This window comes from Bos indicus, chromosome 5 (genome assembly GCF_029378745.1).
Source record: "Bos indicus isolate NIAB-ARS_2022 breed Sahiwal x Tharparkar chromosome 5, NIAB-ARS_B.indTharparkar_mat_pri_1.0, whole genome shotgun sequence".
Lineage (NCBI taxonomy): Eukaryota > Metazoa > Chordata > Mammalia > Artiodactyla > Bovidae > Bos > Bos indicus.
Genome location: NC_091764.1, coordinates 115,266,261 through 115,392,138, shown reverse-complemented (window position 1 = coordinate 115,392,138; position 125,878 = coordinate 115,266,261). Strand labels below are relative to the sequence as shown.

General features: G+C 54.3%; 1 protein-coding gene across 3 annotated transcripts; it reads right to left on the bottom strand.

Moving 5' to 3' along the window:
• Nucleotides 1-7,755: 7,755 nt before the first annotated feature.
• PARVB (parvin beta) lies at nt 7,756-124,322 on the bottom strand. 3 transcript variants are annotated; one of them, XM_070790551.1, is made up of 13 exons: nt 124,119-124,322; nt 64,077-64,166; nt 60,534-60,604; nt 47,092-47,194; nt 40,110-40,250; nt 38,290-38,405; nt 35,209-35,267; nt 32,008-32,027; nt 24,352-24,413; nt 21,503-21,571; nt 17,504-17,605; nt 12,027-12,099; nt 7,756-10,804 (listed from the first exon to the last, which is right to left on the bottom strand). In XM_070790551.1, exons 1-13 carry the CDS (start codon nt 124,231-124,233, stop codon nt 10,728-10,730), a joined length of 1,098 nt encoding a protein of 365 aa, XP_070646652.1. In that variant the 5' UTR covers nt 124,234-124,322; the 3' UTR covers nt 7,756-10,727. The 3 variants fall into 3 exon arrangements, with proteins under 3 accessions (XP_070646652.1, XP_070646654.1, XP_070646653.1); XM_070790553.1 differs by lacking the exon at nt 124,119-124,322 and adding an exon at nt 119,422-119,544; XM_070790552.1 differs by lacking the exon at nt 124,119-124,322 and adding an exon at nt 86,761-86,896.
• Between the last annotated feature and the right edge of the window lie 1,556 nt (nt 124,323-125,878).

The window sequence follows — 125,878 nt, the reverse complement described above, 5'->3', positions numbered from 1 at the left end:
GCCACCTACCTTCCTGCATTGGGGTGGTCACACTTACTGTGCCCTCTACCTAGCTTTTAAAATGGCTGAGTCTGCATCGTTTTCATCAGCTTAAGTGCCTCCTCCTTCAGGAAGCCTTCCATAACTGCCTTATCTAAGAAGCAGATCCTCTCATGATCCCATACCACAGCCCCTTAAGGCTCCTGAGTCCTAGTGCCTAGAGCAATGCCTGGCACGAAGTGGGCTCATTGGATAAACATTGATGGCTGTCGTTGCCTAAGGGGATCAGGAAGTTTTTTCGAGGAGATGTGGGCTTTGATAGATGAATAAGAGTTTGCCAGTTGAAAAAGATGGGTAAGAATGTTCCAGGTGGAGGGAACAGCCTGTGCAAAGGACTAGAGGAACACAAGAAGGCGAGGTCCCAGGACAGCGGGGCGGACTCAAGCTGGTCTCTTGAGCTTGAATCTTTACGAGCCAGGCTGAAATTGAGAGTTTCCATAGCAACAGGTGACAGCGCTGGATGACCAGAGACTGACCAGCCTTTCTCTGCTGACAGATGCTGCAGAAAAGGGGGCAGAGCAAGTGGGAAGCAGGCGAGCAGGTAAGTGGGGCTGCTCATGAAAGGTCATGAAAATGGCAAAAGGTATCACTGATGCTAGTATTTGCTGAGTGACTGATGATGAAGCAAGGATAATGGTCAGGGCTTTAATTTCACTAGGACCCAGCTTCGCAGGCAGATGCTCTTACATCCGTACATTACAGAAGAAGACACAGAGATGCATGGTCTAGTCTGCCGCTCTGTCCCACCTGTATGAGACTGGGGTTTGTCACAAAATGCAGTGAGAAAGAGGCTGTCACTCAATACGATTTTTAAAATTTGAATTTCATATAGAAAACTATATAATTATTTTATATAACTATATTAGAGTTATCTGTCATAGCTTGGACATCCCCGGTGTCTCAGCAGGTAAAGAATTCACTGCAGTGCAAAAGATACAGGTTCGATTCCTGGGTGGGGAAGATCCCCTGGAAGAGAGCATGGCAACCCACTCCAGTATTCTTGCCTGGAAAACCCCATGGACAGAGGAGCCTGGGGGGCTACAGTTCACGGGGTTGCAAAGAGTTGGATACAACTGAGCAACTCAGTATACATACACATCATAGCTTAATTTTCCTTAAATAATCCCATGGACAGAGGAGCCTGGCAGGCCACAGTCCACGGTGTCCTGAGAGTCGGACATGACTTAGCACTAAACGATGACCATGAACTATATAAAGGATGTAAATTACATTGCTGAATCTCAAGAAGGTTTGCTTGTTATTTTTTTTTTTTGACATCTTACTACATTTGCTTTTTCTTTCACTTTTTTTCTGAACCATTTAAAAATAAATTCCAAGGAGGGATTGTGACATGTCATCTCCAAATATTTCGGAATTTATCTCCTAGAAACAAACATATTCTTCCATAGGACACTCTAGAGAATTAACACTGAAATAGTAATATTTTCATTCACACTCAAATTTCCCCAAATGTTATTATGCTGTTTACAGGGGTTTTGTTTGTATGATTTTTACTCCAAGATCCACTCGGAATCATAGGTTTCTCTTGGTTGCACTCGGCCATCATGTCTTGTCAGGCTTTTAATCTGGAACAGTCTTCTATAACATGAATATTTTTAAAGCACCCAGGTTGGTTGTCTTGTAGAATGCTAATTTCACCATCTCTGTCATTTCCTGGTCTGCTTCTACTGACTGATTCTTCTTCTGGTTAGGGTTCACATTTTTCTGCCCTGTATTTCTAGTCATTTTTTAAACTGAATGCTAGATATCAAGGATTTTACGTTATTGGGCAAGTTTTGTTGCGTTCCTTTGAAGAGTGTTGGCGTTCCTTTGAAGAGTCGCTCAGTCGTGTCCGACTCTTTGTGACCCCGTGGACTGCAGCACGCCAGACTTTCCTGTCCTTCACTATCTCCCAGAGCTTGCTCAAACTCATGCCCGTTGAGTCGGTAAGGCCATCCAACCATCTCATCCTCTGTCACCCCCTTCTCCTCCTGCCCTCTTCTTTCCCAGCATCAGGGTCTTTTTCAATGAGTCAGTTCTTCGCATCAGGTGGCCAAAGTATTGAAGCTTCAGCTTCAGCATCAGTCCTTCCAACGAATATTCAGTGTTGATTTCCTTTAGGATGGACTGGTTTGATCTTGCTGTCCAAGGGACTCTCAAGAGTCTTCCCTGGCACCGTGGTTTGAAAGAAGTTTTCTGGCAGGCAGTTAATTGTGAATTACTCTGATACTTTTAAATTGCTTTTAACCTTGACCTCCTTAAACTCTGAGCTCTGTCTCCTCAACTCAGTGAGACCACTGAGCTCGCTTTAAGTTGCACCCCAGTCCAGGACTCACGTCCAGGCAGGGAGCATAGGTGATGGTAGGGTTTACCTCATTTGTGTCCCTTTTATTAAGGTTCACAGACCTGCCTTGCCTCTATTCTAATGTCGAAAATAGTGGTTTCCTACATTTTCCCCAGTTTTCCAGTTATTTTTGCTGGAAAGGTAACTCTAAACATAGAAATCCTTCTCCCATGAGATACTTAATTAGAAAGAAGAGGTACATTTTCAGTGGACAAACATGATCAACATCAGTTTAACTAAATAATTAAAATAAATTAATATACTGAGAAATGGGAGGGATCCATGCATTATGTCTCCTGAGAAGATGCACTGAGAAGAACACCTGGCTTCTGCCAAAAATGCAGAACCCGAATCTCTTTTTTTTTATTTTTATTTTTTTAAACTTTATACAATTGTATTAGTTTTGCCAAATATCAAAATGAATCCGCCACAGGTATACATGTCATGAGGGAAACATCAGACAAAGGCACGTTGAGAGACATTCCAGGCGGTAACTGACCTGCATTCTTCTCCATCAACGTCACGAAGGGTAAAGAAAGATTGAAGAATTGCTCCAGATTAAAGGAGGCTGCAGAGATGTGACAAGATGTCAGTGCATTTCTTTGGGTAAAAGGACATTACTGGGACAGCTGGAGAAATAGAATTTAGGCCGGTGGGTTAGATAATGCTATTGTATCAATGTCGTTTCCGGTAATGACACTTGTACTGAAATTACGGAAGAGAATGTTTTGGTTTTTAGAAAACATACCTCAACATACTTAGAAATAGAAGGGCATAATATATGGGACTTATTCTCAAGGATTCAGGAAAGAGATAATTATCTAGATAGATAGACAGATGCTTGATATCCACATGACCGACCAACATCTAAATATCTGCATTTATATCTATATTGAGAAGGTAGAAAGGATAAAGCAAATATGGTAAAACGTTCATGTTTATGGGGATCAGGATAAATATAGGAATTCCTTATACCATTGCAACAATTTATTATAGGTCTGAAATTCAGTTCAGTTCAGTTCAGTCACTCAGTTGTGTCCGACCCTTTGCGACCCCATGGACTGCAGCACGCCAGGCCTCCCTCCCTGTCCGTCACCAACTCCTGGAGTTTACTCAAACTCATGTCCATTGAGTCAGTGATGCCATGCAACCATCTCATCCTCTGTCGTCCCCTTCTCCTCCCACCTTCAATCTTTCCCAGCATCAGGGTCTTTCCAAATGAATCAGTTCTTCGCATCAGGTGGTCAAAGGATTGAAGTTTCAGCTTCAGCATAAGTCCTTCCAATGAATATTCAGGACTGATTTCCTTTAGGATGGACTGGTCGGATCTCCTTGAAGTCCAAGGGACTCTCTGAAATTATGTAAGCACAAAATGTTAAATGAGGGACTTCCCTGGTGGCCCAGTGGTTGACTCTGCTCTCCCTTTGCAGATAGCACAGGTTGCATCCCTGGTCAGAGAACTTAAGATCCCACATGCACACGGCAAGGCCACATGGCAAGATGGGGAAACAATGGAAACAGTGTCAGACTTTATATTTTTGGGCTCCAAAATCACTGCAGATGGTGACTGCAGCCATAAAATTAAAAGACGCTTACTCCTTGGAAGAAAAGCTATGACCAACCTAGACAGTATATTAAAAAGCAGAGACATGACTTTGCCAACAAAGGGCCGTCTAGTCAATGCTATGGTTTTTCCAGTGGTCATGTATGGATGTGAGAGTTGGACTATAAAGAAAGCTGAGCGCCAAAGAATTGATGCTTTTGAACTGTGGTGTTGGAGAGGACTCTTGAGAGTCCCTTGGACTACAAGGAGATCCAACCAGTCCATTCTAAAGGAGATCAGTCCTGAATATTCATTGGAAGGACTGATGCTGAAGCTGAAACTTCAATCCTTTGACCACCTGATGCGAAGAACTGATTCATCTGAAAAGACCCTGATGCTGGGAAAGATTGGAGATGGGAGGAGAAGGGGACAACAGAGGATGAGATGGTTGGATGGCATCACCGACTCAATGGACATCAGTTTGAGTGAACTCCAGGAGTCAGTGATGGACAGGAGGCCTGGCGTGCTGTGGTTCATAGGGTTCCAAAGAGCTGGACACGACTGAGCGACTGAACTGAACTGATACGTTCTGATGCTCACCTGTCCACAGTGTGGACAGGCTATCAGGCAGCTCCTGGGCCCCGTGAAGCGTCCCATCATTCTTTGCGTGCTCCTTCTGGCCGTCTGGTGCGATGCCAGTGCATTTAAACAACCTTGAAGTTAGTATTGATTGAGAGCCCACTGTGTGCCAAGCTGAGTCCTGAGGATGCAGCAGGGAGCAGGGTAGACACCAGCCCTGCCTCGGGAGCTGAAGTGTGGACGGGTGTGCAGCTGTGGGAGGAAACGTGATGTGGGAGGAGATCCTGAACTGTATTCTACATATGCAGAAAATCAGCATCCTGCACACGTGTTAGGGAAGGCACGCCTATGTCAGCAAGGGAGCTGTGGGCTTAAACGTACAATGTGACTTCAAAGTTTCACTTTACGAGACCCTATCTGGTTGTCCTCAGCCCATTGCTGGGCCGAGCCACGGGGCCCTCCCAGGTCCACAGAGATGGGGGACATGGGCCAAATCCCTCTGCCTCCAAAGTCTCCCACCCCTCCTGCATCTTTCTAGTACATCACGGCCTTATTTTCCGCCCAGAACTTGCCCTGTCTGCACTGACTTTGCCCACTCCACCCTAGCTGCACACCTTTCCACACTTCAGCTCCCGAGGCAGGGCTGGTGTCTACCCTGCTCCCTGCTGCATCCTCAGGACTGAGCTTGGCACACAGTAGGCCTTCAATAAGTACTGAGTAAATAAGGTTCTTTATCGGCTCTTCCCTGTAGCTCAGACGGTAAAGAATCTGCCTGCAATGAAGAAGACCCAGGTTCGATCCCTGGGTCGGAAAGATCCTCTGGAGAAGGGCATGGCAACTCACTCCAGTATTCTTGCCTGGAGAATCCCATGGACAGAGGAGCCTGGCGGGCCACAGTCTGTGGGGTTGCGGAGAGTCAGACACGACTGAGCAACTAACGCTGCTGCTACTAAATATGGTTCAGGCTTCCCAGGTGGGGCCAGTGGTAAAGAACCCACCTGCCAGGGCAGGAGACATGGGCTTGATCCCTGGGTTGAGAGATCCCCTGGAGGGGTGTGGCAACCCACTCCAGTATTCTTGCCTGGAGAATCACGTGGACAGAGGTGCCTAGAGGGCTACAGTCTAGAGGGTCATAGAGTTGGACATGACAGGATCAACAGCATGCACTCACACTCACGTGAACACAGTTGAAATCCCTATTGTGCTGAGCCTGTGGAGGGCCCCACATCCCACCCCAGGGCAAGGGCTAACCCTGGCCGCTAGTGAGGGAAACAAGGATTCACTGAATCAAATTATGCCCACAGGAGCAGATTTCCACTTGAAACGAAACCACACAGAATCTGAGCTTCCCAAGCATAAGATGCTGTCCTTGCAGAAGGAACCATCCCCGCCCCTGCAGTGTGCATGACCCGAGCTTGTCAGCCTGGGAAAGGCTTAAACCAGATGACCTCAGGAGGTCCCTTCCTGCTCTGAGTTCTCAGGGTACTACACATTCTGCTGAGGTCAGGTGGCCACGCAATGTCATGGTTCCCCAAAGACTGACCACAAGGCAGAGACCCTGATGGGAACAGAGGTCCTGCCCCCAACACCCAGCAACAGCCCCGTGGGGAAGGATGGCTGGATGTGGAGGCTTTCCACTGATGCCATGGGGCCAGCCGGAAAGAAGAGGGAGAGAACTCAGAAAAGACGCCAACCAGAGCGAGTCCACCCCTACTCCAGGCGGACGCGAGGAACTCCATCCTTTTCCAGGAGTGCTCACTGCCTCTCCCCAGACAGTGTTTCACCTCGCCCAGCCACACCCTAGGCCCCTCCGTCATTGTGCTTGCTTCTCCCTGGGAATGATCCACTCACTTGTCTCTCTCTCTCCATGGCTGTTGTCCCTGGCCACTTGGACAAGCCTTTGAGGAACGTCCCCGGAATAAGACCAACCAGAAGACCCCTCCTGGGAGATAGGGCACCGTTGCTGGCCTGAAGAACTGTTGCAGGACGAAGCTTTAGCCTCATAAGTATTAATAGATAATCCCATCCAAGAAAACCACCAGAAAGACAGGAGCTGGCGAGTCACAGCAGGTTTCTCACGCTCAGCACCGGTGGACCTTTTGAGCTGGGGGAGCCTTCCTGTGTGTCCTGGCTTGCTGACCAGCCCCCTGGGACCACAGCCACCACCTGCACCTCCCCACCTCCTCCCGTTCCACAACCCAAACTGGGCGCTCTTGTTGCCAAGTGTGAGGGCTGGGGTGGCGGAGAGCCACCCTCATCAGTATTTTAAGGAACAGAGCAGTAAATATGGCGACAGTCGGGGGCTTGCTTCCGTGGCAGAGAATCCGCCTGCCAACGCAGAAGACGTGGGTTCGATCCCTGGGTTGGGAAGGTTGCCCTGGAGAAGGAAATGGCAGCCCACTCCAGGATTCTTTCTGGGAAAATCCCGTGGTCAGAGGAGCCTGGTGGGGTGCTAGTCCACGCGGTCACAAAGAGTTGGACATGTCTGAGCGACTGAGCACACGTGCCCTCTGGAAGACTGTGGGTCCGTGACCTCGCCAGCAGTCGCATGGGAACAAAGCCAAGCGTGAGCTCAGGGCTTTCTGCAAAGCCCCGGGTCTTTCCGGCAAGTTTATCCTTTTCAGCATGTTTAAATAGTGCTGTTGCCTCACCCCCCAGGCTAGCCGCACGTTCACAGTCCCCGTTTTAATTCTACATGGAGAAAAGTTTGATATACCTGAAGTGTCCCGCGACTTCTGTGGGGACGGTTGATAGCAAGGCCAGCGTGGAACCCCAAAGATCTGGCCCCATCAGGGCTCACCTCAGGGTCCCTGGCCCCAAAGGGTAGGGAGGGGACCAGGGCCTGTAGCAGCTCGTGCCACTGGCCACTGGCATCTCTCGCTCGAGTTTGGAACCAGGCGCCTGGGCAGACTCGCCCGCTCCGTTCAGTAGTGTGACTCAGCCGCTGTGAGCCGCCAGCCTCTGCTCCCGTCCAGGAAACCCTCGGTGCAGCGCCCCCTCCCCGGGGACCCTTCCCCCCAGGATGCAAGCTGTCTCCTCCCTCGTCCATCAGCTGCCCCGCGGGAAGCAGGGCTGCACTGGCGTCACGGGGCCAGCGCCGAGCACGGGGTGGCCAAGGTATGACGGCTAAAGGCACGAAAGAAAGCCCGGCATGCAGACAGCGACAACGGCCTTTATTGGGATAAACCACCGCACACCGTCCGGAAAGCCGGCTCCCGCCGCCCGCCCGCGGGGCAGGTAACAACACAGCCAGGGTTTCAGTGGCTTTTATTTAATACCCAGAAATCCAAAGTAAACACCGCTTAAAACAAATCAAGGACACGAAGATACCGGCACACAAATTGGACAAGAGAATTTGGCTGCTTTAAAACAACACAGCTCTTGTGTCACGTCCAGTTAGGACCTCAGGGCACCTGGGGCTCTGGGCTCAGCACTTCGTGATGCCGTGTTCGAGGGGGAACCAGAGCTGCAAGCAGGCGCCCCAAAACCAGGGGAGGGGAGGGCGTTCAAAAGACAGGCCACCTGAACAGTAAGAGGAGGCATGTCATGACCTTTACCCATCACTGCATGGCTACCGATGACCTTGTTTCACTTAGTTCCTATGGATGAAGGTCCCTCTTCGGGGCAAAGGTGGGGAGGTCATTCACTACAAATGGGAATCAGTGGAGCAGGACGGGTTCTAGAACTTTCCCGAGTTAAGGACTAAGAGGGAAGCTTTGCATTCCAAGGAACTCCCAGCAAGTGTCAGAACAAAGTTGCTTCTGTTGCCCCAGTTACCCCAGAAGATGCTGCAGCGTGTGGGCCTCCGCAGCGGGGAGGTCCCGGGCCCTGACACTCGTGTCCTGACAGCTGTTGTCCCCAAGCCACCAGGAACGATGGGCGGATCCCAAGAGGAGGAATCTAGCCACTGCAGAGGTCACCCTGGCTTCGGCCTCAAAACTGCTTCCCAGCCCTCACCCCACATGCGCTTTCAATTCTGGTTCCGTCCAGACAGCAAAGGGAGGAAAGTGACGCGGACGGCCCGAGGGGTCCTGCACAGGTGGGCAGAAGGCACACCCACGCCTTCGCGCCAGTTTGAGAAAAAGTAATTTGGAGACCAGGGCTTTAAAGAGTCAGCATTATGAGATAAAAGTGCCTGTCTATAGTTTTCCCATATATTTATCATTCCTGTTACTCTCCTGCTTGAAACACAAGTGGGCTTGAAGTGGGCTCACTGCCCTGGGAGCTGAACCCCACCACCACCTCCCTCCCTAGAAGAATCAACGCCCCTCACCCCAACCTTCAGGACGTGGAACAGGCCGGGGGAGCTGCCCACCTGGGCTGAAGACCCCAGGCTGCTTTCCAAACCCAGGCCTCCCCTCCTTCACCCCCACTCCCACCCCTACCCCCGCAGGTCCCCAGGAACTGGCAGCGCCCCACCAGGCCCACGAGTGCCCACAGCAGGTGGAGGGGCCTCGCCTCCCTGGCACCGTGGTTCCACGCGTGTAATGAAGGCAGCACAGAATGTTCCAGCCTCGGCAATTTTGTCAACGTGGATCTTTAATGTCACCGCCTCCCGCAAGAGACGCTGTAATGCCGTTTTAATTATTTCTTTCCCCTGCTGGGTAACCTCCTCCATCAAATTGGCTATTCTGAACCCAGCCCCAGGCTGGCAGCCGCCCGAGCCCAGGCAGAACAGGCAGCTGTTCTTTAAGTCCTGAGCACTGGTACGCGATGTAATATTAATGATGTGCTCAACAGCTCTGACCTACAGCGGGAAGGCGAATATCACAGAAGACAAAGGCCCATGTTGCTGGGGTGCTGAGCAAACTCGGGGGTCCAGGTGTCATGAAAACCCCGACTCCGCAGGGAGGTGGGGGTGGGGGTGACCTAGCGGAAGACCCACCTGAGACCCAGCCTAGGGGTGCCCCTTTCTCTCCCGAGATGAGTCGGGCGAGGGGTGAAGGGCACACAAATGAGGGATCACATTTCCTTCGACAGGGCGCCCCAAGGATGCCACAGGCTGCAGAAAGCTGGGACTCGTGGAGGACAGAGGTGAACACTTCGCCTTCCCTCTTACGGCTGAGCTGTGCCCCACCCCCGACCCCACATATTGAAGTCCTAACCCCCAGGACCTCAGCAGGTGACGGTATTTAGGGACAGGGGTCTTCACAGAGGTAATTAAGGTACTGTGAGGTCATTAGGGTCCACCCCAATCCGTTCTGCCTGGTGTCCTTATAAGAGATGAGACACAGACTCACAGACGGGGGAGAAGCGTAGGAAGCGAGGGAAGACAGTGCCCGTCTACAAGCCCAGGAGGCTCTGAAGGCACCAGCTCCGCTGATACCACCATCTCGACTTCCAGCCTCTGGAACTGAGACAATAAACGTCCGTGCTCTAACTCACCCCCCAACCCGTGGCACTCTGTTACGGCAGCCCCTGCAAACTGAAACACCCTGCTTTCCAAAGGTTTTTGGAAAGGCATCCATCCTCAAAGAGGGCCTCTGGGATTGGAGACTTCCCAGCAGAGCTGTCTCCAGCTGCCTTTTAGAGCCAGCTCCAACACAGCCCACTCAGCCGCAGCAAGAGATGAAGAAACGCCTCAGAAACCCTTCCTCCCACGGACCGTGGCCGCTGGGTCCACTGGGTCCCAGATGTCTGCGCAAAAGCGAAATGCAAGCCACACGGAGCAGACAAGGAGTGAGGATGCAAGTGGACACTCCGGTCACAGCTGAGGCTTCCAAGAGGTCGGAGGGAATTTTTTTTTCAAACTGAAAAATGCTTTTTTTTTTTGTAAAAAGGCCTGGCTGCCCAGGAGAGTCCTGCCCAGGAGATGCCACCAGGGGAGCCGAGCCATCGCCCTGCTGCAAGGCTGCAGCGTGTTTCTGATGACTTGTGATCACTGACGACTGTCAGCTGGAAGGCCAGGCACCCCGCCCCCGCCTCCCAGGGGCTGAGGGTCGGGGTTCCGGTTTTTTTTTTTCTTTTCCATCTTTTGATCAACAATTGACTTGGCCCCTGTGGCACCCCAGGTGAGGCGAGGCTGCAAACTCGCAAAGCACTGGTGCTGGGAACCTGCATTTCTAAGGATGCCGCCCGCTGTGGAATTACAAGGAAAGGAGGTGAAGAGAATCTACCAGAAAAAAAAAAGTGGGGTGGGGTGGGGAGCAACCACGGGCTGGGAGGGGAGGCCAGGGCACCTCCCGAAGCACGGTCTCCGCTGAGGTCACTGGCTCCACGCTGTCACTCCAGGTGCTTGTACTTGGTGAACAGGTTGTAAAGAACCCGCAGGGTGGATTTGAGATCCAGGTTTACCACATCTGCAGAAGGAAAACAGAGAAACCACTGCGGGTGAGAGAAGCTGCCCCAAGTCCTGGTGCCAGCACCTGGGAGACGTGGGGACACCCTCTACGTCCCCCGCAGAGCACTCTTGCTGTCCCCGCCACTCGCAGGCCACTTCCCGAGCCCCCAGGCCACCACCCCGTGGGATGAGCACTGGAATGGCGAGGATTCTCCTTCATCCCTTCCAGGACGGGCCCAGACAAGTCTGCGTGGTACGGGGTCTAGGACAGCCAAGGACACGTACTGGGGATGGCGGGCCATCCTGCGGGCCTCCTGGGGCAGGGCAGGCAGGAGCCATGGTCCTACCCCCTCGAGGTCAGGACCAAGGGGTGGCCCAGGAAGTCCAAGCACCTAGTTTGGTGGGAAGGGGCCCTGTCCCCCTGGGGGTTGAGGCGCCTGGTTCTGCTCCTCCCTTGCTCTCTGAGCTCCGACAAGGGCTTGGGGAGGGCTGCGGTCATGGGTCACGGGACAGAGTTCCTGTCCTCGGATGGGTGTTCGGCAGTGACCGCTGAGCCTCCCAGGGGGCGTGGGTGGCGGGTAATGAGAACACCCCACCCAGGATTCACGCTGTTACTGTCGGGCGGGGATCCAGGAGCACTGGCGTCACCTGCAAACCTGTTATAATCGGGACCTGGAGGGCCCGTTCCACAGCCCCTGAGTTGGAAGATGCTTTGAGAAGCACCCCCTCCACCCCACTCACCCACCCCAGGGCTTCAGTTGTCCGCTCAAGTTAAGAGACTCCTGGTAGAGGTCATTTAACACAGGAGGCGGGTGCGGCAGCGAGGAGGCCTCTAGCTGGGGATCTGCTGGCCTCCACTGCCACTCAGACCTCACAGGCCAAGATCGAGCCACGGCCCTGCTCACAGGCACCACTGGGCCATCAGGACAGTGACCTGACAGGCATCAAACTGCAGCCAACCTTAAATATCGTCTCAAGACATGAAGCAGCGTCTCAGTCTGAGCAAGAGCACCTGGTGGGCAATCGAACCCTGAGCCTGTGGGGCAGAGGCCGCGTCCTCCAAGTCAAGTGGTTGCTGAAGAACTGGCCTTGGTGGCTTCACCAGCACAGGACTCTAGGTCCCCGAAGCCCCGAGGGCAACAGGGAGCTGGGGTCGGCAGAGCCTGGCCTTTGAGCCACACACTCGGGGCCTTATGGGAGAGACACGGCCGGTCACCCAGCCCCTCAAAGACCTGGGTTACCTTCGGGGCGAGCCTTGGGCTTCTTAAGGCCTCCGTCCAGCATCAGCTCAAAGGCAAACGACACGTTGTGGACCTGCCAAGGAAGCCAGAGTTAGCGTCGGGGCTGCAACTGGTCCCAAGCCTGCCCACTGCCCCCCATCTCCACCAATTTTCTTCTAAGGGGATGGAAGCAAGCATGGACAGGGGAACCTTTGGAATAACTCGGCCCACAAGGACCAGGGGTGCCCAGGGCAGGACAGAGGGTGGGGAGAGGGAGGAGGAGGGAGTCTGCGGAGCACAACACACACCCGCCAGGTGGGCCTCACTCCCCTTCCCAGGGGGCTGGGAGACGCAGGAAGGAGTGGGGGTCCCCAGGCTCCGACACGCCCTCATGAAGACAAGTGACGGCAGCTTCTTTTCACAACTGAGGAACTGAGGCTCAGAAAGGGCGAGTCACCTCCCGAAGGCGCCCGGCCCTGGGCCCTGTCCCCAGCACACAGCAGTCACCTGCTGTCTGTCAGAAGGGCCTCAAGCCAGCTGAGCATGATGGCGTGCCCTCGGCAGGGGTATATCGGTAGCCCTGACCCAGAGCAGGTGCCGTGGACCCTGCTGGACCTGAAGTCAGGCCCCTGGTGGATGCTGCACAGCCTGGTCCTGACCCTCGACCTGCTCGATGCCCCGGAAACGTAGGCACATCTGCATTCAGCCCCCAAGGATGCTCGCAGTTTGCTCACTTCTGTTAATGGCTGCTGCAGAGGTTAGACACAGAGCCATCTCTGCTGAGTTTCAAGTCCACCTGAACCACGGAGATACTGGTGAGCAACCAAATCACAGCCAGCCAGATGTCTGCATCGAGTGAAGGCTGGTGGGGGCTGGGGGAAGGAGGAGGGCAGGGAAACCAAAAAGTAAAATAAATCACAGATGTCAGAGCTGGAAAGGACTTTAGGGCTCTCCTGTCATCAAACACCCTTTAAACAGCAACAGTTTCATGATTTCCCTGCCAATGAATCAGAAACACCACAAGTTTGCCTGCAAAGTGGTTTAATGATTAACCAGGAAAAAGACACTTGGCAAAATACTCCTCTGTTAGTCAAGACCACGAGAGCTCGGGGCACAGCAGAGAAGCTTCCAGGCCACGGAGGCACTGGGTGGGCAGCACTCAGAGACATAGAGAAGGCCACCGTCCGCTGAGTATCAAACAGGAGCCCAGCCCTGGCATGGGGGACACGCCCCAGAGTGGGTGCAGGACACACACCCAGACCTGGGTGAGCTGCGAATGACCTGAGGCTCGCGGGCCACGCCGAGGGGAGACAGGACGCAGGCTGTCAGAGTCCCACCTGCAGGGCCCGGAGCCAGCCCGGAGAGAGGGCTGAACCCAGCTGGGCCTTGGAGCAGGGACACGCAAGGGAGATGACCAGAGGGTCTTAATCTCCCACTTCCCAAAGGAGGTCCTGGGTGAGATGGGTGAGACCATCTATCATCTGTGCTGAGAAAGTCCCTAAGCTCCGAGAGGCAGGGCCAGGCTTCAGCCCACACAAGTCTGGATCGGAACCTGTGCCCTGCCTCTGGGAGCATCCTGCCTCTTCCACCATCCTCTGAGATCCGGATCCCTGAGTCATACACACAACAGGTTTGGAGTCGAGACAGAGCCAGGACGGCCAAGAGGGAGAAACAGGGTAACGGTCGGGTTAGACCATCAGCCCAACGTGGGAACAGATGTCTTCCGGGGCCCCCAGGCTGGCAGGATGCGCCCCCATCACGGGTGTGGAGCATGGTCAAGTCCACGAGGCCCCTCCCTGCCCCAGGGAAAGACTGGCTGGCAGGGGGATGGGGGTGTGGGAGGCGGGGAGGGGCAGGGGTCGGGCGAGCATCCTTTCAAGGCCCACCTCTCTGCAGCTGCTCGGCCTGACCAGTGATAGGTTTTGAGCAAGACTTTCCTCTGCTTTCTTCTCCGTCCGAGGAAACCAGCAGACAGGAAGCTGCCCCTTCCCCTTCCGTTCTCTCGCAGACCCAAGCCTCAACCCCACAACCTCGCTGCCCCTGCAGAGAAGCACCCCTGGAGCCCGGCTCCATGGACCTGGCACAGAGAACAGCAGACACCTCCCGACAGGACGTGGGGCCAGTACCTTGACCGTGATCCCCAAGAGTGAGACCCCACCCCAGGCCACACTCTGAACCCCAAAGCCCCCCACTGCTCCCAGGAGGCAGTCCACGCCCGGACCCCCAAAGTGCTTTCTCTCTGTGCTGCAAAGGAGTTTCAAAAAACCAGGTGGGGAGAGAGAAGGGCAGAGGGTCCCAGAAAGGAATAGGGTCTCTTGGTTCCGCCCCTGCTGATGATCCATCCGCACCCCGAGGACCCCTTTCCTCCCTGGGGACAGGGACTCCGATGAGGAAGCAAATGGGAAAGCACCCTGAAACTGCAAAGCCCTTTCTGGGATTTGTTTCCAGGAATAACCTTCAAGTCTCCAGAACACAGGCCACCCCCCCAGAGAGAGAGGGACACTGTGGAATCTTCCAGAAGATGACTACAGGCCCAAGGTACCCAGCAAAGTGACCAGCACAGAGCAAGGCTCAATGGTGGGGCTCAAACAAGAAGCGTGGGTGGCACCCACACCTCTGAGATGGCTTGATGGGGCTGCTCAGTTGTTTGCAGGAACCTCAGGGTCGGAGACGTCCCATCTCATCTTTCTAAACTCCAGTGTGATTGTTTAAAAGCACGCGCCCACGATGCATCTCGGATTTTGCTCACTGATCTGTCTCCCATCACTGCTACAAGGACTCTCAGTGCCTGGCAGAGTCTGGGGTCCCGAGGATGCTTCGAGAGGGTCTCTCAGCGTGTGTCACCACTGCCCGGCCACACTGGGGACGAGGTGCCCGGCCCCAGCCAGAAGCAGCTGCAGGTCGGTGTAGCAGGGAAAGGCCATCATCTGCGAGGTGGTTGGAGGACCTGGAGGTTAGGAAGCCCCATGGCTAACGAGGAACCTCCCAGTGGTACCATGAGGCCATCACTCGTGGGGAGGAAGGCAGAGAATCCAGGGGTGGGGCTGGGGGCTAACACGGCTGGAGAAAGACCCTCCAGAACAACGGCTTCCAGCCAGGAGAGCTCTGGAAGCCACCAGGCCACCACTGGACTCTACAAGCATTGATGGTCTCACACCATGCGGGATGCTGTCCCCGACAGCAGCTACCCGCCTCCCGCTCAGAGGTGAAGGTGGACCGAATAGGCCTTGAGCCTCCCAGGCCAGAGGGTGATGGACAGAGACTCGTCTCATCTCAGAGAGAAGGAGGCCGGGGCTGGGAGGCGCCACCCCTGCTACTGCACAGAGCCTGTCCCGGAAAGAAGCCCAGCTCCAGTCGGCCTGGCTGACTTCACCCTTCTCACCAGCCTTCGTGCTCATTTTTGTTCAGCTCTTTGTTCAGCCTCATGAACAAAGAAAAGATCTCTCCGGAACAATGCTTCTGGAAACTTCCCTGGTGGTTCAGTGGCTAAGACTTCTGGGAACCTCCCTGGCGGTTCAATGGTTAAGACTTTGCCTACCAGCGCAGGGGACATGGGTTCAAAAGATCCCATATGCTTTGCAGCCAAAAAAATCAACACATCAAACAGAAGCAATATTGTAACACATTCCATAAGGACTTTAGAAATGGTTTAGGTCAAAAAACAAACAGAAATCCTTCTGCAGCCGGCCACATGGGCAGGAAATGCAAGATGAACTCCATGACCAAGCTGTCTGTCTTCCTGCCTCCTGACCTGCCCCATGAAGCCCCGAGCACCCCCTCACCCACTCTGTGCACCAAGGAGGGGAATGTGCCAGAACCTCGCTGATCTGCTCTGATCCATCTCAGCAGGCCAGACGGCAGCGACATTTGGCCGCGAGCAAGCCGCCCTCGCGATGCCAGAAGCAGGCTGATTGGTAAACACTGGCCCGGCTTCCAGATGCATCTCTGGCTGCCGCGCCCGCTCGCCTCGTCTGCCTCCCTGACTCACGGGTCTAGCACTTTGGGAAAATAAAATGACAGATGCTCTCGAGCTCAAGCCATACGGTGAGTCCACAAGCCAGGTTTCTAAAGGTGAGGACTAAACACTGCTGGGATGGCTGGGCCTGTGGAAGCCCTTGGCAGGAGGCAAACACCCGGTCACAAGAGTGTCCCAAATGTGAAGGCCATGCCCTTTGACCCAAACAATCCTCTTTGAGGATTTTCCTAGAAAACAATCCACAGGAATGGAAACATATATTTACATTTACATATTCATGATCGTGGCATCCAGTCCCATCACTTCATGGCAAATAGATGGGGAAAAAGTAGAAACAATAAGAGATTTTATTTTCTTGGGTTCCAAAATCGCTGTGGATGGTGACTGCACAGCCATGAAATTAAAAGGCACTTGCTCCTTGGAAAGAAAGCTATGACCAACCTAGACAGCATATTAGAAAGCAGAGACATCATTGTGCCAACAAAGGTCCATATAGTCAAAGCTGTGGTTTTTCCATGTATGGATGTGAGAGTTGGACCATAAGAAGGCTGCTGCTAAGTCGCTTCAGTTGTGTCTGACCCAGTGCAACCCCATAGACGGCAGCCCATCAGGCTCCTCCGTCCCTGGGATTCTCCAGGCAAGAACACTGGAGTGGGTTGTCATTTCCTTCTCCAAGGAAGGCTGAATGCCAAAGAATTGATGTTTTTTTCTCCAACTGAGGTGTTGGAGAAGACTCTTCAGAGTCCTTTGGACTGCAAGGAGATCAAACCAGTCAATTCTAAAGGAAATCAATCCTGAATATTCATTGGAAGGACTAATGCTTATGCTGAAGCTGAAGCTCCAATACTTTGGTCACCTGATGTGAAGAGCCGACTCATTTGAAAAGACCCTGATGCTGGGAAAGATTGAGGGCAGGAGGAGAAGTGGGCAGCAGAGGATGAGATGGTTGGATGGCATCACCGACTCAATGAATATGAGCTTGGGCAAGCTCTGGGAGTTAGTGAAGGACAGGGAAGCCTGGCATGTTGCAGTCCATGGGGGTCAAACATTCGGACATGACTTAGCGACCGGACAATAATATATTCACAAGGATACCTTATTGTTTTAATAGCCAAAAAGAAACAAATGAACTGCCCTAGAGTGGAAAACAGGGAGACTGGCATCAGAGCCGCTCCATGGACATTGTGCAGCCACTGAAGATGGCGTCTAGGAAGCTCATGAAGCAGCAGGCAGACCACGCGGCACAAACAGGGGAAGGATTTGCAACTCTACTGACATTCGGCCACAATTATGAAGACCAGCATCGTCCCAGGGAGAGTCCAACGAGAACGTGGCACACATCCCCTGGATGCGTTAGGCACTGCCCACAGGGCTCCTTCCTTTCCTGAGGGTCACATGTCATCACCACACCATTTTCTAGGCAGGCTGGACTTCACAAAGAGCGGCCCAGGGATTCTACACTGCTCACTGGGATGCGCGTGTCCCGGGCCACTCCCAGGATGGAGACCGCGCACACACGTACCTTCTGATCGAAGCTGTCGGGGGTCAGGTAGAAGTTGTGCAGGGGTACGAAGTAATCTTCCAGGAGCCCCATGAGCAGCACCAGGTACACGCCGTCTGCAAACTACAGAGGAACACACGTCATGTTCTGGGCCGTGCACGGAGTCAGCAAAGGCTCTGCAGCCCCTCAAACGGAGGAAAAGTGCTTTAGAGTTAAAAAAAAAATCCATCTCTTGTTGAGGAACTCGAGCCTGCAGTCAGGTGAAGGGCCAGGGTGCAAAGCGGGCACTTGAGACTGTATGTGATCACACGAAGTGTGGCCAAATGGGGAGGACCAGACCACTGACCTTGGGGATAACGCTGGGTCCCACCTCTCTGGGATGTCGTGGGGACCCTGTGAGGAGGGGGGCAGGGAGCACCGGACACGCAGGGAGTGCTCCACCTGTGCCAGCAGTGGGCACAGTTAATCCACAGCCTGCAGGGTGCCCTAGGCTTTGGTTTGGGGTTTGCTGCCCTGTTCTGCTTGCTCACTTGGTAAGCTGCCTGGGTGCCTTCTTCTAGAGGCATTCACAGCGGGACAAGACTTTCCCATGCCCTGTGATGGAGGGCTTTTGTGTGCACCCAGCACGCAGGTCCATCCGAGCTGGGTCCTAATTGGTAGGCTACAGTCTCTCCCCAAATCCCAGCCTCTCGACCTGCTACATGGCCCAGCAGCACCTCCCATGCACAGGAAGCGGCCAGGAATCTAGATCCAAAGACTTTGTTCTTCGCCTGGGCTCCCCCGTTCCCAATAAGCCAGGACAGGGGGCAACTGCTTCTTTTACAGGTAAACCAGTGGAGACCAGGGCAGAGCAACTTGCCCAGGGGGAGGAGAGGACCAAGGTGCAGGAGGCGGGGCCTGATCTCTGGGACATGGACCAGCATGTGGGGTGGGGAGGGGGCAGGACCTGCCCGCCCACCCTCCCAGAGGGCATCTGCTGCAGATCAAGGATTCATGATGAACCCAGTCTCCAGATTCTAAAGCTGTGTGGTCCAATTCAGTTTCCACTGGCCACATGTGCCCGCTGAAAATTTCCACAGGCTTTTGAATGATACTGACTTATTTCAAGTTTAAACATGTGGGGAGAAGCTCAGAGAGGTTGAGGAAGTGGCTCAGTGTCACAGAGCTAGGAAGCTGCCCTACAATCTAAAGTGGTTTTAAAAAGAAAGGAAAACACACACATACACACACCCAGAGAAAGAACCGGAGCCGTTTGCTTTGACTTCCAGGACATCAGAAGTTTAACAACGAACATATTTATGAAAATACTCAGAGCCCTTTGCAACAACAAAAAGAAAAATCTGTATTTTGGGGGCCGGGTATCTCTTTTGGTGGATCACTGGCTCAAAGTATTTTTAAGATATTACCTCATGTGTGTTTGCTAAGTCACTCCAGTCGTGTCCAATTCTTTGCGACCCTATGGACTGTAGCCCAGCAGGCTCCTCTGTCCATGGGATTCTCCACGCAAGAATACTGGAGTGGGTTGCCATACCCTCCTCCAGGGGATCTTCCCGGCCCAGGGATCGAGCCCAGGTGTCTCATGTCTCCTGCACTGGCGGGCGCGTTCTTTACCTCTAGCACCATTTGGGAAGCCCCATTACTTCCTACTGTGCAGTGACAGAAAAAAATAACGGACACACAGAGCAGACAGAGATCAATGCAAATTTAAGCTTAGAATCAGCCTAAGATGCGTGGCTGTTGATACCAGCAGGCAGAGCCATCTGGGCAGTGACCATCAGGGACAGCTGGCGAGGATGTGGGTTCTCACCACCGCCGATGAGAGTTTCAGGCGGGCAAAGCTTCCGGGCCCTCCATGTAACCACCCACCTTTGCTCTAACAGCCCCATTTGTAGGAGTTTATCCTGAGGAAGCAGATAAAGGTATAAACAGCTGTGTCCAAAGATACTGGACACGGTATGTATCTACCAGATCAGGAAACGTCCTGTCACAAGGACTGGATTTAATGACACGCAGAATAGGAGGCAGGTACTAAAGTGATGAACACACACAGGCCAGACAACACGAAAGGCATGCGACGAAACCCACTCACTCACACAAAAAGAGGCCCACACTATTAAGTAACACTTTACAAAACAGCTGTTTTGCAAAAAAAAAAAAAACAAAAAACCTGACCCACAGCCATTTCAAAAAACACACTCATGCATACAAACCATCTAGCAAAAGGCACACCCAACCGTTAACTGCAGTTGGTTACCTCTGGAGAGAACGGTGAGGGAGCTGGGGCAGAGGCAGACTAAAAGGATGGATCCTTTTCAAATGAGTACACTTCTGGACTGTTAATACATCAGGCCGCAAATAATCAGGCTAAACGCGTGATATTAGTAAACTGCTAAAAAAAAAAAAGTGTTCTCGCAAATGACACACAAATAAATATATACGTTAAAAAATGGGCCATTCAAACATAGAGCGAGCTGCCCACGAGGAGCCATCCGTGTGGAGAAATGATCTGGAGTAAACCCCCAGCGCCGTTATCTCTGGGTGAGGGGATTACGGGGGATTTTTATTTGTTTTGCTTATCTGCATTTTCAGACGTTTCTACAATGAACCTGAATTACTTTTTTAATTAGAAAAGCAAATGAGAAAAGTTAAAGAAAGAGAAAGGAATGAATGCAATCACCCAGGGGTTTAAGAAGGATCAGCTGCACATTAGAGAAACGGGCACCGAGAACACGAAAGACGTCAAACTCAAGCACCCAGCTAATCCCGGGGAAATTATATTTTGTCTTTAATGCTTGCCAAGTGCTCAAAACATATTTTCACGCTGCAGCTTTCGCTCTGAGTCGGGGTGGGGAGGTATACTTTCTATACTTGCGGCGGGAGAAATATGTGGTGTGTATTCACTAGAGGGACGCCAGCCAGCAGTTGCTGGCTAAGCACTAAGGGTAGGACGGCCACGGACAGCAGAAGCAGAGGCGGCCAGGGATATCTCTGGTGGCCCAGAGGTTAAGACTCCTCGCTCTCACTGCAGGGGGCTGGGGTTCGATCCCTGGTCGGGGAAATAGATTCCACATGCTGTGCAGGCAAAACAATTTTAGAAAAATTTTTAAAAAAAGAAGCAGAGGCCGAGGCAGCCACATATTCTAGTCTGAGGGACACGCACACGCAGAGGCTCCTTGGTGGGGGTGCCGGCACCTTGGAGGGCGCTGTGGTTGAATTGCATCCCTGCACCAAAAAAGACACCGATGCTGGGAAGGATTGAGGGCAGGAGGAGAAGTGGGCAGCAGAGTACCAGAAGGTTGGAGGGCATCACCGACCCAATTACACGAGTGTGACCAACCTCCGGGAGTCGGTGATGGACAGGGAGGCCTGGCGTGCTGCAGTCCATGGGGTCATAAAGAGTCGGACACGACTGAGCGACTGAACAATAACAACAACCAAAAAAGATGTGTTGGAATCCTGACCCCCCTCTCGAACCTGTGAGTGTAAATTTACTTGGAAATAGGGTCTTGGCAGAAGTAAGCGCATTAGGGTGGGCTTTAATCCAACACGATTGTGTTTTTACCAAAAAAGGGGGGAAATTTGAATACAGATCCATGTGAAAGCCAAGATGGAGACAATACATCTGATGACTCAAGAAAGGCCCAAAGTTGCCAGCAAGCCACCAGAAGCTGGGGGAGGGGCCTGGCACTGACCACCTCCCTGCCCCCCACCCCACCCCCTCCCAGAGCCTCGGAAGGAACAGCCCTGTAGACACCCTGATCTGGGATTTCTGGCTTCCAGAACTGTGAGGTTATATGTGTTGTTTAATGGGCTTTGTTCCAGGAGCCCCAGGAATTAAAACAGAGGGTGTGGGAGAAGGTCCAGGAGGCTGGGGCTGGGACTATTTCAACTGCGTGATGGACATTCTCTGTATGACGAACACAATGCTGTCTGATTTTGTTCACGCAGCCCACCGAAGATCAGAGATCTGGCTGGAAACCACACCAGACAAAGGATGCTTCAACCCAGAACGCGGCTCACCTGGGTCTCCAGTTCTGTCACCTCCAGATTCAGCTTGTTGAGGTGCTTGTTCACAAACGTGATGAGAGACTGCAAGGCAAAGAGACGCGGGAAACGTGAGCGCGAGATTCGGCTCCCACATCACGGGAAGGTCGCGACAGGTGCCATCTCTGGCTCTGTGAGACGCTTCCGTAACCTCCCCTGTTGGCTGGAATGAAAGGCTCGAGTCGAAAATGAAATGTTCTTACAATCACCCTTGGTTTTAATGGGATAAAACCTAAATCTACCCCAGCTGGTAAAGAAACGCACAACTCTGTCCACCAGCCCACGTGCACATGTACCATACTTAACAACCCTGCAGAAGAGTGATCTGCGCCCCCAGGATGGATGTGCTGACTCCCACTCAGGGGGAGATACTTAATTGCTTCAACATAGGCTAGCTGTAGCCTTGAACTACAAAAGACTGAGACAGAAAGGCTGCCCGGGGCCCCCTCCGTCAGAGTTTCAGTAAACGAAGAGACCTCAGAGACTTGCTGAGTCCTGGTGTGTGCCTACACAGGGCCACTGGCTTCTCCTCTTTGGTGAAAGTTTAAAACTTGTGGCCTGCAACTTGTCTCAGTAATCAAACCCAACTTTCATGGAATCTCAGTGTCAACCCCATCTCTCCCTACCCTGGACATGATGTCACTTCCTATTCATTTAACCCAGATATACTATGTGCCCAGCACTCTGACTGGTGCTGGGGATGCAAGACAGTAAGACAGAGCCCCACCCTGACGTCTGGGGCATGATTCTCCATACATACACCCAGTGGAGGTGATGGGGAATCCAGAGATGCAGCAAAGCAGATGAAACTCAAATGTCAGGGTGGTGGTGGGGTGTCGACGAGAAGCACGTGGATCCCTGGAAGATGAGGGCGCAGGGGAGCATCTTAGCTGGGGGGTGGAGTGGGCGGAGCAGCCACCCAGGCCGTGTATACCTGTGGGAGCCCTCCAGCACCTTCCAGCGGGGGCTGGAGGTGGGTGGGATGGGAGAGAGGAGTCGGGCGTGATCTCGGAGGGACCTGGAGAGCTGGACAGGGTCCCCCTGCCTTTATTCTGGGATTCAGGAGACACTAACACGACTCCCAGTGTGGGGGTGGGGAAGGGCCAGGCTGGAAGCAGGAAGGTGTCAGGGAAACAAAAGGATTCTTCCTTGGTCATTGCTGGGATCCCCACAATACGTCTTCTCAAAGAATGAATCAGATCTTCTGCAAGCCAGGGCTTCCCTGGTGGCTCAGCGGTCGATAATCCACCCGCCAATGCAGGAGAGGGTGGGTTTGATCCCTGGGTAGGGAAGATCCCCTGGAGAAGGAAGTGGCAACCCAGTCCAGTATTCTTGCCTGGAAAGTCTCATGGACAGGGAGGTCTGGCATGCTGCAGGCCGTGGGGTCGCAGAGTTGGACATGACTGAGCTAGGGAACAACAAGTTGTGCGTGCACTGGACGGAGTCCAGGGGCCGGGTGTGGCCGGGGTTGGGCTGGGGGCACTGCTCCGAGGGCCCAGAGTACGCTGCTTGTTATCCAAGCACGTTCAGTAGGCTTCGCCCCGAAGGCCCACTTCCGCCAAGTGCTTCAAGAACTAACAGTCTCATCATCCCAGCCTGGACTAACACGTTCCAAACGCGAGTTCCGTGGGAATGTAATGTGTTCTGTCTATCCCGATACATTTAAGTCAACAGATCTCACTGCAGACAAACACGCCTGGGGAAATGCACCCCACCAAGCCCCCGCTTAGTGAAGTGAAAGTCGCTCAGTCGTGTCCGACTCTTTGCGACCCCATGGACTATCCAGTCCATGGAATTCTCCAGGCCAGAATACTGGAGTGGGTAGCCTTTCCCTTCTCCAAGGGATCTTCCCAACCCAGGGATCAAACCCAGGTCTCCTGCATTGCAGGTGGATTCTTTACCATCTGAGCCACAAGGGGAAGTCCAAGAATACTGGAGTGGGTAGCCTATCTCTTCTCCAGGGGATCTTTCCCACCCAGGAATCAAAACGGGGTCTCCTGCATTGCAGGCAGATTTGTTGCCAGCTGAGCTACCAGGGAAGCCCAAGCCCCCTCTTGGAGAATTGCAAAGCATGTCAGCATATTACAGACTGAGAAGTCCTGCATGAAGCAACCTGTGTGGGAAAACTGTTCAAGATCGAGAGCCGTCTGCGCAGAGTCGAGGGCTTAGATTTTACAAGCGGAGATCCGTCCCACCGCTGCCTTCCTGAGCATTCTGTAGGCACTCAAATAACTTGATGTGTACTGAGTCTTGATTCCTCCGGGGGGAGAGAAAGCCATCTGCCTGGAAGCTCACCATTCCCCAGCCCCTGACTCCAAAGCCTTGTTCACACGGTTTCTTCCATCAGAGGCTGACCAGCAGGCTGCCTCCCCTTTGTGCTCCCAGCTGAGGAGACAGGCCAAATGGAGCTCAGAACAGCTCTGCCAACAGCGCCTCCTTGTTTACCAGGCACGTGGTGGCTGCAGCTTCGCGGTAACGAGGCCAGCACAAGCCAGCAGGCTGACATGCTGAAAAACATTTACACACTGAAAAAAAGCCTTGATTCGGAATGAACTGCCCCCCAGCACTGGCAGGGTAATTCACTCCACAGCAGTGGCGGGGAGGGTGGCCAGGAAGATACCCAGGAGCAGAGATGCTGAGTTAAAAAGGTGCTAATTTTATGCACCGCAGTTACGCTTTTGACTATAATTACACTTCAATCCATGTGGCAAACATTTCAGAGATTTCAAACATTTTCCCACCTCCTTCCCAGCACGGAGTTCATGCTGTTAAAAAAAAAAAAAAGCACCCAGAGATGGAGGGAAACACCCTGACTGAGAACTCACCTTCTTCACAACACTGAGCTTGTCGGGGGCATGGTCGAAGAGCGTGTCAAAGGCGTCCCGCTCTGCAGAGACACGGAGAAGGGTTTAAGGAGACGCGGGCGCTGCTCTGATCATCTCTGCATATCCCCGGAACCAAGCAGTGTCTAATCCCCCGGCATGTTCCACCTGCCTGGAAGCCTTTGCACTCCTGCCAGAGCCAAGAGGCAGGTGCTGACAAGGAGCAAAATCAAGGGAAAGACGCTTTGAAGGGTCCCTTTAACTCAGTTTCTGCCTCTGAACACAGAATACAGGGGAAGCACTCAGACATCACATCCTAGTCTCTCTCCATTTTCCCCACACACCTTGTTGATACATCTCGTGGATAAATCTGACCACCTCCCCAGGTAATCTTGGCTGCCACCCCCAAACAAGCCCTCACCTGGGGATGGTGGCTACAACTTCCTGCTGAATGGGTTCTACTCCTGCACTCCCAACTCCTCTGATCCATTCTCCCCTGAAGGCCCAGTAAGCCCTTTAAAGTTTTGCTGTTCAGTCGCTAAGCTGTGTCCGATTCTTTGGGACCCCGTGGGCTGCAGTATGCCAGGCTTCCCACTTTAAAGTGTTAATTGGATCATTTCTTTCCCCCTCCCACACTGCTTTCTTTCTATGAAGAAAGCTGAGTGCTGAAGAATTGATGCTTTTGAACTGTGGTGTTGGAGAAGACTCTTGAGAGTCCCTTGGACTGCAAGGAGATCCAACCAGTCCATCCTAAAGGAGGTCAGTCCTGGGTGTTCATTGGAAGGACAGATGCTGAAGCTGAAACTCCAATACTTTGGCTACCTCATGCGAAGAGTTGACTCATTGGAAAAGACCTTAATGTTGGGAAAGATTAAAGGCAGAAGGAGAAGGGAATGATAGAGGATGAGATGGTTGGATGGCATCACCAACTCAATGGACATGAGTTTGGGTAAACTCCGGGAGTCAGTGATGGACAGGGATGGATGGCATGCTGCAGTCCATGGGGTCGCCAAGAGTTGGACATGACTGAGTGACTGAACTGAACTGGACCCCATCCCTGTGGGGACTAAAACTCTCCATCACTCTCTCATCACTCTTATAATAAAATTCTCTCTCTCTCCCATGGGCCCACAGGGTCCACAAGTTCAGCATCACCTCCCAACACCCACCCCCCCAACCTCACTCCACCCACTGGTACCTCCCTCTGTCACATGCCCACCACCGGGCCTCTGCACCTGTTCCTCACCAGCCTCATCTCCCTGAGGTCGTCTGGGGGGCCTTCTACAACCACCTGTCTCTAAAAGAGCACCCCACTTCCACTCTCTGTCCTCTCACCCTGGTGCAACTTTCCTAGCGATTACTCACGGCTGTCAGTAAAGAATCTGCCTGCAAGGCAAGAGACCCAGGTTTAATCCTTGGGTTGGGAAGATCCCCCAAAGGAGGAGATGGCAACCCACTCCAGTATTCTGGCCTGGAGAATCTCATGGACAGAGGAGCCTGGTGGGCTATGGGGTCTATGGGGTCACAAGACTCAGACACGACTGAGCGACTAAACCTCCACCATCACTCTGTGCGAGCACGTTCTGTTTTTCCTTCTCTGCTGGACTGTCTGCTCCTTGCAGCCCGGGACCACTGTCTCACTTCTTCACTGCACCATCACTGGCTCCAGAACCGTGAAGGGCCTGCAGCCAGTGCTCTGAACAAAGGAAAAGGGCCAGGAAATCCTGCTCAGAACCCCTCGCCAGCTGCTCTTCCCCAGGGTATCTGCCTCCATGGGAAGACCCCCGGGGCCGGAAGGGACCTATCCTGCCACGTCCCAGGGACCCCGACCCATTCTACCTGCCTGCCACTCATGGGCCCAGCCATGCCTTCCAAATTAACACAGAATCAACCCCTTCTCTTTCAGTTGCAAGGCCACCAGAGGCTGGGGCGACGTGGCCGTCAGTGGACCAGACTGTCTGGGCCAGGGGCCTGCTTCCAGCCTGACACTGCCATGGCGGGTCACATGGAGGCAGACAGAGCCCACTGCCGCCTGGAGCCCAGGCAGGGGGGCGGAGGTCTCAGGGTGGGACCCAGGGCTGCAGGGGAGTCGCTGCCAGGACAGAAGGGGTGGGGATGAGGGAATCTGGAGGCCCGGGGGCCCCCCTTCGGTCCTCAAGGATACCTGGTCCCCCAAGGTGTCTGGGGGTGGTCAATGCTCAGAGAACCTCAACCAGCAGAGAGGCCCTCTATCCAAGCTGGGGCTGGGACTCAAACCCCCTGCATGGAGTCTGGGGGAGGGCTGGGGTAGGAAGAGCCCTGCACCTGTCTGGAGGGGGCTGGAACCTGGAGCTAGAGATGACCCAGGGCCTGCTTCAGGATCGCATCAACTGAGAGAGGGGAGAAATGAGAAAAAGGCAGGTCATGACTGAGGGAGCCAGAGCCTGCGCCTCTCCTGGAGGAAGCATCCCAGCTACTCCCCCGAGGCCACCCCAACGGCAGGCACTCAGCACCCACAGGCCAGGGCCCCCGAAGGCAGCTGGCCCAGCCCAGGTAGCCTCCCCCTTGGCCTTGGGGGCAGGCAGCAGGAAGGAAGGTGACAGGCAAAGAGGAAGGTGTGTATGCATGGTATGTGTGTGTGTGTGGTGTGTACACACACGTGTGCACAGGGCTGGGGAGTGTGTCTGCGGAGGGGCACCCCGCTTTTTTCACCTAAAGGCCAACAGTGACCCAAAGGCCTGACCCTGCAGGTTTTCCTCCCCCCAGCTTTTCTACTGCGGCAGCTGTAAATTATTTTTATAATCATCTAAGTCCGATTATACTCAACAAGACAGTCTGCTAAGAGGGAGGGAAAAGAAAGAAAAAAAAAAGCTAAATCTTCACAAAGCAAAACACAAACTTTAAATGCAGCTTAAGAAAACCCCCAGGAGCAGAACAGCCTTGACGTCAGCCGGATATATTTAGCCGAGCCACCGCTGGGCCAGCAGAGGCAGGGCGGCAGGGGGGCCATCGCGGGGCCTGGAGGCCGGGGCCCCCACGCCCGCTCGCCTGCCCCTGGGGGGCGGATGGCGTCACGGCCGAGGCCTGGGGAATGACAACTAATCTGGCAGAGAGCCTGGGGCCCGTGACTTAGGCAAAGCGTCTCCCTCCATGAGGTGGGGGTGAAAACAGACCCCAGCTCACCACCGGTGTTAAGGATTAAGCGAGGTAATGAATCAAGGGCTTCCCAAGTGGCGCTAGTGGTAAAGAACCCGAATGCCGAAGCCGGAGACATAAGAGACGTGGGTTCGATCCCTGGGTTGGGAAGAGCCCCTGGAGCAGGGCATGGCAACCCACTCCAGTGTTCTTGCTTGGAAAATCCCATGGACAGAGGACCCTGGCGGGGGGGCTACAGTCCATAGAATCGCAAAGAGACGGACACGACTGAAGCGACTTAGCACCCAGCACGCACAGAGAAACGGACTTCCCTGGTGGCTCAGACGGTAAAGCATCTGCCTACAATGAGGGAGACCCGGGTTCAATCCCTGGGTCGGGAAGATCTGGAGAAGGAAATGGCAACCCACTCCAGGATTCTTGCTGGAAGATCCCATGGGTGGAGGAGCCTGGTAGGCAATGGTCCTTAGGGTCGCAAAGAGTCGGACATGACTGAGCAACTTCACTTTCACTTTCACGCACAGGGTATAAAGGGAGAAGCAAGCGTGTCACTGATGTCCTCTTGTCCTGCCCCCACCCGGACCTCCCCGTAGGCTCTGGGGACAGTCACAGGGATGAACGAACAGGGGGCAGCCCTGCCCCCAGGAAGGGCACAGGCAGTCCACAGATGGGTACCAATAAAGCCAGAAAGATGCAGGAAGCAGCTGCATCAGCCAGGCCCTCAGTGTCCACCGAAGTTCAACTTCCAAAGATGCTCGGCTTACTCCAGAAGAAGTGGGCCCTGAGTCTACGTTTCTGAAATCAGAAGGGTGTCCAAAAGTCCTGAATTTCTGGCTTCTCTTGAAGAAATGGGAGCCGAGGCAAGAGTGAACTTCCATTCGCCCTCCCCTACTCCCAGCATTGATGAGCCCCCCGTGGAAGTGGGGGCGCAGACTCCCCTGTTCGCCCCCAGGCACCAGCACTCCCCGCCACACACAGCACAGAGGTGCCAGGGGTGGGGGCAGCCCTTCATCATTCAGTGTTCTCACCACTTCCCTCTTTCGTGAGACCCGTCTGGTCCCTGGGGCCCCGGAGCTTGGGGACGTGGACACAGGCCCGGGGTCAGAGGAGCCCTGATGTTAGAGTCCAGGCTCGCTAGGGCAAGAAGAGGAGAGTGTTCTGGGCAGAGGGAACAGAGAGCCAAGCGTGGGTTCCTGATGGTGTGGCCTGGGCAGGCAGCGGGGTGGTGGGGAGGCTGTTGGCTAAGAGGGCTGGGTCCCTTGAGGGTAAAAGGAGTGGTGGAGGGCGGAGACCAGGAATGGTGTGATCCAGCTGCAGCCTCGGAAGCAACGGGGAGATGTGAAGGGGAGAGTCCAGGGGCTGCAAGGAGTCCTGGAAGAAAAGGAAGAAAGCTTCTCCATCCTTCTCTCCAACTTCCTGAAGCCCGGGATGGGGAGGGGCGCCTGCAGAGGAGAGGCAGCCAGCAAGCCCGTTACCATGGAGACCGGGCTGCAGCTCCCCAGCTCCCCCGGGGGAGAGAAGGGCCTCCTATCCACCCCAGCCGGGACAGCGGAGCCCACAGAAGGCGGGTAGGGGGGGGGTCCCAGGGGAGGTGCAGCACGCCCTCCCACCCCCTGCCTCGCTCAGAGTGCTAAGGTGAGAAACTGAGGCCAAGAACTGGGCTCCCTGTGAAGGCTGCGCCACCCAGCGCCCTGCCCCAAGGCAGACACGAGCCAAGGAGGGCCTGCCTGGTGTTCCTGGAACATGTGTGGTCAGGGCTGGTGATGCACGCAGGGGACACATGCCCCAGCCCGCAGGAGGCTCACAGCTCAAGGCACGTGTGCATGCTCAGTCGCATCCCACTCTGACCCCCATGGACCAGAGCCCGCCAGGCTCCTCTGTCCGTGGGATTCTCCAGGCTAGAATCCTGGAGGGGGTTGCCATTTTCTCTTCCAGGGGAGCCTCCCGACCCAGGGATCGAACCCGAGTCTCTGATATCGGCAGGTGGATCCTTTACCACTGGGCCAACCAGGAAGTCCATGACTCAAGGAGCCACGTGCCAAGGGAAAGAGGGCAGGGCCAAGCGGGGGTCCTTGACCGTCCAGGCGCCCCCATGCCTGTCAGGCATGGAGCAAAAGCGTTCCCAGCGAGCAGAGGTGAGTAAAGAGATAATGGGGGGGAGAAAGGTCAGAGGATGGGCAGGGGTTCGGGCAGCGGCATCAAGGAGGGCCTCCCTGGAGGAGGTGAGACACACGGGAATCTAGAGGGGGAGCATTTCAGGCCAGGGTACTGCGTGTACAAGAGCCGGAAGGGGAGTGCCGGGGTGAGGGGCTGCTGAGGGTGCAAAGTAGGGGGCCAGGAGGCCAGAGCAGAGAATAGGGGTGTCCAGAGGGTGGTCTAAGGGGGCCTTGGAAGCCCCTGTGAGGGCTGCAAGGCTTTAGCTTTCGGCAAGCTGGGGGTGAGCGGAGGGAGGGGTTAAGGAGTGCAGAGGAGCCAACTCAAGGGGCCAGTGGCGGGAGGTGATGGGGTCTTGGGGCCGCAGGGCCCGAGGGCTCCCGCGGGACACGGGCTGGTGGAAGCTGCTGCATCTCGGGGTAACCAGGAGACCCGGGGACCTGCATCAGCAGGAGCCGGAGCTGGGGGTGGGAGAGTTGCCTGTCACCCACTAATGGTCTGTTTTGCATTTCAGGAGCACAGGCAGCCCTGGACGTGACGAGGGCGACGACTCCAGGCTCCTCGGCCTCTCGAGTGCCACGGCGCACCCCCCACCACGCTCAGCCATCCCCGGGGACTCTCAGCCACCATCCAGTCCACCAGACCCCCGAGCGCCCCTTCTCAGGGCTGCCAGGGCCTTCCTGACTGAGCGTCTAGCCCCTTCTAGCATGGGAGGCTGCACACAGACCCCAGCGGAAACGATCCCCCCTGAAGCCCCCCGACTAGTCCAAGCGCCCTGGTCCTGTCCCCCACACTGAAGTGAAAACACAGGAAAGCAAGGCAACCCTTGAAGATGCTCGGAGGGCCCCACTTGAGTCCCCTCTGCCCTCGACAAGCCCGAAGGCTCAGGGAGGGGACAGCAGGGTGCCCTGCGCCCACCCCCTGCACACCCAGGGCAGGGCCAGGCGCCCCCACACCTGGAGCTGCACTCCCCACCCTATTCTGCAGCCTCAGCAACTGAACACAGGAAGATTCCTTTTCACTCCCTTTTTCTTTTAAGGTTTTTTAATAATATAGACATAAAAAAGACCTCCAGTGCTACTTAAAAAAAAAAAAAGTGAAGACTGAATTTCCCCAGCACAGCTCAAGGACTACTTAAGGACACTTAAGGACATATAATTGCTGCCTTTTCTCTGGTTCAAGACCTCTGGGGACTGAAGAGCCACTTGTCCTCTTTGCACCCGAGTGGCAGGGGTACCTCTGGTCCCCATAATCACCGTGAGGCCGCAGAGGCCAAGCCCGGGGGTGCCCCCGAGGCGCACCCCTCACCCCGAGGCCCCCACCCACAGCTAGGGACAAGCTCCCGTGGCCGGCTCACAAGGCACGCAGAAAACTTCTATTTGGTCTCTATTTTCCTCCTAACGTCTGTACTCCCCTCTCTGCTCGCTGGAGAACACGGCATTTGGGGAGTGCTGAGGGCTTCTAGATTTGAAATATCACCAAAGCGGGGAGCCTGGCTCCAGCTGCCTCTGGCTGTGACTAAGAGCTGGGGGCTTCCCCTCCCGGAGGGCTGAAACGCTGCCATGAGCTGCCCTTGCACCTGCCACCCCTCCCTGAGATGAAGACGGGATGGTGGGGCTTTCATGGGGCAGGGGACAGCTCTATGGGAACAGCCACTGAAAACCAACAGAGCAAGAGTCGGGCCCTGGGCCAAGCAGACTGAACGTCTGTTATCTCACAAAATCCACCAGCAACTCCGAGGACCCATTTTACAGATGGGGAACAGTGAGGTGAAGGAGGAGGCCAAAGGTCACCCAGCCGTGACCACAGTCAGTGCTGCCTGACTCTCAGGTCTGTTAAGCCGGAGATTTTAAGGTGGAGAGCTATCTACGAAAGCACATCCCAGGACTTCCCTGGTGGTCCAGTGGCTAAGACTGCGCTCCCAACGCAGAGGGCTCCGATTCCACCCCTGGTCAGAGATCTAGGTCCTTCCTGCACGACGCAACCAAGAGCTCGGACGCCGCAACTAAAGTTTCCACGGGCCGCAACTGAGACCCAGCACAGCCCAATAAATTAAATAAATGATCCATTTGGTAAAAAGTACATCCCATAAGGAACCTCTGAACCTCCGGCTAGCTAACGACGCTCTGTATTCACAGGGACATCCGCCCTCCCCCTTCTTCTGGTTCACTCCCGCCCACCTCACTTTTCCAATCCCCCCGCCCAGCCTCCCGACAGCTGTGAGAAGCAAACCACACTCCAAAACCCACCCTGGGCCCTGCGGCCTCTGAGTGACCGTGTGAACCCTGGGGGCTTCCTGGGGCAGCCCCACAGTGCCCAGTGACCTCAGACGCCCCATGCCCTCCCCACCCGCTCCCCCACCCAGTTACTTACCAAAGCGCCCCATCATCATCCTGCAAAGAAGAGCAGAGAGAAGCATCAGACGGTCCACAGAGCTGAGTGAGCCGCAGGGCAGAGGGTGGTGGGGATGCCCCATGGGCCCCCAGCTGGCCAGTCAGAGACGGAGTTGTAAAAATGTGAGTCCCACTTGGATAAGTTCTCTCCCGCTCTAATTACAAACAGGAGGTGCTTCTGTGGATTCTAAATGTTTGCACAAGACCGGCAGCAAATAGACATCTCTAAACCATCCTTTTAATGCCATTTGTTGTGAGAGGGGAGCGGGCATTTAATCGAGGGAGCAGTTAACACGGATAACATTTCAGCAGAAAACGGGTGTTTTGGCACCTTGAGCTTAAACTTTAAAATAAAATGATTATAATCCATCACATGCTCAGTCATGTCCGACTCTTGTGACCCCATGGACTGCAGCCCACCAGGCTCCTCTGTCCGTGGGATTCTCCAGGCAAGAATACTGGAGTGGGTTGCCATTTCCTCCTCCAGGGGAACTTCCCGACCCAGGGATGGAACCCGGGTCTCCTGAATTACAGGCGGATTCTTTACCACTTAAGCCATCGAGAAGCCGCAAGTTTAACCTTTAAAATACAAGGGTGCAGACTACCCAGAGGTCACATTCTGGAGAGTGAGGACAACGCACTTCCGGGGAAGCGGGAGACTAAAGGGTCCTGGAGAAACACAGGCTGGGCCCTGACTCGAGGCCAGAGCTGAAGCCACGAAGGATGGGTGGCTGGTTCCTCCCGGAGGATCTGAGAGCACAAACGCACAGGTGTTTCTGTGCACCAGCTTCCTGAGAGGCAAAGAGACCTCAGCCTCACCCCCAAACCCCTCTAGACTCAAGTCCTTGCCTCCACCTTATTTAACAAGTAGTCTCTGCAGCACCTACTATGCACAGGCCATAGAGATATGGAAATAAACACCCCATGGCCCTGCCGCAGGACACCTGATGGTGAGCGAGACTCCTAAGCCCACATTTCTACACAGCCCACGTGCACCAGAAATGAGACATACAGGAGATGCTACAGGAAGTAAAAGGAGCCAGCCACTCCTGCTTGGCAAACAGGGAGGGCTTCCAGGAGGAGGCGACCCATAGCACAGAGAAAACCTGGAGTCTGGGAGACCACGCAGGAGGCTGGGCAGCCTCTGCTGGAAACCTCTCTCTACCTTGACTTTGGGGCACCCCTACACCCCCGCCCCGCCCCACTGCCTGAAATTCCTTGAGAGCCACACTGTACATCTCACAAGGCCCCTGGGCTAGATTTCACATTTCTATGGACACGATCTTTCTTGCCAGCTAGACCGCCATCCTGGGAAGAGTAGAACCGCATCCTCTCAGCCTCTGGGCACCCAACACGGTGCCCAGCGCACCGCAGGCCCTGTGGGTGCTGGTGACTGGTGTGAATCGTTGGGGCCACTCTCCTAGGGGCTGGCTCTGGAGACAAAGCTCCCACTGCCCCCTGCTGCCCTCTCAGGGATCCCTCATCCACTGCGAGACCAGGGAAGACAGACACAGCATCTTCCCATCACTGCAGGCAAGTAAAAGTTAAGGATGTTGAAAGAGGAAATGGGGGAGAGGTGTTTAGACAGATTGGGAGGACCCGTGGTTCTCACTGATTCATCCGTCTATCTTAGCTCCATCAGAGGGAGGGAGCCCCCCACCATAAATAGGCCTGGCTGTTCCCACCCCCTTCAATGGGCCATCTGCCTCCTGCTCTCCCATCCAGGGGGACCCAGGACACGCTGTGACCCACAGAAGACAGGAACACAGCACACAGGGGGCCAGAGGCCTGCAGTTGCCCTGTCATTCTCTGGGGACCCTGAGGACACCGGAAAGAAGCCTCCTCCATGAGAGTGAAAGACACGGGGAGCGACAGAGGCCCCCACTGGCCAGCGCCAACCACCAGACTGTCAGCAAATAAAGTGACTGTTGATTTAAGCCCCTAGGTTTGGGGTGGTTATTTACACAACGATGGATAACCAAGACGCTAGCCCACTCCAGACTCCCCCCGCAAGCTGCCCTTCTCCTGCTCCCAAAGGGGTCGAGCTGCCTGCTTGAGACCCCTCCCCAGGCCAGGCTCAGCACCCCGTCCCCGTCTCCCCTCCCCTCCTGTGGGCCACAAACAGCTGTGCACACACATCAGGAAACACCCGTCTCTTCCGTCCACCTGACGGCTCCCACACCGGGGGTGGCTTCCTGTGTCGGCCTGATTTCTGAAAGACCATCCATGAATTCATGACACAGTAATTAATCACTCCCTGAACTGAGCAGGTGGGTGAGCTGAGACAATCAATTTTTAATGTCCTGTTTCATCTGAAACAGCTTTAATAGGGAGGCGCAGAGGCAGTGCATTTTAAAGGTTCTTTGTAGGGAGTCCTAAGGCCTCTTACAAACCACACGCAAAATAGATCCAATTGATTTGCTATTTTCAATAGATTTGAAGCTTTTCAGACTTCTTAAAAATCGCCCTCTGGGCCTCTCGAAAAGGCGAGATGGCTCAGGACTTTCTCAAAGGAAGTTCTAGCTTAGATGCGTGACTCTCTCCCTCTGATGGAACTAAGCTAGATGGGTGAATCCATCAAGACCATGGGTCCCCTGGACCAGTCTAAACACCTCTGCCCCGTTCCCTCTCTCAACATTCTTAAAGTTCACCTTCCAAAGTAAGGAATGACAGTCCACATCTTTGGAGAATAACTTACTTCAAAACATTAAAAATGTGGACGTTGTTAGCATGCCTACTACAAGGAGTTCACTGTTATAAATTTCCCCTCATTCTTACAAGAGATTTTGAATGTGATCAATTATATTTTTCTTTATTATTCCCTGTCTCACTCCAGAAAAGACTTCCAGCAGCGTAAAGAAGTTTTAATTCATATGCCACAGGTATTGACTCATTTTTCTATTTAGGGAGAAAATAAAATATATGGAATTTCTCATTTAAACACCAAAACAAACTGCTATCTTGCCCTTCTTCAGCAAGACAAACAAACAAACAAAAAAGAAAACAAAGAACAAAAATCAAAACCAAAAACACTTTGAGGAAAGTGCGCGGAAGACAGAAAGCTAGGGTGGACGCTTGGAGAAAATTCCATCCCAGGGTCAAGGGTCACGCAGAGGAAAACGGCTCCCACATGTCTGAGGGTCTCTGGCTGGAGCAGGGCCTGGGGGCGGGGTCCACTTACTCGGTGGTCGTCGTCAGCTCCTCGGTGACGTGGCTGGAGTGCAGCAGGCCTTCCCGTTTCTGAAAACCCCAAAATGAACAAGCAAATCAACCCCCGGGCAGGCAGGCAAGAGCAGGAGAACATCACTGGTGGGGCAGCCACTCCTGGGGGTGGGCTGCAGGTGACCACAGGGGTGGCCCTTTAGTGGCTGGAACCTCCCCCCCCACTACCCCCCAGACCCTCTGCTCTCCACACTGCTCTTAGAGCACGCAGCTGTGGGGGTCTCAGGAGAGTCAGCCCAGCTCCCAGAGGATGCCCTGCAGCCGGGGAGGCAAGGAGCATAAAGGAATATGCATGACACGAGGGAGGCACCAGATTAAAGAACACCCGTGCACCGGGCTGAACAGGGTCTCCCAGGAGCCGTGTCCATTCAGAGCCTCAGAGCGTCACCTCATCTGGAAAGAGGGTCGCCGCAGATGTAATGAGTTAAGATGAGACCGTAATGGACTAGGGTGAGTCCTGGCCGAAGACTGGAGTCCTTACGAGAAGAGAAGAGAGAGACACAGAGGGAAGAGGCCACGTGAGGCGGAGGCAGAGACCGGAGGCACGTGTCCACAAGCTGAGGAAAGCCAAGCGTGCCGGCAGGCGCTGGAAAAAGGAAGGAAGAACCCTGGCCTAGAGCCTTCAGAGGGACCCAGTCAGCACCCCGATCTGGACTTCAGGCCTCTGTTATGTGAGAGGACAAACGTCTGCTTTTTTTAGCCACTGCTTTGTGGGATTTTCTTCCAGCAGCCCCAAGACACTAACACGGTGTGTGACACACCGTCTGGAGCCTGGCAGGTGCGGAGAGGCGATGATGGTGGTGGAGGGGAAGCCCGTGCGTCCCAGGGCGGAGCTCGGCAGTCTAACCCAACCCCACTATGAGCCCCTACTTGAACCCCTCCACGGATGGGGAGCTCACTTCCTGCTGGATACCTCTCCAGATCCAAGCTCCCCAGGCTCTCCTGAGCTCAGCCTCCAGGAAACTCTCACCCCTGGATCTAGTGAATGGAGATAACCAGCATCAGGCGGCCGTCATCTTTCCCATGGCTTCACCCTGGCTGATTCTCAGGAGCGCCCGCGGAGGGCTGGGGGTGGGGGTGTGGCCCAGAGACATGTTATCCACTTGCTCAGACATCAAAGGTGTATCAGGCTCCCACCGTGCTCTGGATCCAGAGCTGGGTATGAGTCAGACAGACTGAATATTTTGAAGTCCATAGTAGAGACTCTTGAGAATCCCTTGGACTGCAAGGAGATCAAACCAGTCAATCCTAAAGGAAATCAGTCCTGACTATTCATTGGAAGGACATATGCTGAAGCTCCAATACTTTGGTCACCTGATGCGAAGAGCTGACTCATTGGAAAAGACCCTGATGTTGGGAAAGATTGAAGGAAGGAGGAGAAGGGGACGACAGAGGATGAGATGGTTGGATGGCATCACCGACTCGATGGATGAAAGTTCGTGCAACCTCCAGGATATAGTGAAGGGAAGCATGGCGTGCTGCAGTCCACGGGGTTGCAAAGAGTCGGACAGGACTCAGCAACTGAGCAACAACAGTACAGCAGAATCTCAGTTTTATGGGGAAAGTGCTGGAGCTCAGGAAAACCAAGTGGCCTTCCAAGGCCATGTTTCCAGGTGCAAACGCAGCCTTCCCTCACTCCTTCCCCCCATGAACTGCCACGCTTCTCCCATCTCCCCATCTCGACTGGATAACCGGGCGTGGAGGGAACAGGCCAGGGGCAGCTCTAAGGCCTGAGGCGGGCCAGTCCCCGGGGCCTCCCCACCCGCTTCATTTCTCTCTGGCCATGGCCCAGAGAATCCTCCCGTGACCTTGGTCAAGGACGAAAGTGCCAGCAAGTGCCTGCCTGGGCCAGTAACACATTCTGCAAACCCCAAAGATTTTCTTGGACAAAAGTGCGGGCCTGAAAGGAAATATCCTGGTTACTGAGCGCAGAGAGTTCGTGGAGCCCGGAGTCTGACGTACGTGGGTTTGGGAACCACGTTCTCATGTGTCCTCGGGAAGCCTTTCCCGGCCGAGTGCCCCGGGTGAGCATCCAAGATGAGGGGACAGGCACGGGCCCCTGCCCATCACCACCTCTGACCACAAACGCTTCCCTTCGGGAAGCAGACACAGCAGAGCGGCAGGTGAGCCTCGCCTGGGGCCCCAAGGGGCATTCCTGCCCATCAGGTCTGGGCCAGGCTGCGGAGGTGATGGAGGGGTCAGACGGCTTCGAAAAACACAGGATCAGCCAGAGCCTTGCAGACCGCAGAGACCATGAGACTGATAAGTTTAAAAACCAGAAGGGAGTGTGGCGCTGGACATCTCCACGAGAGACATCAGGTTCCAAGCTTAACCTCAGTGCTCTGGCAGAAGCAGCTGACCCTTGAAGACCCCAGCCTGCTCTCCTCCAGCGTCCCCCACGCCAGGGCGACGGCCCAGGACACAGTAGGTGCTTAATACATGTTTGCTGGACGAGACTGCACACACAAAGCCAAGGCAGGGTCTATGCCCTTAAATTCAGAGGAAATCGACACGGAAGGTCCAACTCCAATCAGGCACACCCTGATGCCCCATTACATTTTTCCAAATGAAGCAAGCGAAATGACCCTCAAAAAGAGATGATGGGGGATGATGGATGTAATTGGCAGCGAACACAGAGAGGCTTTGATTGGGGTACCAGAGTATCTATTTCATTCCTCTGGTCTCAGCCCTCTCCACTGAGTAATAAGCTCATTCAAGAGGCCTGAATTCCAGCTACTTGGCTTTGCACAGAAATGAATGCTCTTTTCAAAAACGTGGAAATTAAACCTCCACGTACTAAGCCTTTGAATCTGCCTCTCTTGAAATCAATGCCATTGTTCCTGCTCCATCATTTACCTTGAAGCCAGGGCAAGGCATGCATTTTGTCAAGAGGGAAAAAAAAGACAAAAAATAGAAGGTAGCCTCTTAGGGGAAAAAGAACAAAAAGCAGGCGAACCGGTAGAGGAACGAGGAGGAGTGCGTCTCGGACCCTCTGGGGAGGAGCCGTGGGCAAGCGGGCTGCCAGGCTGACGTTACTCACCCGCACGACCACCACTTGCACGGAGACATGTTCCGGGAGGTGAATCGGGGCCCGGAAGTGCATGGCCAGGGCCACGAGGAGGTGCAGGATAGCCACTAGATTCTTCCCGTGGATCGCTGGCAGGGGAGGCAAGAAGGGGACCGTTTAGATCACAAGACAGGAACCCCAGGCCCACGTCCCAAAGCCAGTGAAACCAACCCCAAAGGGCCCGCTGCAAAGCACAGGGAACTATACTCAATATTTTGTAAGAGCCTGTAAGGAAAAAAGGGGGCTTCCCAGACAGCTCAGTGGGTAAGGAATCCGCTTGCAGTGCAGGAGAGTCAAGAGACGAGAGTCTGATTCCTGGGTCGGGAAGATCCCCTGGAGGAGCGTATGGCAACCCACTCCACCATTCTTGCCTGGAGAATCCCATGGAGAGAAGAGCCCGGGGAGGGGGGCTATAGTTCATGGGGAGGCAAAGAGTCACACACGACTGAAGTAACCGAGCCCGCATAAGGAAACAGAATCTGAAAAGATGTGTATGGGTAACTGCATCCCTCTGCCAAACACCTGAAACTAAGCCAACACTGGGAATCAACTATCCTTCGATTTTTAAAAAGAAAAAGGGGAGAGAAGGCAAGGGAGATGCTGAATGCAAATGAGAGCTCAGGAAAACCACAGGCGGAACCACAGGCCGCGGAACCGTGGAGTGAGCTGAGAAGCAGCCTGTGCGAATTTGCTTCATTCAGTTCTGGCTTCTCATTTTTTTCTTTCCTATTGGCCTCAGGTGACTTATGCAACCGCGTTCAAAGGCACGCTGTTCGTAGAAGGAGTGAACCGGGTGGTGGGGAAAGAGAGCGCGTGGGCAGGAACGTACAATGGGCACAGGAGGAGACAGAGGTTCAGGAGAAACAGGTCACCTGGCCGCTAACCCACCCCAGCCACGCGCATTCTTATCTGGGCGCTTAACGGTCCTTCCTCTATGCCACCAACCGTCTCCAACAGGGAACGCCAAGCAGGGCAAACAGAGCTTGGGGGTGTCGGACGTTGACTCCAGCCCTGCCTGGGGCCCTGGCTGCCAACCCAGCCCACCAGCTCTTCTGCAGGATGTGGGCCAAGGCGTGGTTATCACTCGCCCTGTGCCAGGCTTTACTGATTTCCTCCCCCAGCCTCACAACCCAGGAGGCGGGTCTGTCCTGGGTCTCCATGCGGAGAAGCTGGGAGAACCGGACTGCAGTCTTGGTCTCACCCAAGCGCAGGGACCCCACACGGCAGGGAGAGTGTCTAAGCCGTGCCCTGGCAGCCCCGCCCTGGGGGTAAGGCTGGCGGTGCGCAGCTGGGTCAAGCCCTTTTCCAGCCTCTCATGGTCAATGCTCCACTCCTCCGGGTTTATGTTCCGGCCGGAAATACTACGATGCACGTATTCTTAAAGCAGCACGCTCGGTGACGTATTCTAGGGACCAGACTGAACCCCTCCCGAGGTCCTGCCTCGGCGAGTCACCAGTAGTACAGCTGACTGGGTGTTGGTGCCACCGGTATGTGGGGTGGAAGAACCCCTCAAGCTTCTGTCTTATAACCCAAACCCCCGCCCTGGCTCTGGAAGTCTCCCTTGACCAACCAGAAACAACCCCTCTCCACTCTAAAGCCCGGGGACATCAGAGCATCGCAGGTGTGACTTCGCCCCTTATCGGTGGGCCCCCGGGACCATTGCCTTCCTCCACTCCTGGCTGCCTCTCTCAGACCCAGAAGGTGACCCGGGTGGACCCGCAGACGAATGACTAGGCGGGTAGCTCAACGGCCAGGCCCCCCAGCTCCCTGTCCCCGACCCGCCGGCCGCTTACAGTCCACGGTCCACTGGAGCGGCCGGCTGTGGGGCCGCAGCAGCTCCTGCACCGCCTCTAGCACCGTCTGCAGCTTCTGCTTCTGTCCGATTTCCGACTGGGTCACCTCGGCCACGTTCAGCTTGCAGTCTGCCAGCTTTTCTGCAACGAGGACAAGGACAGAGTGTCAGGAAAAGCTGGAGGGACTCAGGGCCGCCTAGTCAACCGGCTGCCATGAGGTCTCCCCACCCCCAGCATGGCGGAGTGGATCGGATCACCCCCGGCCGTGAGGCCCACCAGGATGCTGAGCCATGGAACTCTCAACTTGCAAGTCACCGCCGTTTCTTAGAAAACTGTGCCAGCAGGAAAAGGAGGGGCAGGGAGGTCAAGGATTCAAGCGTGGGTGTCCCACCTGGGAACATTCTATGCACAGAGAATGGACAGGATGATTCAAGGTGCAGCTGGGGAGGCGAGGAGGTGACCTGCAGGGTCCGGCCCGGAGGTGAGGAGGCTGGGCCAGCGGGCTCCGGGGGGAGGAGGACTTTGATGAGAACACAGGAAGGCCTCAGATGTGGCCCCTGCCTCCTTGCACCTTGCATGCCCGCCATTGTTCTTTTTCTAGTGCTCGGACACCACGGCGAGAAGGATTATGAGATATTCAGGTCCCTGCGACTCTTTTCTCACCAAGAGGGAGCAGTCAGGAGGAGCCGACAAACACGGTCACATCTGCTCCAGATTCGTTTACGGAGACTAAGGCTCGACTTCCCTGGTGGCTCAGCTGGTAAAGAATCTGCCTGCAATGCGGGAGACCTGGGTTTCTTGTCTGCGTTGGGAAGATCCCCTGGAGAAGGGAAACGCTCCCCACTCCAGTATTCTGGCCTGGAGAATTCCATGGAATGTATAGTCCATGGGGTCACAAAGAGTCGGACACGACTGAGCGACTTTCACTTTCACTAAGCCTCGGGCTTCGAGCCTTCATTCCCCTCCTGGGTGGGGCCAGAGGGACCCCTCACTGCACTCCTGTTGAGGGGCAGGCGAGAAGGGCTCCTCATTCACTCATTCCCAGACTCGGGGGTTCCCCGATAGGTCGCCTCTGCAAAGCAACAGACAGGACATCACAGGACATAATGAGATCAGGAACCGGACGGTGATGAGAAAGTGCTGGGCACAGGGCCTGACGTGCTACGAGCCTCGGGCACGGAGGTACCTAGGGCGGTGGCACTGCTGTGAGGGAGGTGCAAAGGCCGTCACGTCCAGGCCAGGCACAGGCAGGGCTTCTGTTTGGCGAGTGGTCCCCAGCAAGGTTCTGTTTAAGGTGTCTTCTCTGGAGGCCCCTACTACTTCAACACAGTCTCCCCACATCCTCCCCTCCCTCAACCAGCGCAAGAAGAAGCAGTTTAATAGCCCCCTTCAGGATCCTGTGATGACACGGCAATACCTGCTGGGCTCAGGACACGCCTTCACTTATTCATTCATTCATTTATAGAACAGTTACTGAGCACCTGCCATGTCCAGGTGCTGTCCTAGAGCCGGAGGCAGCACAGACCAGAGAGGGCTCTAATGGGGGGGGTCATGGGGGGGTCAGCCACAGCTGAAGGGCATCGGCTCGTGTAGGGCAGGCTGTGCCGGAGGCAAGACAAAGCAGCTCAACAGAGGACGGAAGTGACTCTCGTTTACGCATTTTCATCTCCCCCCATCTGTATCTAATAGGTCTGAGCTGAACAACCCACCGCTGTCTGTCTACATGCGTGCTCACTTGCTCTGTCAGTCTGACTCTCTGTGACCCCCATGGACTCTGCCAGGCTGTAGCCCGCCAGGGTCCTCTGTCCACGGGATTTTCCCAGCAAGAATACTGGAGTGGGTTGCTGTTTTCTCCTCCAGGTTGTCCATATGACCCTCCAAGGTCCCCAGGCGCTCAACAGCCAAGGACAGGAGGGAGCAGAGGCCCCTGGGGAAGGAAGCAGGGCTGCAGAGAGCCTCGCCCACCGGGGAGAGACGGGGAGCCGGGCACGTCTCTGCGGTCCCTTCCAGCCAAACCTGCAGACGGAACGTCCCAGGGGAGGAGAGGTCGTCGATGGAGAAGGGAAGGAAAGGGCAGGAGCCCGCTAGAGCTGCCATCACAAAGCACCACGGGATGGGTGACTTAAATGTAGAGATTGCTTCCACACCGTCCCGGAGGCTAGAAGTCCAAGATCAAGGTGTCAACAAAGTCAGTCTCCTCTGAGGCTTCTCAAGGATGTCGGCTTGCAGACATCCTCACCTGGCCTTCCCTCTGTGTGTATATGCATCCTCATCTCCTCTTCTTAAAAGGACACCAGTCTGAAGGGTTTAGGGCCCACCCCAGTGACCTCACTTTAACTACAAAGATGCTGTCTCCAAATACAGTCCCATTCTGAGGTCTTATGACTTCAGGAGGGACACAGCTCAGTTGATAACAGAAAACAAGGCAGTTGGTTGAGGCTGATGCTGCCTGAAGCCACGTCTCAGGAAACTCCCCCTTGTGGGACAGAAGAGGTCCTTGGCGGCCCGTATCACCCGCATCCATCTGCCCACTGATGGGGCTTGCAGGAGCGGCTCAGGGCTTTGGCGTGGCCAGGACCCCTCTCTCCAGAGCCTGGGAAGAGCCAGAGGAAGATGGGGTGGGCTCTTGAGGGGGCAGGAAAACATGGGCAAATACGGGGCTCTGGATACTTATTACAGGAGGAGGCGCCTGCCTTTCCTCCAGGAGAGGAGAGAGCCTGAGTCCGAGCAGGACGGCAGCCAGCCCGGGGGCCCCTCACTGCCCATGGGTGGTCCCCCCGGACAACACTGCCCATGCAGGAGTGTCACCCCCTGGAATCTGCCCTGGCAGAGGGTCTGGCAGCTGCTCCCGGAATCCACTCTTAGGGAGAGGGATGTATTCGGGGGCCTAGTGGTGACCCACAGCTGGGTCTGCTGTCTGTCCTCATCTCCCTCCCCCTGGCTCCTCCCCACTCCTGGCTGGACCTTTCAGAATCCTGTCCTGGTGCTTCCTCTGACCACAAACACCCCACCCCGCCCCAGGGCTCTGTCCCCAGACCTCTTCTCTCTACAGAGTGAGTGAAAGTCGCTCAGTCTTGTCCCACTCTTTGTGATTTCATGGGTTATACAGTCCATGAAATTCTCCAGGTCAGAACACTGCAGTGGGTAGCCTTTCCCTTCTCCAGGGGATCTTCCCAACCCAGGGATAGAACCCAGGTGTCCCTCATTGCAGGCGGATTCTTTACCAGCTGAGCCACAAGGGAAGCCCAAGAATCCTGGAGTGGGTAGCCTATCCCTTCTCCAGGAGATCTTCCTGACCCAGGGATGGACCCCACGTCTCTCACATTGCAGGCGGATTCTTTACCAAGCCCAGAAATCAGGTTTTGGCCTTGACATTCAGCCAAGGTCAAGTTTTAGCTTTCTGTCTTTGGAAAGCAAAGAGCTCAGTGCCTCCATCAGTGTCACTGCTGGCAGCCCTGGGCCCCAGGGTCAGTGATCCCGTTGGTTACTGCCGCACCTCATCAGCGCAACAGCATCATTAACATGACCCGGCAAGACCTTGTGAAGTTCCGTTAATATCTGGATAGTCTCCTCCATTGTTCTCTTCTTCAAACAAAGTGGTATGTCAAACCACTTGACACACAGGAGATTTCAGAACTGCCTTATCAAGGAGCACTTATGCAAGATAGTGAAACAGGATGGAGCTGCAGCTCCTCGGGAATAAAAAGGCTGCCTGAGCCAATGCCGACCTCTTGTTATACATTACAGATAACCAAACGGATGCAGCAGGACTCACGGACATCACAGCCCCTTTGGAGCAAGTCTCGCATTTGCTGAGACCAACAGAAGAGGGGACCCAAAGGGTGTGCCTGAAGCAGACAAGGACCTCCTACGAGTTACCTCCTCTCAGATGCGGCTGTGGCCCTACTCCAGAGAGGGTGCTGGCATCCTTTCCCGGCATCTACGGCTGAGATGCGGAGGCACCTTGAGAGCCAGACTCCCAGGATCACATCGTTAGATCTAAGGCTTAGGGACACAATTTTGTCAAGCGGCTGGGTGATGCATGCAAGAGGAATCAGAAACAGAAGAGTGAGTGAGCACCACACTTTTATGTTTGCTTCTGAAAATATTAGAAAGTATCTTCTTTGGGCGGTGAATAAAGCAGAGGTTCAAAGGACTATTTCAATAAAGCAGCATCATCACCAACAGCTAAGTCTTCAAGTCCAGGAGTCGGGGGAAGCTAGGTCTTTACATAGAGAAGGAAGGAAGGAGGCTGATGACCCTGGGCAGCTTCACCACCAGCTGTGGTGGACAGGGTCAGCCCAAGACCCACGCCCTCCTCCGTCCTCTGCTGAAAGTAAGCGTCTATCATCACAGATGTCCATTTCAACGGCCTTGAGAGCAATCAAGCACGCGACGCACTGAGAACCGCTGTACCGACAATCAGCTTGAAGCAACAAAGCTCCAACCACCATTTTTAATAGTCAAATGGTGACAGTGACTAAACAATCTTGACAACGATTCAGATTTGCTCTTACATCAAAGAAGTTCATTCTAAGAGGTGCGCTCTCTGCTTAGCCAAACAGAGGCTTAATCCTTGGTCCAGGGCGTTCAGCCAAACACTGAATCTGGACACTCCCTGCGAGTGGGGGCACCTGGTCCCATGGTATTAACCATCTCAGCCGTGCCCGCCTCCACTCTCTCCCTGCGGTTGGTCTGGGTAGGATGGGCATCTCAGCCCTGGCAGATGGCACACCGGTCTCCCCATCCCCACCCCCCTCGCTACTCCTGAGGGCTTTCTCATTCACTGGTTGCTCAGGCCACAGTCCTGGCCATCAGTGTTCATGTCTCTGGCAGCTTTAACCTCCAAAATATCCTCTACTTCCACCCCACACCGAACCACCCCAACCAACGCCCGGGGCGCCATGACAGTGCTCTGACTGACTCCCCCATCTTCCCCTCCTGACCCCGCTCCCTGCCGTTCTGCACTCAGAAGCCTAAGCGACCTTTTAAAGCACAAACTGCGATCTCAGCACGGCCCTGCCCACATCCTCAGGGGGCTTCCTGCCGTGTGTAATAAAAGCCTCTGTCCACCGGGGCAGGTGGTCTGCCCACTGCCGCCTCCTGCAGCCTCCTTCCGCTGCTCTCTAAACACTACAGACTCCTCCTCTCTTCAGAGTCCGGGCCTGGAAGGTTCTTTCCATGCCAACTGGTGCAGAAGTCGGCTGGGAGGTCAGCTCCCCTGGGCGCTGCCCCAGACCGCCCAGCCTTTGCAGCCCACCCAGCTCCGCCCCTTGGAAACCTCTCTGATTCTCTCCATAGTGCTTGGCACTCTCTCTCTGTTGTGGCCACACCATGCGGCTGGTGGGATCTTAGTTCCCAGACCAGGGATGGAACCCACACAGCCTGCAGTGGAAACACGGAGCCCTAATGAGTGGACTTCCAGGGACGTCACAGGCATTGTCTTAGACCGTCAATTTGTGTCTTAGAGCATCAATTTGTGTTCACAACAGTTCTCTCTCTCCCCTCTGGCAGAACAGGCATCGGTGGTGGGGGCATGGGGACCTTCCTCTCTTATCACCACTGAGTCTCCACACCCACCACCCTGCGGGTGAAAAGGTGTTCATTCAGCAAATGGAGGAACAACCAGAAGAGACACACCTTCTCCTTCCTCACACGCTTTCCAAGGACTGACCGAACAAGGACACCACGTCTTCAGAGCCGGGTACGTGACACGGTCCCCACGGCCTCTCAGGCCTCCCCCCCCACCGCAAGATCACATTGTCTGTAAGCACTGCTGTGCAGAGTGTGCAAACCAGCCCGCGGGGGCCGGGCTTGAGGAAGGACACAGAGGCTGAGCCGAGTCCACGACCCGGGCAGCTGCAGAGGCTGCATCCTGCAGGTCCAGGGGCAGTCCCCTCCCCATCAGTCTTCTTTCCCTCAGGATCTCCCACACCAAAAGCACCCCCTAAATCCCAGGTCCCTGATTCAGACCCCCCTGCCCCCAGCACATCCCTGCGGAGCAAAATGCGACCCCACCCCAGTGCTGGTCCCGCCTAGAAGGAGTGACCCTTCAGGTGGTTTGTGGGGAGACCCCTGCACAGGACAGCACATGTCTGTGGGGTCATTAAGGGGCAAGGAGAGTGAGCAGGTCTGCACCCCACCAGGGCTGCCATGGACCATTAGGAGGTGAGTCCCAGTGGACACCAGGGCTGGGGTGGACCATTAGGAGGTGAGTCCCAGTGGACACCAGGACTGCCATGGACCATTAGGAGGTGAGTCCCAGTGGACACCAGGGCTGGGGTGGACCATTAGGAGGTGAGTCCCAGTGGACACCAGGGCTTCGATGGACCATTAGGAGGTGAGTCCCAGTGGACACCAGGGCTGGGGTGGACCATTAGGAGGTGAGTCCCGGTGGACACCAGGGCTGGGGTGGACCATTAGGAGGTGAGTCCCGGTGGACACCAGGGCTGGGGTGGACCATTAGGAGGTGAGTCCCGGTGGACACCAGGGCTGGGGTGGACCATTAGGAGGTGAGTCCCGGTGGACACCAGGGCTGGGGTGGACCATTAGGAGGTGAGTCCCGGTGGACACCAGGGCTGGGGTGGACCATTAGGAGGTGAGTCCCGGTGGACACCAGGGCTGGGGTGGACCATTAGGAGGTGAGTCCCGGTGGACACCAGGGCTGGGGTGGACCATTAGGAGGTGAGTCCCGGTGGACACCAGGGCTGGGGTGGACCATTAGGAGGTGAGTCCCAGTGGACACCAGGGCTGCGATGGACCACTAGGAGGTGAGTCCCAATGGACAAGGGAACACTGAGTCTTCCAGGCCACCCTCACTGGGACCCGAGAGAGGGGACCTGGAGCCCAGTCGAAGCTGAAGGCCCAGGGACGCCACCTGGGAGCCGAGGGCTCAGGCCCACAGCTTATGGACAAGTGACCGATGTCACCACGTAGAGCATGGCGTGGTCCAGCTCCGGGGCCGCCCCTCCCAGGGACTCACCCAGCAGCTTCTGCAGCACCTGCCCGTCGTACAGGTCCTCCTCCAGCTGCTTCACGATGATCCTCTCCTCCACCAGCACGTCGTTGATCCAGTCGATGAGGACCTGCGGGGGGACAGGCGTTACGGCCTCGCTGGTGCCTGGAGGGCCAGGCAGTGACTAGACCGCGTGCAGAGGGGGAGACACCCCCAGGTCAGGCGCCGGGCGAGTCCAAGGGGAGAGGCCAGCTGCTCGCTGCACCCCCCACCCTCACCAGGCTGCCGGGGGTCCCGCGGGATTCACAGGAGGCCAGGCGGAAGGTGGCACTGGAGGGAAACTGGCTGCCTCCCAGAGGGGGACTTGGGTGTGTGCGAAAACTCAGCCGAAGGAGATGATGGTATTCACCACAGCGTGGGAGGCGAGGGGAGCAAATGAGGAACCATCAGTAACACACACGGCCCGAGGCAGGCCAGCGAGCCATAAAACGTCCACACCAGTCCTGCCCTTAATATCCACGTCAAAACCACACGGACCTAAAGCTACAAAGAGCGGGGGACCCGAGTGGCCGCTGCTCACGGCTCTGAGAACCGCCTCCCGGGGCACACTACTTTTCTAAGGCTTTCCTGAGATAGAAGCCACATGCCACACAACGCACCCTGTTAAAACGTGCGACTCGGCGGTTGTCAGTAGACTCACAAAGTTGTACAACGGGCACATCGCCCTCTGAAGGACAGTTCCGTCCAAAGGAAACCCCGTACCGTCAGCAGTCACTCCTCCTTCCACATACCCCCGACCAGCTCCTCCCAACCACAAAACTGCTCTCTCGAGGGTTCTGCCTGTTCTGGATCCTTCATATGAATGGGAACCGCATCGCACGTGATCTTTCGGGTCGGGCTTCTTTCCCTTGCTGCTGCTGCTGCTAAGTCGCTTCAGTTGTGTCCGACTCTGTATGACCTCATGGACAGCAGCCCACCAGGCTCCTCTGTCCACGGGATTCTCCAGGCAAGAACACGGGGGTGGGCTGCCATTTCCTTCTTCTCTCCCTTAGCATGATGTTTTCAAGGTTCACCCACATTGTGGCACACGCCGGGGCCTCGCTCCTTCTTACGGCCGAGTCACAGTCCGTTGCTCAGAGAGACACACTTTACAGATTCATTCACCAGATGATGGGCTTGTCACCCCTTTGGGCCTGGTGTCAGCCGAGCTACAACGAACACGGGCGTGCAAGCTTTACATGAACACACGTGTTGATTTCTCTAGACCAGCCTTTTCTCAACAAGCTTGCCTTCAATTCACAGAGTTTATATCATAAAAGAAGACAGTTTCAACTGTGAAGATATCTATGGAGACACAGGATTCCCACTGAACAGAATCTCATTTGGCTTACGCTGCTTAAGGCGCTTCTCCTCAAAATGAAAGCGATGCCCTGAACAGACTTGATCAAAAATGTATGTAGTCCACGGCTTCCCTGTGGAGCAAAACCATAAAACTGTCTAATTGGTCCCAATGACCTCCTGGAGATGGGCACTGATTGGTCCTCTCGGAGAGAAACGGAAAGAACACAAATCCAGCCTAAAGTGTCCTCTGTCACCCTCTAATACCACGCCATCTGCAAAACCGGCCACGAGGCAAATTTCTGTGGAGTATGTTCTATTTTCCCTCTAACTCAGAAATATTAAATCAGACACACAATCCCATGAAGAACAGAAGTAAAAGTAAATTAAAGGGAGGATGGGAGGAAGAAAGAGGTGCGCAGCCCTGTGGCATCCTGGTTCTGCCAAAGCCACCCCAGCAGGGGGGGTGGGAGGGAGGTGGCTCCACGCTGCAGCCCTCCTCCGTCCGCCTTCTTCAGGGAGGGAGCACCGGCCTGGGAGGCTGGGAGCCGGACGTTCCCACCCAGCGGCCTTCTCTCCCCGCCTCCAGCATCCTTCTCCCATCACCCAGCTCCCGCCTCCTCTCTGACCACCTTCTCAGTGTGCTTGTGTGTGTGTGTGTTTGGGGGGTCCCCATGACACCTTCCCACCGTCCGGATCTTCAAAGGAAATAGCCCTGGACAGCTCCTCTCCACTCTCTTCCAAGGCCAGCTCATGCCATCCCATGACATCCAGTGCTTCCCTCCCGGTCCCAGTAACCCCCTAAAGGTCCAGCCCCGTCTGCCCCATCCTCCTGCTAGTGTGTTTCATGAGCATCTCTGACTCAATGTGCTGCTTCCCCCCACCGACTCCCAAATCTCCTCCTTATCTGAGAAGCAAACAGGATACTGTGCTCCAACTTCAGGAGCCTGGATGCCACCCCTTCATTCCTTCATCCCACTTCCTGACTGCATCCACTCCTCACCATCTCCTCTCCCACCGCCTTCATCCCAACCCCCTCCCTAGGCCATTGCCACAGCCCCGCCGACCAAGCATGCTGCCTCCTCGCTGGTGCTCTTCAGATCCCCAAGCTCCTCTCGCCCCGGGCTTTTGCACACGCTAATCCTTGCAGCCTGAATGCACCTCCTCCTGCCTCCCTCACTGGCTGGCCAGCTCTCACTCATCCATCAGGTCTCAAGCTCCGTGATCATCCTCTGAGCACTCCCCACACACCCCACCCAGGCCACATTCCCCAACACAGCTCTCACTGCACTCAAGGGCCTTTCCCCAAACCTGTTCACGTTTGCAGTGAGAACACAACTTCATTTGTAACTATCTCCCTGCTGGACTTGAAGCTCCATGAGGGCAGAAACTATGACCTCTTGTCTGTGGCTCTCTCTCCAGCACCCAGTGCTCACCGCCTCGCACTGAGTCCATCAGTCAACCTGCTGAGCACCCACTGTGTGCCGGTCAGTCAACCTGCTGAGCACCCACTGTGTGCCGGTCAGTCAACCTGCTGAGCACCCACTGTGTGCCGGTCAGTCAACCTGCTGAGCACCCACTGTGTGCCGGGCCGAGCCCATCAGTTAACTTACTGAGCATCTTCTATGTGCCAGGCTCTGGGAATAAATCAGGTGAGGACTCTATCCTTGAGGATCTTACCTTTCAATCAGACATTACAAGACAAACAAATGCACACACTGTCGGGTTGTGATCGATGTTAACGGAGAAAAATAAGTCAGAACAGTGTGTTAGTCATTCGGTCGTGTCCAAATCTTTGCAACCCCACAGACTGTAGCCTGCCCGGCTCCTCTGTCCATGAAATTCTCCAGGCAAGAGTCCTGGAGTGGGTTGCTATTTCCTTCTTCAGGGGATCTTTCTGACCCAGGGATCAAACCCAGATCTCCCATACTGCGGGCAGATTCTTTGCCATCTCAGCCACCAGGGAAGCATGGGTGGCACAGAGGTAAAGAGCCCACCTGCCAATGTAGGAGACGCAAGAGACGCGAGTTCAATCCCTGGGTCAGGAAATGGCAACCCACTCCAATATTCTTGCCTGGAGAATTCCATGGACAGAGGAGCCGGGCAGGCTACAGCCCATGGGGTCGCAAAGGGTTGGAGGTGACTGAGCAATCACACACACACGTCAGAATACAGTGGAGAAGCCTGACAGGCACAGCTCGGCCAGGTGACCAGGTCAACATTACAGGGTCAGTCATGTTGTCACATGTACCCTGGTGGGATGAGATGAGGGACCTTCACCTCTGTGGTCTCCCGCCCCAAACCCATGACTCTGAGAAAAACATCAGACTAAACCTAATAGGAAGACACCCTACAAAACCCCTGCCCGGCCCTCCTCAAAACCAACATGGTCATCAAAAACAAGGCAAGCCTGAGAAACTGTCACTCCCAGAGGAGCTCAGGAGGCAGGATGACTAACGTCACGTGGGTTCATAGATGGGACAAGAAAAAGTATCTCTGCTACACACTAAGGAAACTGGAATAAATGGTGCGCGTTAGTCAACAGTGATGTATTCATGCTGGTTCATTAACACAACAAATGTACCATGTTGGTCTAAGATGTTAATAACAGGCGTAAATTGGGTGTGGAGATACGGGAACTCTTACACTATCTTTGCTATTTTTCTGTAAATTGAAAATGGTTCTAAAAAATAGTCTCTGAAAAAAATTAGGCAGAGTTTGGGGCTAGAGAGGGCAGAGGGTGGCATCGTCAACTCAGTGGACGTGAGTTGAGCAAACACTCAGAGATGGTGAAGGACAGGGGAGCCTGGCGTGCTGCGGTCCACGGGGTCGCAAAGAGTCGGACACGACTGAGTGACTGAACGACAGCAGCACCAGAGCCAAGCGGTCACATTGGACCAGCTCAAGGGCCGGCACTGAGGACGTTTCTTGTGCCAGGCCGTGGGGCCAAAGGAGGCTCAACTTGCCCCCTCCTCGCTCCGGGAGTGCAGGTCCAGCCGGGGGACAGAGATGAAGGGTGAGCACCAGGCATCATGAAGAAGGCTGACCTGAGGGGTCACAGGGCCCCGGGATCAGAGGAAGCAGCAGTATTCAAGGGTGGGATAGGAAACGGCTGAACAGAAAGTGGGTGCCTGTGGGGGCGGGAGCAGGCAGGCCTGGTATCCAGGGTGGTGAGATCCCGGCCACGGAGGAGCGATCTGCTGTCACAGCGTGGACCCAGCAGAGAGGTCAGGAGGGGCCGGAGCCCATGGAGAGGCCACCAAACAGCCTCCACGCTGGGCTGGAGTCCCAGACAACCACAGCTTGGCCACGCTGCCACCGGACCAGGGGCACAATTCCAAACACCACGCTTTTCCCCCTAAGACCCGAGACCCGGCAGGTCACTGGTGGTGGCTCTCAGAGGCTGAATACCCAGCGTCCAGACCCCCGAACCCAAGACTCTTGTGTCTATGAGTCCACAGGGCCTTTTCTGGACACTTAATGAGATTTCATTGGTTTGTAATTTTTTTGCAAAGTATATGATTTAAATTTAAGGCATAAAAGTAAGTGCAGGCTTAGAGATCCTAACCCCCTTTTTGATCTCCGAAGCCCCCCTTCCGGCTTCACTCCGGTCAGAGGGATTCCCTCCCAGTTCTCCCTGCTTCTCACCTGCCGACCCCCTGCCTGAGCAGCTTTCCCTTCCTCCCGAACACCCTGCCCTTCCTTGGGCCCTCACAGCTGCCACAGAGAGACTGGGAGCCTCCTGGGGCCAGGGACCCCCGTCTGCTGTCTCAAACTGCCCCCCCACAGCACCCAGCAAAGCCCGACAGATGCTATAAATACCAGGTGTGCGTGCCTGCTCAGTCACTCAGCCGTGTCCAACTCTTTTGCGACCCTGTGGACTGTAGCCCACCAGGCTACAGTCCATGGCGTTTCCCAGGCAGGAATACTGGAGTGGGTTGCCATTTCCTCCTCCAGGGGATCTTCCCAACCCAGGGATCGAACCCACGTCTCTTGGGTCTCCTGCAATAGCAGGTGGATTCTTTACCACTGGGAAGCCCAGGTAAACAGGGACGGCTAATGAGGCTCCCAAGGTGGTTGATCACTTTTGGCTAACAATTTAAAAGATTTCGTAGGCAGAAGTTTAAAGTGCCCCCTAAGACCTCAACGGTCAGGCCCATAGGATCCCTCGGACAGCGCAATGATGGGGCTGTACCCTGTGATCAGGCTGTTATGGGACATCTGACTTCAAGAAACAGAGATTGTCCAAGGGCCTGACCTCATCAGGGGAGCCCTCTGACTTTGGTTCCAGAGGTCAGAGATCCAGAAGCCATAGAGGGATCCAGGAAGGGGAACGCCGGCTGTGACAGTGGAGAGTGAGGTGGGTGTCTGCAGGAGCAGAGTCAACTTCCGCCACCCCAGAGCCTCCAGTAAAGCACTCAGTGCGACTGGCACCCTGATTTCAGCCTCAGGAGACCCTGAGCAGAGGACCCGGCCAACCACACTGATCCCTGGACCTCAGAACTATGAGCTAACTAATAGATGTTGCTTTGGGCCACTGAATTGGTAAAAATTAACTTACACAGCAATAGAAAACGAATACAACCAGCAATCCACTATCACAACGCCAAGCACGAGCCTCACCGACCAGGAACAGTATTGCCTATAAAAACAGTGCGCTGCTGACGTCTGGGGTCTGCGCTCGAGACCCAGCTCCACTGGGGTGTTTGCTGTGTGACCTGGGGCCAGCCACTTCACCTCTCTGGGGCTTCAGAGTCTTCACTGAAAAGAAGACAGATCAGTTCCCACCCCCTGTGCGCTGTGTGACCTGGCAATTTCCTTCCCAGAAGTTTCTCCCAAGGTGCCAGTCCAAACATGCTCCTAGACATTTTCTAGCTCAGAAGCGATTCCAAATTTTGTGTGGAAAAAGCCGAATGCACAAGAGAAAAAAGCCTGGAGGGATGCAAATTAAACAATTGCCACTGCCTTCTGTTTGATTTTTACATCTTCCAGGTTTTCAGCAGTGTATATTATTCGGTAATTAGAAAGAATAATAATAGATGCCATTTATAAAAATTAATCAGTATCCAGATGGCTTCTCTGCCAAAACTGACAAGCAAATCCTAAAATGCAAATGGAAAGTCAAGAGACCCCACAAAGCCAAAACAATCTTGAGAAAGAAGAAGAAAATTGGAGAACTCACACTTCCTGATTTCAAATCTTCCTACAAAGCTAGAATACCAAAACGTGACACAGAGGTCAGTGAAACACAAATGGGAGCCAGAAATAAACCTCACATTACAGTCAACTGATAATCCGTGAGTGGGCTGAGACAATTCAATGGGGAGAGAACGGTCTTTTTAACAAATGGTGCCAGGACAACGGGATATCCACATGTGAAAGAATGAAACTGAACCCTTCCTTTATACCACATGCAGAAATCAACCCAGAAAGGATGTCCAACTCTTTGCAACTCTATGGACCCACCCGGTTCCTCTGTCCATGGGATTCTCCAGGCAAGAATACTGGAGTGGGTCACCATGCCCTTCTCCAGGGGATCTTCCCTACAAAGGGATTGAAACCAGGTGTCCTGCATTGCATGCAGATTCTTTACCATCTAAGCCTCTAGGGAAGCCCATGATATATCCATATGATGGAATATTATTCAGCCATAAAAAAGGAATGGAGTTCGGACACATGCTGCAACACAGATGCATCTTTAAAAACACGATGCCAAATCAAAGAGGCCACACACAAAAGCCACATATTGTATGATTCCCCCTAAATGAAATACCCAGAATATGAAAATTACAGAGACGGAAGAATTCTACAGAGACAAAGTGGTTGCCAGTGGCCAGGAAGGGGGATTCAGGACTGAGTGCTGATGGATATGGGGTTTCTTTCTGGGGGTGATGAAAAGTCCTCGCTTGATAGAGGTGATGGTTGAACAACTCTGGGAGGACACCAACAACCACTGAATTGTGCAGTACGGGAATTCTACCTCAGTACACCTGTTATTAAGAAGCTAATGTCTAGAATGCAGGTGTTAGCATCTGCCTCTGCAGGGGTCATAAACCTCGGTGATCTCACCAGTGTTACTGTCACCAGCCCTGGAGCTCTCTGCGTGTCAGAAGCCCCTTTCTGATTTACTCAGCACAACCAGCAGCACCTAGCACATAGGTGTTCAGCACTTAGACACCGTCCTAGGTGTTTAAGCTACAAACATGACCTCTGTCTCATGTGGGTCACAGATGCTTGCTGGTCCTCTCACAGCCACCAGAGGGCGCTGGTTCCTGCCCCACCACACCTCCACCCACTGAGAGTCAAACCCAGATTCACCTTCTGCCACCTCTCTGATCCCACCTCTGACCACCCTCGTCCTTGCTGTCGAAGCTCCATTCTGCCTCCCTCGTTCGCCCTCATACCTGCCCGCACGTGCTTCCAATGGGGTCTCTGCACTTGTTGCCACCCTAGGTACCAAACAGCAGGTCTCCGCCCAAACGCCCACCCTCAACCACCCACCGAAAACAGAAGGGAGAGGAAACCACCCGCTTCTTGCTTTAGGTTCCTCCCAAGTGCTCACACCACCAGGTCACATATTCATTCGTCCCTGGACACGTCCGTCTCCGCAGCTGGACCACCAGCCTGCTCAAAGCCATCGCCCCCGGGGGGGAGATTAGGAACAGAACCTCGAAGGTTCTCAAACCAACTGCAGAGCTGCCTGCAGACCAAAAGGTCTCTCGGGCACGCAGACCTTTGCCTCACCCAGGACACAGACCTGTTGGAAAACACACAGAGATGTCTCTGCTATGAGGAGACTAAAGCTTCAAAAATTCCCATTTGGATCTCTGACCTGGTCAAAGTGCAAATACAAAACCGAGACAGAAAAGGGATAAAAGTCAAATTTCACCCAACAAGCCACAGAGGTCAGCTCTGAGAAGCAAAAGCAAACCGGCCGCCCCACTTCACTGCCGCCCCAGCAGAGGTGCAGTGACCCCGGCCACCACCAGTCACGTTATCCTTGTACCGTCCAGGTCACCCGTCTCAATCCTCTGTCTCACAAAAGACTTTTTAAAGATGGCAGCTGTCCTTATGTTTTCGAGATGTACTCATTTGCAAACCCCAACTCCCGCAGGCACGTGTCTAGGACGTGATATTAATGGTGCCCTTGGCACAGGGCTCTTTGCATGGACCTTCCACAAGCTTGCTTAAACTAGAATAAAAAATTACTTCCCTGAGTTCTGTCTGAATGATAATCAGGACCTGCAGCCTGTCTCCCCCAAAGCTATGACAGTTATGTTTTAATCACTTCCAAATACGCTTGTCATGGCTTAACTCACTGAGGATGCAGGCTCATTATAACCTGCAGACACATCACCAGGCATCTCTGCCCAGCGAGGACGGCATCGTCTTCTGCCTGGAAGACCATCCTTGTGCAGCTGACTTTCTTCTTAGGGGCGAAAGGAGGGAGCAAACAGAACTTAATAACCCAGAAGAGTCTCGTCCAATAAACTGGGAGATGAGACGGGAGATCTGCTCCTGGGGAGAAATGCCAACCCAGGGACGACACCGCCTGCCAGCCTTGGACCAACGCAGCCACCAGGGTGGAGGCCCCTCTCTGGCGATTTACTCTGGAAAGCACAAGAACTGCCATTCCTTCTTCCGAGGATCATTAAAAATACAAAGGATCTCATCTGTAAACTGCTATCCTGCCCGGGCAGCACCAGCTATTCACCCTGTAAGAGAGTCAGGGCGCTCCTGGAGGATGCCAGCTCAAAGGACCGCAGGACGAAACCCGTGCAGAGAGGAGACAGGAGAAGTCTTTCTTGAACCCGCAGGACACTCACTTCTAAATTCGAACCACAGACCTGCCGGTGTGCCTCCCTCCCGACTCAGCCCTGTTCAGACCCACGTTTCAGTGCCCAACACAGCACCCTCCAGACAGCAAGCACGTAGCATCCGATGTCACCCCCATGCGTGTGGATGGGCACAACGGTTCTCCTACTGCAATCCGAGCCAGGATTTGAATCCAGGAAGCCGACTCCAGAGCCCACCACGCCCACCCCTTCACACTGCGTCATACACAGTAGGTGCTCAAAGACGGTGCTTCAATGAACCGCCTCGCTCCTAACGCCCGGCTTAGCCAGAGCCCGGTGTGCCTGTTGGTTGGTTTGTTTTACGGGAAGCAGAGAGCAGCTCACCATGTTTTAAATGGTGACAGCCCGGAGGAGGGAGGTTCAGAGAGGCTAAGTCGACAGAGAGAGACAGGACAGCGGCCCAGACGAGAGGTTAAAAAGTGCAGGCGATGGAAAACAGAGAAAAAGCAAGGAGTCTGTGCTTCCTCTGAAAGGTCCCGCTGGTCCCAAGGCTGGGGTGTGGCCAGCTGTCAGGAGGTCAGCCGGACCTCACCCTGACCTGCTCAAGCCTGCACGTGGTCCAAGCCCAGCACCGAAAACAACCGCTTCCGGGCCGAATCCCAGCAGAGGTCCCTAGGAGGCAGCCTGCGCTGGGACCTGCTCAGATTTCATCAACCAGAAGCCTGGATAATCAGAGTCTAGGGCTTCCCAGGTAGCGCTAGTGGTAATAGAACCTGCCTGCCAATGCAGGAGACGTAAGAGAGGTGGGTTGGATCCCTGGGTCAGGAAGATCCCCTGGAGGCGGGGATGGCAACCCACTCTAGTGTTCTTGCCTGGAAAATCCCACGGATAGAGGAGCCTGGCAGGCTACAGTCAATGGGGTCGCAGAGTCAGACACAACTGAAGCGACTTAGTACCCACACACAGTGCAAGGTGGGCATTCTGAAAAGCAGTAAGGATCACACAGGCAAAGTGGACGGAGGTCTGTCTGAACCACCAGGCCTGGCCATCTGCTCCCCTCACCCAGCTCCCCAGGGCTCCTGGCGAACCACCTGCATCAGTATCCATAGGTCCCCCCAGCCCTTGCCCCTCATCCCAGACCTTGCCTTCTCAAGATTCGGATCCTGGAGGTCTGAACTGAGGCAAAAGGCCTGTCCTGCCCATGGGCTGGGCTGCACCCTCCCCCACGTGGTCCTGATGCAGAGTCTCACAACCAGCCACCAGCCCAGCTCCCCAGGCAGCACCATGGTGCGCGGTGACCTCAGGGCACCGGGATTCAGCAGGGAGCAAAACACAGACAGTCCCTGATGGCTGGGGGCACGTTCCAGAGGGAGGAGAAAGAACAAAACCAAACAAATAAACAGGCAAGTATTCCAGGCAGCAGAAATTTGAGGCAAAGAGGGCAAGAATGTGGAGGGTGGGGCGGCACAGGCAGAGAGGGAGCCAGAGAACCCATCCCTGCGGAGGAAAATTCAAGAGAAAACCAAAGGCTGAAAAACAGCGCTCCAGGCAAGAGGCTGCGGGCGCAGAGGCCAGGCACGTGGTGGGGTCCCGAGAGCCGCCCTGGGGTGTGATCTCCAAGCCCCTGGCACGTCCTGCCCAACAAAGCATCCTGGTTTACATGGGGACCTTGGCGGGCAGGAGAGGACCAGTGTCTGGGAGGAGTGGGCTCTCAGAACTGCCCACCGGGTAAGAGAGGGAGAAGAGGATATTCCCCACCCTTTCCATCTTTAGTCCTCCTTTGCCCCCCAAGGTATTAATGCCCCACATCCCCAGCCCCTCCAGTTGGCACACTCTACAACCCAGACGTGGGCCTGTACCTGAACTGGGAATCTGGGGGACGTGGAGCTGCCAAAGCCTCCTCGGGACCCCGTCGGGCTGGCCCCGGATGCAGAGATGCTGTGGTCACTCCGTGTGGGCTGACCAAGGACGCGCAGCTGCCCAGCACTCACCCCAAAGAGGCCAAAACTGCCTGCAGTCTTAGGAGGCAAAGCAGAGGCGGATGGGGCTGAGCGAACCTGGAAGGGGCAGGAAGCGGCTCTGGATCCCATACAGCAGGGAGGTGGCTTGTTTGTCTTGCATCCCTGGGGTCCAGCGCAGCTCCCTGACCCCCAGCCAGGGCTCAGGAGATGAGGCCTCAAATGGACAGACTCATTCAGGATCGGACACTTCACACCGGTTCACAGGATCACCTGGGGCAGAGGCGGGGAGTTACTTCTCTCTGAGTCCCCATGTGGATGTAAGGATGATACCCAGCTCCCTGGGACTTGTTTCAAGGAGTTGATGCTCACGGGCTGTCAAGCTTTGCTCAAATGTCGAAGAAGGAAAAAATCAGAGCAGGCACGTGATGGTTCATTTTAAGTATCAGCTTGGCCGGGATGGACGCCAAGGCAGCTGATGAAACATTTGTTCTGGGTGTGTCTGTGCTGGGGTCTCCGGGAAGAGATCAGCATTTGACTCGGTGGCCTGAGTAAAGCAGGGGGGCCCTCCCCAGCATGGGGGGGTGGCATGCAATCCAGGGAGGGCCTGAACTGGACAAAAAGGTGGAGGAAGGCTACATTCTGCCCTCTTTGTGCCTGGGGCATCCGTAGCCTGACCTCTCGGACCCACTTTCCTGGGCCCCCACTGGCAGAGGGCATATTAAGGGACTTCTCAGTCTCCAGCATCACGTGAGCTGATCCTTATAATAAATCTCTATAGAGAGACAGAGATATAGATAGAAACACATGCAGACAGAGAGATAAGACAGGTAGAAGGAGACAGAGAGAGGTAGAGAGACAGGACCACCTCCCACGGGTTCGGTTCCTCTGGGGAACCTGACAAGCACAGACATCCCCTTCTCCTACTTAAATGCCACCCACGCTGGTCCAGTGGTTGAGAATCCGCCTTCCCGTGCAGGAGACGGGGCTCCATCCCTGGTTGGGGAACTGAAATCCCACATGCCGTGAAGCAACTAAGCCCGCGCACCACAACCACTGAGCCCGCGTACCGCAACCAGAGAAGCCCACGTGCCGTAACTGAGACCCGACACAGCCAGATAAACAAATAACTAACGTTTTACACACATCGCCCGAGGAGAACACCGTGGTGGCTGAAATGCAGGGTCATTTTTCCTCACCAACATTCTTCAGTTCAGGAAAAAACCAAAGTGGTATTTGGCGGGGGGGGATCTAAACCAGGCAAATCTAAACGAGGCGATTTAAGTCGTTCAGCACCAACATGCTGGGATGGGCCCTAAAACAGGCTGGAGAAGGAAACGGCAACCCACTCCAGTGTTCCCGCCTGGAAAAACCCCATGGACCGAGGAGCCTGGTGGGCTACACTCCACAGGGTCGCAAAGAGTCGGACACGACTTAGCGACTGAGCACACGACGCACGCACTGAAACAGACATTCTCTGTCTCGATGTTTTAAACAGCCACAACTTGCAAGGCTTCTGTTTATCCTGAAGAAGCCCTCGTGAAAAGGCAGTTGTGTCCCAACCGCAGCGGTTAAGGGGGAGAAACTTTTGAAGAGCCCCCTTTGATGGGATGTGTGAGTGGCACTGTCCTAACTGCATCTGCCCAGCCCGAGTCTGCTGGGTCGGGGCTTACAGGGTGAGGATGCGGACAGAGCCCTTGCCAGCCGGGGGATTACCTCTGAAGCCCTGCTGAGGTTGAGATCAGAGTGGTCAAAGTTCAATCTGCGCTTGGAGCCTGACTAACGCTACCAATGAACCCTCACAGCTAGGCGGGGCTCGAGAGACCCCTGGGGAGAGACACGTGGCTGCAGCGGCCCCGAGGGAGCCCAGAGCCAGAGCCCGTCCCCCACCCCTGCTTCTCTGACTTTCAGGAACTAGGTGGCTGTCCTCTCGCCTCGCCTGTTCCCGAGCGTCCAGACGTGGCTGAATCTGCCCACTGCCCAGAGCAGGGGTGTCACCATCCGATGAGGACCCACAGGAGCATCCAGAAGGACCCACGGGCCCGCTTTTCAGAGCCTCCTCTGAGCTCCCCTCTTGCTCCAGAGTCTGATGCCTTGATCTCGTCTGCAAGGTGCTATGAGAGTTCACTGCGGCTGCTCGTTCCCAATCTTAAGAAAAGGGTCCCCGCGTCCTTGGGTACAGCACAGGAGGGTGAGCGGGCCATCTGAGAGCCCCTGGGGCCGGGCACCCCTGGGAGACGCTCCAAGCCGTCCCGTCCACCGAACGCAGCATCGAGGCCCCTTGACCAGCCCCCCGGCTTCACTCCTTTGACCCAGAAGAGCCTGAACCCAAAGTCTTGCCCTCACAGGACAGGCCAACCAGGAGGCTCACCCTCACCTTGACCAGCTCCTTGAATCTGGGGTCGTCCCTGGAGGTGGGGTCGATTACCGTGCGTTCCTCGTTCTCCTCTGTGGGGACAAAGGACAGACGGGTTAGCGTTGGTGGGGGCAGCTGGCTTCCCTCACACAGATGGGGGGATCGAGAGCAGAGACACCCCCAAGGTCTTCTCACGGAACAGCCCTGCAGCCAGGCACACGGCCGAGGTGGGCGGGCCTATCTTCCAGGAAGCCATGGGGCACCTACCCTGGTATTTTGGGAGAAGCGATGGGGTGCTGGGGGAGCGCTGATTCAGATCCGGAGAAAAGTCACTATAAATAAACCTGAGGAAGAGTTGTCCTTCACCAAGAAAGCTTGCTGCTACGTACGATGGTATGGACAAAAACATTTGGCGGGAAGGGTACTGAAAAAAAAGGGCATTTCACAGCAAAGCGTGTTTATCCATATTCTGTTTCTGTTTTGTTTTTCCCTCCATGGTTTGGCCTTGACCATGGACGATGGGCACCAGCGAGCTTGGACAGAGAGGTGACACGGGGTAATACGTGGACACGCATGCACGCTCTGTTGCTCAGTCGTGTCCGACTCTTTGCGACCCCATGGACTGTAGCCCGGCGGCTCCTCTGTCCATGGGATTTCCCAGGCAAGGATACTGGAGCAGGTGGCCGTGCCCTCCTCCAGGGGACCTTTCTGACCCAGGTATCAAACTTGCATCTCCTGCATCGCAGGCCACTGAGCCAGCAGGGAAGCCCAGTAAGTGGACAGCCGAGGGGAAAGACTGGCAGACACCAGACACAGAACAAAACTGACCCTGAGCATTAGAAGGAAAGAGAAGAGGCACGGCCTCTGGCCCTTGGGACGTGCAGGTAGAGAGGACCAGGGTCCCGGGGCCCACACAGGCCCCACGCCTGGGACTGTCCACGTCGGTAGGGATGACTGGCTTTGAGGGACAGAGACTTCACAGCAGCAAAGTTCAAAGCCTGACAGAGGCCCAGCACTATTTTTGGTCGTGCAGACTTGGTGCTTGAGAAGGAGGCTCCAAGTAAGCTGCAGGGGCCCACACAGGGCCCTGATGAGGCCCTAGCAGCCTCCCACCGCTCCCCGGGTCAAGGCCAGCATCCTCCACGCAGCCCCCCAGGCCCTCTGCAGCCTCTGTCCCCAGCTCTCCCCGGCGCCCTCAACCCAGTCCCTCCAGACTTCGCTCGCCCTTCAGAAAGCCTCTCGCCACCGTCGACCACAGGGCCTAGGCACTTCCTACTCCATGTCCAACACCTTCTCCCCCCACTCCACTCCCCAGTCGCTCAGCTCTCAGCTCCCAGTGCTGACTAGGCTGGTTCTTATCAAAGTCACAAGAGCTTCAGGGGCCAGCAGGACCTCACAGAGGGAACTGAAGAGCACTGACTCCCAGCCAGGAGCAGCGGTTTAGGCAAACGGTAAGACAGGAGAGTTCGGGCCCAGGGAAAGGCAGGGTCAAGGCATCACGACAAACAGCAACCTGCCCCTCGTTTCCTAAGCATTTCCTAAGTCTGTTTCCTAAGCGCTTCTGTTGGTCTAAAGCAGGTCCTCAGCCAGGAGCAATTGTGTCCTCAGGCCCCCAAGGGGCCGCAGCGATGTTTGGAGGCATTTTCATCATCCTCACTGGTGGTGCGGGGTGGCGGGGTAAAAGCTACAGGACTCTAGTGGGTGGAGACCAGGGATGCTGAGCAAAACCCTGCAACACGAGGGACAGCCCTCCATTAAAGAACTGTGTGTTTAGTCACTCAGTCGTGTCCAGCTCTTTTGTGACCCCACAGACTGTAGCCCATCAGGCTCCTCTGCCCAAGGGATTCCCCAGCAAGAAAATTGGAGTGGGTTGCCATTTCCTTCTCCAAGGGATCTTCCCAACCCAGGGATCGAACCCGCGTCTCCAGCACTGGCAGGTGGATTCTTTACCACTGAGCCGCATAAGGAGTCTTCGTGACATCAAAGAATTATGCTGTGTCAAATGTCCATAGTACCCAGGGTCGGGGGAGGTGATTTCCAGACAGTGCTCGTCGGTTTCCCCCGGGAGAGAGTCACCTGCCTGGGCAGCAGCTGCAGCCAGCCTGAGGACACAGCACGAGAGGGTCTTCAGAGGGCTGAGGGGAAGCCCTGGAGGACCCACGCGTCTCCAAGCCCGCCCAGCACTTGGCCGCAGGTCGGCCGTCTGGACGGCCTTTGTGTTTCTTTCTCACCAGCTCCCGCTGGCCTGGCCTTGTGCTGGGAACCACAACAGAGGCATCCACCAGGACTTCCCTTTGAACCAGGGATTGAAAAGGAGCAGAATGTTCCAAGACAGCCTTCCAGATCCGTCAGATCCCAAAGCACGCGCTAAGGAAAAACGTGTCCAGGCCGTCACCTCATCAGTGTTGGCGGGGACGTGGTCCCAGGGAGGTGGGCGCAGGGCCAGGACCACTCGGCAGGCCCCACCCAGCAAGCCCCTGGTGTTGGGAGGCCCCTCCAGCTTGCATAGAGATGGGGCAGCTATTAATACTTTTTCTGATTTTCTGTATTTTTTAAAATTTTTTTGGACATGTATGCACTGCTTTCTTAATCTTTCTTTTTCGCTGCACGGGGTCCCATTGCTGCGTGGGGGCTACTCAAGTTGCGGTGCGTGGGCTTCTCATTGCGATGGCTCCTCTTGCTTCCCTTGTTCTCTTGTAATTCCCCTGTTACAGGCTCTAGGGCATGCAGGCTTCCGCACTTGCAGCACAAAGTCTCAGCAGTTGCAGCTCTTGGGCTTAGCTGCTCCACAGCAAGTGGAATCCTCCCAGACCAGAGATCGAACCCATGTGCCCTGCATTGGCAGGTGGATTCTTATCCACCGGACCACCAGGGAAGTCCCTGTTCTGTATTTTCAGATGCTTCGACATCCCAGGGCCTTAGGGACTTACGGGGACTCCCCGCTCAGAGCCAGCTACCTCCCAAGACAGCAAATGTGTCCCCTCTGAGTGCCTTTCAATGGAAACAACCAACCCAGAGCCCACCCCCCGCACCAGCCAGCTCTCTAACTGAGCTCCCATGGGGCTCTTACACACCCAGCCAACAGCCCCTGCCCTAATCACCTGAGACCAGGTACAGACTCCTCAGGGCAGTTCCTGTGTCCCAGAGGTCCCTGAAACTACCCGAACCAGCAGATCAAACCTGCTCATGAACTCTGCTCACCCACTCTGTCCTGTGAAAACCACAATAAAGGTGTCTGCTCGTCCTTCCCTGACACTGCTGCCCTCCCCTGGCACCCGGGGAACCGTGAGTGCAACAAACCATCTTTTCAAGGACAGTTGGCTCCCCGATCTCTTGGCCCGTCATACTTAAATACTAATAAAGCTGACATTTGCAACCAGAGAGGCCGAAACCTACAAGGGAAAGCTCGCTTTGTTCCTGCAGACTTTTTTCTAAACACGACCTTGAGCTGAGAGCCCGGTGTGAGGTCTGATCACAAGGCTCCTCGTCGGCCCTCCCAGACCGACCGCACACCCAGGGAAGTGCAGCTTGCCCAGGACAAGGAGCTGGCGGAAGCGACAGTACCGAGCAGGGAGTCTTCGGGGTGGACCTCCACTGGGGCGGGGCACATGGGCGAGTTGATGGCATTCTTCCCTTCTTCCTGGAGGTCACTCACTGTCAAGAGAGAGAGAAAGGGCAAAACCAGTGAGTATAAATGAACTAGCACGACTTCACACGTTGGCAGTGGAAACAAAGAGAAATCAACTCGTGTTTTTAAGGCATTTAACAAACATTCCTAAGTGGCTGGTTGCCCAGAAAGAGTCCGAGGAAAAATGCCCCGAACCAAGAATACATTCTACAACTCCTCGCCCACGCCGGAGAGTGCCCAGTTCCGGCCAAGCCCTGCCACGCTGTTCTCACCGCTCTTCGGAACACATGACTAAGACACGGAAGCTTCTGGATGCTTCCAGATCTTGCCCAGGGCTGCTGGGGTGGACACAGCTTGGATTGCGGTGACAGGGTCTGAGAAGGCAGGGTCCCTCCCCCGACTCGGACAGTTGTGGACTCCGGGTGTGAAGACCCTCCCTGCAGGCACACAGGCAAGCCCAGAGTCAGAGGCGGTGCTGCTGTCCGTGGCCAAGTTCACGGGACAGAGTCCTGCTGGCCTGACGCCCGGGGATGCCCAGGGTCAGGAGCAGTGGAACACACGGCAGAGTCTAACAAACTGGACCCAGAGACCTGGAGTCTCCTGAAGCTTCGCAGGGACCGCAGGGCTGGCTCCGCAGTGAGTGGGGCGGCCTCCATCCACAGAGCAGAGAAGGTCCCTGCCGCCCCCCCACCCCACCCCTGTGCTAGAGACCCTCCAGGAAAGTAGCTCGAGTCTCACTGGCCAGGACGTCACCCCGACACCGGGGGGCTCACAGCCTCAGCCTTCAACACCTCGTTCCTTCCACTGGCCCCAACTGCGTCAGACCCGAGACTCCAGCCCCCAGCCCCCATGCAGTGGGTGCAGGGGGCCCTGGGATCTGCCCCCTTTCCAGCCCTTGGCTGAGAACCGCTGGGCAACAGTCCCCCACCACGGACCACACAACCAGCCTCTCCCTCGGTGATCTCCAAGGACGAGGGCCCCGGCTTTCTCCTCCGTTTTGTGTATTTATTTTTAATAGTCATTGATCTACAATGTTGCATTAGTTTCCAGGCCTTCTCCTCTGTAATGAAAAGGCCTCAGAGGTGGAGACCTATTTCCCCGTTCAAATCGAGGTCACCTTGAACACCTCCAATTCTGGGACCTGGAGGGGCAGGGGCACAGAGAAGCCAGGCGACAGGCACGATGGCTTCGAGCAGGCAGGCACGTCTGGGAACCTCTCTGCCTGTCTTCTCAAACGTCAGGACCCCCGCAAGGACTGAATGCAGTGATGAACGTGAGACCCTGAGGTCGGAGCCGGGCACGCCCTGGGCTCCCTGGACTCAGCCACAGACCCAGCTCTGGGGCCAAGGCCGCCTCTGCCCTGCATGAGGATGACGGCAGTAGGGCCCAGGATGCCGGCTTCCAACGTCAGGAAGACCCTGATACAAAACTAAAAAGCCAGGGGGTGGGCCGAGGCTCTCCGGCACACACACAGTCTACAGCAGCAATGCTTTACACAAGAATTCACAGCAAAAGGTGGAAACGGCCCACGTGTCCCCCGACAGATGAACAGGCGCACCAATGTGGTCCAAACACACAACCGAACGTGATCCACCCACAGAAAGGAAAGGCATTCAGGCACATGCAGCCACGGAGCCATGAGGACACTGTACTGAGGAAAATAACCCAGACACGAGACGGCAAGCCCTGCGTGGTTCCACAGACACGAGGTCCTGAGAGCCAGATCCAGAGCGACCGAAAGTAGAATGCTGGGTGTCCTGGGCTGGGCACAGAGGGCAATTATGGGCAGTCAGGGGGTAAGGGGGGCAGAGCTTCACTTTGGGCAGATGGAAGAGGTCTGGAGGTGGATGGGGGTGACGGCTACGCAGCATTGCGAATGTACCCACTGAACTCTGTGCTTAAAAAGGATTAAAAGGGTAAATTGTACGTTGTGTGTACGTTACCACAATTTAAAAGGAGAAGAAAAAGTGGGCCCCTGCCAACAACAGTCTGGAAGGCCGACGCCCTGCAGCTGGAGGCGTCACAGTCTCTCCCCCGCCCGCGCCCCACATCCTAGGAGCAGAAAGCCACCTTTTTATCCCCGCATCCCTGGCCGAACTCTGTGCAAGAAGCAGACACGTGGGAAACACCTTCACGAGCAAATGGGTTTGAGACGCACACACGCCCACCCGGCTCCCCAATCCAAAGATCCCCAACCGGTCACTCAGACCCCCGAGAAAACAGACCGAGCTTCAGCAATTACTTTTCCTGCAGAGTTTCCAAGTTACAGAGTCTTTGAACCAGCGAAGAGCTTTCCAAGGCAGAAAAGGGAAGCGGGGAAAGGAGGTTTTTCACAAAAGTCCTTGAAAGGGGACGTGGATAGTGGCCGGGGCCCCTTACTCCTGCCTCCTGGGCCGATGTCACCAATGGAGAACAGAGAGGCCAGGGAGGTCCCTCCCGGTCAAGTCCGTCTGCGGTGGTTCTGTTCTCCGAGGAAAAAGAACGGAAGACCTGGGTGTCACACAAGCAGAGGACTGCATAGGCGGGCTTCAAGTCCCAGGTGAGCCAGGCAGCTGAGTCCTTACAATGAGCCCGCAGGTCCTCCCAGAAGCCCCAGACCTGCCTCTCAGGTCATCCACTCTCCTGGACACCGGGCCTGGGCCAGAGCGACCAGTGGTGGGTGGGGGTGTGGGGGTGAGGAAATAAAGAGATGCTTCCGGAAGTCCTGCCGCCTGATCTCAGCAATAAGGAGGCGTGGAGGGCGGAGGGCGCGGGAACGGCATTTTCAAAGCAGAGAAACTGGGTCACATGAAAACAGAGAAATTTTCACACCGCCCTTGAACATCAAAGATAACACTAAACAGGGCTCGGGATCTGGCGGCTTTAATGGATGAGAAATGCTCGCACAAACCTGCCCAGAACTCAGGGCCAACAGCACATTCCTCAGGCCCGTGAAGCATAAAGCCCCAAGGAACAGAAGTACGGTCTGTGACCACCGAGCCCCGGGTCAGATCTCACCGTACCCTCTGCGGACGTGTGGCCTCCAACAAGACCCTTCACCTTGCCCAGCCTCAGTTTCCCTGTCTGGAACATGGGAAGGCAGCAGCACCTACCTCATAGGGGCTTCTGAGGAATGAGTTCATCCCAGGGAGAACCAGGGAAGGCTTCCTGGAGGAAGCAGTATCTGAACTTGGCCTTGAAAGATGGCAAGAACCCGGAAAAGGGACTTTGGGCATCCATGCAAAGCCCATGGACGACAGATCAGAGAAGGGATTCTGGAAGCCCTACGTGGCGGCCGCATCCATGCTGAAACCCAGCAGGGTTCTTCCGGACTCTGCTACTATGCACAGCCTGGGAACCCTGGGGGACACAGCCCCTTCACCGAGGAGCCTTCAGTCCGAGTCTAATGATGGTTTTATGAGGGTCAGTCTAGAGTCTGGAAGGAGGGCGCCCCTTGAACTACGGCTTTTCCCCGAGGCCCCCACTCCGCCAGGTCAGTTCAGTTCAGTCGCTCAGTCATGTCCGACTCTGCGACCCCATGGACTGCAGCACGCCAGGCCTCCCTGTCCACCACCAACTCCCAGAATTTACTCAAATTCATGTCCATTGAGTCGGTGATGCTATTACACCATTTCATCCTCTGTCGTCCCTTTCTCCTCCCGCCTTCCATCTTTCCCAGCATCAGGGTCTTTTCAAGAGTCAGTTCTTCTCATCAGGGGGCCAAAGTATTGGAGTTTCAGCTTCAGCATTGGTCCTTCCAATGAATATTCAGGACTGATTTCCTTTAGGATGGACTGGTTGGGTCTCCTTGCAGTCCAAGGGGCTCTCAAGAGTCTGCTCCAACACCACAGTTTAAAGGCATCAATGCCAGGTCAGTGGCTTTCCGCTAATCCCAGGAATATCTTGGCTTTGAAAGCACTGGTCCATTTGCCAGAAAGTCAGACACTTCAAAGACCGGAAATGCCAATGATCTTGCGTCTCAGAGATAGATCCGCCAGCGTGTGGTATGCACGTTGGGTGTGGGCGTTCAAAGGGCCTGGGGTCCAAAGTCCCAGGGCCAGGGACTCACTGTTGTGCTAAGGGTCTGCCCGTATCCACACTAAACCCAGCAAGCAGTGCGTTCCCAACCAAGGTTCACCTTCCCGCAGTGATACTCGGCTCTGTGGGCTACATGGGCGACACAGGGCTGCGGAGGAGCCAGGAGGGCTGGAGGCTGGGAGAGGCTCAGAAGGCAATCCGGGAGAGGCCCTGATCGCTCCGGTGCCCCTGTGGGGACAGCCACACCTCACCCAGCCCCGGGATGCAGAGCGGGCTACGCAGACCACCGTCGCCAAAACCCAGGAGCTTTCAGAATAAAGCTGGAAATTTAGGGTTTGGGGCAGAATCTCCCAATTTATAAACGCAAGCAAGTAATTCAAACTCTGTGGCCCAGACAGGGGCCTCCAATTTGCAATCCCAGGTCACAGTAAATGTCCAGCCCACACTCCTGCCTGTCGATGGGAGAGGGCCAGCGTTTCCTGAGCACCTACTGAGTACCAGGCACCTTCCATGCCTTCCACTCATCTAATCTCCCAACGCGTCTGTGAGGGAGTGGCTGGCCCTGGCTTGGTCCTTGCTGGGCCAGTGTCTATGAAGGCATTTGATATATACCAACCATGAGCCCTGCAGGCAGGACTGAATCATTTCTACCTGGTCTTCACTCACTCTGCCCAGCTATGTCCTATCCACCTTCAAGCCTCAGCTTGCTGGCCGCCTCTTCCAGGAAGCCCTCCTGGGTGCTCCTCGCCCATTCCAGGCTCCCTTCTGCCCAGCTCGCATCCCACTGCTGCTGCTGCTGCTGTTACTTCAGTCGTGTCCTATACCCACCTCTTTCCTGGACCATCTGCCCATCAGTGATGGCTCGGCTCCTGCACATAGTAGGTGTTTACATTTGAGAAGCTGCACAGTGAGGGGCTTGGAACCTGGGAGCCAGTCTGTTGTTTAACTGCTCCATGCCTCAGTTTCCATCTGTGAAATGGGCCTGATTCACCCCCAGAGACGGAGAAGGTAATGACCACGCAGAACAATGTCTGTCACGCAGCAAGCTCTCAGTAAGCACTAGCTTCCAGCTTCTGCCAAACAGAAGGAGGCCTATGTGTTTCCAAACCCCATCTTCCTTCCATCACCCCACCCAGAGACCAGGCAAGGTTTAAAACACACACCACCTCTCCTGATTGGAATGACAAATGCATGAAAAGGAGAAAAGAGAATCAAAAACTAAAACCTCAAACGTCTCACAAAGGGCCTGCCATTTACACCCCAGGCTGAGCGCAAAGGTTCCATCCTTGATTTTTTTTTTAATCTTTTTCTTCCTACGGGTTCCACTTATTTATTTATTTATGCCCAGGCTCTTTCCCCTCCAAAAAAGGCTTTTAGGCAGCTTTTTCCTTTTTTTTCCTTTCCCCTTTTGACATTATTAAGAAAACACAACTTTGAAAGCAGGCTGCTTTTTAAAGAGCAAGGTTACCCTCAAGGGAAAACACAGATCTGAAGACAAAAAGGTTCCTTGCTCCATGAGGGGCACTGGGGCGGGAATGGGGAGCACAACTCACCCCCTGTAAAGACGGGGTGCAGGACTCTCCCCTGGGGCTGACCTGCTGGGGGTTCAGCGAAGATGCGAAGACCCCACGGTAGGCGAGCCACAGCCCTTGGAGACCGAAGTGCTGACACTCCATTCTGGAAGCCTTTCCAAGTGCGTCCTTTCAACACGGCAGACACGTCTGCCACCGATGAGGGCTTTTACACCATATATACCCACATCCTGGTTTTCCCAGAGAACAAAAGGACGGGGGGAGAGTTTCCAGCGGGCCGTCTGAACCAAGATCAAAGAGAAACCCCAACAAAAGCGGCCGCATGCCCACCCCTGGCTCCCCAGCTAAAAGAAGAACTTGGAAATGGCAGGAAAGCTGTCTCAATTTGGGGCACTTAACCAGCCCGTTTCAAGACGTGCCCACTTGCAGTTATGACAGATCCTACTTGAGGAAACGGAGTGGTCCTCAGAGCTGCCAGGAAAGACAAAGAAGGATAAAGGAGGGGGTGTTCCACGTGACTCCATGGACCCCAGATCTCTGCCCCTGCCACCCCTCCCCTCCCCAGACCCCTGTCCCTCCCACCCCACCCCTCCCCAGACCCCTGTCCCTGCCACCCCACCCCTCCCCAGACCCCTGCCCTCCCACCCCACCCCACCCCCAGACCCCTGCCCTCCCACCCCACCCCCAGAGCCCTGCCCCTCCCACCCCACCCCTCCCCAGACCCCTGTCCCTCCCACCCCACCCCCAGACCCCTGTCCCCCCATCCCACCCCCAGACCCCTGTCCCCGCATCCCACCCCCAGACCCCTGTCCCTCCCACCCCACCCCCCCAGACCCCTGTCCCCCCATCCCACCCCCAGACCCCTGTCCCTGCCTCCCCAGCCCCCAGACCCCTGTCCCCCCATCCCACCCCCAGACCCCTGTCCCTCCCACCCCACCCCCCAGACCCCTGCCCTTGCCACCCCACCCCCCTAGGCTGGGGAGGGAGAGTCAGGGTTAACTCCATGTGTGTTAGAAGGACCCAACAAAATCTCTGTTAAATAAAGCTCTCCGTCCACGGGACACAAAAGCGTCAGGCACGACTGACGTGTGTGACTTCGCACCCACACATGCTTCCCCGGGGAAGGGAGAGCTTTCTACGACTCTCCACCAACTCTCAGCGCTCAGAGGGATTGCTTCTTCACAGAAGTTACACAGTTTATCAGAATAACTAAGTTCATCAGCCATGAAGGTCTTCCTAACAGAGCAGCTCTTCTAAAAATAAATGAAGTTGTATTTCATGTGGGGAGCTCACAGCTCAGTGGAGAGACCATAGGGCCCAAATGAGACCTTAATAAGCACGATGACACCCACAGACTCGACAGCTGGTTGGGGGGATCCAGACTCGACAGCCCTGCCTGACAGCCAAAGACCAGGTGATCAAATGACCGGATGGTCATAACTCAAGAGGATGAGCTACTTCCGCCGTATCGTCCTCGTAAAGGCCTTGATACAGGAGGCCCAACCCTTCCCGGGAAGTCAAGGCTCCAGCTCCAGGATTCTCGGGATTGCGACAGATGGATGCCTGCATGCTGTCCAGGGTAAAAGGCGGGGAGTGCTAACAGTGCCAGAGACAGCCGCTGCCCTTCCCGACCCAGACATAGGGAAAGAGACTTTCAGCCATCCACACGGCAAAACGTAAAAGGAAGAGCCTCTTAACCTTTCCAGTGGCGGATCTGGTTTGTTTTTACTGAGGAAGACAAGCTGGCCCCGTCTCGGGGATGCCAGCCCAACGTAACGAGCTCGGAGCATTTATGTACGTTTAACCCGCCGCAATTTCTCAGGGCAGGATGAGTGTCTGACAAGACCCTGGGAATAAGGAAGCACTGTGACTGCTGCCCGCACCATGGGGATTACTCAGCCTGAACAGTCTGATCGATGGGGTTTGCTCTGCTGCAGTACAAGGTTCCATGTCATTTCTCGAGACGAAATAAGTTGAGAAGCAAAAAGAAATATGTGAGCATTTCAACAAGGCAAAGCCCGGCGGAGGTCAACAGGCGTAGCTGACCCCACAGCAAGAGCCCGCAGCTGAAGAGCGGTCTTGCTCAGCCAGCCTCTGGTTTTACAGCAGCCGAGCTAAGGACCGCTGGTGGCCCATGAGGCCGGCCCTGGTCCTGGGGGGAGGCTGGTGTGGGCGGAACACGTGGGAGGGTGTGTCCTGGCCCTTCCGCCCAACCGCCTGGCTCAGCCCCGGGCACGGAGGAGACTCTCGAGGAACAAATGGACAATTACTTAAGTGCAATGCATGTGATGGTGTTGAGTTTGGCTTTTTTTTTTTTTTAAGAATTTTTTTTTTTCAATGAGGACCATTTTTTAAAGTCTTCATCAAATTTGCTGCAATACTGCTTCAGTTTTAAGTTTTGGTTTTTTGGCCACAAGGCACATGGGATCTTCACTCCCTGATCAGGGATTGAACCCGCGCCCGCCCCTCCCTGCAGTGGAAAGTGAAGTCTTAACCCACTGGACCACGAGGGAAGTAATGTGATGGTGCTGACTTTTAAAAAGCAGGTTCCAAAATACGACAGCATGATATTTATGCAAAATACGGAATCAGAAAACTCAAAACTGAGAATACCCTGGTGGTCCAGTGGTTAGGATTCTGGGGGGCACAGGTTCCATTCTTGGTTGGCGAAACCAAGATCCTGCATGCTCCATGGCACAGCTAAAAAAAAAAAAAAACTCAAAAATTTATTTGTAAAAAAGAAAATGCAAAGCTATGTATTTCTATTGTACACAATGAATTCATAGAAAAAGGAACGGAAGGATGTGCGCCAACATGACCAGAACAGCATCCCCTGTGAGAGGGCCGAGACGTAAGGACAGGAGGAGGCCAGGGAGGCTCTGCCATGACGGCGTTCACACGGTACTCGCAAAAATTAGAGCTAAAAGAAGGGACAGCAAACGGATGCTCTATAGCAGGGACTCAAAGGAGACAGCAGTTCTGCAGGGAAAGAGATCAGAGGCCTACCAGAGGAGGCGAGGCTGCCTGTGGAGCTGATTCTAGGGCCAAGACTGCAGGCGAAAGGCCCCAGTGTGTGGGCGAGAGCAAAGAAGAAAGAAGCAGCCACCAAGACGTGGGACTTAGAACCAGCCTCTGCAGCGGCGGCATCTCGGGTCCTGCCCTTGGGGCGACCGTGGACCGCGCCTCACTAGGATGGCCAGCCAGCTTCCCACAGACCCTCTCTTAGCCTCTTCCCACCCCAAGTCAGCCTCTCCCCTTCTGCAGGTGACCATCTGCACTCCACTTCTTCTCCTCTCCAGCATCCATGTGCCTGTCTTCTGGTGAAGCAGGGCTCAGGTATTCTAGATCTCAGCCAGCGGGTACGCTGACTCCCCAGAACACAGTCAGGGAGGGGACTGGCCCAGTGAGAGCTAACAGCTGCAAGAAGACTTCCCTAGGAATGCAAAATGATGGGCACTCTTTCGCCTTGGCCTTGACCTAGAGAGGATGTAGGTGGAAGCCACCCCCATCATCTTACCACCACTCAGAAACTGGCAATGAAGGCACTGGGTCCGCAGAGCTGAGGGAACAGAGTTGAGCCGTGCCATCTGTCTGCTGGATCAAGCCTTACCTGAGGCTGGTGACCTCAAGGCCTTTCTATCAAATGCACCAGTGAGTTCCATTTATTCTTAATCCCCTTTCAGTTGGATTCTCTGTCATTTGCAGACTGTCTGGCTGTCACTCCCTGGTAAAGGGAAGCCCAGAACTCCCACTGGCTCCAGGATAACCAAACCCGTGAGAATGGTACCCAAAGACTCCTGGTGAATGAACCCCACCCCCCATCGAAGGGCAGATACAGTTCCCATGCTTTTTCATCTCCCAGTGAGGTCACTCCTTTGCCCCAGCTGTTTCACCACCAGAAATGCCCAGCCAACTCCACCCGGGACCCCAGATTCTTCAGGGAAGCATTCTCTGCACCCTCCACCCTGTGGGCAGAGTTAGGGTGCCTCCTCCGGGTCCCCTCAGCTCCCAGCGCGCATGACAGCTTCCATCCCTCACCCCCCGAGAGGAAATCGTGCTGTGCCCACTGCCCTGTCCCACTGGCCAGGCACTGTTCAAAAGCTGGCACACGACAAGCATCCGATAAACATTCATAGAATAAATAAGTGACTGTAAATGCATTTACGCAGGTAAAATGGAGCCGGATAGAGAATGTAGGTAAGAGACGCAAAGTCAGAAGAACTGGAAACAGGCTGTTCTTGCGAAACATTCCACCTCCAGCCACTTAATTGGGTGGAAAAAGAGCGTTTGCATTAAGGCTTACATTAGCCCGGCAGTCGTGGGTCACCAAGAACCCAATTACTGCGATGCGGCTGCACGGAGAGTGAGGACCCAAGAGGAAGGAATTTGCTCTGCAATTAGGGACTTACTGGGACAGGCTGCCCCTGGGGCAACACTCCCAGACCTCGCCCGCTAGAACACGCTTCCACCAGCCACCTGCTTTCACATCCCCAGCGGGGCCCCCAGGAAGGAAGCGCTCCCCCAGCTCCAGGACCCCAGGTCTTCCCAACACTGAAGCCTGCTTAGGTGCAAACACAGAAAAGGCTGGAGTTCTCACAGATCACTCCCTCTGCCCAGAAGCAGTCCTTTTCCTCCCCTGAGCCCTGCGTGATCAGAAAACTGTGAGAACCACAGAAAAAAATGAATTGTCTTTGAGAAGGAGAGCAGGAAGAAAGACTTCTAGGTGAGCCTTCAACAGCAGGTGTACCGTACAAACCACCCGGCGAGCAGAAACCAGGACACCGGAGGAGACCCGGGCTTCTTGCTCATAAAAGGATGGCTGATCCTTTAGGGACCAATGATGACTTGATCATTTTTTCAGACCGAAAGCAAGAGGGTCAACTGATTCAAGTCACCTCTCCGAGGTATCAGGGAGAAAGAATCCCCCAGGGGCCTGAGACGGGGGATGGGTCTGAGGGTGTCTGCTCCTGTCCCCCACTCCAGTCCACCCCATCACCCCCGCCCGTGTCTCCAGATGTTCTCAAATGCAGGCCCATGGAGTCACTCCTCTGCCCACAGACTGCCCTGGTCCTCCACTTCTCCCAACGCAAAACCCAAACCCCTCCCCATGCCATCCCACCCCCAACCACTGCAGAGCTCGGGGCCAGGTGTGGTCACCCCTCCCGTCTTTGCCACCAGTGCCCCGCCGCCCCCAGGAGCACCGTGTCCAGTGGCTGAGCCTGGCTGCAAAGCCCACTGCAAACACCCCTTCTTTCCTGGCCCTGCTCAGAGGCGCCCAGGCCCAGGGTCGGTGCTGGTGCAGACAGAATAGCAGAGAGAGGGGAGAATTTGGAGACTCATCACAGAACATCCCGTGACCTTGGGCTTTAAGTCCTCCTGCCTTTCACCATCTCACCTCTGCAGAGGGGTTAGAACCAGACCTCTCGTAGTGACCACTCCTTTAACGAGGCGGCGCGTCCAGCAGCAGCCACGTGTAAGTGTGGGTCTCTCCCGTCCCCGTCCCCTTACCTGCACCTGCGCTGGGCAGCCAGGAGCGCTGAGCATCCTACAGAGTCACCCGCTCGACAAGTCTGAGGGCGCACCAGGCACACGCCAGCTCAAGGTCGCGCAGCCCAGAGCTCCCAAGTTTACCCATCGAGTGGACGTGCAGATGTCCTCCTGGTCGATTATGAGCTCCCAGAGGCAGAGGTCAGGTCCATTCACCTCTGTGTCCCCAGAGGTGGGCCCTGCACACAGAGGAGCCCCCTAAAGGAGCAGAATCAAAGCAGACCTCGTAAAGCCCGAGTTATCTGCCCGCGTCGAGGTGTGAAACAGTCTCACTAATTAGCATTCAGGATGACAGGGGCCACACCCCCCCGGGGTCACCAGTTCTTGAAGAATCCAACGTCGCTCCATCCCCCTCACCACATGCCAGGCACGTCTCACCTCGAAGATCCTGCACACCCTGCTCAGGCATCACCACCACCATCTCTCAGGTCGCTGAGCACTTCAAGCAGACACTAATTAGGCTGCATTGGAACAAAACTGCAACTCTACAGAGAACATCAAGGTGGCAGGTGGATGGGACCAGCCACTCAGCCTGACCTGAGCCCCCCACGCCTGTTCTGAGAGGTGCAAAGTGTGAAGGGCCTCCCGAAGTCAGCCAGTACAGAGCCGGGGCCAGACGCCACCCAGAGGACCCGTGCCCAGTGATCAACACGTGACATGGAGCGGGAAGCTCGGAGCCCCCAGGAGGCTCAAAAGCATTGCTCATCTAACTCAGAGTGACTTTAAAACACAGTCGCGTGCCAGAGGCGGGGGCATCAAGCGGGCCCAGTCAGGTGACTTGCCTTTCTGGGGATGTGGAGGGTGCCGGTCTCCCCGGGAACCCCGAGGGCCACCATCATGTAGCAGGCTCTCCTGAGCCCCTGGGGAATCGTGTGCATCACCCCACCCCTCTGACGAACACCTGGACCACACTCCTGAAGCCAGCCTGCCCCGACCCTCAGGGGGCCATCCCGCTTTGCCTCCTGTTTTCTCAGCCCCCTTGACTCAAGTCCCTGATAGTCACAGCACCCTGGTCACATTCGTCCTAACCTGATGGCAAATCCTGTGACGTGCACGCTCTGTTCTCTTAATCTGGGGACGGTCCATCTGTCACATTTCCACCAATCAGCCGCGCTGGTTCTGAGTAGTTGAAAGTGATATCAATCACCGGTCATGAAAATCCATCATTAATTAACGATAAAGGAGAGAGAGTCTAGAAAAAGTGGAAGGAGGAAGCAAAGGGGTGAAACCCCAGAAAAACATAGAATTACCAAAAACAAGGGCTGCTGCTGCTGCTAAGTCGCTTCAGTCGTGTCTGACTCTGTGCAACCCCAAAGACGGCAGCCCACCAGGCTCCCCCATCCCTGGGATTCTCCAGGCAAGAATACTGGAGTGGGTTGCCATTTCCTTCTCCAATGCATGAAAGTGAAAAGTGAAAGTGAAAGTGAAAAGTGAAAGTGAAAAGTGAAAGTGAAGTCGCTTAGTCGTGTCCGACTCTTTGAGACCCCATGGACTGTAGCCTACCAGGCTTCTCACTCCATGGGATTTTCCAGGCAAGAGTACTGGAGTGGGGTGCTATTTCCTTCTCCAATATATAGTGGTGCTGCTGCTGCTGCTAAGTCGCTTCAGTCGTGTCCGACTCTGTGCGACCCCATAGACGGCAGCCCACCAGGCTCCCCCGTCCCTGGGATTCTCCAGGCAAGAACACTGGAGTGGGTTGCCATTTCCATAGTGGCACATATCTGCTAATCCCAAACTCCGAGTCTATCCCTCCCCACCCGCTTTGGTAACCATGAGTTTGTTTTCCATGTCTGTGAGTTTGTTTGTAAATAAGCTCATTTGTATCATTGCTTTGGATTTCACAAAGAAGTGATATCATATGATATTCGTCTCCGTCTGACTTTCTTCACTTAGTATGATAATCTCTAATCCACCCATGTTGCTGCAAATGGCCTGAAACTAACATAATATTGTAAATCAGCTATGTGCAGGCATGCTGAGTCGCTTCAGTCATGTCTGACTCTTTGCAACCCCATGGACTGTAGCCTACCAGGCTCCTCTGTCCATGGGATGCTCCAGGCAAGAATACTGGAGTGGGTTGCCATGCCCTCCTCCAGGAGATCTTCCCAACCCAGGGATCAAACCCGAGTCTCTTACGTCTCCGGCATTGGCAGGCAGGTTCTTTACTACCAACGCCACCTGGGACGCCCAAATCAACTATATTTCAATTACAAAAAGAAAAAAACCACGTCTCAAGGCCATCTCCCCTTGCGTGTGTCAGCCATGGTCTCGGCCCCTTGGAGATGTGTCCCACCCACTCGGAGATGCCACGAAACCTCAGCGGGACCAGCCCGATGAGGTTAACACACTCAGAGAGAAATGTGCTTCGCAGGAGAAAACAAGAGCGGTGGGGAAGATAATACCGGTGAAGCCAGTTGGGCCAGTCCCCGAGCCTCGGAGCTCATATTAATTAGCCAGATCGTTAATGTCCCATCGTACCCAGGCAAGACCAAAGTGTGCTCTGCTGAGGAAATAAGAAGATTAAACCATTAAGTCATTTTAAGAAAAAGAACGGATTCTCTGTGCACCTGCCGCCGGAACAAACGCTCCTGGGGGAAGAGCGCTTGGGATCCGCGGGCGGGAAACAGGAAGCACGGCGCCCTCTGGCGGCTCGCGTCCGCCTGCAGCCTGGAGCCCGGCCCCGCTGAGAACCCACCGCTGGGCAGAGGGGCACCTTCCAAAGACGGCCAGTTCTGGGGGTGCTGGAAGCCATGCACCTCTGGGGCTGGCGGCTCCACCCGGAATGGATGCCACTCTGAGGGCGACAAAGTACAAGGGCCTTGAGGACCCCCTGTGGTTCCCGGGGTCAGGCCTTTGGAGAGAAAGCCCCAGAGGAGCAAAGCAGGCGGCTACAGGCATGTGGAGATGCCCACCTTGCTATTCCGGACCAAGCCAGGTCCCTACCCCCGACCCCACCACCCTGATCTGTTCCCTTCCTTTCCTTTCCAGTGTTAACACACTTGATGCACATGTGCTTCTGTGCTTCTGAATCCGTGACCATAGCGCCTTCAGGGCAGACGGAAGGCCTGAGGCTCTCCCAGCTCCCTGCACAGGGCCCAGCCCAGAGGAAGCATCAGTAACACTCGGTGCATGAACGGTGAATTCATGAATGAATGAAGGTTTCAGGACTCCAGCCTCCCTTTCCGGTTTCTTTTTGGAACTCGTAGAAGCTATTTTCTGGGAAAGACTGAGGGCAGGAGGAGAAGGGCGTGACAGCTAGCATCACCCATTCACTGTAACAGGAGTCTGAGCAAACTCTGGGAGACAGGGAGGGATGAGGAAGCCTGACATGCTGCAGTCCATGGGGCTGCAAGGAGTCGGACATGACCTAGAGACTGAACAACAACATGTAGGCTGCATAATGTCCCCTCCCCGCCAAGGAGGTCCCTGGCCTAATCCCTGGAAACGGCGACCTTATGAACAAAAGCAACTCTGTCCGTGTTATCAAGTGAAAGATCTTGCGATGGGAGATGACCCCCGATTATCGGGGTGAGCCCAGTGTCATCACAAAGGTCCTTGTGAGAGAAACACAGGTGGATCTGAGTCAGAAAAAGGCAACGTGACAACGCAAACAGAGACAGCCTGGAAGCTGCAGGGCCGCTGGCTTTGGAGATGAGGAAGGGACCGTGAGCCAAGGGCCGTGAGCGCCTCTGGAAGCGGGAAAAGGGTTCTCCCCTGGAGCCTCCGGGAGGGACTCAGCCGAGCAGGCACCCTGACTTTAGGACTTACGACCCCCAGAGCTCTCAGGTGTTAAGTCTGTGCTGCCTTAAGCCGCCCTATCCATGGTGATTCATCACAGCAACCAGGAGACACTCATACAGACCTGAGGAGCCCCAGCCACTCCACGCCATTGCAGAAGGGCCCAGGACACCCTCCGGCCGCACCTGCCTTACCGAGCGCCTGCTCTGGGCGAGGCACCTGGCCAAGCTCCAAGGGCACAGCAGTTACTGAAATAGGTCACAGCCTCGGCCACCGGAACAGAACCAACAAGCACGAAGGAGGCATCGGGCCAACGACGCGGACGAAACCACAGCTGTCCGCCACGTGTGGCTCACGTGACAGTGAGGCGGAGGAGGCCGGCTGCTTGATGGCCAACGCACTAGCCCGTACTCAGGTGCAAGAAGAGCAGGACTGACTCACCACCAGTGAGAGCCGAAGTCGCTTCCCCACCAGCGCCTTCTCAGCCCAGCAGCCGCGGGCGAAGGCCGAGTGGTGGGGGGAGGGGGCGGGTCAGACGGCCCACCGCTCTCCTCCCCCCTGGAACAGCCAGGGATGTGCTAACTGCTTGACCTTTTCGGCCACAGCAGTGCCCCAGAACCCCTCCCGGCCCTGGACCTTTGTGTATCCTCTCTGTCCCCCCAGGGCACCCGGCTTCTCCCTCCTGCCTCCATCCTTCCAGGAATCGGGTCCATCAGGCCCTCAGGCCATTTTCAGACACTGGCAGAGTGCGCGAGCTCTTTCCCCAGGTCATCTTTCAAGTCACTGAAAACAGCAAATACCAGCCCAGATGTCAGAGTCGTCGCCAGGCCTCTGGACCCAGGCCCAGGGGATCTTCCCAACCCAGGGATCAAACCCGAGTCTCTTAGGTCTCCTGTACCGTCCACAGTACAGCTGCATCCAAAGCACATTCAGAAGCCGATGGAGGAAAGGATGCCCATCGCAGGAAGTCAACTGCCTTCTGCTGCATCCGAGTACCTCCCTTGCTTCTCCCAGCATGAGAACACTGGCCAGAGAAAGAGGCGGCGGGGTGGGGATGGGTAGGGAGGAAGAGGACAAGGACTTAGTCGGGTGTGAGGATCCAGGTGAACTACCCATCTGGGTTCGTGGCCTTGAGCAAGTTAACTTCTCCCGGTGTCAGTTTTCCCGTCAGGAGAAATGGGGACACGACCTTAAGTGAGGGCTTCTCTGGAAGGAGGGAGAGCCCCCCGGCCAAGTTTCTTTGACATAGTGTCGCCCCTAAAGTGAGGACACAGACAAGGCTTGTAGGGTGTTGGGCCAGGACCCAGAGCTGGAGCCTGAGACTCCAATCCAGTGCTCCCGCCGTGCGGCTCTGCACGACAGCCCCCGGCTTTCAAGCACCCTACCTGGACACACTCTAGGCTGTGACACGTGGAGACAGGAGGTCATGTTGGCATCTGGTGCGTAGGGGCCAGGGATGCTGCTGGACACCTGCCGTGTCTGGGACACCCCCATCCCCATGGGGGGTCATCCAGGGCAAAACGTCTGGGGTGCTGAGGTGGGGAAATCCTGCTGGACCCGACTTGGGAACCGCAGAGGGTGGACAGGTGAGGGGTCAGGACACTGCATGGCTGTGCAGCACCCACAGGGAGTCAGCATCTAAGGACAAGCATGGGCATCCTTCAGCCTCAGGACCAAGGCTGGGCAGGGTCCCGGACCCCAGACCCTCCCCTCAGGGAGCCCCCAAACATCCTCAGCAACCTGGCCGGGGGTCAGAGCAGACAGCTGGGAGGCAGGGGGACTGGGCAGTGAGGGATGCTCCCCATCCCACACCCCCTTCCTTCCTAAGGGGTGAGCAGCTAGTGGGGGTCCTGGCCATTCTGTGCCACAGGCTGGGATCTGCCTGCCCTGGTCCTTACTCCCCAGGACTGCAGGCAGCTCAGCTGGCTACTTGCCCGAGGCCCTGGCCTCCCACCTCTGGTTGCCCTGGCAACTGGGCACCCTTCCTCCCCAAGGAAGCCATGGGCTCTGGCAGGGTGGGCATGCTGGACTCTGCTGACAGCTGGGGGCAGGCAAGGACAGGCAGACTGGCCAAGTGTGAGCCAACATCCTGAACGGGCTGGACAGCTGCTGCCCGGAGGCTCCGCTGGCCCAAGCCCAGAATCACAGCGCTAAGGGACCTTCTTCTGCTGGCCTGGCTCACTCAGATCCACAGAACAGACCGTGGAGCTCCAAACTAGAGCCTACCTAAGGCGGCCAGGCTTCCTTCAGCCCATCTGCCGGAAGCCTGGCCCTAGCTTTAGATGACCAGCCCCTCCTTAGACTTCCGGGAGCCCTCCCTGGAAGCCAACCCCAGAGTCCCCGGGGTGACTGGCACAGCAGCCCACTTCACTCCTGACCCGAAGTCATCACACTGTTGTTATTTTCTGTTTTGATAAACAGTCTGTCTCAGAAACTCTCCTACACTGTTGGTGGGAATGTAAACTGGAGCCACTGTGAAGAACAGTGTAGAGATTCCTCAAAAAACCAGAAACAGAGCTTCCCTATGATCCAGTCTCCTGGGAAAATATATCCAGACAAAACTGTAATTCAAAAGGATACCTGCACCCCAAAGTTCACAGTAGCCAAGACATGGAATCGACCTAACTGTCCACCCACAGATGAACAGACAAAGGCACAGCACGTGCATACGATGGGACACTACTCAGCCATGAAAATGAATGAGACGACGCCATCGACAGCAACGCGGCGGGCCTGGAGAGTGTCACACCAAGTGAAGCAAGTCAGAAAGAGAAGACAAATACCACACGATGTCACTCATATGTGGAATCTAAAACAAGACAAACGAACCCATCTACAAGAGAGAAACAGGCTCACAGATACAGAGAACAGACTTACGGCTGCAAAGGAGGAGGGGAGGGTGGGGAGGGGGGATTGTGATTTCTGCATGGTAGATGCAAACTATTATGTGTACCTGTAACTGAATCGCTTTGCTGTCCGGCAGAAATTAACACGTCGTAAATCAACTATACTTCAATAAAATATATTTTTAAAAATAAAGAACAAATTCTCTATCTCCAGTTTGAACAGACATTCCCGAGTCCAGGGTCCTCTGTCTGCACTCTGGAAGCCCAGTTCGGGGTCTGGCACACAGTAGGCCTTCAACAGAAGCCCTCTGAATCCTGAGTAAAATACGTATCCTAACCACGCCTCCTCTCCCTCAGGGTTGCGGACTCACGAGAAAACGTGTAAAACCCTCAGCTGATGCTCAGCGAGTGCGTTGCGAGGGGACTTTCCGGGTGGCTCAGCGGTTAAGAATCCGCCTGCCAGTGCAGGCATCATGGGTTCGATCCATGGTCCAAGAAGAACGTGTCGTGGGGCAACCAAGCCTGTGGGTCACGTCTCTTGAGCCTGCCCTCCAGAGTCTGCGAGCCGCAACGACTGAGCCCATGAGCCCTAGAGTCCACACTCCCCAGCAAAGAATAGCCCCTGCTCACCACAGAGAAAACCCATGCGCACCCACAAACAGCCAAAAATAAATCAATAAATAAAAATGGTTAAGATGGTAAATTAAAAAAGAAAGTACGCTGGGAGAGTTCTGACGACCTAGTACATGGAGGACAGTCATGGGCATGTCTGCAGGAAAGGGAAGTGGGCCCCGAGCCTGTCCCAGGACACAGCTTGCTAGGGTCTGCCGGCTTCCTGCCTTTCGGAAGGGTGTTCCTCCCCTCCCAGGCCTTCTAGGCGGATGAACACTTCTGTTCCCAAGAGTACCCCAAGTTTAAAGGCGTGTCCCACTTCCCCAGCTGCACACGAACTTCTGTTGGGAGGGACACACGTCATCTCTTGTTCCCCTTTATGTGTCGTTATGTGTGTCTGGGACCTTAGATGGTCAGGGGCTGGGGAAAGGAGGGGTGGTTAGATGAATTCACTTTTCTTGTAGTGCTTGATTCCATTAAAAAGGAGTTCTAAAACAGGTAATAGAAAATAATCGATGCTGACAACAACAATATTAACTTGCCTTTAAATGCAGATTTCCTCCCCTTAATAAAAGAAGTCTGGATTTTTATGCACATTTGCCAGTGTGATCATGATGGAATTGGGCTCTGTCTGCACCTGCTCATTCACTCATCCGACAACCACTTCGTGGACGTGCCCTGAAGTCAGGCCTGGCACCAGGAGGGCCGGGCTAGGACTCAAACACAGGCCCTGCCCAGAGGCAGAGGGTCTCAGCATCCAGGACACAGATAATAGATGCTGGGGATCCAAGAGGGAACAAGCGGCAGGCAGTCCAGGCAGGCTTCCTGGAGGAGGCAGCCTTGGAGACTAATCTTAAAGGAGCCCGGCCCACAAGGCAGAGAGAGAGGGTGCTAGTCTCCATCCCCACGTTCCCAGGAGGCACGGGAAGTGTGTTCTTTTGCCCTGGGTTGTCCTGTAGCAGGAGGTTGGCTAACAAGCCGGGAAGAGAGGTGATGCTTCTGATGTCCTGCTCAGCAAACTGCCAGCTCTTCACCCTCAAGTTCCCTTCTCTTGTCCCATCCCATGCCCACCTTGAAGTCTCCCCAACCCAGAAAGGCCTGCAGGGTGGGGATGGAGACTATGGCCCGCGCCAGGGAGGAAGGAAGTCTGACTCTATCGAGGAGGGCCTGCCCTCCCCACACCCTCATATATGAGCTCACACAGGCTTCTGGGGAGACAGCCAGCTGGGGGAACGGGGCGGGGGGGCCACTACAGACCAGGGAACGGAAGCCCAGCAAGCAGGTGACCTGGCCAAGGAAGAAGCTAAATTCCTAGTGGAACCCAGCTACCCAGCCACGACATCCTCAGCACAAAGTAACAGCCGTGGGGAAGTGGCAGACACATCTTAGAAAGGTCTTAACAGTCTTGGATCCCGCAGGCAGGCACTTAGCTGGGAGGAGAGGCGGGAGGCCGAGCAGAGGTCGGCAGTGATACAGAAGAGCCAGCAGCTGCCTGGCTTCCCCGGGTCTCGCTCTGGGCGGGCGGGGTGGCCGCAGGGCTCCTCAACGGAGCAAGCGGGCTGCCTCGGTCACTGTCACTTTGCTGACGGGGAAGATAAAGCCGAGGTCCTACAGGTAGTAGGAAACGGAGCTGGGATCTGGCTTGCCAGTCCCACCAGCTGAGCAGCCAGACAGATACGCATTCGCTGACTTGAGCCCCAGCATAACCTCTGTGTCCCCGTAATCAGCCTCATCAGCAGAAAGGACAGGACCAAGCACACCGGTGACGAGTGCTATCCATAAAAGTCCTCCGAGTGCAAAGACAGAGCGGGGTTGCTGATCAGCAGGCTGTGCGGGGGGTAGGGGGCACGTGGCCGCGGAGCCACAACACAGGGGGCTCTCAGCTGAGGTCCCCAAGCTTTCAGAGCCTGGGGACCCCTTTTCTAACAGAAAACTTAACAGACCACCTCCTCCTCTTTGCATCAGTCACTGTTACTTTTTCAGACAGAACATTCCAGCACGGCTTTCAGCTTTTTGAAGTCCAACAGAACCCGAAAAAAACCGGAAACCAGCAGTATTTACTGAGCAAGATCGCTATTTATTTGATCCCCATCATTATTTCCCCAAGTGAGTTCCAGAGACAAGGATGCTCACAGGTGTGGTGTGAATTTAGGGTCAAGGAAGTGGAGGAAGTGGGTGAAGCAGAGCTAACCAGGAGGTTCTTCTTTCTTCTGCAGGACTTCTCAGAGCCTTGACTGTGCCTGGGGAGGGTGGAGAACTCAGTAATCCACCTCCTCGGGAAGAAAAGGCAAGAGGCACAAGCCCATCACAGCCCGGGGAGGGTGGACGGGGTCTGACCCCCTCTCCGCAACCATCCCCTCCCAGCACCCCCTGGGAAGGGCCGCCTGGCCTGGCTGAGTCACTCTCCGCCTTTTATCATCAAGTCTAAGTAAAATGAGGGCTTCCTTGGTGGCTCAGCTGGTAAAGAATCTGCCTGCAATGCAGGAGACCTGGGTTCAATCCCTGGATTGGGAAGATCCCCTGGAGAAGGGAAAGGCTCCCCACTCCAGTATTCTGGCCTGGAGAATCCCACGGACTGTATAGTCCTACAGTCCATGGGGTCGCAAAGAGTTGGACACGACTGAGTGACTTTCACTATTGTCCCAGAAGAACGGGTTCAGAGAGTAAATTAGGATCCTCCCTGCATTCAGCATCCTTAAACCCCTCCCTCAATGGCTGGTTTTCCCCCCTAGAGTCATCCTAACACACCTATGTGAATGGTCGAGGCAAAAATCGGTCTGTGGACTTCTCTCATGGTCCAGTGAGGCAGTAGTTATTCAAATGCTCCTGGGCCTCTGACCCCAGGACAGCTGTCAACACAAGGGACACGGGTTGGATCCCTGATCTGAGAAGGTCCTCCACGCTGTGGGGCAACCAAACCCGTGCACCACAACTGCTGAGCCTGAGCTCTAGAACCCAGGAGCCACAACCCCTGGCCGTGCCCCACAGCAAGAGAAGCCACCGCAATGAGAAGCCCGCGCTCCGGGACTAGAGAGCAGGCCCTGCTCGCTGTAACTAGAGAAAGCTCGCACGCAGCAACGAAGACCCAGGAGAGCCAAAAATAAATGAATTAATGTTAAAATCGATCTGAGACCTCCTTGAGGGAAGGGGTATCTTGGTCACCTGCAGACCTGGACACCGATGACCTTTTCTTTAAGGACCCTCCAAGCAGAGGCCAGGGAAGACGTGAGTTCTTTATTCCATCAGCGGGGAAGGAGCATGTGCGGGAAGCATCTTGGTGTCTGTGGCCCAGGAGTATTTGAACAACCATCATCTCACTCTGTCCCCCAAAAGGTCCCGGGGAGACAGCCTTCAAGCCTCAAGCTGAGGTTAAGAGCTCCCACCAAACTTCAGACTCCTGTTCCCATTTGCTGTGTGACCTTGGGTGGGTTAGTCAGCCTTTCTGTGCTTCAGTTGCGCTGTAAAATAAAACTGCTATGCAGATTGCATGAGACGAAGCACATTAAGAGACAGGGATAGCTCCTAGGCCCCAACGATCTTGGCACATATCAGCTGTACCGACGTCCCCCATTTCAACTGTGGCGATTGGTGCTAATCAGGGCAGAGCTGGGCTCACCCCCAGACCGCCCCTTCCACTGATGCTGCCTCTGAAGAAAAGGCAGGCCAAATCTCCCATCCAGTGGCGACAAGAGGAGCCAGATACTGGCCCCAAACCGCCAGTTTAAAGAAAAGACAGAATCAAAAGAGAAAGAGAAAATCCATTGTATCATTAAAGAGAAATTCATCACCTTCAAGAGCCCTAAAAATTCTTAATTGCTACTTGTCCCAGACAATGCTCCCAACACCACCCCTCTATCGAGAGCCAAAGACCCACATGGCCCCCTGGAGCTATGAAAACTGCCCAACAGGCTTCATTCCGCACATCAGGCGCCGGTCCATCTGGGCCGAGGGGGCTACAAGAGGCCCCTGTTCCCACCGACCTCACACCACGTCCTCACCACCTTCCCAGGGAAGGTCGAAGAACCAGCCCAGGGTCCATCTGGGATGAATGACCCTCCACCATAAAGCAGAGAAGGAATGAAGGTTGGCCTGGGCATGGCTTCTGCTGAAAATGACGAGAAAGAAAACAGAGAGCAGGACTTCCCTGGGGGGCCCAGGGGCTAAGACTCCATGCTCCCAATGCAGGGGGCCTGGGATCGATCCCTGGTTGGGGAACTAGATCCCACAAGGAAGGTCAAGGATCCCACGTACAGGAACAAAGAGCTGGTGCAGCCAAATAAGTGAATAAAAAATATTTAAAGGAAAAAAAAGAAACAGGGAGGACTCACTGGCGAAGCAGGCGCGATCGGAGGAGGAATGAGACGCGCAGGCGAGAGTGAGGCCAGTGGGGACTCGGCAGGGAGACGGGCGAGACACACACTGTGGTCACGCGGGGGCCCCATCAAGGATGCTGACATGACTTGCAATTCCAGGGAAAGGCCCCTTTCAGGCGACTCTGAGGAAGGCCACAGGGGATCAAGCTGCCGGGAGGATGGGGTCGTTTTCACACGATAGGGCTCTGCTAACCACAAAGTCTTATTTCTATCTCTGCTGCCAACGGCTTCATGGGCAGGCAAACTACTCCCCAGGAAAAAAAAAAAAACCCACAAGAAGAAGGAAGGAAGGGAGTATCCATTCCTGTGTGTGACTTAAGATGTGTTTGGCTCAGCAAAAAGCTCAACAATAGACTTTGGCCTCCAGTACGCCTGCGATCACAGCCTGGCTGCTGGGCATGTGGACAGGAGGGTCCATGAGGGGGCTCAGCCCGGGTGCCTGTCCCAACGCCAAGCAGAACGCAGCACGCAGGCCCACGTGCCCCACGGCGCCTCTCCTGGACTCTGACTGCCTCAGGAGGGCCGGCACTAATGAGAACACTTGTCACCCTGTTTCCACGACAACAGAAATCAAATACCAGAAACAAAGCCGGAGCAGGAGCTGAGGCCGCTCAAACTGGCAGACTGCTTCCTGTGGCATGGGCTTCTCAGGGTGGGGGACCGGGGAAGGTGCTAGTGTTCGGGGGCAGGGCCAGGGTGCAGAAGCAGAACCATGCCCACCTTTGCCCCAGACTCCTCCTTGATTTAACCACGGGACACACTGCCCGGCCTCAAGCCTGGACCGGTCACCTACCAGCTGGGTGACCATGGCAGGTCACCTGTCTGTGCCTGGTTCCCTCATCCATAAAGTGGGACTGACAACAGGGTTGGCAGAATAAATAAATTTATATATTTTCTGGTAAGAAGTGCTACTCACTCTTTTTCATTTATTCTATTAAAAAAAATTTTTTTTTTGGTCGCACAAGATGTGGGATCTTAGTTCCCCAATCAGGGATGGAACCTACATCCCCTACATTGGAAGTGCAGAGTCTCGACCACTGAGCCACCAGGTGAGTCCCGCTGTTCATCGAGTATATGAGGTACATCAAGGCTGTATATTGTCACTCTGCTTATTTAACTTCTATGCAGAGAACATCATGCCAATGCCAGACTGGACAAGTCAAAGCTGGAATCAAGATTGCCGGGAGAAATACCAACAATCTCAGATATGCAGATGATACCACTCTAATGGCAAAAAGTGAAGAGGAACTAAAGAGCCTCTCGATCAGGGTGAAAGAGAAGTGTGAAAAAGATGGCTTAAAACTCAACATTCAAAGAACGAAGATCATGGCATCCAGTTGAATCACCTCATGGCAAACAGGTGAGGAAACAGTGACAGATTTTATTTTCTTGGGCTCCAGAATCACTGCAGACAGTGACTGCAGCCATGAAATTAAAAGACACCTGCTCCTTGGAAGAACAGCTATGACAAACCTAGGCAGCGTATTAAAAAGCAGAGATACCACTTTGCCGACAAAGCTCCATCCAGTCAAAGCTATGGTTTTTCCGTCTAGTCAAAGTAGTCATGTACGGATGTGAGAGTTGGACCGTAAAGAAGGCTGAGCACTGAAGAATTGATGCTTTTAAACCTTAATGTTGGAGAAGACTCTTGAGAGTTCCTTGGACTGCAAGGAGATCAAACCAGTCAGTCTTAAAGGAAATCAACCCTGAATATTCATTGGAAGTACTGATACTGAAGCTGATGCTCCAGTACTTTGGCCACCTGATGGGAAGAGCTGACTCACTGGAAAAGACTCCGATGCTGGGAAAGATTGAAGGCAGGAAGAGAAGGGGGCGAGAGAGGATGAGATGGTTAGATAGTATCACCGACTCAATGGACATGAATTTGAGCAAGCTCCAGCAGTTGGTGATGGACAGGGAAGCCTGGCATGCTGCAGTCCATGGGGTCACAAAGAGTTGGACACAACTGAGCGACTGAACAAGAAAGCAATTCCAGAAGGAAACACATGCTTGCTGTACATGCAGCCTGACTGACCCACCAATTCCCAAGTTTGCTCAAGTGGGGAGTGTGTGAGCCCAACAGGGACACTGGTGCCTGGGGCGGGCCCTCTGCGGGCAGGGGCTTCGGGGCTGTGGGCGATCACGGGACAGGGCTGCCTGGGGGACCCAGCCCAGCCCAGGCTAGGCCAGCAGCAGCACAGGATCCTCCAGACTTGGTGCAAACCAAGGGTCATCCAGAGTCAAGACCTGGGTTCCCAGACAGCCAGGAACCCAAGGCTGATGCAGTTCCACAGCTGGTCGTGGTCTAACGGTTCTACTTGGGGTCCAGATGAAGGAGCCTTTCAGGGATGAATTGCGTTTCCCCCAAAATCCATTTGTTGGAGTCCTAACCCCCAGGACCTCAGAAGATGACTGAATTTGGAGAGAGAGCCTTTAAGGTCATGTGGGTGGGCCCTAAAGCCCTACAACTGGTGGCCTGGGAAGGAGAGGCGACGGAGACACAGGCACACACAGGGCTGACCAAGGGAGGACACAGGGTGGACCCCAGCCCGAAGCCAAGGAGAGAAAGCGGTCCTGCCAGCACAGCCAGCCCCCAGGGCTGCGAGCCGACAGGTGTCCGCTGTTGGAGCTGCCTAGGCGTCCGCTGTTGCGGGTGCCCAAGGGCACACCTCTTCAGCTCGAGTAGGGCCCGGGCCTCCTGTGGGCGCTCAGAAAGGAAGGCCCTGGCCCACCCTGAACAGAAGGGCCACGTCCGAGGGCACCAGAGCCCCACGGAGGCCTGCACCCAGAGGACCTCCAGGTCTGCCAGCTCTGCCACGCAGATGCCCGGAGCCGGTGCTCAGCTCCTGGAGGCAAGGATAACAGAGCATCAGTCATGAAAGGAGAACAGTCCAGGCTGTAACAGCAAACAGCTGTGTGTGTGAAAGATTACAGAAGAGTCAGGAGCCCCACGGTGTCATCTCAAAGGGGCAGGTTTAGACAATTCGAATTGAAGGGCAGCTCACCTTTCACTTGCTCACCGTCTGTGCATCCAGGGCCTCCTGCCTGCCAGGCACTGGGGGTCCCTGACGCTGGGCCAGGCCGGTGAAGCCCGCTCCCCATGTGCCGATTTTGGAATAAAATAGGGGCTACATCCATTCTTTCATCTGACCCTCATCATGCTCCCTAAGGCAGCCGGAAAGAGTTCTCATCACCATCCCCACTTAACGGAGCACAAAACTGAGGCAGGGGTGGTGCTCCGGGCTGCTGGAGTCGGCGCCCCACCCCAGACATGCGCTATGCACCTACTGTGTGCCGGTGTCCCTGAAGCCTGAGCACAGCAGTGACAGCACAAGGGCCTCGGCTTCAAGTGGGAGGAAGCCGATCAACAAGAAAATACGGTGTTTCAGAGGATGCACCGAACGATGGAGACAGGCAAGGAAGCGGGTGGAAGCCACACCTTACTAAGATAACTCACACTAAACCAACCGCAGCTTAACTGTTTGGGTTTTGTTTCTTTAATTAGGGTGTGGTTAATTACAACGTTGTGTTAGTTTCAAAGTAGAAAGAGTGAAAGTCGCTCAGTCGTGTCCGACTCTTTGTGACCCCATGGACTATACAGTCTATGGAATTCTCCAGGCCAGAATCCTGGAGTGGGTAGCCTTTCCTTCTCCAGGGGATCTTCTCAACCCAGGGACAGAACTCAGGTCTCCCACCTTGCAGGCAGATTCCTTACCAGCTGAGCCACCAGGAAAGCCCATGGATAGGTAGCCAATCCCTTCTCCAAGGGATCTTCCTGACCTAGGAATCAAACGAGGGTCTCCTGCATCGCAGGTGGATTCTTTACCAGCTGAGCTACCAGGGAAGGTGTACAGCAGAATGAATCAAGTATACAAATACATATAGCCACTCTTCAGGCTGTTTTCCCACTTTGGTCATTACAGAGCACGGAGTGGTGTGGCCTAGGCTGCACTGTAGGTCCTGATTATTTGCCTATTAGTGTGCCTATGCGTCAATCCTAGTCTCCTGGCTCACCCCCACCCCTTACCCCCTGGAAACCGTAAGTTTATTTGCAACACAGGTTAACTGTTCCTTCCTGCTTACAGGCTGGTTACATCCATTTCAATTGGGGCTTCCCTGGTAGCTCGGCTGGTGGTAAAGAATCCACCTGCAATGCAGGAGACTCTAGTTTAATTCCCGGGTCTGGAAAATCTGCTGCAGAAGGGATAGGTTACCTATTCAGGGGCTTTCCTGGTGGCTCAGATGGTAAAAAATCCGCTTGCAACACGGGAGACCTGGGTTCAGTCCCTGGGTTGGGAAGATCCCCTAGAGAAGGGAAAGGCTACCCACTCCAGTATTCTCCCCTGGAGAATTCCCATGGACAGAGGGGCCTGGTGGGCTACAGTCCATGGGGTGTCAAAGAATAGGACACAACTGAGCGACTAAGCGTGCACACACACACACACACACACACACACACACACACTGATGTTCAATACAGCTGTGTCACCAGATGATATTCACCCAGAAGTCCCACTGGGTGTAACTCAAGGCCACACCCGAAACCCCGAGAATGGACCCCGAAACTCCTGCCTCCACCCACCTTTCTCACCACCGGTTTCTTTCACCTCTGGCTCAGCCCAAGCTGCTCCTGCTCCAAATGTTTACAAGGTCCTTACTGAAGGCGGTTCCTGTGGCCCAGACACTGCAGCCAAAGATGCTCCCGCAACAACCAGCCACGGAATTCTCACGCAAAAAGCCACCTGCCATTTCTGGATGTCCTTTCCACCTTCTCAGAACATAAGCAAGAAGGTCTCCGCACATGACAAGCAGAGAAGGCGTCACAGGGGAACAACACGACCTGGGACAGCATCCCCCTCCCTTGCCACTGTGCTCGGCCACACACCCCAAGGAGTGTGACGAGTGCTATTTAAATCCAAATGACAGCAGCCTGAGCATCTGCTGAATCCTCCTTACCTGTCAAACGAGCGAAGCGAGAGTCTTAGAAGGAAGAGCCCTACAGCATCTCGTTTTCAGCCAACACAAGCGATGCCGAGGGCGGGGTACCCTGGGTTTACGCCCAGCACCTAGATCGTGTGGCGATGGCCGTCTCCCCTCCCCTAAGGACGGGGATGGGACCCGATGTCGGATCACTGAAGGTCCCGAGGCGTCAGTGGGTGGAGTGTGCGTCTGAGAAAATGGCTGTTTGTCTGATGGCTGGAAAAGTATGCAGAATGAAATGATAAAGGCGAAGTTACTCTAAAAACGCTTGTCAGTTTGTGAGCTGTGGGCACCGCGGAAACGCAAGCCTCACAGTCTTTTTCAAAGGAAAACAGAGACACGAATCCTTCTGCTCTTTCTAAACCAAGAACACTTTTCCAGAAGGACCTCGGAGTGGGCAGAGTCAAGACGAAACACAACCCACTGTCTGTGTACAATCTATCCCCACGGCTCTCTCTTCCAAGAAGACAATGGTAATAATAATAATAACCAGGTTTTAGACACAACGTGCAGGGGCCTGTGGGGAGAATTTGTTGTTTGTTGTTCTTGAGTTGCTAAGTCGTGTCTGACTCTGCGACCCCATGGATTCTAGCCCGCCAGGCTCCTCTATCCATGGGATTACCCAGGCAAGCATACTGGAGTGGGTTGCCATTTCCTCCCCTAGGGGATTTTCCCAACCCAGGGATCCAACCCCTGTCCCCTGCTTGGCAGGTGGATTCTTTACCTCTAAGCCACTTGGGAAGCCCAGAATCGGTGGAATAGGGTCCCCCAAAGTTTCGCATCCACCTGGAACCCATGAATGTGACCTTATCTGGAGATGAGGCCTCTGCCAAGGTAATCAAAGTCAGATGGGGCCTACAGGATTGGGGTGGGCCCTACAAGCGGGATTGGTGGTGTCCTCACAAGCAGAAAATCTGAACATACAAAGAGGGAAGAAGGCCACGTGACGACAGAGGCAGAGGATGGAGTGATGTGCCTACGAGCCAAGGACACAGACAACTTCCAGAGCCACCAGGAACTAGGAAAAGGCAAGGAGGGGCCCCCCACCCCAAGGACCCCACCCCCAGGACCCCACGCCCAGGGCCCCAGCTGAACTTGAGACACACAGGAACTACAAAGTGGGCTCCCTGGTTGTGTCCACTGGCTCCTGAGCGTGGCTAAGGCAGGCGCGGCCCCCGGGCAGGCCTGCTCAGAGTGCTGGAAAGCCCAGGCTTCAGGCCCCGGTCACAGACGCCCCCTGCACGCCTCTGTGCCTGGCTCCGGGCTGAGACCCAGCACGAGCCTCTTGATGGCTCTCTGGACGTCCTAAGAGCACGCAGATTATTTTTAGCAGCCATTACTGCTCTCCTGTCACTTCATTAATTTTAGAGCCAAATAACCCCGTTATATATGACTTGACTGGCTTGTAAAATTACCCTTCGTTCCAACAAATATTTATTGAGCATGCCACCGTGTGCTATATTCGGCTTGGTACATTACATTTTTCCAAAAATAATTAACTTAGCTAACGATCACAAATCCCCTAATTAAATTTGCTCTTAAATGTGTTTAATTTTCCCACAAATGGAACGAGGAGATTACAAGTCGACCATTTTTCCCAGGTTGAGACAAGAAGCAAAAAAGGGAGAAGAGAGGACTTCCCTGGTGGTCCGAAGGTTATCACTCGGCGCTTCCGCTGCAGGGGGTGTGGGTTCAATCCCTGGTCGGGGAACTAAGGTTCTGCATGCCTTGTGGAGTGACTGAAAAAAAGGAGAAGCTGCTAGCATCAGGGCCCATCCAATAAGAATTCCGCCACTTGCATTCAGCCCGCCGCCTCTCTGGGTGCCTTAGGTGGTCATCCCCACACCCTGACGCTGCCTTATCACCTGCTTTGGGAAACTGGCGATGGCACAGAGAGATGGAGTAGCTCCCAGGAGGAGAGCCAGGAGCCAGGCATCCATAGCGTCAGAGTCAGCTCCTGCCCCCAGCTGCCCTCCTGCCACGGATCAGAACTGGGCCACAGAAAACTCACATGCAGCTACGTCACCCTCTCCTGAGCTCCAGGGTGACAGTGGTCCCGGCGAGTGATGTGGCACCGGGGGCCAAGGTGGGCGGCCTGGCTGCCTGGCGGGCAGGGCTGGGCAGAGCCGTGGGCGACCTCGAGAGTCACAGGGACGCGCACACGTGGCTCCAGACAAATCAAGTTCAAAGTCAGGCAAAGCCCAAGAATGTGTGTGGCCGCGCCACAGGGACACAAAACCTGCTAAGGGGCACATTCGAGGGGCGGTGGGTCCCATCCGCTGGGAGGGAGAGGCCCCAACAGGGAGGGGTGCAGACAGCATAATCTAAGCCAGGTGGTAGGACGCCGGGGACTTCTCTATTATTCTTTACACTGTACACATGTACACTTTTTTTGCAAGTGCAATACATCTCACAATAATTTTTTTACTTTTAAAAAAACTGTGGTAGGGACTTCCCAGGTGGTCCAGTGGTTAGGACTCGGCACGTCCACTGTAGGGGACATGGGTCCAATCGCTGGTCAGGGAGCTAAGATCCTGAAAACTGCTCAGCACGGTCAAGAAAATAAATAAAAATAAAATCTAAAAAATAAAGCAGGGACTTCCCCAGCGGTCCAGTGGAAGGTGGGGACGACCCCCCTTCTAGTGCAGGAGGCACACGTTCAATTCCCCGGTCAGGGAACTGAGATTCCACATGCCATGGGCAGCAGTCAAAAATTTAAAAACAAAACTTAAAATTGTGGTAAAATATAGGTAACATGACATTTACCGTTTTCAGCATTTTTAGGTGGACAGTTGAGTGGCATCAAGTGTATTTACTCTGTTGTCCGGCCATCGCCACCCACAGAACACTGCCTCTGCCCAGCTCTGTCCCCATTAAACAATAACGTCCCCCTTCCCCTCCCCAGCCTCTGGCAACCACCACTCCACTGTCCGTCACTGTGAACTTGACTCTTCTCAGTGCCTCGTGGAGTGGAATCACGCAATACTTATCCTTTTGTGACTGGCTCGTTTCACTGAACATAGCGTCCTCGAGGTTCATCAGTGGTGTGGCCTGGTGTCAGGGTTTCCTTTTTTAAGGCTGAGTCATATTCCCTTGTATGGATAAGCCACATCTGCTTAATTTCTTCCATCCGTGGACTCACAAGCTATTTTCACTTTGGGGCTGTTGCTAGTCAAGTTTGTGTCATGATCTATTTTTAAACACCAGCTTCCCAAGAAGGAGAGGGTTTGGCGGAAGACACACCAAGTGCTTCCTGGTCCCAGGCCCTGTGTCCACTCACACGGAAAGCACCCGGGGTTGCTGGCCCACAGTGCCCACGGTATGCTCTGATGGCCACTTCAGAGGCTCCAGGAAAAGGCAGAGGTAGCGATGATGCAATACCTTAAATGGTCATCTAAGAACATTCTAGAAAGTAGAACAGGTCATGCAAACGGGGCTTTTTTCATCATTGGTTTAAACCAGGGATTGGCAAAGTGTGGCCAGGGGGCCAAATCCAGCCCACCACCCACTTTTTTCTCTAATGTAGTTCTTTTATTATATATATTTTTAAGTGCATTTATTTTTGGCAGTGCTGGGTCTTTGATGCACAGGCTTTGCACAGGCTTTCTCCAGTTGCGGCAAGTGGGGCTACTCTTCACTGCAGGGCACGGGCTTCTCACTGCGGGGGCCTCTCTTGTTGGGGAGCCTGGGCTCGAGGCACTCGGACTTCAGTGCTGGCAGCGTGTGGGCTCAGCAGTCGTGGCTCACAGGCTTAGCTGCTCTGCGGCATGTGGCATCCTCCCGCATCAGGGATTGAACCCATGTCCCCTGCACTGGCAGGCGGACTCTCATCCAGCGGACCGCCAGGCAGGCCCCTCCACCTGCCTTTACCGGCACACACCCACATCTGTATGTCTACGTGTCATCTACGGCGGCTTTCACACTATCAAGGGCGGGGCTGGGCGGTTTCGATAGAAACCAGAGGGCTCACAAAGTCTCAAGCACTCATTCTTTGGGCCTTTACAGACGAAGCTTGCCGGCTTTTCAATGATTAACAGAAATCATAACACCATCTTTTAATATTGCCATGGAGTGGAGGATCTAGGGCTGGGGTGACAACAGAAATGGGAATTCTTTCCTCAGTTCTTAGAACCAGGGGAGGAGAGTAGGCTGAAGACCTCCCTCCACCCCACGTCTAGCCAGTGGCATCTGAGCAAGTCCAGCGTGGCCTGCCTGTCCCCATCCACACCACCTCTTGGCCAAGGCCTCCAGTTTAACCTGACTTCTCCCTGCGACCTTCAGATTTCACTCACGACCTCAACTGGCTGGAGAACCAGGCAACCGGCAGGTCGGAGGCCAGCTGAGACTGTATGCGTGTCCTAGGGCGGCTGCGACCAACGCCCACAGACTGCGTGGCTGAAAGCAACAGACGTTCATTCACTCACAGTCTAGAGGCCAGAAGTCTGGGGACCAGGGTGCAGGCGGGACGGCACCCCCCACACACACCCAGAGGCCCCAAGAGGACACTTCCTGCCTCCTCCTGGTGTCTGGCTGTGGCCCTCAGTCCTTGGCTTGTGGCCGCATCCCTGGGCCCCCTGCTCTGTCCTCACACAGCCCGCCCACCTCACGTGACAGTGTCTTTCTCCCCCTCCTCTTCTAAGGACCCAGTCACACTGGAGAGAGCCCATCCCACCCCAGCACGACCTCATCTTTACTTACATCTTTCGGGTGAGGGGCAGGGAAGGGGCATGCCACATGTACAGCTTCTAGGATCTTAGTTCCCGGACTAGGGATTGAACCTATATCCTTTGCAGCAACGCCACAGAGTCCTAGCCATTGGACCACCATGGAATTCCCTTTACTTACATCTTAATCACATCCTCAAAGACCCTGTTACCCTAAACGGCCACATTCACAGGTCCTGGGACTAGGATTTGAGCAGCTCTTCAGAGGCCACAATTCCGCCCCATAACAGAGATCTTCACCCTTGTTTCTCTCCAGCCCTTCTTGGTCTGCTGATGACATTCACAGAAGCAAAGCGTTTCTGCCCTGAGCTTCATTTACTAATTACTGACCAGGGGATTTTTGTAGCAACTAACGCCTGCGACCAGTGATTTTTATTTTGGCCAGCTAAAAATCATCTCTGTTACTTCGCTAACACTTTGGGGGTTATTACATTCAACAGTTACACCAACACAGCCGTAAAGTCTTCTAGTTTTCGGGAAACGTTATCTTCAACCCACTCTTCTATAGAAAGAAGCAAAGGCATATTCTCCAGCACCATGAGTTTCATTTTCACTCTCCGTATCAGAATCAATCACTAGGCTTTTGGTCTTTTTCTTGGTTTTAATACTCACATCATCTAAATCAGAACTATATGCTGAAGAACTACCATCTTCTGAGACACTGGGATATAAATCACTTGAGCAATCAGATACAGGTGCTGCATAAAATTCACCGAAAAATTCTTCTTCGATCAAAATTTTGCAATGTGTCATTTTCGAAAATTTTTACCTTTATAACATACACAAGGTCGAAACAAAAACCTAAGGAAGCAAAAATGTGAATGATAACGACAATCATAAGTTGTCTGATGAACCCTTGATCAATTTTAAGCTCTGACAACTTCGCCCAGAGATGTTAACTGTAACATCCTCTAAAAACACATTAAGACATCTCCGGTCAATAATGTGTTAAGTGCAGAGTCAATTATCCACAGACTCCTGCCACTGAGAGGGGAGAGGGGGCACGGGCCTGTCTCCCGTCCCCACTGGGGCCACCCCCACTTGTTATGAGCCCCTGCTCACGGGCTCACTGACCCGGCACAGGTCAAGCCCATGGCCATACGCCCAGGGACAGAGTCACAGGCTATATCCGGCTCCAGCCAGGCCAGCAGAACACAGTCCTCTTTGTCATAATCCCCCTGGTGCCTATAAACAGCCGGAGCGGTGGAGCAGCTCTTCCGGGCCCTCTCTCTCGCTTCAGAAGAATTATGTCTATTTTGCAGCACAGAATTTGCGGCTACAAAGCCCATGTCTTTGATTACACAGCACCTGTCAGAGGAGACCTTTTCCACTCACCGGCAGGAGAACTTTTATGGTTTGAAGTGTCACAGGAGATCTATGCCTCTCCCTTCGTGGCTGTGACTCAGCCCAGATGGAGCCTGGCAGCCGGCTGCTCCAGGGACAGCCACAGGCCGCCGGGGACTCGATCCCGCAGATTAGACAGCTAAAGCCAGCCACCGGGGGCGCGAGCGTGGCACAGGCAGAAATAAATCCCCCCTTCCCTGGTCTCAGCTTCTGGTTTCAGTCTTCTGCCCAATGCACTCCTCCACGAGTACTTAGTGACAAATGTGTGCACACTCAGATGACCCGTGACGCTTCACAAGGTCCTTCCTCACACATTATCAAGTGTGATTCTTAAAGCAATCCTGGAGATTGATGAGGGAGACACTGCCATCCCTTGTTCAGAGAAGGGAACAGGGCTGAGCCCGGCTCAAGGTCACCAAGCTAAGGGGGGACAGATGACCCAGGTCTCACCACCAATCTGCACACGGAGTCTTAAAGGGTGCCGAACATCACTGTAGGGGAGAGGGGGCGGGGTATTTCTCTTTAAATAAATTTAAGAAGTCAGAAAGGACTAAAAACATACCCCAAATCCAGAGAGTAGAATCTATGCCATAGATCAGGAATCGGGCTTCCCAGGTGGCTCAGAGGGTAAAGAATCCACTTGCGATACAGGAGATGTAGGAGACACAGGTTCAATCCCTGGGTCAGAAAGACCCCTTGGAGGAGGGCATGGCAACCCACTTCAGTATTCTTGCCTGGAGGACTTCACAGACAGAAGAACCTGGTGGGCTACAGTCCATAGGATCGAAAAGAGTTGGACATGACTGAAGTGATGGGGCACACACACACACACACATAGACACACACATCAGGAGTCAGTCAACTATGACCCGGGGCCCAATTTTGGTCCCTGGCTGAATTCAGTATATAAGCTTTATTGGAACACAGGCGCATCAGTTGTGTATTTTCTATGGCTGCTTGCTGGCTACAAGGGCAGAGTTGAGTAGCTGCCACAAGACTGAAATATTTGCTGTCTGGCCCTTTACAGTAATGGTTTGCAGACCCCTCTCTAGATGATGGCTGGGAGGCAGAGGAAGAAATTTGGGCAAGTCCAGCCCCAGGCGCACACCCAGGACCTTGCATGCCCATGATAGCAAATCTGCAGCTCTGTGCCAGGCTCGTTCACAGTGGGAGCATCCAGATCCAATCCCCAACAGAGACAAGCAAGGGCTGAGTCAGGAGCCAGCTGCTTGGGCACCAAACTCCACTGGCTCTGTGTTCCGGATGGCTGAGCCTGTGTGCTGGGCGGAAATCGGCTGCCTTTAATAGGAATAAAGCATCAATTTGAGTTTGATTTCCAGCCTGAACCTCCAGGGCTACCGCAGTCCCTAAAGTTCCTTGCAACACGCTCAGAAATCGTGCTCCAAATTGGATCACTCCAACAGTGAGAACAATAAAAGCCGTCGGTGGAGCCACTCCAGCCGTGGGGACGCAGCCTCACAGGGCCTTTTACCGCTGGAGAAATCAAATCAACCTCTGCCTTTGGAGGGTCCCCCTGCTCACATTTTCACCAGGTGGATATTTTTAAGCCGGTTCAAAGTGTGGAACAACATCCAAATTGAATCAGACCGGGCTAACCTGGAGATAATGGATCTTCCATTCTCAGGCAGGGCCGGAAAAGAGGACAAGGCCGGGCAGAAAAGGAGTCCCTTTGACGCCGCTTGCCAATCACAGTCATGGTCGGCGCCCTTCATTACGACACTCGAAAACTCTGAGTTCATGCAGGACCTACACTGAGAAGATGACCCAACCAGAGCCCTGGATCCCTACTCCATCTTGGGGCCTCTGCTTCCTCATCTGCAAATGAGACTCAATCCTCATTTGATGTGCTTTGGAAGGAGGCTCACCTTGGAGCCAGAGAGCTGGACTTGCAGCTGGAGACCTAGGGGCTAGAATCAGATAATCTGAAGAGGAGCCCACCGGCCACCCCAGAGACAGGATGGGACACACAGGATACAGGACAGGATGGGCTGAAGATGCTCAGGTGACCTGACTGGAAGGAGGGGGAGGGGAGGCAGGGCAAGTGATGCAGGCGGGGCAGGGTCTCACTGAAAGTGGGATCCGGCTGCTCTCATCGCTCAAAAGCCAATACAGAGGCAAGGCTGGTGGAAAGGAAAGTTTGCTTTATTTCAGATGTTGGCAACCAGGGGCTTCCCAGGTGGCTCAGGGGTAAAGAATCTGCCTGCCAATGGAGGAGACATTGGAGACTCGGGTTCGATCTCTGGTTTGGGAGGATCCCATGGAGGAGGGCATGGCAACCCACTCCAGTATTCTTGCCTGAAGAATCCCATGGACAGAGGAGCCTGGCGGGCTACAGTCCATGGGGTAGCACAGAGCCGGACACGACTGAGCTTGCACGCTCAGCATGGACAACCAGGGGGGTGGGAGTAGGGATTGAACATCTGTCCGAAGGCAGACTCCCCACGAACAGCCACCTCAATGAGCTAGAGATTTTACTGGCGGAGGGAGGAAGCTCCATGCAGAAATAGCAGTCAGCTCTAACAGTCGTCTTGAAATTGGTCATCAGTGGTCTGACCCGCCTTATCTTGATTGTTTTAAGTGCAGTTAATCTTCTGTACCAGGGTCGGCTCGTTCCCCTTTCCTTGAGGCCAGTTCTCGGAACTGCAGCCACTTACGTCATGGCTAGAGTCCGGTCCTCAGGTAGTTAACTTCGCCACCCGGTGAGGGCTTCAGTGTCTATAAGACAGCTCCCAGGATATGGCTCAGAATATCATCTACAGCCCTTGAGAAGGAACTAAGGGTCCTCGCCCATGCTTAATGACTAAACTCTTATTATTTGCTTTCCTTTGTTTCTGCATTTTCTCACTTCTGTGACTAAACTCATTCTTTGGCGAAAGTTTTTCCACAGACAAAAGTCAGGAAGAGGGCATGGGGGACAGGGACCACAGGGCCTGTTCCGTTTCAGCACCAGCTCTAATCTCTGGGCCGGTCCTCCCAGACCAGCCCCTCTGTCTCTTCTCAGGCTCGTTTATCTAAGCCAAACCTTTCTGCTTGAAACAAGGCAGCCGCATCTCCCTCACCTACCACCTAAAGGATCACGACCAGCGCTTCTCTGGCTCAAAGCTGACTCTCCCTCCATAAGGAAGTAAAGAGGATTTAAGTCTCACCCCATTCAAATGCAAGGCCCTCAGCTGGGTTTCTCTTGGGTTGGGGTGTTTTGTTTCTCTCTGTTGGGTTTCCGGCAATGGTTGCTCTCATCAGTCACTGGGCTGGAAAGGCCCCTGAGTGTCCGTGGGAAGACGGATGACCATGCCCAGGGCCTGCCTCTAAGTTCACACTCCCAAGTTAACAGCCCTGCCTCCCTCCTGTCTCACGGCAGCAAAGCTCCATGGCTTGGCATCTTTGCCAGTCCTCTTCTCTAAAAATAAACACACCTTGAAAGAGGCGGCCCAGGAAGGAGCAGGCTTCCCCACCGTGTGTGACTGGCTTGGCGCTGGTCCTCAACCTGCGTGGACAGTGCTGCTTCTGCCAGCGATGGTCAAGGCCAGAAACTGGCCTCCGAGTGGTCCTCAGTGTGGTTCATGCCTCACCGGTCACAATCCCCGCCCCACTCCGTGATCCAACCAGACACTGTCTTCCCGTCCAGGGGCTGCCCCGAGGAAGCACACAGATGGGGGCAGCTTAAACAATGGAAGTCCTGTCTCACAGTCCTGGAGGCTGGAGGCCCGCCAGCCAGCGTGGTTTCTCCTGAGGGCTCCTTGCTGGGCGTGTGGACGGCAGCCTGCTCCCGCGTCTTCACCGCTTCCCTTTGTGAGTCTGTGTCCTGTGCGTGCTCAGCCGCTTCAGTCGTGTCCAACTCTGCGACCCGGTAGACTCTAGCCTGCCAGGCTCCACCTGTCCATGGGACTCTCCAGGCAAGGATACTGGAGTGGGCTGCCATTTCCTCCTCCAGGGGATCTTCCCCACCCAGGGATCGAAGCTGCTTCCCTTACATCTCCTGCATTAGCAAGCGCGTCCTTTACCACTAGCACCACCACGGAAGCCCTGCGTCCCGAGTTCCCCTAAAATACGGACGCAATTCACATGGGATGAGAGCCCACACTCCACCCTAACTCTGACTTAATTAGCTCTGTCAAAACCCTCCCTCCGAAGCAAGGTCACACCGCGGGACCAGGAGTTAGGACTTTAACACCCGAAGTGGGAAGGATACAACCTTCCCCTCACGACCTTCTTTATCCCTGCCCACCCACCACCCCAACACCCACCTCTCGGCCTTCCCACATGCTATTCTCCGTCTGTCCTCACTTCCTGCTAAATCCAACACATTCCCCAGCTCAGAGCTCAAGTACACCTTTGCAGGAGTGCCTGCCTCCCTGACCCCAGGCCAGGGCTGGGCCAACATATGTGCTAAGGCCCCCTGGTCCCTGGAAAGCATCAGGGTCTGGTCTGTCTGTTCTGGGACCACCTGGGGACTGCACCAGCATTGTATAGGCTCTGTTCCCAAGGCTGCTCCATGAAAGCATGAATGAATGAGTCACTGCCTCACTGCGTTTTCCCTCAAGAAGGCAGCAGAGGAACCTTTGCCGACAAAGGTCCATATAGTCAAAGCTATGGTTTTTCCAGGGGTCATGGACCCATGTGAAAGTTGACAGTAAAGAAGGCTGGGCACCAAAGAATTGATGCTTTTGAACTGTGGTGTCAGAGAAGACGCTTAAGAGTCCCTTGGACTGCAAAGACATCAAACCAAACAATCCTAAAAGAAATCAACCTTGAATATTGATTGCAAGGACTGATGCTGAAGCTGAAGCTCCAGTACTTTGGCCACCTGATGCAAAGAGCCGAGTCGTTGGAAAAGACCCTGATGCCAGGAAAGATTGAGGGCAGGAGGAGAAGGGGGCGACAGAGGACAAGATGGTTGGATGGCATCACCGACTCAATGGGCATGAGTTTGAGCAAACTCCGGGAGACAGTGACAGACAGGGAGCCTGTCGTGCTACAGTCCATGGGTCACAAGGAGTCAGACACAACTGAGCGACTGAACGACAGAGGAACCACAAGTCTGCCCCATCCTCTGGCAGCCACTCTCCCAATGTCATTAAAACCACATCCTGGAGTGACCGGGTGTGGTCTCTGAGCTTCCAGAGTGTGGTCCAGCTGAGGCGTGGGCAGAGCTTCCCCGTGCAGCCCGGGTCCTCTCGCACAAGCCCTGGGGGCCTCTCCGTCCTCGCTCCCCATCTGTGAAATGGGATCATAATATGCCCTGGGGCTGCTGCAAGGACAGAGGAGCAGATAGTGTGCAGGGCTGGGGAGGGTGCTGGCTCAGAGGAGGCATCAAAAACAAGAAGGAAGGCAAACCACAGCTCCCACCAGCCTTCCGTGCAGGCCCTCGCTTATCCTCAAGGCCAGTGGAGACCAGGCTGCCGCTCCCCTGTTGTCGCTATCAGTGAGGGCCCTGAGACTCGGTCAGCAGACTCTGGCACGGAAACCCTGCTGCTCATCAAGGAAGCTTCTAGGGCCCTTTTCATCCTGCCTCAGGTGGTTTCTTGGGGGCACCTCCCTCGATTAGCAACTGTTAGAATCTGCCCTTTGGAACTCAGGGAAGGTCATGGAACCTAGAGTCTTGCCTACAAGAAATGGCGGGGTGGGGGAGGGGGGAGGCGGGGAACGGTGGTGCAAAAAGGCTTCTGTGCCCAGGAGCTGCCCAGGGCCGTGCTCGGTTTCAGCCTCAGCCTCCAAGTCCCCAGCCACGCCTTCTACTCTGTCCTGAACCAGTGGAGGAAATGAGCCTGTGAAAGCACCCTGCAGTCTCACCCAGGATTCTGCAGAACCATCCTTGTCTAGCTCCCACTCTGGCTGACCCTACTGGGATCTTGGGCTCCGAAATCACGGTGGATGAGGACTGCAGCCATGAAATGAAGACACTTGCTCCTTGGAAGAAAAGCTATGACCAACGTAGACAGCATATTAAAAGCAGAGACATCACTTTGTCGACAAAGGTCCCTATAGTCAAAGCTACGGTTTTTCTGGTAGTCATGTACGGGTGTGAGTTGGACCATAAAGAAGGCTGAGCACCAAAGAATTGATGCTTTCAAACTGTGGTGCTGGAGAAGACTCTTGAGAGTCCCTTGGACAGAAAGGAGATCAAACAAGTCAATCTTAAAGGAAATCAACCTTGAATATTCATTGGAAGGACTGATGCTAAAGCTGATACTTTGGCCACCTGATGTGAAGAGTTGACTCACTGGAAAAAAAGACCCTGATGCTGGGAAAGATTGAAGGCAAAAGAAGAAGAGGGCAGCAGAGGATGAGATGGCTGGATGGCATCACTGACTCTATGGACATGAGTTTGAGCAACCAGCAGGAGATGAGGGACAGGGAAGCTAGGCGTGCTGCAGCCCATGGGGTGGCAAAGAGCTGGATATATCTTAACAACCGAACAACAACAATCCCTGGCTAGCACCCAGTCTGGCTGATGCAGTAAGTGCCCCTCTTTTAATCAGGTGCATCCAGGGGCTGCATAAGGAGATAAGGTGTCACCGAGACAGCCTGCCTTGGCTTCATGACTGTCAGCTGCACCATCCTCTGTGCCCCGACCCCAGCCTCTATCAGACTTGCCATATGGCCACTTGAGAGCTGACTTGGTCCACCTCCAGGGCGATGGGCTTATCCCCTCCTGCAGTCAGCCCCCTGGCCGGCCCCCGACCCCCATCGGCCAAGCCCTGCCAGCTGAACGACCTCCCCTGGTTGTCAGGGATACCCATCCACAAAGGCAAGACCCCAGCAAATGGTAAGAACCAGGCAAGCGGGCAAGCGAGGGGGGCCCTGAAGTGCAAGAACCAGTTAACACCTGACACGCGAAACCGTTCCACTTACAACAGCACCAGAGACAGCCCACCAGGGACAAATCTAACCAAGCAGGCAGACCTGCAGGCTGAGAACCACGTATCCCTGCAGAAGGACACAAAGGAAGAAAGACCTAAATAAACAGAAAGACATGCCGTGTTCCTGGATTGGAAGACCTAGTACTGTTAAGATGACAATCCTACCCGATTCTGAAACTCAATGCAATCCCTACCGAAATCCCAACAGCAATTCTTACAGAAATATAACATCCACCCTAAAATTCATATGGACCCTCAAAGGACCCTGAAGAGCCAAAACAATCTTGAAAAAGCAAGAACAAAGTGGAAGAAATTTACTACGAAGCTACAGCTACAGAATACAGTGTGATGCCGGCACACAGCCTTGACACACAGAGCCCAAAACACACCCTCAGCCAACAGTGAACCGGTGTTCATTCAATGGGGAGTAAAGAGTGGGCCTCCCTGCTGACTCAGACGGTAAAGCGTCTGCTTGCAACATGGGAGACCCAGGTTCGAGCCCTAGGTCAAGAAGATCCTCTGAAGAAGGATATGGCCACCCACTCCAGTATTCTTGCCTGGAGAATTCCAAGGACAGAGGAGCCTGGTGGGCTACAGTCCAGGGGGTCTCAAAGAGTCGGACACGACTGAATGACTTTCACTTTCCCTTTTTCAAAAAGTGGACAGTAAGAGCGAAGGGAGAATCAACACCACAAGAGCTCAAGGTCACTCCACTGGTCACCGATCCCACCGTGGTAGCTGGTCTCGAGGGAGCTCAGTGAATGCGCTGAGGAATGACGGTGAGCCTGGAAGGCTCAAAGATTAACGAATCACAATGAACAAACGAGAGATGAGAAGCGGGGCACTGGACAGCAGTGAAACTGAAACTCTTAGTCCTTCATCCTGTCTGACTCTCTGCAACCCCATGGAAAGCAGCCCGCCAGGCTCCTCTGTCCATGGGGATTCTCCAAGCAAGAATACTGGAGGGGGTTGCCATGCCCTCCTCCAGGGGATCTTCCCAACCCAGGGATGGAACCCGCATCTCTTATGTGGGCAGGCAGGCTCCTTAGCAGCCTGGGAAGCCCCACCAGACACCTGTGCCAACAATAAGACCCCTCAGAAGTACTCAGGCCCCTAATACATATGGGCTTATTCCCCCTCCCTGAATCTTTCAGAGCATCATTTTAAAATCATTGTCTTGACCCTAGGGGTCATCAAACCAGTTCTGTAAGCTATGATCGGCACATTTCTCCAATGACATGAAGCAGAATCATATAGGAAAAGTCCATGTGCTTCATGGAGGATCCCATCCTCCCCTCCAGGCTAAGAATACTGGCTCGGAAACAGGCAGGGGTGCTGATCTACAAGGGAGGAAGTGGGACAAGCTCTGATATTCTGCTCTCAGCCACACACTTTTTTTTTTTTTTTTTGACAGCTTGATTGAGATAGAATTCACATTCCATGCAATTCACCCTTTGACAGGGTGCAATTCAATGATTTGGGGTATATTCATAGAATTTTGGAAACATCACTGCAATTAATTGAATAACGTTCCCATCACCCCACAAAGAAACCCTGGGCCCGTTATCGGTCACTCCTGTCTCTCCTGCCCACGGCCCCTGTCAATCACCACTCTAGTTCCTGTCTCTGTGGATTTGCCTCTTCTGGACACGCCATTCGAAAGGAATCGTACAACATGCGGCCTTTTGCATCTGGCTTCTCGCACTGAGCATCAGGATTTCAAGGTTGACCCATAATGCGGCCTGTATCACTACATTGCTCCTTTTTACTGCCAAATAGTATTCCACCGTATGGGGCTTCCCTGGTGGCTCAGCAGTAAAGAACCAGCTTGCGATGCAGGAGATTGGGGTTCGATCCCTGGGTCAGGAAGATCCCCTGGAGGAAGACGTGACAATCCCCTCCAGTGTTCTTGCCTGGGGAATCCCATGGACAGAGGAGCCTGGCAGGCTGCAGTCCATAGGATCAGACACAGCTCAGCGACTACAAAACCATCACCACTTTCCACCATATGGGGAGGGCACAGCATTTGTTTCCATCAGCTACTAATGGACATCCGAGCTGTCTCACTTCGTGGCAATCTCGAACAAGGAGCAAAGGCCTGACACAACCTTTAAACAAACACCAGTCTCTCCAGGGGCAGCACTCACATGCCGCTTCTGATCAAGCCAGCTAAGTGTTTACAGAAAGGATATTCTTTTCTTCCAAGGGATTTTTCTAAACAAGAAAATTAAGAGCAGCCTACAAGCAGGGCTCTCAGAAAGAAAATCTAAATAATAATTGTAGAAATGTGTCCTTGTGACGGGGCCCGAGCAAAAAATAAAACCAAGCCCAGCTGCACACAATAAGATTGAAATGCTGTGTGCGTCTCCAACAAAATTTCAAATCATTAAAATCTCATTATACTAATAATATGTTTTCTGGATCGACTTGACTAAAACACTCTCTTCCCCTAACAAAGTGGAGACGTTCCCAGAAACGGTCGCAGCGCAGGGAGTTTGAGGAGGAAGTGCAATCCCCTGGGACCCCTGGTCTCCCGGCCCATCTCTGCATGTTGTTTGCTGTCTGGACCGGATCGGACGACTGGCAGAAGTTATTGTTCTGGCCAAAGAGTTCACTTAGGTTTTTCCATGAGATGTTATGGAAAAATCTGAATGAACTTTTTGGCCAGCCCAACACAACGACTGCGCTCTAGCTTCTGAGCTCTCCTCCCTTCACTTAGGTTCTTTTTTGAGTATTTATTTTATTTTTTTATTTATTTGGCTGCACCAGGTCTTAGTCTCGGCACGCAGCATCTTTGACCTTCCCTGCGGCACGAGGGATCTTTAATTGCAGCATGTGGAATCTAGTTCCCTGACCGGGGATGGAACCCGGCCCCCCTGTATTAGGAGCAAGGAGTCTCAGCCACTGGACCACCAGGAAGTCCCTTCACTTGTGTTCTTCTCTCAAGTTTTCTTAAATAAATGCAAGCAACCACCCAAATATTAATAGGCCATGATATTTTATTCCTTCTGTTCAGTTACTGCCGCCCGCAGCCTTCACTTTCTGCACCTGTTCTGTATTTGATGGATACAGTGGGGAGTGGCCACAATGGTAATTTTGATGAGACCGATGGTTGACATCTAGGTAGAGCTCATGATGTGCGAGCCTAGGCATTCTCCTAAATTTTCACAATTATAATGTTCAAAGTGTGCAGAAACATATAAAGAAGTTGGCCGTGAACATCTGCACACCACTGCCTGGAGTCTGACATTTTTCTGTAATTATTTCACTGTGTATCCATCGATCCATCGCTCTAACTATCTAGCAATCTATCTGTATTAACAAATTACGACCAAAGCAGTGGCTTAAAACAATATATATTTATTATCTTAGAGTTCTGGGGGGTCAGAACTCCAATTGACTTGGGTACCAATTCCACTTCTGAGCACCAGCTGTGATTCTAACACTGGTTCCAATGTGTATGGGGCTTCTGTCCACATCAAGCAATTCTAAAGCGCTGGCCGGCTGCCTAACAATTCAATTTCACTCTCTCTGTATAAAATACATAACCAATAAGGACCTAAGTTTCGCTGGCTAACCCCCTGGTGTCAGGAGGGCTGTGTTCCCTCTGGAGGGTGTAGGAGAATCTGTTTCTTGGTTTTTCCAGCTTCTACAGGTGCCCATGTTCCCTGGCTCGTAGTCCTGCAACACTCCAACTTTTGTTTCCACTGACACACCTCTTTCCCTTACACAGCCCTCCTGCCTTCCTCCTATAAGGACCGTGTGCCCACTGGGATAATCCAGGATCATCGCCCCACCCAAGCCCCTCAACTCAATCACATCTGCTAAGTCCTTTGACCATGTAAGGTGATGGAGTTAAGACTCTGGGTAACGGGATGTGGACATCTCTGGGGGCATCTCTGTGATCAGCCTGCCACACCATCATAACGTTCATGCATTTCAGACTAAACTCCAGACAGAGATACTCTGCCCCTAAACATACACATCTCTATCTAAAGTGCTGTATTTATTTATAATTCTTTTTTTCGAGTCTAAAGTGCTGTATTTATTTATAATTATTTTTTTCGAGTTGAAATGCACATACATTGAAATTCACATCAAGATAGAGACCATCCCCATCAAGATAGAGGGCATCCTCACAGCAACAGAGGATGCCATCTGCCCCTCCCCAGCCAGGTTCCAGCCCACCCCCGAGGCAACCAGCAGAGATTAGCTGCGTGCATTTAGACCTCCTCCTCCTGAGAAACGGGGCTACGGTGTGCACTCCTTGGGCCTGGCTTCTTCTGCTCGGCACTGCGGTTTGGAGAGTCGTGGCGCTGCACACACTGGTCACGTGTTCCTTCTCACTCCCGGGAACCCTGCCCACCTCTCCATCCTCCTGTTGACGGGCGGCCGAGCTGTCTCTGGGGTTAGGTCACCGTGAATAAAGCTGCTATAAACATTTTCCTACAAGGCTTCATAAGGACACAGGTGTCTGTGTCTCTTGAGTATCTCATATTGGAACTGCTGGGTCACAGGGAGGAGGGAGGTTTAATTTTTCAAGAAACTACCAAACTGATGCCCTAAGTTTCGGCTCCACTGTAAACCCCACCTCCAGTGTGTATGAACCTTCCATCTGCTCCACTTTCTCCCTGAATTGCGGTGAGATTATTTCAGCCATGCTGGCAGGTGTGGAGTGTGTCTCTCTGCTTCTAATTTGTGGTTCGTTTCCCGGGTGACTAACGATGCTGAGCTGAGGTCTTTTCCAGATGCATGTTGGTCATTTGTATATCATCTCAGATGGAACATCTGTTCAAACCTTTATTCTTTTACTGGGTTGTCTTTCTATCATCAGTTGAAGGAGTTCTTTTTATATCCTAGACAGCAGTCCTTTATCAGACATGTGTTTTGGAAATTGTGATAATGGTGATTTGTAGTAAGAAATACATATATCTGATCTTCATCCAAATTCCTGGCCCTAGGTCCTAAACCCTAGGAATTTCCTAAGTGATGAGAGCAATAAAGGCATCTTATGTGAATGGGGCAAGTTGTGCAAAGCCCCTAGGTACTCTAAGGATGGGGGTGGAGGCCAGGGGACCCAACCATGTGGTCAGAGAGTTGGTACTTGCAGGCACTCCACCGAACTTCCGGGGAGGAGAGAAGGGCTAGAGATGGACCTGCTCAGTCTCTAATGGTCAGGGAGTTCATCACCCGTGCCTACGTAATGAAGCCTTTATAAAAGCCCAGAAGGACTGGGTACAGAGAGGCTCCAGGTTGGTGAACAAAGTAGGTACTGGGGGGCACCCCTTCCCACATACCTCACCCTGCATCTCTTCCATCCGACTGTCCCTGAGTTACATATCTTTATGATAAACCAGCAACCTACTGACTACAATGTTCCTCTGAGTTCAGTGAGCTGCTCTAGCAAAGTAATCAAACCCAAGGAGGGGGTTGTTTTATACCCAGTCAGTCGGAAGCCAGGTGACAACTTGGACTCGTGATCAGCAGCCAAAGTCGGGGGCGGTCTCGCGGGACGGAGCCCTTGACTTGTGGCGTCTGGCGCCGTCTCTGGATGGCGTCTGAACTGAGTATTTCTCACTTGAGGTATTTACAATGTTGTGTTAGTTTTCGAGCATACAACACAGCGGGGCTTCCCTGGCCGCTCAGACGGCAGAGAATTCGCCTGCAAAGCAGGAGGCCTGGGTTCAACCCCTGGATCAAGAGGATCCCCTGGAGAAGGAATGGCCACCCACTCCAGTATTCCTGCCTGGAGAAGTCCACGGACAGAGAAGCCTGGTGGCTTACAGTCCATGGGGTCGCAAAAGGTCGGAGATGAATGAAGCAACACTTTGACTTCACTTCATACCGCAAAGTAATTCAGTTACACAAACACTGTATCTATTTTTTTCAGATTCTTTTTCTTCTAAGTTATTACAAAGCATTGGGTAGACTCCCCTGTGCTGCACTGTAGGTCCTGGTTCGTTACGTACTTTATGCAGAGAGAATGGCATTGCATTGTTGGGCAGCCGGCTAGCGCTGGAGAATTGCGTGATGTGGATTTAAAAAAAACCCCACACACATCGGAATTGGCGTCAGAATCACAGCTGGTGCTCAGAAGTGGAATTGGTACCCAAGTCATAGGAATATTTCCTTCCACGCAATCGCTTGATCAGACCCAGCTGAACTTCTATCATTTCACTGAATAACCCAATTCCCCCAAATATCCTTTAAGTACTCTTTATAGAAGAGGAAACTGAGGCACGGGGTAGAGAAGTATCTTGCCCAGGTCCAGGCCCCCGAGAGCAGCAGAACGAGTTGTGACCCTCAAAGGTAGGTCCCCAGGTCAGCAGCCTTAACCACTATGCAGAGTGCCTCTTGCTCATGCAGCACATAAACAAGGACTGTGGTAAGTGGCGTTTCTTATCATCTCTGGAGAGGGGATGGTGACACGCCAGGCTGGGGGACCCAGATGAGCCGGGTGCTGGCCACAGAGCCCACAGCCTCTGGGAGGAAGACACGGGACATGGTGGGCAACTGGGCAGCACGGGGCTCCACCTTCAAGCCAACAGGGCAGGAGAAAGAGGGCATGTGAGGGCCCCGAGCCAAGGAAGATGGGGGATGGGCCAGGCGCCGGGCGGGCAGCGGAGGGCAGCAGCCTGGCCGGGGTCCCGGAGAAGCACAAAGCCGCTGGGGTTCTGCCTTCTTTCTGCAAATGCCAATGAGTCCATTCAGCACAAAGTGGATCTCGTTTGTCTCCAGAGCATCTCTCTACCATCGGGGCTGAGTGTACCTCATGCCAGGAATGATAATGACTTTGCTGCAGACCAGCTGGAAAGGTTACTGGCATCTGAATGGCTCTTCCAGTTGACAAGGTTGGTGGAGATTAAGAGCCAAGGCTGCCAAGGTTTTAATCTCACCGGACCAGCAGCGTAACCTCCTGCAGAGGACTTTACTTCTCTGGGACTCTGTTTGCTCATCTGAAAAATGGGAATAACTAAGAAGTATCCACTTATCAGCTGTGTGTGAGGATTAACTGAGTCATGGGTGGAGTGGTTAGTGCTGTGCCTAGAATATCCCAGGTGCCAACAAGCCTCAGCTGTGAGCCCTGACCTGAGGGGACTCTGTTCTGGGTAATTAAAAAAAAAAATCTTTCCCTCACTTCTTAGATGAATGCCTTTTAAGCTTGTATATATTAAGGTCTTACTTTAAAAGTAAGGTATGTCTTTCAAAGTTAAGACTTTACTTCGTTCAGGTCTCACTTTGAAAGATAATATTAATTTTCAAAACAAAAAACAGAGAGATGAAGACACTTTGAGGCTTTGGGAAAGTTGTCCTTCCAAGTCTATTTATACCAACAATGAATTCTGACCACCACAAGCCTGGTGTCCTCTTCCTCAGCCTGCTCAAAGGACACTCTGCCCCCATACTTAAAGCAGCACCTGGATGCTTCCAGCAGATCCCATGGTGATAGGAGAAGCAGCAAACACCAAGGGTGGCCTTGGCTCCATCAAACCAGACAGCTGCTTCTGGGACTGCTGGATTCAAGCAAGCCCTGAGACTCAAGAAACCGTCAGTCCCTCTTCACCTTGTTAATAACTCAATATTAAACTAAAAGCTTAGTTTAAACTTTAGTTGAGAAGGTCCCCTGGAGTAGGAAATGGCAATCCACTCCAGTATTCTTGCCTGGAAAATCCCATGGACAGAGGAGCCTGGCGGGGTACAGTCCGTGGGGTCGCAGAGTCGGAGACAACTGAGCGACTAACACTTCCTTCACTTTTCAAAATAAAAGCTAGATCCTTTGGAACTAACTTTTCAGATGAAAGTATGAAAACAACAGGCATCAACTATTAAGGTGGTGTTACTTGGGGAAACCAACATCCCTGATGCGCTCTGCTTGACGAGCAAGTAAAGCTTCAAAGATGCAGACCAAGGACAATCATTTTGAAACACCCAAGCTTGACAAGCAAGCATTCCAACTACTAACCTGCAAACATAAGAATCTGCTCAGATGCTTCCTTAGGCTGCTGGCAAGGAAGCACCATCAGGGGGCCAGGGTGGGCGAGGATGGCTGCTGAGCCGGTCTCACCCCCGAGGACCACTGAATCCCAGCTCAGAAACACCTGCTGCCTCGCAGACACAGGGATTCCCACTTCTTGGCAGCGCACACCTCAAGGGAGCGTGCACGATGCTTCCTGGTCACACTTGGGCAGGACAAGAGGTAGGATCCCAACATTCCCCGAAAGGCAAACGACTTAAAGGGTTTGTGTCACTCTGACACCAACCGCCCACTAGCACCTGCATGGGACATGCCGTGAGAGAAGCAGCCCAGGGCTGCTGACATGATGCAGGACCAGAGTGAGAAGAGGCTTCTATTCTGGAGAAGACACTCACTCAGCAGTGAACCCACCCATACCCATACCAGGCTTGACTAACTTGGTCCCAGCATCGTTTCCCCAGCCCAGATGCAGCCTCAGTCATTACCACTTGAACTGTCAGGAGGAAAGGGCTGCCAGCCCGGCCCTACCAGGAACCAGCTCTGTGTCAATATCGTACCTGTCAACATTATCAGTAACACTTGCTTCCCTGGTGGCTCAGACAGTAAAGAATCTGCCTGCAATGTAGGAGACCTGGGTTCGATCCCTGGGTCAGGAAGATCCCCTGGAAGGGAATGGCAACCCAGTCCAGTACTCTTGCCTGAAAAATTCCAGAGACAGAGGAGCCTGGTGGGCACCGTGGGGTTGCAAAGAGCTGGACACGACTGAAGAGACTCAGCATGCGCTTACAAGCACTCAGTTGCTGATAAGACCTTCATCACATTTTCTCCTCACATCACCTAAGGGCAAGAGTCATCATGATCCACGTGGGCTTGGTCAGGCAAATAGGCCAACAGACACGGAGGAACAGGCCCTCAGAGCAAGGATGTGAGTAGAGCTGGCTCCAGCCACTGGCAAGCCGCCTCCCCCAGAAACGCACCGCCTTTCCGGGAACCGAAGAGGCCTCGTGGCTCAGAAATGCAGAGCTGGTGTCTCCCCCACATTCTTCCAACTCACAAATGAGGAAGTGATGCCCCAAAGCTGTAACACAGAGATGGCAAACCGCACAGCGTCGTCACAGGGGACTCCACGACCCGGACGCTTGGAGAAAGAAGGCAGAAAATGAAAGCGCCCCTGGCCTCCAGGAGCCGGTCACGTGACGCCCCAGATGCTGTGAGTCCCAGAACCAGAAGGTGCTAGAGCCTGCCCCCATTCCATTTGCTCTTCCAACCGGGAAGCGGAACCTCCTTTAACGCTACTAACAAGGAGCATCTCCAGCCATTAAAAAAAAGAATGAAATAAGGCCATCGGCAGCAACGCAGATAAACCTGGAGATCATCATACTGAGTGGAGCGAGCCAAAGACAAATATCATATGATGCTGCTTACACGTGGGATCTAGAAAAAAACGATACACATGAATTTTACTCACAAAACAGAAACAGATTCAGAGACACAGAAGTCATATTTATGGTTACTAAATGGGAAAGGGTGAAGATAAATTTGAAGTTTGAGATTAATATACACACATCGCTATATATAAAATAATCTAAAAAACCTACTGTATAGCATTGGGAACTATATTTAATATCTTATAATAACCTATAAAGGACAAGAATCCGAGAAAAGAATATAAGTATGTATATATATGTGAGCTTCCCAGGTGGTGCCAGCGCTGAGAACCCACCTGCCAGTGCCGGAGACATAAGAGACAAGCGTTTGATTCCTGGGTCGGGAAGATCCCCTGGAGGAGGGCATGGCAACCCACTCAAGTATTCTTGCCCCTGGACAGAGGAGCCTGGCGGGCTACAGTCCACAGGGTCGGAAAGAGTTGGACACACTGAAGTGACTTAGCACGGACGCAGGCATATGTGTGTCATTGTTGTTCAGTCACTCAGTCATGTCCAGCTCTTTGCAACCCCACGGACTGCAGCACGCCGGGCTTCATGTCCAGCTCTTTGCGACCCCACGGACTGCAGCACGCCAGGCTTCCCTGTTCTTCACTGTTTCCCGGAGGTTGTTCAAACTCATGCCCATCGAGTCGAGGATGCCATCCAACCATCTCACCCTCTGTCGTCCCCTTCTCCTCTTGTGTATGTATAACTGAATCACTTTGCTATACACCAAAAACTAAGATGACATTGTCAGTCAACTATACTTTAAAAAATAAAGCAACATTTCAATGAGTCAGAAGCGACTAAAAGCTCCTAGAATTGATTGCAGTTCACATTTATATTCTCTTCCCCCAATAGCACTGAGTTCCGGCCATCAGATTAACACCACTGGGTCAACAAATGTCTGTAAGGTGCTCCTGGACTTACTGATGGGCTTCCCTGGTAGCTCAGCTGGTAAAGAATCTGCCTGCAATGCAGAAGACCCTGGTTCAATTCCTGGCTTGGGAAGATCCCCTGGAGAAGGGATAGGCTACCCACTCCAGTATTCATCAGCTTCCCTGGTAGCTCAGCTGGTAAAGAAGCCACATGCAACGTGGGAAACCTGGATTCGATCCCTGGGTTGGGAAGATCCCCTGCAGGAGGGCATGGCAACCCACCCCAGTATTCTTGCCTGGAGAATCCCCATCGACAGAGGAGCCTGGCGGGCTACGGTCCATGGGGTTGCAAAGAGTCAGACACGACTGAGCAACTAAGCACTGCACAGACTTACTAAATGTCTCTTCAGTCACTACACAATCTAGTAAATTGTAAATATACTCATTAGGAAGTAAAGCCATTTTTCATCTGAAACCTAAAAGGTCAAGCGTATGGCTAATAGAAGGAGAAAACATGCTTTCTTCAGGTATATCTTTGCTGTGATGGAACCGCACATTTTAAAACAAGAAAATAGCTGGGTAAAAGTACCTGCCCTCTGCTGACCACAGCAGGGGGGAAATCCATCACACAGAGTACTTAAAATCCGCTCACAGCTGGCGCTCACCCACTTACATCCGCTAACCATCCTTTAATTATTCTGACGACTGGACAGGGAACGCGAGGGTAAGCAACTTCGGGATGTATGATAAATATTAATTCCATGGACTGCGGACAGGAATTCAAAGCTGAGCTCCTCTGATGAATGTGGGGTTGCCAAGGCGACCTGACTCTCCTGGGACCACTCAGGTATAACCAAGATGCTAGGAGGACCACAGAGAGTTCGCTGAAAGGTAATGAACACAAAGTCATCACTCCGGGCCCAGCATCTCTACCGAAGCAAAGTTTCCTAGAGATTTCAGCAGATGGCCAGGAAAAAATAAAAAGCCCAGCGTGGGACATGCTGACGTGCCTACATGCTTCTCTCTGAAATGCCCCGGGTGCATCTGGACAACAGTGGAACAAACAAAGAGAAATGTTGGATCTGAAGATTATAAACAGAACAAAAAGCAAAGGAAACTGACAAAGGCATACCAAGCCCCCCTGAAAGCCACTTCCTCTCAGCCACAGAGAGAGAGGAAGACAGAGAAGTGATTTCCAGTGACTCCCCAAGGAGCGTGTACATTACAGGGGCCGACAGACTGACCCCGTCTCGGACCAAGAGCAGCTCCCACGGGCAGGGGTAGCCCTGCTCAGAGAGGACGCATGAGGGTTCGGAGCGAGAGACATGGCAGGGTCTGTTGGGAAGCTCACAGCCCACTGGATTCAAACAGGACCCACACTGACTTCTCTTCCCACTGAACCTTCTAGAGCCCACTGGGTACATAGCCCCAGTCCCTCAACCGCTCACCTCGCTCCCCTTCTTACCAGCCACCCTCTTTCTCTCCTGGCACATCAGGAGGTCCAACCCACGGTCACTGTGATCTGTAGCGATCACTTCCTAAGCGTCTTGTCCCTCATCAAGGTGATCATGTCAGTAAAAAGCCTCAGGTATGTCCCACCTCCCTGGACAAAGGGGACCATACTCAGTACAAATCCCTTCCCTTCGTCTTGAGGCAAAGAAAGACACTATTCCATTCTTATTTTCAAAGGTACGTGGGACGGTGTGCTGAGATCTGCCTAAAAGAGGATGTGGAAATCACTTCAAAGTCACCATCTGCCCTCAATAAGCTCTTTATGCAAACACCCCGAAAAGCTGTGAACTCCACACCTCCCCAGGTGCCTCAGCCCCGGGAGTAACTGGGAGCAGGCTCAGGAGCCCTGGGCCTCATCTAACCTGTATCTATGCAAAGTTCCTTCCATCGCAGAGCAGCCTCTGGGTCGCTGCCTCTACATCAAGCCCTGCAGCTGCGGCTTCCTCACATCTCAGGAATTCTGCAGCTCCCAGCCCCGTACACTGCCTCCAGGAAGCCCACCCTGCCTGCTCCTACACTCCAGCTGTTTCCTTACCAGTCGCCCCAATCTAGTTCACTCCACACCAGACTCTCTAAAGTAGCAGGGATACCGATTGGACACTGGCGCCCACTATTCACCAAGGATGACAGGGTCCAGTGACCACTCCAGCCTGTCCTGAGGCTGACCTTGGCCCACAAACCACACCACAGTCTGGCCACTCTGAACGGCCTGCACTTCCCCAGCGGGACTAGCTGGGGCCTCCTTCACGGCCCCTCCGATTCAGACTGGGTGTCCCCCCAGGTATCCATCACCACACCTGCCCCCGGCCCCACAGTGCCCAGACTCCCGAGGACAGGCCTGGGTCAGGTCCCTGCAGGCCACCAGCTCCCAGCTGCCAGGTTAAGATTCTCCCCCGCTGTGTCCTTAGGTCCTGGGAGCTCCGGGAGCCTCTTTCCTCTGCTGTCCTGGGAAGGAGGCGAGTGGGCCTTCACCTCCCCACCCCGACCTCCCATCCATCTCCTACCCAGAGCAATTATGGAGGACTCAACTGCAATTTCCTCTGAACTTTCACAGAAGTCTTCCGTGTCTCCTCACTCTCCATCCAGAGAGGAGGGGGTCTGCCGGGGACACCCCATCTCCCTCCAGAACCCCTACCCCCAGGTGACTCTGTGTTTGGGCCACACCTGCTTGTAACCAGCCGGCCCAGCACAGGTACCTGGCCCCCGTGGGCAGTCCAGATTCTCCCCCTTAGGAAACTGAGCTGAGAGTTTGAAAGAAAGTGAAGTTGCTCAGTTGTGTCCCACTCTTTGCAACCCCATGGACTGTAGCCTACCAGGCTCCTCCGTCCATGGGATTTTCCAGGCAAGAGTACTGGAGTGGATTGCCATTTCCTTCTCCAGGGGATCTTCCCGACCCAGGGATCGAACCCGGGTCTCCTGAATTCCAGGCAGACTCTTTACTGTCTGAGCCACCCAGGAAGTCCAAGCTGAGAACCACTGGTTTAAACTGCAGCTACCAGGTAAGGTTGTGTTTCCTCAACCATAAAGTGAGGGCAAAAGTCCCACCTTGCAGGTAACTTGTGGGCAGGTGAGAAGTCCTACCCTTGCCGGGCACCTCTGTCCAGGTGCTCTTCTTACGGAGAAGGGTTGACATGGGACGGTGTTTGGGGACAGCCCAGAGTCCACGCAGCCGGTCCCTCTGTAAAGAACAGGGCGAACCGAAGGGAACACACTGGGGTCGGCAGAGCTGGTTTCGACCGAGAGTGTCTCCTGAAGTTATTTAAAACCCAGAAAAGCAACTCTATACTTTCAACACTCAGTGCAAAGTTGCAGCCACCTGGTGTCTCTTTAGATCTAGTTCCTGAGGTTTCAGTCAATATCTTGCTCATTTATCTCTATGTGCGCATCAAGGGCTCAGAAGACGACCAGGGTGAAGAAAATCAGAAGACAAGTCGTCGCAGGGCCGGAGAAAGTGTTTACCAAAGACGCATCTGATAAAGGATTTGTATGTAAAATACACCAAGAAGTCCTAAAACTCGACTACAAGAAATCAAACCACTTGATTTAAAGAATAAGGGACTTCCCTGGCAGGTCCAGTGGTTAAGACGCCGAGTTGCCAAGGCAGGGGCATGGTTCAATCCCAGGTCGGGGAACTAAGATCCCACATGCTGCAAGGTGTGGCCAAAACAAATAAAATAAAGGATACATTAAAAAAAAAAATGGGCCAAAGATCTGAGAGGACACTTTGCCAAAGAAGCTGTACAGATGACACATGAGCCTAGAAAAAGAAGCTCCACATCATGTCATTAGAGAATGAGAACCTAAAACTGCTCTAAAAAATATAATTACAAAAAGAAAAGCAATCAGCGGACAGCAACTTCCTGAACACTTGCTTTCCCCGGAAAAGCAGGGGGGACAGCACCTGTGGCTTGGCCGTGGTGGGCTCAGCTCTCACAGGCTGGCGCTGGTCCCTGGGGTCTGGGCAGAGGGTGGAGGTCAAGGCAGGCGGGAACCTCTCAGGCAAACGGGTGGAGGCGAGCCCATCCCCACCTTCCATCCAGGGCCTCCTGGCCCCAGAGCTGGACCCCTGCCTCTAAGGACTTTACACAACTGCAAGGGCATCCGTCCTGGGGCACCCCCTCACCCCATCCTGGCCTGCGGGACTGCTGGGGACCGTGGGGAGTCTTCCTCTGCGCCTGCTCCGTCCAGCTCGTTAAACCGAACCACTTAAGCGATTGGTCCTTCAGAGTCCCCAGGCTTTCTACGGGGAGTTTTGGGGTTTTTTAACTGTTCCTCTCCACTTTTCCCAGCGCCCCACTGTTGATCACAGTTCCGTTTTCTAAGCCGGGCCACCACATGATGCGACTTGCTTCCCTCCCATAGACTATCACAGCCTTAATCATGCTATGAACTCACCCAGGGCACTTCCTGCAAGGGTTCCTCCAAGCCCCAGCACACATTTCTGAACATGACCTCCCCTGGCAGGTGACAGGACATTCACCCCCAATACGTGCCTCGGTGCTTGTCACAGCCCGAGCTCTGCAGGGTCAAATGCCCCACGCGCCGGAATCTCTAACTTCCCAGCAGTGCGGTCCTTGTCCCGGCGCCCTCCCCCTCACCTCCACCCACGCTACTGAACTCATCTTGGACTTTCTAACAAAAAGGAAATGAAACCCACCATGCAGCTGGCAGCACTCGAATCACCGTCTTCCCTACGGTCCCTGGCAGGCAAATGAGCGCCTTCCCATGGGGGGCCTGGGTGGGGCCAGGACCTGCTGCAAGTGAACCACATGAGTGGCAGGGAGGGCAGGTTGCCAAGGCAGGTTGCCAAGGCAACAGGCCCAGAGGGAGACCAGCAACTCTCCATCAATCATTCAGGACCTCATTCTCTAGCCTTCGCACCTCGGCCTCCCTCCCACTCCCCACTCCTTCCGCTCTTCCCACATGACAGACCGAAGCCGAGGAGCCCTTCCAAGGTCAGTCCTCTTGGAATTCCTGCATCCAAGCTTGATTAGCATTTGTGACCTTCTGTTTGCATGGGGGGGAACCACTGAGGGTGCCAGGCACCCCAGTCTTGAGAAATGAGGCAGGGGACCCAGCTAACTCACACAGCAAAGCAAAAGCAGCTGGGAGTTCCTGGCGGTCCAGTGGTTAGGACTCAGCGTTTTCACTGTCCAAGGCCTGGGATCAATCCCTGGTCAAGGAATTAAGATCCCACAGACCATGTGGTGTGGCCAAAACAAACAGAAAAAAAAAAAAAAAGCTATACTACAGAAGTATCTCTTTCCTTCTGCTGTTTCACGACTATTTTGTTCATCACACTGGATGATTCTGACTACGCTTGGTATATTCAAACTGAACCAGATTCGCCCTTGATTTTCTAGACGCATGCTAGTTCACAAAGGCAGAGACAAACATTTTGCTTTGGAACTTGGGGCTAGTCCATGAGTTCAGGCATTTGCTCTTCATGTTTCAAGGGAGTAAATGTCACCTATAAAAAGCTGTCATCATCCAGAACATTCTGCTGACTTGCTACTCTGTGAGAGATGGCTTTCCTGGTTCCTTCGGGTCTCAAACATCACCTGCTCTGAGGCCTTCCCCAGGCACCTGTCTGATTGCATTTGTATACCTTCTGCCTAGCAGATATTATTATAAATCTGTTTTATTTATTATGGCTGAGTCCCTGGTCCACGAAAGAAGAGCCTTGTCCATCTTTTCTTCCTAGGGTCCCACGGCAGGCAATGAATGAATTGGAGAGTATATAACATTTGTGTTTATAATTGCTGTAAGGCATAAAGAGGAACTGAAATGATTTTGGTGAGCGTGACAGATCATTCCTGCTGCCCCTCTGATCTGCAGATCAGAGACATAGTGGGAATGATCTAGGGTGGGGGAAGGCCATTTATCATCTCATTTAGGAGGTGTGACTTGATAGAAGTAACGCAGCCAGTCTGGATCCTAAATGTCAGGCTTCAGAGAGGAGTGACTCATCTGCTTTGTACAACTTGTCGACTGAAAAAAAATGCACAGCCTCAAAGTCAAGAGTTATGTTTTACTTGGTGGACAAAACTGAGGACATAAGCCCGGGACTAGGCTAGCTCTGAGAGAGGGCTCCGGAAGAGGCAAGGGAGGAGCCAGGATACGCAGGATCCTGTCTTTGCAGCAAAGACCAGTGAATCCAAACATCAAAAGATCACTGTTAATTAAGGAAAACGAGATATTTCAAGTTAAAGCATTTAGTACTTTTCTCTGTACAGATGTGAGAGCTGGGCCATGAAGAAGGCTGAGTACCAAAGAATTGATGTTTATGAACTGTGGTGCTGGAGAAGACTCTTGAGAGTCTCTTGGACTGCAAGGAGATCAAACCAGTCAATCATAAAGGAAATCAATCCTGAATATTCATTGGAAGGACTGATGCTGAAGCTGAAGCTCCAATGCTTTGGCTGACTCATTGGAAGAGACCCTGATGCTGGGAAAGATTGAAGGCGGGAGGAGAGGGGGACAACAGAGAATGAGATGGTTGGATGGCATCACCGACTCGATGGACATGAGTTTGAGCAAACTCCGGGAGTTGGCGATGGACAGGGAGGCCTGGCGTGCTGCAGTCCATGGGGTCACAGAGAGTCGGACTCGACTGAGCGAATGACAGCAACAGTGCACGGGAAGCTGCCCAGGTCCAGGCTCGCTGAGATCGCCCCCCGGAGTCGCCCCGCAGCTCCTGCGGCCAGTGTCCCTCGCTTCCTGGGCTGAATCACGGGGAGGGGTGCAGGGGCTGCTCAGCAGGGTTTGTCTCCATCCTGAATTTCCTCCTCCGGGCGCAATTCCACATCCTTTCACTTACTGATATGGCAGACAGCATTTTTTTCATTGATGAACTAAAGGCGAAAGGCCCTGCCCTCAGGGGGGAAACCATCTAATGTGGGAGGACTGTCCCCGGCCATGGACACACACGGACACACACACACACGGACACACACACGGACACACATGGACACACACACACACACACATGGACACACACGGACACACACACACACGGACACACACGGACACACACACACGGACACACACACACGGACACACACACACACGGACACACACGGACACACACGGACACACACACACACGGACACACACACACATGGACACCCACACAGACACACACACGGACACCCACACAGACACACACACATGGACACACACATGGACATGGACACACACACGGACACACACGGACACACACACACGGACACCCACACAGACATACACACGGACACACACACAGACACACACACACACGGACACACACACACACGGACACCCACACAGACACACACACAGACATACACACGGACACACACACAGACACACACACACACGGACACACACACACACGGACACCCACACAGACACACACACGGACACCCACACAGACACACACACATGGACACACACACGGACACACACACGGACACACACACAGACACACACACATGGACACACACACGGACATGGACACACACACGGACACACATGGACACACACACACACGGACACACACACACGGACACCCACACAGACATACACACGGACACACACACAGACACACACACACACGGACACACACACACACGGACACCCACACAGACACACACACGGACACCCACACAGACACACACACATGGACACACACACGGACACACACACGGACATGGACACACACACACACACGGACATACACACACGGACACACACACACAGGCACACACCCTGGTGGGAAATGCATGGACACACACACACACGGACACACATATGGACATGGACACACACACACACACACACACACACGCACCCCCGAGCGGAAGGTGTGTCATGTCTGTACATGTGCTCAGCCCTCAAGGTAATAGGTCACAGACATCCCCAGGAATACACATGTCAAAGAGAGAAATTAACATGGGACCACATGAGCCTGCAAGCCTGTCCTTGGGGTACACATGTTCCTGGGGGGCACATTCGCCTGGCAGGTACAGGAAGACTCTCTAAAGCACAGTCAGTCTCCCGGTGGTTTAAAGAACTCACTGGACACCCCTGACTCCGGATTCTCTCTCTCCCAAGGTCCAGACTGTGGCCAGCTCCCACCAGCCTGGTTCACAGCCACCGCAGCATTACCCACCCTCACCCACAGGAAATCTGGGCCAGGGGAAAGACTCCCCTGGCCAGAACAAAGGGAAAAATCAGGAATGCAGTCCAGGGAGAGGCCCAGGGAACAGCCGTGTTTAAAGAACACAAACAAGAGGCCCGAAGTCACATCCCCACAGCTCTTAAAAATTGTAAGAGGTGGCAGGAAGATTTTTAGGATAATTTTCGTGGACACGCGGAGGCAAACATGGAGGGGCCTCTGCAGTCCGTTTGGGCGGGCCTCGCGGCCTCGGCCATCCCTTTCTTCCTCCCCTCTCGCCCAGGCTGGGGGCGCAATCCGTGCAGTGCACCGCACCCCGAAAACCAGCGGGCTCCCGGCAGTAGGCTCATCCCTCAGTGGTGCCCAATAAATACTCATCGAGCGGCCCCCAGGCAGGGCTGAACGCGCGGGCCTGCGGCCGGGAGAGGAGGCTAAAGAAATGGCTGGTGACCCGGGCCGCGGTGGGCGCAGGGCTGTCTCCAGCGGGCCGGGGGGCTCGTCCCCACGGCTGCTCAGCGTCCTGTCCTCAGCAGGAGCCGGCGATGCGCGTTTCGATGACGCCAGGAGCCCAAAGTGGGCTCCATGAGCCGCCGGGAGAGGGGGCGCCGCCAGGTTGGCGGCTGGTTCCCGGTCTGGCGTTTAAAGGGGGTCAAGGGCTGTCCTGAAGGTCACGGCGGCGCGCTGCGCGGGCCCGGCGAGCTTGGGGAACCACGCGCGCGGGACCCGGAGCGGAGAGGCAGCGTGGTGCCCGGAGCCGCTCAATCGGGTCCGGCGGGGACTCGGGCCGCGTGGTCCCCGCTGCGCTCCATCCGGTCCAGGCGGGGCTCGGCGCTGTGCGCGCGCGGGCGCGCGGGGCGGGTCGGCCGCCCGCATGGGTCTCGCGGAGCGGAGAGCGGCGCGGGCGCGGCTGGAGGCCGGCGGCGGGCGCACTCACCCTCCTTGGCCTTCTTCTTCCTCGCCAGCGTGCCGCCCAGCTTGCCGAGGAACGATTCGTCCTTCTTCATCCTGTGGGGCCGCAGGGCGGGCGAGCGCAGCGGCGCGGAGGACATGGGGGCGCGCGGGGACCCCGGTGGCCGGGCCGGGAGCAGCGCGTCTGGGAGCCGCCCTGGTCGCCTCCGCCGCCGCCGCCGCCGCCCGCTCGCCCCGGGGAGTGGCCGGGAGGGCGCGGCCCCGGCGCCGGCCCCCGCCCCCCGCCCGCCCCTGGCCCCGGCGGCGTCCCGCCGCCCGAGGTCTGACTCTGGGTCACCACGTCCAGCCCGCGAGAGCCGTCGGCGGTTCCCACGCGCCGCGGCACACTCACTCTCCAAGCGCAGCGGTAGTTCCGCTCCTAAATGCCGCAAATCGGACAGACCACGGGCCCTCTGCCCCCCTTTTGTTCTGCTCGTTTAAGCCCTGGACTCTGGTGACCTTACCTGGGCGCCGGGGTGGGGGGTTAGGGGTCAGCGAGGCAGCCAGGGCCACCACCTTTGCACAGCCGTGCACATCAGATAAGCGCACAAATGGGTCGTTGCATTTGCTGAGCTTTTCCCCACAACCAGGCCAGGGGCTGGGGGGAGCCCTTGTGACCTGTGCCCGCCCTTTAGAAGCTTGGCACGTGGTAGGCAATGACTACATGAGTACCCTCCTGCACACCTCACCCTGTCCCAGGGGTGATTCCGGCAGAGGAATGAGCCCTAGTGTGGAATCAGGGGCGGGTGTTCCGGAGGAGAGCAGGGTAGGAAGAGCAGAGGGGACAGTGTAGGGGGCTCCAAGGAGGAAAGAGAAGAGGAGGAGGAAGAGGTTTTCTGTGGAGGTGATGTGGTGGACTTGGGTTCTGCAGAGTTGACTCTGGGTGAGGTGGGTGGGGAAGGACTGAGCCTGGAGACCAGGTCCCAGGCTTCAACAGGAGAGACGAACAGGTTTGTGGAGAAGTTCACAGGTGGAAGGACTCCCAGGCTGGAAGGAGTGGGAAGAGTTAAGCCTGTTTCCTGCTGGGCCCAGGCCAGTGGGGCAGGGGACTTACCCAGCAGATAGAGACTATCAGAGGAGGCCTGACTGGGGAGGAGCAGGGGGTGGCCAGGTCCGGGTGTGGGTAACATTGTTTTTCTGTCTCCCCAGGGGCTGTGGAGGTTTCTTTTGGCCTGCTGATTGGTGCTAGGCCCTGCCCTCCCACAGAGAATGCGCTGACCTCAGGGGCAGAGCCTTGCCCTCCCGGAGCTGGTGATCCAGGGGGACACTCATGCCCCGCAGTTAGGAACCCAGCCAGGTGGGAGGGCAGGAAGAGTGTTATGGACCAGGGTGCTTGCCCTGCTTAACCAACAGAAATTGATCAGAGGCCAGACAAGACTTCCAGGCAGGGCTTTACTGGGGGCTCTGCTGCAGCAAGGGGGAGCAAGAACAAACCACAGGCCCCCTTCCTCACTTCCTGGGGGTGGGAAAACTGGTTCTTTATATGGGGTGAGGGAGGGGGTGTCCAGGGTCAGGTGGGAGGGGTGGCTTAGGTGGTTTGTCACCCCTTAGGTGATCTGCAAGGACATCCAACCAGTCCATCCCAAAGGAAATCAGTCCTGAATATTCATTGGAAGGACTGATTGCTGACGCTGAAACTCCCATACTGTGACCACCTGATGTGAAGAACTGACTCATTGGAAAAGACTCTGATGCTGGGAAAGATTGAAGGCAGGAGGAGAAGGGGGCCACAGAGGATGAGATGGT

Excerpts from the sequence above, each read along its gene's own strand:
- PARVB (XM_070790551.1), bottom strand. The coding sequence starts at position 124,233 with ATGTCCTCCGCGCCGCTGCGCTCGCCCGCCCTGCGGCCCCACAGGATG. Across the intron at positions 64,167-124,118 it reads GAAGAAGAAGGCCAAGGAGG|TGAGTGACCTCCAGGAAGAA; the intron begins GTGAGTGCGCCC and ends CTCTCTTGACAG. Across the intron at positions 12,100-17,503 it reads CCGACAGCTTCGATCAGAAG|GTCCACAACGTGTCGTTTGC; the intron begins GTACGTGTGTGC and ends CTTCCTTGGCAG.